The following is a 114,875-nucleotide window of genomic DNA, read 5'->3' as shown; positions in this document are numbered from 1 at the left end:
GCTGTGACAGATTTCCAACCCTGGCACGCCACTCTGGCCTTACGTTCTTTCTGTGATTCTTAGCTGCCTCTCTTGCAGCAACAGAAGTAAAAACTTCTCAGCAGCCCCAGCAATGCACCCTGGTGCCCCAGTCAGATTTCCCAGACTCATCTCACTTAGGGATGGTGCACTGTCTGAACAGGCCCCGGGCCACAGCATGGGGCATAGTAGAAGGAAGGAGGGTGATTTATCCTTGTATCTCACGCAGGCTGGCCCAGTTTTGTCTTGTCCTTCACAGAGGGGCTTTGGCTGCATCCAATCCCGTGAACAGTTTCTTCTGAACTTTGTCTGCAGAGACATGAATCATGACTGTTACCTGGAAATGCTCTGGAAGTGCTCGCAATGTGTGACAGAAAGTGGCCTAGAAAAGGTTCCCAGGGGCTGAGGCAGACGGACCACTTGAGCCCAGGAGTTCGAGACCAGCCTGGGCAACACAGGGAGATCCCCGTATCTACAAAAAACACACACAAAATTAGCTGAGCGTGGTGGCACACAACTATAGTCCCAGCTACTGGAAGACTGAGGTGGGAAGATCACCTGAACTCAGGGAGGTCGAGGCTGTTACCACAGCCTTACCAGCCATGATCACGACACTGCAGTCCAGCCTGGGCAACAGAGTGAGACTCCATCTCAAAATAAAATAAAAGGCTCCCAAGGTCAAAGATATGTTAAGCAACCCATTGCTCTGCTCCTGATGGAATTCCTATTCTCTATTTTGCTGCAAATACCAAGGACTTTGCTACAGGAAAAATGAAGGCTGGGTCAGGTGTGTCCTCAGCCTCCTGGCTTAATTGGTTTGTTCTCCTGTAGAGGTGAGGAGAGGACCTGGGTGGCAGGGATTCTGACTTATTCCACATTACCTGGCAAAGCAACCGTTGAGGAGAAATGTTTAAACCTCACTCTAGTGGGGATCTTCCTTGTCAGCTTCACCCACTCTCCTGCATGTTTTGTGGAAATGGCAAACACCACTTTGTTGAGCAATACAAACACTGGCTTCCTATAGCTGCATCTCTGAGAATGTGCTTGAGATAACCCAGCTACCACAATTTCATTTTTGAATTTCAAATACAAATAATATCAGAGCTAAGAGTCCCCTGTGGGAATTTTGGTCCGTTTTCAAAGTGGAAAAATAGAAGTCTGCAAGATGAAATAACTTGCTTGAGGCCACACAGTCAAGTACTGGCCGGCTGGGGATGAGAAGCCAGCATGGAACGCATGTGCCCTCTATTCCATTAAGGCTTGCTCTTGGGCAAGCATTTCATATATAAAATTTGGGATTCAGAAGCTCCTCTCCATTTTTAAACTGAAACGAAAGGCCTTGAGTTCTTAAAGGTCTCTCTGCTTATCAGTGTCATTGGACATAATTCTGATCTATGAAAGCAAAACCACAATGAATGGCCCTTTGCATGATGTTCTACAAAGCACCCCAGAGAAAACAAAGCATCAGGTAGAAGCTAGACGTTTTGCAAAACCACATCTGTGTCTAACTTTTCTCTCTTCCCTGTCCTGCTTCTCTCATCCATATATATTCAAGTTTCTCCTGACTGCATTGACTTGATCAATCCCTCATACAAATGCCTGTTTTAGGCTCCACAACTAGGAAACCTGCCCTAAAACTACTCTTAGCTGCTCTCCCTGAATCCACAGTTGACTGCTCCAATCTGTCCTCCACATCACAAATGTGATCATTCTTTACACAGGCTTAGACCCTGGAAATAATTCCCATTGCTATTGGGATAAACAGAAAACATTACTATGGCCTCCAAGGTCTTTGGCAGAGGTCTGGCTGCTGACCTCCCACTGCTCAGCCCTTAGTCACACTGGCTTTCTTTCTCCCTCTCTTATTCCCAGCTTTCTTCTGCCTCAGGGCCTTTGCACATCTGGTTCTCCTGCTTGGTGTATTTTTCTCTGCCATCATCTCATACCACTGATCCCTACTCACTCTTCAGCTCTTAGCTCAATCACTGCCCATGCAGGAATGTACCCAGTGGGCCTTGGGTTAGAAGTCCCTCCCTGGCTCACATTAGTTCCTGCCACATCCTCCCATAGCAGTTTGTACCTCCTCTCTTAGCATTTCATTGTATTGCTTGTTTTAATGATCTTTTCATTAGACTATAAGCTCCATGAAGACAAGGACTGTATTATTATTAACCTTCTTTTTTATTAGCTTAACATGCTGACAGGCTGTTATTAATAAGTAAATTTATTTTAATTTCTTTTATTGTGCTCCTGTAATATTCCAAGCATGTACTAGTTGTTGGCAATACACACTGGGAAGTTGACACTGTCCTGGCCCTCTGGGAGTATATAGTGTAGCGGCAAATACAGAAGTAAGTTAAATATACTTCATTTATACTTCATTGTCACAACAGTGACAAGTGCTATGAAAGAAAATTGCAAGGTATTATTATTATTATTGCTGTTTCTTTTTTCAGACAGAGTCTTGCTCTGTTGCCCAGGCTTGAGTGCAGTGGTGCTGTCACAGCTCACCGCAGCCTCAACCTCCTAGGCTCAAGCAATCCTCCCACCTCAGCCTCCTGAGTAGCTGGGACTACAGGCATGCTCCACCATGCCCAGGTAACTTTTTTGTATTTTTTGTAGAGATGGGGTTTTACCATGTTGCCCAAGGTGGTCTCGAACTCCTGGGCTCAAGCAATCTTCCCACCTCAGCCTCCTGAGTAGCTGGGACTACAGGCATGCTCCACCATGCCCAGGTAACTTTTTTGTATTTTTTGTAGAGATGGGGTTTTACCATGTTGCCCAAGGTGGTCTCGAACTCCTGGGCTCAAGCAATCTTCCCACCACAGCCTCCTGAAGTGCTAGGATTACAGACATGCGCCACTGCATGTGGCCAGTATTACTATTTTAAAAAAACAATGATTTTCATTGCCTGTATCAGAAGATAATTTGTAGAGTATTATCTGACTCATCATTTTATTCCCTTTACCAAGCAAATCTGATACACAACTAATGCTCAATAAAAATTTTGAAGGATTAAATAAACAACCTGGCTATGTCTTTTGTCTCTTTCCCAGATAAACATCTAGTCTTCTGAGAGTCCATCAAAATGAATAGGACATTTTAATGTACCTCCTCAGTAAGAAGAATGATTTTAAATGCCTTAACCGATTGCAAGGAAATCTGTGAGAAGTAACTGCAAAATCATGGCAACACTCCTGCCTTAGACAGAGTTTCTAAAGGAACCAGCTCTCCTGGAGCTTAAGAAGGTTAAACAGGTTATTATGAATTAAAGGTTTGCTATAATTTGCATATTTATGACATAGTTGAGTGGTAGTTTTCTTTCATTTATACATATTTGGGGAACTTGATATAAACAATGTTAATTTTACAGAGCTCAAAGTATAATTTTCAGATTCTGGGTTGTGATATGTTTTTATAAATTGACATGTTTTTCTTCTGTCCAGCTGGTGTTTAATGCTCAATTGTATTCTAAGGACCGGTGACTGCGCTATAGTTGTTGTTCAATACATTTAACAACACCCACGATTCATATATAGTGTATTTGCTTTAGAATCCTTTGTCCAGAGCCAATTTCAAACAACAAAATTGTTTTTATGTGAAAACATAATCAGCTTTTTATAATGTATTGATCTATGGCATGCTATCTGGGAAGGCATTGTGGCTAAAGTGGCTAAGGCCAGGCACAGTGGCTCATGCCTATAATCCCAGCACTCTGAGAGGCTGGGGTAAAAGGATCACTTGCGTCTGGGCATGGTGGCTCATGCCTGTAATCCCAGCACTTTGGGAGGCCGAGGCGGGCGGATCACTAGGTCAAGAGACCGAGACCATCCTGGCCAACATGGTGAAATCCCATCTCTACTAAAAATACAAAAATTAGCTGGGTGTGGTGGCGCACACCTGTAGTCCCAGCTACTCAGGAGGCTGAGGCAGAAGAATCACTTGAACCCAGGAGGTGGAGGTTGAAGTGAGCCGAGATTGTGCCACTGCAATACAGCCTGGCGACAGAGCAAGACTCCATCTCAAAAAAAAAAAGGATCACTTGCAGCCAGGAATTTGAGACCAGGTGGGGCAACACAGTCAGACTTCATCTCTACAAAAAAATTAGCCAGGTGTAGTTGTTCATGCCTGTAGTCCCAGCTTCTTGGGAGTCTGAGGTGGGAGGATCACTTGAACCCAAGAGTTCCAGGCTAAAGTGAGCTATGATTATACCACTTCATTCTAACCTGGGTGCCAAAGCAAGACTTTAACTCCTAAAAAAAAAAGAAAAAGAAAAGGAAAAAAAATGGCTGACTATATAAGTGTGAATGATCTACAGAGAAAATACATGTGTTTCACCCACTCCCAGATAAACATATGTTCAGAAACATATGTGTGTGTGTGTAAAAATATATCACTTAGCTTATCTAAAATATATATTGAAAACATTTAGGCTGGCACAGTGACTCATGCCTGTAATCCTAGCACTTTGGGGGGCCAAGGTGAGCAGATCACCTGAGGTCAGGAGTTCAAGACCAGCCTGGCACAAAGTGAAACCTCATCTCTACTAAAAATACAAAAATTAGCTGGGTGTGGTGGTGGGTGCCTGTAATCCCAGTTACTTGGGAGGCTGAGGCAAGAGGATCACTTGAACCCAGGAGGTAGAGGTTGCAGTGAGCCAAGATTGTGCCACTGCACTCCAGCCTGGGTGACAGAGCAAGATCTTGTCGAAAAAAAGAAGGAAGGAAGCAAGGAAGGAAGGAGGGAGGGAGAGGAGGGGAGGAGGGAGGGAGGGAAGGGAGGAAGGGAGGTGGGAAGAGAGGGAGGGAAGGAAGGAAGAGAAAAGAAAGAAAGAGAGAAAGAAAGAAAGAGAAGGAAGGAAAGAGAGAAAGAAAGCAAACCCATCCGGGCATGGTAGCTCATGCCTGTAATCCCAGTACTTTGAGAGGCCAAGGCATGTGAATCACCTGAGGTCAGGAGTTTGAGACCAGCCTGGCCAACAAGGTGAAACCTCATCTCTACTAAAAATACAAAAATTAGCCAGGCATGGTGGTGGGTGCCTATAATCCCAGCTACTCAGAAGGCTGGAGCAGGAGAATCACTTGAACCCAGGAGGCAGAGCTTGCAGTGAGCTGAGTTCATACCCCTGCATTTCAGCCTGGGCAACAGAGCGAGACCCCGCCTCTCTCTCTCTCTCTCTCTCTCTCTCTCACACACACACACACACACACACACAGTTTACTTCACTTTTCTTTTTCTTTATTTTTTTAAACAGCTCCTTGTGGAGCAGGGCTAATTCATAATCAGTATGCACAGAGTTGGCCTTAAAATTTTCATTTAACAAACCCTTCAGGGAGAGGAATGTCTCATTCTCATACTGGAAACACTCCTTGAAGAGGGTGGAGCAGGTAAGTTGCAGGGAGTAGAGGCAAGGATATATGTGGAGTCAAAGAGCTGAGCGGATGTGAGAAAACAGCAGCCCCCACATTCAGAATTGAATCATCTTACATCAGGATTTCAAGATCTGGGCTTCCCTCCTGTCAGATTTATATAGAGTTCATTTTCCTCTAAACTTCTCCAACCTAGGATGGAATCATAAATATAGTGGTAGTATTATATTATAGCATAGGATACCAATTGCTGTATAGTATTACACTATACTACTAATAACATTATTATTTGGATGCTATAATAGTAATCATAGCAACAAGTAATATCACGGAGCATTTATGAATGTTGGATACTGTGTAAATGTTCCGCATACTGTATTATTTCATCTTCATTCTAAGGTTTGGTTTTAGCCCCTTATTTTTAGATGAGGAGAATGCATCTTAGAAAAGTTAATTTGTCAGGCTAGGCACGGCGGCTCATGCCTGTAATCCCAGCACTTTGGGAGGCTGCAGCGGGTGGATCACCTGAGGTTGGGAGCTTGAGACCAGCCTGACCAACATGGAGAAATCCCATCTCTACTAAAAATACAAAATTAGCTGGGCGTGGTGGCACATGCCTGTAATCCCAGCTACTCGGGAGACTGAGGCAGGAGAATTGCTTGGGAGGCAGAGGTGAGCCGAGATCATGCCATTGCACTCCAGCCTAGGCAACAGGGCGAGACTGTCTCAAAAAAAAAGAAAAAAGAAAAGAAAAGAGGTTTCATTGACTCACAGTTCCACATGGCAGGGGAGGCCTCAGGAAACTCACAATCATGGTGGAAGGCGAATGGGAAGCAAGGCACATCTTACATAGTGGCAGGAGGAGAGAGAGCAAGCAAAAGAGGAAGTGCCACACTTTTAAACCATCGGATATCATGAGAACTTACTATCACAAGAACAGCAAGGGGAAATTAGCCCCCGTGATCCACTCACCGTCCAGTGGGCCCCTCCCTCACATGTGTTACACTTTGACAGAGGATTTGGGTAGGGACACAGAAGCAAACCGTATCAGGCAGGATATTCAGATGCGTGAGAGGGGATCGGGGAAAACAGCCACTCGTGCCTTCCTCCGGCTCAGGGAATCTGGGTTTTTCCGTAAGAAACGTAGACAACAGGGCAGAGGAAACAGTCAGATAAGCATTTGTCTCAGGTAGGCACCGGGATGACTTGGAGCTCTGTCCTGTGTCTCCCATCTGTAAAGATAAGCTATCAGTTTTCATTGCCATTGTGAACTTAAACAGAAACACTTTAGGGTAAAGACCTTGGGACCCATCAGGAATGTTCTTGTGGGCAAAGTGTGAGGGAGGTATGTAGCTTTTCATCTTTGTAGCCATCTTATTTAAGAACCAAAATGGAAGGCAGTTCCAAGCTTGACTTTTCCCTTTGGCTTAGTGAATTTGGTTCCCAAGATTTATTTTCCTTTTACACCATGTATACTAATTTTAAAAATCTGTGAACAATCTAAATTCTAATACTTGGGTAACAGTTTGTATAATTATAATAAACCAATGTTAGGAAAACTTAAGCAACTATGAAAATAATAATTATGAAAACTATGTAGAAATGGCAGAAATGTTAATAACATTTGAGAAGAAATCAGTATGCAAAAATTACTGGGCTGGGCATGGTGGCTCACAGCTGTAATTGGAGCAATTTGTGAGGCTGAGATGGGCAGATTGCTGGAGTTCAAGACCAGTTTGGGCAACATACTGAGACCCTGTCTCTAATTTAAAGAAAAAAGAAAGAAAAGAAAAAATTTATATATACTTTAAATACAACTGTGTAAAATATGTGTGTATATAGACAATATCTGGGAGACAGTACATAAAAATAAAAATAAATGTGTTAGTGCATTGCAGCATATGCTTAAGGGTATGGGCTCTAGAACTAAGCAGACTGAATTCAAATCTTATCTCTAACACTTTCTTCTTTGGGCAAATTACTTAACTTTTTTTTTTTTTGAGACAGGGTCTCACTCTGTCACTCAAGCTGGAGTGTGATGTGATCTCGGCTCACTGCAGCCTCAACCTTCCAGGCTCAGGTGATTCTCCCACCTCAGCCTCCCGAGTAGCTGAGACTACAGACACACACCACCACGTCCAGCGAATTATTTATGTATTTATTTATTTATTTGTATTTTTTATTAGAGACAGGGTCTCACCATGTTGACCAACCTGGTCTCGAACTCCTGGACTCAAGCCATCTGCCCGAGTCAGCCTCCCAAAGTGCTGGGATTACAGGTGTGAGCCACTGAGCCTGGCCTATTTAACTTCGATTGCCTCAATAACTTCATCTGAAGAATGAAAACAAAAAACAGTTTCTTCCTCATGGGACCGTTGTGTTGACTAAATATGATCACGCATGCAAAATCCTTAGTAGAGTATTTGACCCATAAAAGGTACTCATAAATGTTAGCTGTCATAATAATAATAATGAAAATTGTTATTTTCTCAAAATCCTGAGATCAAATGATCCCAAATTCCAAAGTACTGGGATTATACGCATAAGCCACTACTCCTGGCCTGAAAATTATTAGATGCAATTGCAAAAGTATTTTTCTCTTCAATTTTTTTTTTTTTAAGAGATGGGGGCTCACTATCTCCGCCAAACTGGTCTCAAACTCCTGGCCTCATGTGATCCTCCCACTTCAGCCTGCCAAAGTGCTGGTTATTATACATGTGAGCCACTGTGCCTAGCCGTACCTTCTTCTTAAAAGTGACATAGTCTCACTCTGCCTCCCAGGCTGGAGTGCAGTGGTGTTGACCCTAGCTTACTGCTGCCTTCAGCTCCTGGGCTCCAGCCATCCTCCCACCTTAGCCTCCCAAATATCTGGGATACCAGTGCGTGACACCACAGCCAGCTAACTTTTAAAATGTTTTGTAGAGAATTTACACCTGGTGCTATGTCACCCAGGCTGGCCTTGAACTCCTAGAGTCAAGCAATCCTCCCATCTCAGCCTCTCAAAGTTCTGAAATTACAGGAGTGAGCCACTCTGCTTGGCCTAAATATTTAAAACAGAGGAAACTCAATCCAGGGAATGGCATAAAGGAGATGGAAACACTGAGAGGCCACATCAGGGACAGCAAGCCAATCTGGTAATTATTAGCAGCAGAAAGTGGCTACCACCTCCCAGTGGAAGGCACAAAAGGAGGAGTTGGCATCCTTGGAGCTCAGAGGCTGGGTTACCTGATAAGAGCCGGAACCAAAGCAGGCCTGTCCTGAAGGAGCTGGAGCTGCAGGGGCCATGCAGCCCTGGGGAGATGCCAGCCCTGGCTTCCCTCTCTTCCTTCCCCACTCTCTTGCCATTGCCTCCCTTTGGCTGATCCAACCAGAAGCAGCTGTTAAAGGAGTGTGGGAAGTCCAGCCCGCAGCACCCTAAAACTGTTAGATAAATAGGCCCCATGAGAGACGGGAGAGAAACAGTTTTCAGGTCAAGCACAGAGAAAAATGGATCATCCCTGAGGAGAAGGCATTACCCTAGAAGTCAAATTCTTGGGCAGGTGAGATGCTGCAGGATCTAGGGCACAGGTAGAGATTCTCCCTGTCAGGAGAAGGTACACTTTTTCAGTTGTAACTACAGGTAAGAAGGAGAATATGGGTGTAGAGGCAGATAGACCTATAGATGAAATGTTGAAGAGGAGAAGAGGGCAGTTTCCTTCTGATGCCTCTATTTTTTTGAGACAGAGTCTCGCTCTGTTGCCCAGGTTGGAGTGCAGTGGCACAATCTTGGCTCACTGCAATCTTTGCATCCCAGGTTCAAGAGATTCTCCTGCCTCAGCCTCCGAGTAGCTGGGATTACAGGTGCCCATCACCATGCCCAGCTAATTTTTACAATTTTTAGTAGAGACAGGGTTTCACCATGTTGGCCAGGCTGGTCTCGAACTCCTGACATTAGGTGATGCATCCTCCTCGGCCTTCCAAAGTGCTGGGATCACAGATGTGAGCCACCACACCTGGCCTGTTTTTTTTTTTTAATGACTTATGATTCAATGGCTCTGAGAGTGGAAGTGCATAATGGGGGTCAGTAGGAGAAATAAGGCATCTCCGAGAGTGGAAAAGCGAGCCAACAGAGGAACTAACTGACCCGATCAAGACACTAGTTGAGGTTTGCAGGTATAAATGTCAAGGGAAGCTCGTCTAATTCTTGTGAGAATTTCTGTAGAAGTACTCATTTTCTGAGCACTAACACAGAAAGGACAGGTGTTTGAATTCTTCTGGGGTTGGAGTATATGCCAGGCAAATATGATGGAGGGAGAGGGGGACAGTGTATTTTCCAGGGACTGACTATAATAATGAGCTATGTGAAGGGTGCTTTGTTTTTTGTTTATTTTTGTTTTGAGGCATTGTCCTGCTCTGTCGTCCAGACTGGAGTGCAGTGGTGCAATCAAGGCTTACTGCGGCCTCAATGTCCCAGGATCCAGGGATCAGAGCAGTTGGGACTACAGGCACTTGCCACCACGTCCAGCTAATTTTGTTTATTTATTTATTTATTTTTGTAGAGACAAGGGCTCATTATTTTGCCCAGGTGGTCTCAAACCCATGGACTCAAGCTTTTCTCCCACCTTGGCCTCTCAAAGTGCTGGGCGCCACCGTGCCCAGCCCATAGGGCAAGTAGGAGAGACTAGGTGAGATGGCTCCACCTGCGAGAGGGGAGAAACCTCTTCTGTTTCCTTAGCTTAGTGTCCCCCACCAAGGGCTGCACATATTCTTGCCAGCTCTCACTTGGCCGTTAGCAATTCATGAAACATTTCTAGTTTAATCACCTTATACTGTGCTAGGGTGCTATTTGTTCCAGGCCAGCGATGTTCTAGTCCTGTGTCGCCTATCTTTCCCAGCTTTTAGGTTACACCTTTCCCTGAACGTTCAGCTCTGATGAATTCAAGAAAAGTTAATTTACTGTTGAGGTTTTAATTTATTTTTCTTGTATGGGTAGAGCAGTGCTCTTCTAGCTTTTTACTTCTCCAAGCTAAAACGAGAAGTCCTCAAATTATATTTACTGTAATATTCATAGATAGGAAAGATTCTGCCTGAGCTGGGCGCCGTGGCTCGTGCCTGTAATCCCACCACTCTGTGAGGCTAAGGTGGGAGGACAGCCTGAGGCCAGGAGTTTGAGACCAGCCTCAGCAACATAGTGAGACACCATCTCACAAATAAAAATAAAAAATTAGCCAGGTGTGGTGGCGTGTGCTTATAGTCTCAGCTACTCAGGGCTGAGGTGGGAGCACGGCTCAAGGCCAGAAGGTCAGGGCCACAGTGAACTGATTGCACCACCGCAACAGGGGGCAACAGCACAAGACCCCATCCCAAAGGACAAAAGAAAACAGTTTCCTGCTCATGGAAAAAATATTTTATCCAAATGTAATAGTAGTTTCCATGAGAAGGTCATTCAGCCATTCATTGTGCCAGGAAGCAGAAGTTCCCATTCATTCTTCATTCCACTGCAGCCCAGCTCTGCCCTCGCTCTTCCACTGACACTGCACCTGCTCAGGATGTGAACACCACCTGCTTGGCCAAATCCACACCTATGGTTCATTGAGCCAGCTGACAACTCTTCTCCTTGGCTTCTGAGTCTCCCCGTCTCCCGGTGTCCTTCCCACCACTGGGGCTGGTCTTTCCAAGGCTTCTCAGAGGGCCCCTTCATCTGCCTGGCAGCAATATCTCCTGTTCCTCCTGCTCTCCTGTGGTGTGAACATCACCTCCCCTTCAAGAGGGGAGGCCTTACTCCTCTTGAATTCGAGCTGGCTGTTGGAAGTTGTTTGCAATGAATAGACCGTGGCCATACATTCTGAGGTTTGGTCAGCAGCAGCTTTGCAGCCTCTGCCTCGCTCTCTAATCTCCCCCAGGAGGCTCCCCGCTGGGTTCCAGGCACCAAGCCATGAGGTGGGCAGGCCATGAAGATGTTTGGGTTGATGCTCCCAGCTGACCTCAGCTTTTGGGTCATCCCCGCCCAGACGCCAGACTCTTAAGTGAAGAAGCCTCAGTGGGATTCCAGCCCTCGGCCATTTGAATCCACACAGCTGTTCAGGGTGGAAAAAATTGGATGTCTGCCGAGGCCCCAGGCCTATAAATCAGGGAAAAGCCATTTGCACTGTACCCGGTTCAGATTCCTGACCCGCAGAACTTATGAGTGTGAAAAATGCTAGTTGCTTTACATCATCGAGTTTGGGGAGGTTCGTCATGTAACAAGAGATACCTGGAAGGCTCTCCCATGTCTCCTCACTCTTTATTGAGAAACTTGTGAATATATATGTATACATTTAAAATATATTTAGTTAGCTTGGCGCTGTGGCTCATGCCTGCAATCCCAGCACCTTGGGGGCCAAGGCAGGCAGATCACTTGAGTCCCAGGTTTGAGACCAGCCTGGGCAATATGGTGAAACCCCATCTCTATTGAAAATACAAAAATTTGCAGGGAGTGGTGCTTGTAGTACCACTACTCGAGAGTCTGAGGTGGGAGATCACCTGAGCCATGGTGCTGCCACTACACTCGAGCCATGGAGACTTTGTCTCAAAAATAAAATAAAATTTATTTAATATATATTTGTATATCACATATTTATATTTAGTTATTAATATATAATATATAATTACAGATTATAAATTATAATTTATGCTATATTATAACATATTATATATTTATGTAAATATATATATTTTTTAAAGTATATTTACTTCTCTCTCCCATACCTGCATCCCTGTAATTCTGGTGCTTTTCAAGGAAGCAATGCCCTCCACACCCCAGTGTCTGTGTGAGTATGTGGATGGGTTGCATAATTGCAAAGTGGGTTGTTCCTATTTATGTAAACCAGATTCTCCCATAGGTCTCTATAACATGTCAATAGGTATTACTAGATTCCTTTCCAAAAATGTTATAGTATCTGTGCTCCCTCAGGTAAGGCATGAGGGCTGTTTATCCATGCCTGTAAGAACATTTAAGTTATTTTAAACTTTGCATTTCAGTGAATGAACAATAGCATCTAATATTGGTATGTGGCTCAAATGAATAAAATAAAGTAAGAGTTTGATCTGTTGCCATCTGTCAATGAGATAAAAATGTAAAGATAGCGGTGGCTTACCCCTCTAATCCCAGCACTTTGAGAGGCCGAGGCGGGTGGATCACAAGGTCAGAAGATCAAGATCATCCTGGTCAACATGGTGAAGCCTCATCTCTACTAAAAATACAAAAATTAGCTGGGCGTGGTGGTGCGTGCCTGTAGTCCCAGCTATTTGGGAGGCTGAGGTGGGAGATTCACTTGAACCTGGGAGGCACAGGTTGCAGTGAGCCGCAATGGCACCACTGCACTCCAGCTTGGGCAACAAGAGTGAAACTCTGTCTCCAAAAAAAAAAAAAAACACAACAGGCCGGGTGTAGTGACTCACACCTGTAATTCCAGCACTTATTGAGGCTGAGGCAGGTGGATCACCTGAGGTCAGGGGTTCAAGACCAACCTGGCCAACATAGTTAAACCCCATCTCTACTAAAAATACAAAAATTAGCTGGGCATAGTGGTGGGTGCCTGTAATCCCAGCTACTAGGGAGGCTAAGGCAGGAGAATTGCTTGAACCTGGGAGGTGGAGGTTGCAGTGAGCCAAGATAGAGCCACTGCACTCCATCCTGAGTGACAAAGCCAGACTCCATCTCAAAAAACAAAACAAAAACAACAACAACAACAAAAGAAATGAGGCAAAATATCAAGTCAATAGTTACCAGGAAAGGTTTCAATGACTTGATTAGTTGGACATATATTCCAGGAATATGCAGCACTGTATGATAGCTGTTTAAAGATGTCAGAAAGCAGGCTGGGCTTGGTGGTTCACACCTGTAATCCCAGCACTTTGGGAGGCCAAGGCAGCAGGATTGCTTGAGATCTGGAGTTTAAGAGCAGCCTGGGCAACACAGTAAGACCTCATTTCTACAAAAATTACCAAAATTATCCAGGTGTGGTGGGTGGCACGTACCTTTAGTCCCAGCTACTCGGGAGGCTGAGGCGGAAGGATTGCTTGAGCCCACAACTGCAAAACCAGCCTGGTCAATACAGCAAGACTCTGTGTCTTGAATGAATGAATGAATAAATAAATAAATGAATAAATAAATAAATATCTCAGAAAGCTATTTAGTATTTTAGCAGTTATTCCACTTAGTAAGGTACTATTTATTGAATTGTTTACCCCCAAAAAATGTTGGCACCCTAATCCCCAGTATCTGTGAATGTGAACTTATTTGGAAATAGGCTCTTTACAGAGTTCAGGTTGAAATGAGGTCACAGGTGGGCCCTAAGCCAATATGACTGTCCTTATTAAAAGGGGACATTTGGACACAGAGACAGACATGCACACAGGGAGGATATCACACAAACATGAAAGCAGAGTTCAGGGTGATGCACCTACAAGCCAAGGAACTCCAAAAATGGCCAGAAAGCCACCAGGAGCTACGGCAGAGGCACAGAACAGATTCTGGCTGACAGCTCTCAGAAGGAACCAATCCTGCCAACACCTTGATCTCAGATTTCCAGCCTCCCAAACTGTGAGTTCTAAGCCACCAAATTATTGGTACTTCATTACAGCAGCCCTAGGGAACTAACAGAGAAGGAAAACTAAAATATCAATGAATGGCTCTTTTCTGTTATTATTATTATGTTTTGAGATTGAATCTCGCTCTGTCGACCAAGCTGGAGTGCAGTGGCATGATGTCAGCTCACTGCAACCTCCGCCTCCCAGGTTCCATTGATTCTCCTGCCTCAGTCTCCCAAAGTGCTGGGATTACAGGCGTGAGTTACCACACCCAGCCCTTCTCTGTTATTTTCTAAAATAGAAAGGTTAGTGGAAGGAAGAGCTAATTATCTGTTCCCATTACCGCCTAGTAAGGAGTGGTAACAAGAATTTTATGGGAAGTTTTGAAACCAATTTTTTGAGTTACCAAAACTGCAAGTTTTAGACCAACAATTTTCTCCCGCTTCAGCTCAATCCAGCCCAGTGGCCTCCATATCCAGTTTTAAAATTAACGTAAAAGGTCATGCATACCCAATATAATCAACTTGTTTTTCAAAAAGGGAGGTTGTAGAAGGGGAACTTGGTTGCTTCTACTTTTTTTATTCCTTTTCTTTTTTTCATAAACTCAGTGGTAAAAAATGGTTGCTTCTTTAGTTAAGCAATTGTACCTTAATCTTACGTGAGAGACAAAAACTTGCTTCTCTTACAGCACGGAATACACAGCATTGTATTCAATGATTCGTAAATATGCTGTGAAAGAATTTCTTTCTACTTTTCTAGGACTTGTAATTTTATAATTTTAAGTCCTTTGGAGGAGACTTTCAGACTGTTCTACATTTTTTATTGTATGTTATTTGATACCTATAAAGGAATATATGCCACACATCTAAATTTTGAAGCATAATAACAGAAGGAATTATTTGTGAGCCTATTATCCAACTGAAGAACTAAAATGTGACCGACCATCGTTGCTCCCTGTGCGTGATGTCCTGGTCTGCCCTCCCTCCTCTCCATCTCCCTCACGCCCAGGCTGCCATTGAAAGCACAGCCATTTCTAGGTCTAGTCAGCGTCTCCTATTGTGGCCACGGTGCTACTACATCCTGTGTGCCATGGGAAACTATACCCCAAGCATGACTTCAGCTCCCTCAACCCTGAGACCTCTGGGTAACAACTCTTATTTCAAAAGGTTCTCAGATTGTTTTTTTCTCAATTATATTCACAGCATTAACTTGCAGGATACTTGGGGTCTGTTTCCGATGTTCATCTCAATGGAGCTACCAGAGGATCTGTTGTTGTCTAACTAAATAAACAAACATATATGTGTGTGTGTGTGTGTGTGTGTATGTATATATACACACACACACATATATATATGCACACACACACACACACACATACACACACACATATAGTTCGTAGTTTGTGGGAGCTTCTAAACCCTTGGAATTTCCTGAGTGTTAAAAGCACCTTTGGTAGGCAGGTGGGGCGCAGTGGCTCACAACTGTAATCCTAGCACTTTGGGAGGCTGAGGCAGGCGGATCACTTGAGCCCAGGAGTTTAAGACCAGCCTGGCCAACATGGTGAAATCCTGTCTCTACTAAAAATACAAAAATTAGCTAGGCATTGTGGCAGATGCCTGTAAACCCAGCTACCTGGGAGGCTGAGGTAGGAGAATGGCTTGAATCTGGGAGGTGGAGGTTGCAGTGACTGAGACTCCATCTCAAAAAAAAAAAAAAAAAGAAGTGTCTTTGGAACATGATGGATCCCTGGGATCATACCTGAGTATGTGCCAATGAAATGATTCAGGTGGGTTCCAGGATAGTTTTAAGATGGGGGCCAACCATGCCAGAAAATCCAGCCATATGTTTAGAGGGTTGAGGCTTTGAGCCAAATGATATCAGCCTGAACTCTCAACCTCCATGGAGTAGAGGAGGCTGGAGACTGAGTTCACGAGTTCAATGACATGGCCAATGATTCCATCAATCATGTCCATGTAATGAGACTCTAGTAAAAACTCTGGGCACTGATGCTCTCATCAAGCTTCCTGGTAGCTGAACACGCTGGTGTGCCAGGAGGGTAACACATTCTATTGCCTAGGTGGAGGATACAGACGCTCTGCATTTGAGAGCCTCCCAGACCTCACCTTATGGGATTCTTTATTTGTATCCTTTATAGAATAAAACTGTAATTTTAAGTATAGCACCTTCCTGAGTTCTGTGAGTTGTTCTAGCAAATTATCATACCTGAAAGGGTCATGGGAAACCCTGAATGTTTTTAGTTGATCAGAGATGTGGGTGACCTGAGGACCCTTGAACTTGCAGCTGGCATCTGAGGTGAGGGCAGTCTTGTTGGGGACTGTGTCCTTATCTATGGAGTCTATGCTAACTCTGGGTAGTTACTGTCAGAATTTCATTGCAGTATGGTAGCATTTAGTCAGTTGCTTAGTGCAGAACAGACACTGTCGAATTAGTTGATCAAAATTTTTTGCTAAATATTCAGATGCCAAAGAAAATTAACATGTCTTTTGATTTAAAACATACCATATCTTTTCTGGGCATCATCAATCATTGGAATATGTCCTCTGCCAAGGAATTTAACACTCTGATTAATCAGAGCTTCCTTCACTGCTTTATATTCATGGAAGACCATGGTGGGCCAGGATTCAAAGTACAGGGTGTAAACAGAGCCATACTCTTTGGCCAACTGGAAAGAGATACAAACACCTGTGTAAATGCTATTGTGAAATCTGTTGAAGGTTTGGGGAGAAATTAAGTGATACTTTTACATGTGGCTTAGCCTTTGCTCCATCAGTTCCATCTTAGGAATTCAACCTGAGGTACTGACATAAATTCATTCTTTTCTTCATTTATATATGCAATCACTCAGCAAATATTTACTAAGCATCTATGCTGTGTCAGACACTGTGCACAGCCCAGGATTCCTCATGGAACTTAAAGTCTGGTGAAAGTGACAGGAAATAAACAGTCAGACAAACTACATTTGCAATACAAATTGAGCATAATTCTATAAATTGATAAAGAGTTGGATGACAAAGGGAGAACTTAATAAAATAGAGAGGTAAGGCATTTATGAGGAGGTGGTATTTAAGTTAAAACTAAAGATGAGGAGGAAGAAGCCAGGATAAGGGCTTGGGGGAAAGCTCACCATGCAGGTGTAAACTCTTCCAAGGATGATATCCATATATTGGCCGGGTGCAGAGGCTCACTCCCGTAAACCCAGTACTTTGGGAGGCCAAGGTGAGAGGACAGCTTGAGCCCAGGAATTCAAGACCAGCCTGGCCACATGGTGAGATCTCATCTCTAAAACAAAAACCAACATATATTTGTGGCAGTGTTGTTCAAGGAGGCAAATGTGGTACTAAAGCATGCAACAACTAGGGGTTGGTTTTCAAACTTATTTTACATTCATGAAACCAAATTCAAAGCAACCATTTGAAACTAGTTACAGGAGGTTACATAATGTTATGGAAACATGCACTCCAGCCTGGGTGACAGAGTGCGTCTCTGTCCCAAAAATAAATACAAAAATGGGCAAAAGATCTGAAGAGACAATTTACCAAAAAAAGATATATAGATGGTACTATAGCTTGAATGTCCCCTCCAAAACTCATGCTGAAATTTCATTGCCATGGTAACAGTGTTGACAGGCTTGGTGATTAGGTCAAGGGCATGAGGGCACTGCCCTTCTGAAGGGATTAGTGTGTTACTGTGGGCATGGGTTAGTTATCATAGGACTGTGCCCCTGATAAAAGGGTGAAGTTCAGTCCTCTCTTGCTGTGTCTCTCGTGTGTGCTTCCTGACTGTGTATTATGATACAGCAAGAGGCCCTCACCAGATGTGGCCCCTCAATCTTGGATTTCCCAGCCTCCAGAGCCATGAGCCAAAAAAACCTTAATTTCTTTCTAAATTCCCCAGTCTGTGGTATTCTGTTATTGCAGCAGAAAACAGAACAAGACAGATGGCAAATGAGCATATGAAAATATGTTCCACATCATATATCATTAGGAAATTGCAAATTAAAGCAGCAATGAGATACCACTACACATCTATTAGAATGGCCAAAATCCAAAACATGGGCAACTCCAAATGCTGATGAGGATGTGGGGCAACAGAAACTTTCGTTCATTGCTGGTAGGAATACAAAAATGAAACTGCCATTTTAGAACACAATTTGGCGGTTTCTTTTGTTTGTTTTTTTGAGACAGTCACGCTCTGTCACCAGGCTGAAATGCAGTGATTGCAATCTCCAATCGGCAACCTCTGCCTCCTGGGTTCAAGCAATTCTTGTGCCTCAGCCTCTCGAGTAGCTGGGATTACAGGCACATGCCACCACATCCAGCTAATTTTTTGTATTTTTAGAAAAGATGGGGTTTTACCATGGCCAGGATGGTCTCGATCTCCTGACCTCGCGATCTGCCCCTGCCTCAGCCTCCCAAAGTGCTGGGATTACAGGCATGAGTCACTGTGCCTGGCCTCTTTTTTTTTTTTTGAGATGGAGTTTCACTCTTGTTGCTCAGGCTGGAGTGTGATGGTGCGATCTTGGCTCACCACAACCTCTACCTCTCGGGTTCAAGCGATTCTCCTGCCTCAGCCTCCCGAGTAGCTGGGATTACAAGCGTGCACCACCACGCCCCACTAATTTTGCATTTTTAGGAGAGACAGGGTTTCTCCATGTTGGTCAGGCTGGTCTCAAACTCCTGACCTCAGGTGATCTGCCTGCCTTGGCCTCCCAAAGTGCTGGTATTGCAGGTGTGAGCCACTGCACCCGGCTTTTTTTTTTTTTTTTTTTTTTTTGAGACAGGGTCCTGCTCTGTTGCCTGGGTTGGAGTGCAGTGGCTTGATCACAGCTTGCTGCAGCTTCTAACTCCTGGACACAAGTAATCCTTCTGCCTCAGCCTCCCAAGTAGCTGGGAACACAGGCATGTGCCACAACACCTGGCTAATGTTTACATTTTTTTTGTAGAGATGGGGTTTTACTATATCGTCCAGGCTTTTCTTGAACCTACGGCCTCAAGCAATCCTCCCACCTTGGCCTCCCAAAGTGTTGGGATTACAGGTATAAACAACCATACTCTGGCCCAGAGTATGCTTACAAAAGTAAGCAAAAAAAAAAATGCTTACAAAAGTAAGCATACTGTCACCATATGATCTGCAATCACACTACCTGGTATTTACCCAAGAGAGTTGAAAACTTATGCCTGCACAAAAACCTGCACATGGATGTTTGTAGCAGCTTTATTTACAATTGCCAAAATTTGGAAGCAACAAAGATGTTCTTTAGTAAGTACATGAATAACTAAACTATGGTATATCCAGATAATGGAATATTATTCCGTGCTAAAAAGAAATGCGCTATCAAATCAAGAAAAGACACGGAGGAAACTCAAATGCATATTATTAAGTGAAGGAAACCAATCTGACAGGGTGATATATGGTATAATTCCAACTATATGACATTTTGGAAAAGGCCAAACTGTGGAGACAGCAAAAAAGATCGGTGTTTGCCAGGGCTTGGGGGGAGGGAGGGATAATCGGGCAGCACATAGGGGATTTTCAGGGCAGGAAACTATTCTGTTTGATACTATAATGGTGGGTACCCATCATTACACATTTGTCCAAACCCATAGAATGTACATCATCATAAGTGAACCTAACGTAAAGTATCGTCTCTGGATGATAACACATCAATGAAAGTTCATCAATTGTAACAAATGGATCCTCGGCTATGAGATCTCAGTAGTGAGGGACACTGTACATGTCTAGAGGCAGGAGGTATATGAGGACTGTCTGTATTTTCCATTCAGTTTGGCTGTGAAACTAAAATTATTCTAAAAAGTAAAATCTATTTTTTAAAAAATTACTTCTGTTCTCCTTCTCTGCATTATTTTTCTCTACATCATTCACAATGCTACGATGCCATATATATAGATATAAATATATATATAGATAAATATATATTTATCTATATATATAAATCTAGCATCTGAAAAGCTTCAAAATCCAAAACTTTCTGAGTGCCAACATGACACCACAAGTGGGAATTTCCACACATAACCTCATGTGATGGGTTGTAGTCAAAATGCAATCAAAACTTTGTATTATGCACAAAATTATTAAAAACAGTGACTAAAGTTTACCTTCAGGCCCATATAAGATGCATATGAAACAGATGAATTTCTGTTCAGACCTGGGGCCCATCTCCAAGATATCTCAGTATGTATATGTAAATATTCCAAAACCATGGCTGGGCTCAGTGGCTCACAAATGTAAACCCAGCACTTTGGGAGACCGAAGCAGGTGGCTCACTTGAGGTCAGGAGTACAAGACAAGTCTGGGCAACATGATGAAACTCCATCTCTACTAAAAATACAAAAATTAGCTGGTAGCTGGATGTGGTGGTGCACACCTGTAATCCCAGCTACTTGGGAAGCTGAGACAGGACAATCTCTTCAACCCGGGATGCAGAGGTTTCAGTGGACCAAGATCTTGTTACTGCACTCCAGCCTGGGTGACAGTGAAACTCTGTCAGACACACACACACAGTATGTATGTATGTGTATGTATATGTGTGTGTGTATATATATATATATATATAAAATTTTTTTTTTCACCCAAATCTGAAAAAATCTGAAATCTGGAACCCCTCTGTTCCCAAACATTTTGATAGAAAATACTCAACATGTGCTGACTTGTTTTGGTTTTGTCTGACTCTCCTTAATAGAATTGTTTAAGTTATACAAGGGCAGGGCTTTCCCCCCTTTTATTCATGGCAATGCTCCCAGACTCTAAAAGACACTCTGTCAAAAAGTATGGCTCATGGAATGTTTATCTAAGAAATTAGTGCTCTGGTTCATATCCGGGTGCCCCGTCCAAAAAATTAAAAATTAAAAAAAAAAAAAAGAAATTAGTGCTAATATTTACCACCAGATAAATGTCCTGTACTGCTTCTTCTGTCCTAGAGAATATGTTTTTGCAATGAATTTATGGATATAATATCTGTCTCTCAAACAGCATTTCCAAAGGTATGAATATCAGCCAGGATAGCCAAGCTGGGCTGCATTAGAGCTGAGAGTTGGGGAGAGGAGTGGAGATTACTCGCTAGAAAGAGGATCACAGAGCCTCCCATGGATCACTTAGTGTAAAATAATAGTAACAATATCCAAGGACATTTATTACTTTTTTTTTTTTTTTGAGACAGTCTCGCTCTGTCGCCCTGGCTGGAGTGCAGTGGTGCGATCTCAGCTCACTGCAACCTCTACCTCCCAGGTTCAAGCAATTCTCCTGTCTCAGCCTCCCGAGTAGCTGGGACTACAGGTGTGCGCCACCACGCCTGGCTAATTTTTGTATTTTTAGCAGAGACTGGGGTTTGCCATGTTGGCCAGGCTGGTCTCGAACTCCTGACCTCAGGTGATCCAATTTATTACATTTTTACATTTCCTTGGCTTGCTTTTTGGTGTTATATGCTGGAAGAACTGGAAGCCTTCCAATTAAAATATGTTCTGACCCCAGGATTTTCTCATTCACTAGAATTCAACCAAGATCCCAAGTTAGGTCAACACCCTCACTACCTGCTCTGCAGTGCTCCAGTCCTAAAAGGAAGTAGATATCTGTCTTGTACGACAGTAATAAAGAACGAAAAGTGCCTCTACAATGTGTAGAACTAAGACAGACTGAGGTAAGACTGCTGGCCTACAGTGATCTGAGACACAGAGCCCAGCCTAGAGATGACCAGCCTTGGAATCAAAGCCCCTTGTCCTGGAGAGAGATGCAGGGTCATCCTTGGGGTTTCATTGTAGCATATTCCCAATAATGGGAAGGGGAGTTGGGCTGGGAGGAGGCTTCCCCTGTGTGACTTTTCTTCCACACCAAAAAGAAAATCAGGCAAGTGACACACATCACAAGAGCCGAGGCGTGAGTTCCAGCAACTCCATTTCACCCCTAGGTGTTAGCAACCATCTGGGTCACTTGTCAGAAAGCAGAAGCTTATAGAGGAGTAGCTGGAACCAGCCTGTCCCTGCTGGACAAAGGCTGCTCCGGGTTCTTGGGCTTGGGAAAAAAATGGAAAGAGGTTCTGAGTTTGTTGACTTTGCTGAAGCTTGAGATTAAGAAGGCTTCATCTCTTTCCTACCTCATTCAGAAAATCTGCAACTTTTCTCTTTGAATTTCTAAGCATCCTTTATATGTACTTTTTCGTTTCAGTATTGATAATTCATTACATATAAAACTTCATTTTTTTTTCATAGCTTCCTGAAATAATTAACTTTACAAATTAAAAAACACAGGTCATATATCCTGAGATCTGATTCAGAAAAACACAGCTATCAAGGTTGTCCTCCTCAAACAACATTTTTCTCATTTCTCTCATCAGTTAAGAGTCTACTGTGTCCTTGACAGTGAATTGAGTTATTTGGGGAAAAAAAGCCCACATGTCCAACAGATGAATAAATAAAATGTGGTTATATGTACAATGGAATATTATTCAGCCTTAAGGAGGGATGACATTCTAATACATGCTACCCATGGAGGAACCTTGAAAACACTATGCTAAGTGAAATACACCAGACAAAAAAGGACAAACATTATATAATTCTGCTTATCTGAGATATCTTCAATAGGCAAATTCACAGAGACAGAAAGTAGAATAGAGGTAGGTTACTAGGGGCTGGGGGAGGAGGAAGGCATGGGGAGCCATTGTTTAACAGACACAGTTTCTGTTCTGGATGTTGAAAAAATTCTGAAAATTGGTAATAGTGACAGCATTTATTGCCACCACTTGTACAATTTCAACACGGTTGAAATGGTAAATCTTTCATTGTTTATATTTTGCCACAATAAAGACAAAGGAAACATTTGCTAACTTGGTAGTTGAAAAACGTTATCTCATTTTTATTTACATTTAAAATAATGTTCTTATTGATATATTCTTTGATTTTTAATAACAGCTAATTCTCCAAGATCCTAAGATTTATTCTTAAGAGATAAAACTTACTATTAGTGTCTCATGGTCTGTACATTATTTTATGGGGAATTAAACTGTTACTAAAATCCACTGTGGTTTTCCTATTACTTATTGTAGCAAACATTGAAAATCTCTGTAGCACTAAAATTATTTGTTAAATGGTTTCAACTCTGATATTTTTCTCTTATGTCAGAGCCATCTCTCTGTATTTCCCACAGCAGACTATTTACTTCTATTAAGCAAACTTGCTGATTAGCCTGCATGCAGGTATCCATTAGCATAAGCACCAGGAGGATTTTTATGTAAAGAGCTTTAGGACCCTTGAGGATGGCGCCAGGGCTGAGGCTGGGCTTGTGCTTGGAGAAAAATCAAGGTAGAAAGAATCAACGGGGGCACCTCACATATATTTTGTCTTTCTTCCAGTACCTTCTGTGAAAGCTTCTAGTGTTTTTGCTGTTTCTGTGAGTGGACACTTTCAAATATTTCAGGGAAGTAAGTTATTGATTTTGAAATACTGTGGAAAGTTAGAACTTCAGTGTTGATTTGGATGTGGAAAGCAGGTGAATAAATAGAGGGAACCGGTAAACACGTTGGGTAAAAGGTACTTATGCAATGACCGAATCACGTCCGTCTCCTGCTTAAAACTCTTGTAAGGTGTTTTTTTTTTTTTTTCTTTTTCCTATATCATCTTTCTTTTTATTGAAAAACACTTTAGAAAACGTCAGTTAATAAAAAGTAACAATGAGTCAACAGGGATATACTAGTGGAAAACACAATATAAAACTAAAAATGCCATTAGCTTTTTTAACTGATTAAGAGCACAAAATTTAACAGGCAAAAGGTCTGTTTTAAACAAATTTTCTAAAGCAATGTATTTTTAAAATTTTCCCCATCAGCCGTGTACAACACTCACAAAAACAATGTGTGAAGGAAACCTGTGCTACACAAGAAGTTATATCCTGAATTCTTCAGGGAAATTGATGTTGAAATAGGAATTAAAACGAGTCAACAACAGGTTAATCATATTTTTAAATTGCATCTTCAAATGCTGCGTGGCACAAAGCTATACTGTATAAAGTACTGCTAGGTACAAAGGAAAAAGTCTGTACCGCTTCTAGCAAAAGTGCTTTTCCAGAAAACCAAATCAAAACAATGTCATCAGCCAACCAAGGAGGCTACAGCCGAACATCAGGGCTACACCTTTGCATATCTTGCTAGAAGATCCTATTTGTCCAGGATAGACTAAAATTTCAGGACAAAACAGGGACATTTTAAACATTTCTTACTTTACCCATTTAAAATTTTCTGTGTTTTCAGCATGATCCAGCAGAAAGAGAGCTGCTGTGAGAACTGGCTACTTTCTTTCTGTGGTGAGACTGTCATGGAGCCTGGATATTTTAGGCTCCTATGCATCCCTGACCAGGGTCCCGCCATGGTCAAAAAACTTAGCAATGAACTTGGTGAACTCAGCTTCCCGCAGCTGCCTTCTCCTCCCACGGATGAAGGTCAGCTTCAGGGTCTATTTGTCACTGACCCTTTTAAGACTGGAGGGCAGCTCCCAAATATCAGGATCCACTCCTGCAGGATCCTTGCCATCGGCCACAAAAAAGACACTCTTCTTTTGTGAGGTATAAATGGTCATGGCCGGGTGCTGCAGCTCACGCCTGTAATCCCAACACTTTGGGAGGCCGAGGTGGGCAGATCACTTGAAGCCAGGAGTTCAAGACCAGCCTGGTCAACATGGCAAAATCCTGCCTCTACTAAAAACACAAAAATTAGCCAGGCATGGTGACATGTGCCTGTAATCCCAGCTACTCGGGAGGCTGAGGCACAAGAATCACTTGAACCTGGGAGACAGAGGTTGCAGTGAGCCAAGACTGTGGCACTACATACCAGCCTGGATGATACAGCGAGACTCTGTCTCAAAAAATAAAAAATAAAGATAAAAATAAATAAATGATCAGAATCCCCATCATCACAAAATAGGACGCACATGGCCAAAACAGGCTGGCCCTAGAAAGGGGTGCATAGAATCCCAAATCAAAGTCACTATGGCAGGGAAAGAGGAGCGCATTCAGATGGTGAGGCAAATGTCAATGAGACCAAAATTCTCCACCTACTTGTATTTTTCCAGAAGTACCTTTCTGGCAGAATCATCCAGAATTTTTCAGAGCGGATCCATCCCACTTGTCAGTTTTTCCATGGTTCTCATCTGTCTTCCACTTATCCAAGAAGCCACTGAGGCCTGTCACACAGCTGGAACCAATGCCTGGCCCCACTACAACCTCCGCCACCACCGCTTCTCCTGCCCTGGGCAGCTGCCACCATCTCGCTGTGAAAAGCTTTGTTTGAAAGGGTTTCAACCTTTAGGAAAAGCCACTAATGGGTAAGAAGACTCTAGAAGGCCCACCATGCTCTACCTCGCCCTTCCCCTCTCCTCACACCCACCTCTTTGGTCTCAAGTTTTGGTGTTCTGATTCTCACTAATAATGTACCTATGTTTTTTTTTAAACGGAGTTTCGCTCTTGTTACCCAGGCTGGAATGTAATGGCGCGATCTCGGCTCACCGCAACCTCCGCCTCCCGGGTTCAAGCAATTCTCCTGCCTCAGCCTCCCGAGTAGCTAGGACTATAGGCGTGTGCCACCACGCCCAGCTAATTTTTGTATTTTTAGTAGAGACGGAGTTTCCCCATGTTGACCAGGATGGTCTCGATCTCTTGACCTCGTGATCCACCCGCCTCGGCCTCCCAAAGTGCTGGGATTACAGGCGTGAGCCACGGTGCCCAGCCCCTATGTCAAATATTTACCATTTCTGGAAGGTTCTCAAACTGAGGTTATCATGCTATCACTCAATTCCTTAAAAAAAAATAGCAGCTTGAGATATAATTCATATATCATATAATTTCTAAAGTATACAGTTTAGTAGTTTTTATTATTGTTTTTTTAATTTTTAGTTTTTGAGCTGGAGTCTTGCTCTGTCACCCAGGCTAGAGTGCAGTGGCACGATCTTGGCTCACTGCAACCTCCATCTCCTGGGTTTAAGAAATTCTCCTGCCTCAGCCTCCCCCAGTAGCTGGGATTACAGGTGGGTGCCACCATGCCCAGCTAATTTTTTTCTACTTTTAGTAGAGAGGGGGTTTCACCATGTTGGCCTGGCTGGTCTCAAGCTCCTGATCTCAAATGATCTGTCTGCCTCAGCCTCCCAAAGTGCTGGGATTACAGGCGTGGGCCACTGTACCCATCTTCTTCATGTTCTTATTGGCCATTTGTATATCTTGCCTGGAGAAATGTCTGGTGAGATCGTTTGCCGATTTTAACATTGGGTTGTCTTTTTATTGAGTCATTATTCCCCGATCTTTAACCGGCTGATGCTCTTTCTCATTCTTTATCTTCTCCCTCTTTTTTGATAACCCCCTAGAATTGCATTCCTCCCGCTTTGAGAGTCTCTCAATGCTTTCCTTCCCACAAGACTGCTGATTCTAAGAGAGCAGAGACTATGTCCGTCGTACTCACTGTTGTTCATTATTGGCCATTACTTTATACATTTTAGGTTTCCTGACAAGCATTTGTTGAATTGTGTTGAATGTGATTTTCACAGTTTCTCTTGTGTCAGGAGGGTTGCTGTCTCCATGGAAAAGATTTTTGGGTCACCTCCTCTCTAACCATTTGTGGTCCTGACTGGTACCGGTTGGGGATTGTCCCAGAGACTATTCATTCTTGTGGGCTAGTTGAGCATAGGTTTGGAGACTGCAGCTTCCATAGTGTTGGAGGATCCCTAGGGTGAAAAGCAGTAAGTGCAGCTCATGTGTGAGGTGAGATTCGGTCGGAGGAAAGTGAGTTAATGCCATATGAACTGTCTACCATGGCCACAGCTGGAGTTAGAGGTGAGGTGGAGCAGAACTGTGACAGGGCACCAGAGGCGTCAGACACACCCAGTTTGTCAGAAACTGCCTTATTACGTGTCTGAAATCCAGTTACAGTTATTGTGCCTATTCAGATGCACACCCTGACAAGACTTGCATATGGAGAAAACCAATCCAATTTTTTTTTGGGCAAATTGCCTTTCTACCCCTGCATCAATCACTTATTGAATGTGCTGTCCCCAGGGAGGGGATGTGACCTTGGCCCAGGGCAGGAGCCTTTCTTTAGCTGAGGAAAATTTCTGCAGAGTGACTCAGCTAAAAGCTGTGACCAGGAACACTCCCAACAACTGGGAGAATGAGTGGTTCACATGTGCAAACGGGATCTGAGTGGTGTGCTGTCAGCCTTGCGCTGTTCAGCTCCACCTGCTTTATAACACAAGTAAGGGGCGCTGCTCCCTCAGGCTCCAAAGGGCTGATCTTTCTGGAATCAGCTGTCATACTGCTGAACTCACCGAGATCACCTCTGCCACGCCCTGCAGAGGGCAGAAAGTCAGCCATGGGTCACCACTTAAACACACGGGCCATCTGATTACCCCTTTTCCTGACCTCGACTGCAGGGCTTAACAATCTCGAAACAGTCTCTAAAATCTCCCCTAAATTTAGAGCTTCCATCACCCTAAATATAATGGCTTCAAAGGCAAATGTAAAGGGCTGTGGTAATCTGGAATATGACAGGTTCAAACCCTTACTTTGCCACTCATGTTCATATGATCTTGAGTAATGTAATCTCTCTAGATCTCAGCTGTGAAATGAAGTAACAGTAGAGCCTCATAAGGTTTGCAATGGACAGTCTCTCATGCGTCCTAGCACTGTTGAGGCAAGGGGACCCAGTGAAATGCATTTTAAAATGCAATAGCTAGTGGTTCTCCCACTGCCTGGAACACACTCCACTATCACCATTGTGTCCTGTCCATCCTTAAAAATTTGGCTCAGATCAGACATTGCTTCCTAGAAACCACGAGGCTGGGTTGATCTTTACCGCAGCCCCACAGCACCCAGTGAACACGCTGCTCACTTACCATTCTATCATACTTGCTTACTTACTTGCCGTATTGCCCTATTCCCCCACCCACACACACCACCCCACCACTACATGGCTTTTTGTTGCCTCAGCAAATAGCACATAGTAGATGCTCAATAAATATAGGAAGAAAGGAAGGAGACTTTTTCTAAAATAAAAATTTAAAAACCCAAGAAAGGAGAAAAATTGATTGAAAGAGATAAGAAAAATCAGACAGGTACTAATTCAAAAGAAATATGGTAATGGAAACGAGTAAAACGTCATTCTGAGTTACGGTCTTTGTCAAAATAGACACTAGGCGTGAGCAATGAATTAACAAGAAATTAGTTTTAAGTACTTATACCAGGGCAGAGAACAGGAGAAAGATGAGAAGCTGGCCCAGCTTGTTGGGATGCTCCTGGAATGCTGTGGTTGGGGTTTAACATTCAGCTAGCTTAGCTCATAGCTGCTGAAGACATTAATCAACGTGTTCTATTACGCATTTGCATGTAGCAGGTACTGCGCTCACCCTCTCCACTATGGGAACTTATAGCTATTCAGAGACAGACACGTATACTGACTCCAGTAGTCAAGGTGAACTAATGTATCCCAGCAATTACCACATGCAAATCTCTACCCTAGGTGCATCAACATATCCTCCTGAACCCGCTGAAGAGCTGTCCTGCAAGGATGAGTCAACAGGCTCAGGGATGTTAGATAACTTCCCAGGACACATGAAGTCCTGACATGGACACTCTAGGCTCACTTCTAAGTTCTTTTTTCCATGACTCACTTTCCTGATTTACCTGCATGTCATATCCAACCTTTTGCTCTTTCATGCAACGAAACCATCTCATATGGGCCAGATACCATGTTAGGCATTAGCAACAGAACAACCCCCCCGGGAACAGCACAGTCAGCCCCTGCCCTCACAGAGGTTAGCATTTGTGAAAACAGACATTAAGCAGGTAATAAGAGGCATGAAGTGTGCATGACATGTGACAAGGGAGAAAACACAGGATGCTAACCCGGGTCAAGCAGTTCAAGGCAAACTGAAGCTCTTAAATCTGAAGTGACGAAGACTCATTAGGAGTTGGCTGAAGAAAGTCAGGACTACGAGGGAAGGAAAGTGAACCAGGCACATGGAACAATATATGCAAAGGGACAGAGAGAAGGTGCATTTAGGGACCGTAGAGAAGAGTGGCTGGAGAGGACGGCAGGGGCCAGATCACAAACTTCGCGTGCACACACTTGAGACTTAATCCTAAAGCAATTAGAAGCCACAGCTTCTATTCACAAAATTCTTTTGCCACAGAAAAGGCAGAAATCACTTCATTTTAATACCTACCAAAAGCCTATAGGATAGTCAGGTCAAATGATTCTCAGGTCCACAGCAACTGACATAGGATACCATGGGGTAGATCCCACAGGAACAGAAGGGAAGAGCTGCTTTCCCCAAAACTCCCATTACCACTCCCTGCTGGCCCAGGATCACCAGGAAACTGATCCTAGGAGGAAATAGAGAATGCTCGGGAAGAGTAGGTCCAACTCTGGCCCTTGGGCCACTAATATCTTAATTATCAAAATTGATTATATTGTGCCATTACATTGCCAGTTATAATTTATACAAATTTTCCTTCCTCTGGCTTGATCTGTCTCCTCCCCTACTCAGCATAGAAGTATTTTTGCTCTCACGCACAGATCCCAGTGGCCTGATGCTCCATCCTCCCTCCTTGCCCCTTTCCTGCAGGCCCTGTCCCACAAGGAATTAGAAGAACATCACTTGGTAAATTCCAGGAGTCAGCAAAGAGTGGACACCTTGTTTTAAACATTCCTACACCAGGTAAGCAGTATTCTGGGAAGAGTGTAATAAAAGCCTCTACAGTTAAGTTAAACCAGCAAGTAAACTAGCTCCCTAATTGAAATGTGCAAGACAGCCTTAGGAGCATGTTGACAGCAAAATGAAGATGCGGGAAAAAAATACAAATCAGTGATAGTAAAATAATTTTATTTAGTTTCTTATTTTAAAAAAGGTAGCATTTCAACATATAAATTTAGACTCAAGATTACAGTGTATATTTGCCAAAATGAACACCCCTGAAAGATGGCTTGCCTCAGAGCTGAGTGGCCACAGAGAAGCGTTTCAGCAGAAGTGCTTTCTGAAGACTTCACAGCGGCATTTCCCTGTTCCTCAGCCCCGCCTCCAGGGCTTGTGGCTGCTAAGAAAACCCACAGCCATCACTTTGGGGCAATAGCTTTTGCTCATGTAACTAGAAAACGTCTCTAGGAGTGAAAGCACAGAGGTCAATGATCCAGATTTCCCACAACAATCATCTGCGGCAACAATTTGACAGGTAAAGAATTTATTTTTATAATCCAAAAGTTCTTTTAAGAACTAAAGAACACAAAATTCACTCATAAAGAGAATTTATAGAATTAAATGAGCAAAAATGAAAAATTCTTTTCTCCATATTACAAATGCCTCTATAGGATAAGGCCCAGGGGAAAGACCCATTCACATCTGGGCTTTCCTTTCCCAAATAAAGTGTTTGGCACAACCAACAAGCTGTCACGAGACTGACAGGCCTGACAGCTGAAAGGTTTCTAGAAGTGGTCCCATGAATTTTTTTGTTGAGCGTCAACATAGTGTATACAAGAGGTGTCTTAACAAGCTGCACAAACTCAGGCCGAACTACGCAGCACACTGCTCCAGAAAAGTTAACTGAAGGGAAAAAAAGGTCCACATGAAGTAGATCTCCTATTGCCACGTTAACTCTGTCATCTCTCATGGAAAATTAAATTCACTGGCTGCCCAGGATGTCCATGGAATCCTGATCTCCTGGGGGAGGTGAGAGCTGGAGAAACCACTTGAATTTAAGCATCTCAGGGCCAGGTGGGAAGGAGACAATGATGACCAAGGAGGTTTTCTAGGTGACTTTTTGTTACACATTATGCGGGCTCCAGACGAACAATCTTAAGGAGAATCAGTGTGCTTGTGACCGTGGCAGCCCTAGGACTTGGGCCTTTAGACAGAGGTGATGGGGCAAATGAATATACCCCAGATCCAGTTTTAAAAATATAAACTTCCGGCAATTATGATACAACACTGTGCAGCAAACTGCTAGGAATTGTACGCTGCTCCTATTTGTGGTTAAAGCCCTGTCCTACTTTTGGCCAGTCAGAGCCAAAAGGTAACACACAAGGAGTTGGCTGTGGCTAAAAACAGGCACCTTAGTCAAGCATGGCCTGCGGCAGTGATGCTGACAGTCACCACCCAATGGAGGGAATGCAGGGCCCCAGGGCTTTGGTTCAGAGCAAAGGTTTCATCTCACCCAAAACCTCAAACCAAGCCCCCTGTATCTCTGAGCTTGTGAATACAATAAACTAGTGATTAGGAATCTCTACGAGGACTCTCTGGTTGGGTAGCAAAGCTCAGGTCCCTGCAGGCCACCACTGTGACTGCAGGAAAACAGAAAGGTGCAAATCGTATCAAGTAAATGGTTGCTCAAGTGGAAGATCATTTCCTGGGGAACTTCAGCAGCCTGGAACTTAATCACATGGATGAAGGCTGGGACTGGGTACCAAACAAAGAGCCTGGGTCCCAGATAAAATCAGTCTTCTTGAACTTACCATATCTTTCTCAGGCCTCTCACCTCTTGAATAGCTCAGCACACACTTCCCCAGGGGACCCATGTAAACATTATTCAACAGATCTCAGCTTAGGAAAACACAGCTTGTTATATAGTGTTTAACATTCCAGTGCAGGCAGTATCTCAGCATCAGACTTTCCTCATTCATGAGTAGCAGTTTAGAAAGGAACACATATAGGATACAAGACTGTGGCTGAAAAGACCATTTGTGTGTCAGACAGCTGGCTCTATCCTCCACTCAGTGGACTACCCAGGACTATCGCAGGAGAGGCCGAACAGATGAAGTGTAAGTTCTCTGAAAATCTTTAGAGTCCGTATAACCATTGTTCCCACTTAACCCCTTGGGCATCTTGATATGGAGAACATTTCCACCTCTTGCATCAACCTGTGCTCTCTTCGTTTTGGATGAGGTTCTCTCCAGAGGGTTCAACAGCCTCCTTAGAGGGGAGTGAGCTTTCTCTTCCAGTCCTAATATCTGAATATTTCAAAGCACATGAGGAGTCCACGAACACGTTAGGGATGTTGCTGCCAAAGTAGATCTTACTGTTAGAAGCAATGGCCTGGTACTTTTTGAGCTCCAGATATTCCGGGGTCAATTTGTGCTGTGTGTGGGGCAAACGAGAGCAAAGGCATCAGGATAATTTGATGTAACAGTCTTCTCTCTCCCTACATACATTTCTCCTGTTGCTCTCCTGAGTATCAGGAGTCAAGTCTGAATAACTGCCAATGACCCTCTCTCACTTTGGAGAGTGGCTATCACATTAACAGGTGCGTTCCTGACTTAAAATTCCTTCAATAAGCTCCTGACTGAATGCAAGAGCAGCCATTCACTTTTTAATAAAAGGATGGGGGAGGTTGGAAAACAATTTGTGATAACTAATGATAATAACTAATATTTCTATAATGACTTTCATTTCATCTAGTTGAATTCAACCTGGAATTGGTCTGGAGTTTCTGCTGACTCTCTTTTCTAAAAAAATTATTTTTATTTTTGTAGAGATGGGGTCTATGTTGCCAGGCCGGTCTCAAACTCCTGGCCTCAAGCAATCTTCCTACCTTGGGCTCCCAAAGTGTTGGGATTACAGGTGTGAGCCACTGCACCCAGCCCTTTTTTTTTTTGAGATGAGATCTCACTCTGTTGCCCAGGCTTGAATGCAGTGGTTCAATCACAGCTCGCTGCTGCAGTCTCAAACTTCTGGTCTCAAGCAATACCCCCATGGAGGCTACAGGAATGAGCCAGCACACCTGGTTCTCTGTTGATTCTCTTGAGAGACACAGGTCAATGGATGAAAGGAGAACTTCAAAGGAAGGGTTGGTGCTCATTATCTTATCATTAGCTGTGATTCTGCTTTTCTTGAACAAATTCTAGAACTGGAATAAAATCTCAAGATGTCACCTGATCTGGCCTTTTGCCTTTCCCCAGAAGCTGGATGTTTAAGCTGTTTGTGATAGATAGATGTTTGTCGACCACCAGATCTCCCTCTGTCACAGTGTTTTGTTTAAATCAGGATGTCAAGATATATCTAACCAGAATCTATCTGGGTTTGATTAAAATTCATTTCCACTGTTCCCTGGAACATATGGCTTCCAAAGCCCCTCAGACCCTTCTGTGATCCTCTCCTTATCTTGAGTCCCGGCCTGTCCTCCAGGCAAAAGCCCATCTTGTCCTTCACAGTCCTACAGCATTTATTTTCTGCACTTTGACATCTTTCACTCCTTGGATCTCTATCTTCTCCAGTTGATTCATATCCTTTGTCGAAACACTGCATTCAAATCTGGTCATAGTGCACAACCATATTACTTCCGCGAGCCTTTTTAATATAGGTTAGTATCTGAGTCACATTTTTCAAAATGGCCTAAAACTACTCCCCTTTCTGAAAAAGGCTGACCTCAATGGCAAGGTTTGGAAACTTGCGCCTGACTAGCTTCTTCCATTAGATTTGGACTGCTAGTTTCCTCAACTGGAGTTTCCTGTTGTGCCTTTCTCTTGGCCAAATTCCATTCTGTTTCTATAGAACTGTGTCTTTCAATGTTAAGTTCATTTTAAAATTTATATTGGTTTTCAAAGTACTGACAACATTCATTCTAACATATCTTATCATTTCTTCTAAATATGGATTATGTTGCTCCTCTCTAAATTGAAAGCCCTGTCAATATCTTAAATTCTGACTCTAACCCTTCAAACTGCATCAACCACTTTAGTAATCTCTTTCTCAACCCTTTCTCTGTTCCAATCTGCTCCATAATAACCTTATAAATCTTGGATATATCCTTTCCCTCTCAGAGGACTATCAGAGTTCTAGCTGCCTCTTAAATGGCCCCTGCTCACTAGCCGTGTACCCTCTAGCTAGCTTACCCCAGTCCTTAGACCAAATTGTCACCTATATATCACCCAACTTCCCTTCTCAAGTTATCCCACATGAAATTCCTCATGACTGGAATAGTTTTTTAAATCCAATAAACAAGGAGTACTCAATGGGGGGCATTTGGAAATACGTGTGTGTGTGCGCGTGCGTTTGTGTGTGTGTATCTGTCAAAACAATTGGTGAATACTACTGACATTTAGTAGACAAGGGCTAGAGATACAAAATATCCTACAATGCATGAGATGGTCTTCAACAATGAAAAAGTATCTCCACCCAAAATGCCAGGAATGTCTGATGAGAAACACTGCTCTAATCAAGTTTAGTATCCGCCCAAAAAACGACCTTATTTGGAAGGATATTCTAAATGGACTTACTTTTATCCTGTCACTCTTATTTCAGAAGACCTTCAACTTCACTAATTATTGAGCCTTATATAGTACAAATGAATGGATTTACAGCACGTGACCTGTGTTTATGTACGTTAGCCTTTGTCCTAAGCGTTCTGCTTTTATAAGGAACTATACAAAGTTCCCTACCCAACGAGTGTGAAATATTTCTTGCTAACTGACTAATTCTGGAGGATGTCTTGATGACTACACTTTGACACTGGACAAAATCACTACTGTTATATCAGAGCTCCTGAAAAGACAAAGCAAAACCCCGAAGTGCATCATTAGGAAAGTGGCCCTGGGAGCCAGTCACCTTGTTTGAAGTAGCATATTTGTGTGCAGCATAATATTCAGCATCTGCTTTCGCCTTCTCTCGGGCTAGGAATGCAGCATCTAGCAAATAAAACAAAGGAAAGGTGTCAATCCATTCCCTCAGCTGGTTAAGAGTCCCTTTCTCCACTGCCTAATATTTTGACTGCTTATTTCACATTGAAAGTTTTAAAAAATATTAGCAGTTTTCAAGTCCCGGTCCCCAGATAGCTCCTTCTCAAAGACGAATACTCTTTTCACTGTCAAGTAACTCTCAGCTCATCTGAACCTACTTGTTTTCTACTCTAAGTTGTTCCTTCTTTCCTCCACCCACTCTCCCACTTCCTATCACCCAAAGCCTCACACCCCACTCAGGTGCTAAGCTTCAAGTATAATATGTCCAGACACAAAAGCTCTGATCTATTTATTGCATTGTCTCAAGCCCCTCCGAATTTGATCCAGAATCAGTCAACAGAGGCAGACAGGAAGCACAATATATAAACAAGTGACTTCAAGACTGAGCTAAGAACAACATCTTACTACATGAAATCAAGGATTTTGAGGCCCTCCATAAAAATTGTTTTTTTTTTCCCCAACTAATTTTGGTTTTTTTGGACAGATGGAAAAGAAACTGGTGGTGATGGTTTTTATTATCTTGTATATTCTTTATAATTGATTATGGATAGTCTGCCTGAAAATAAAGTGGTAGCTAATAAGCTCCAATTTAGGGAAGGAAAGGAGAGCTGAGCTACCCACAGTCACAAACAAACCCAAAAGCTAGATATGCGATAGCAATTTTAAAAAATTTATTTAGACTACCAGGCCAGCTACTTCCTCCTGACCACACTATTCTGTCTATGACCTTCTCACCCACAACAATCAAAGGCCTGATCCCTGGAGCAGGGAGAAGGCAGTCCGGGACAGAGCTTCATCCTCTCCCCACAATGTACCTTCTATTTCAGAAATGCGCTTTTCAGTTTCTTTCTCCATCACTTTCTGCTGAAACCGAATTTTTGCCACTTGTGCAATCTTCTCTGCTTCTATAAACATGCAACAAAAGAAGACACATTCAAAACCATTTCTACACAACCTGAGGCACTTCGAACCAGCAGCACACAGTCTAACACTGAATTACAGAAAGTTTTATGTGCTAATTGCTTCACTAAGTTTTATCTAGTCAGACTGTAAACTACTCAAAGGGAAAAAGGGAATTTTCTACTTTACTCTTCTATTTTGACAGTGCTAGTTTTGTGTGAAGAAGGAAAAAACGGTTAACAGTGCCAGTCCTTCATGCAACTCTGTATCAATGGTTGACAAGCTAATGGGGAAAAAAGATACTTTATGAAAGTACCACAGAACAAAAACAGAGCAATATAAATGCATGGCAACACAGGACAATTAACTAATGTGGCAGGAGAAATGAGTGAGGTAAGTGAAACCAAGGAAGGCCTTCTGTAAGGAATCTTAAAGGAAATAAGGGATATGACCTAGGAAGACATGCCAGGAAGCAAAGAAAAAGACAAGAGCCAGACATGGTGATTCACACCTGTAATCCCAACATTTTGGGAGGCTCAGGCAGGAGGATCTCTTAAATCCAAGAGTTCAAGACCAGCTTGAGCAACATAGTGAGACCTTTGCCTCGACGAAAAATTTAAAAAATAATCCGAGCATGATGGCACGTGCCTATAGTCCCAGCTACACAGGAGCCTGAGGCAAGAGGATCTCCTGAGCCTGGGAAGTCAAGGCTACAGTGAGCCATGATCATGCCACTGCACTCCAGCCAGGGTGACAGAGTGAGGCCTCGCCTCAAAAAAAAAGAGAGAAAGAAAGACAAGAAGGCACAAATGAATAAGTCACAAAGGAGAGGTGATATGGAGCCAGCTGATAAGAGAAGACAACAAAAAATAAGAACAGAAAGAGGGCTAGGAGACCTCTATCCTAGGTGACAAGCTAAGGAGCTTAGTTTTACTATACTCAGGATCTACTGTTAAGTTACCATTAGGGAAATGACATGATGGAAATGGTATCAGAAGAGGAGTATTCCAACTGCTGTAGGGAAATAAAGCAGAGAGCAGGGTGATTCATTTAAGAAGGTGAAAACAAGCATTGGGAATGAACATGTTGGTGCGGCAACCAAGTACATGCAGGGGAAACTCAACACCCTTCATAAACCTCTGGCCTACCCAAATGACCCAGGACAAGGAAGACTCCAATTACACTTTATATCCAATCACTACTATTCTTCAAAAACATTCTCAATTTTCCTTTTCAGTCAAAGAAGATGAGTATTTTAAGACATCTTATCTCTGACCCCTAGGGAAAGTGCATAATGGAAAGAAAACTTCCAAGTGATTTCTTCAGTCCAGCAAACAGTATACTTTATGAACTACTCCAGGAGGTAATTCCCTCTTTCTCCATCAACGTAAAGTCAATCTATATTACACCATCCAAAAACTAAATACTGTGTTTAACAGGGCTAGAAATTGAACTGAAAGTAGAAACCAAGATAAAACATGAATGAAAGGTGAGGGATTCAAAGCCTGCAGCTGGAACCCAGAGAATGCTGCCTGAAAATAGGAGGACTGTTGTGGTAATCCCATTCAACAAAGCTCTTTGTCATATGGGAATAAACCGACAAAAAGCACCTCCAGACTTCTAGAAAAATGGTGAAAAGGTCTGAGAGAAAACCCTTTAGCTAACAACACCTTAAAATGCTAGATGAAATTTAGAAATTTTTTTTTAATGCATAGCTGAGTTATAAGAAAGAATAAGAGATCCTCAAGTGACTAAAGCCAAGGGGGAGCTGAGAGCCTGAATGTGGCACTGCCAGGGTGGTTATGAGACAAGAAGGGAGAGGGACCTGATTACCCATGCAAGGCCAGAAGATGAGGCCTTGTGATGTTAGAACTAAGACCCTTGCATAAAACTGAGACTTCTAGAGGGCTGCAACTTTAATGAAAGGGGAACTAAAACACTCTACCAACCAGCCCAGTTAAGAAGTAATCTTTCCTCTACGTAGACGCATCACAGTGAAATTGAAGAACACTCAAATACAGAGGGAAATGTTAAAAGCAAAAAGAGAAGAAAGGCCAATTACTCAAAAGGAACAATTAGACTAACAGCATACTTGTAAACAGGTACAAGAGGCCAAACAAAATTGAAATAATACTGCAATCATGATAAGGAAAAATTGTCTTGCTTTAGAATTGTAGGCTAAATTACCATTCAAGAATGAAATAAAAGCATTTTCAAGCCAAGGAAGACTGAAGATGACTTTCACTCCTTACTCTTCACTGAAAAAAAACAACTACTAGTTAAAAAAAAAAAAAAGAATCACCAGAAGCAATGGAGAGGAAAAAAATCTACTCAACACATGTCAATCAAAATAAGTATTTACTGTAAAGATTAATCATAATGATCATAATTGATGGGAGGATAAAGATAACATGAAACTAAAATACTATGTAATAATAATATGTAAGACTGGAGGACAGTGGTAAGAGTTAAAGCATTCTAAGGTACTGTTCAAGAAGAGGACAGAATGATTAACAACTAGTTATACATTCCAGAAATAGAATGTAAAACTTCCAATCAAGTAAAAGGAAGAAAAGAAAATTCAATCAATTCAATACCAATCAGAAAAGGGAAAAAGAAGCAGAGAAAAATGCATGGTAAATAGCACATAATTAAATGATACAAACACATCCAAATATAGGAGTAACCACAATAAATATAAAAAGACTAAACTCACCAGTTAAAAGACAGATTCTCACATTGGATAAGATAACAAAATCCAGCTATATGCTGTTTACAAGAGACACACCTAAAACATAACGACATAGAAAAGTTGAAAGGAAAAGAATGGGAAAAGATATACCAAGAAAATAAGTAACCAAGAAAAATCTGGCATAGCTATATTATCAGGCAAAATAGATCTTAAGTTAAAAACATATCTAGGAATAAAGGTTATTACACAACAGAAGCAATTCTCCAGGGAGATATAACAATCCTAAATCTGAATATTCTTAATGATATAGTCCTAAAATATATAAAGAAAAAAATTACAACTCAAAAACCCATGGTCATAGTGGGAGATTTTAACATATCTTTCTCAGTAATTGATAGCTCAAGAAGGCAAAAATTAGAAGAATACAGACGATGTGAACAACACAATTCATAAGCCTGACCAAATGGGTATATAAAGAAACCTGCATTCAACAACTAGAGAACATAGATTCAATCTTTTCAAGCACACAGATATTTACAAAAAGGACCATGTACAGGTAAGCCACAAAGCAATTTTCAATAAATATTTAAGAATCCATATAACAGGTTTTATTTTCTAACTACAAGGTAGTAACATTGGAAATCAACAATAAAAAGGTAGCCCCTCAAAACACAATGAACCAGAAATTGAAACATATACTTTTAATAATTCATGAGCCAAAGAAGAAATTAGAAGGAAAATGTTTTTAAAAGAATTAAAACTAAATACCAATAAACAAAGTACATTTCAAAACCTGTGAAACTTAGCTAAAGCAGTACTTAGAAGAACATTTATAATTTTCCATGTTTCCACTAGAAAAGACTGAAACTGGGCCGGGCGCGGTGGCTCACGCCTATAATCCCAGCACTTTGGGAGGCAGAGGCGGGTGGATCACGAGGTCAAGAGATTGAGACCATCCTGGTCAACATGGTGAAACCCCGTCTCTACTAAAAATACAAAAAATTAGCTGGGCATGGTGGCGCGTGCCTGTAATCCCAGCTACTCGGGAGGCTGAGGCAGGAGAATTGCCTGAACCCAGGAGGCGGAGGTTGCGGTGAGCCGAGATTGCGCCATTGGACTCCAGCCTGGGTAACAAGAGTGAAACTCCATCTCAAAAAAAAAAAAAAAAAAAGACTGAAACTATCCAACTCAAGAAGTTAGAAAAGAACAAATGAATAAACTACAAAAATAAAACTAGATGGAAGGAAATAACTTTTAAAAAGTGTAAATAATATAATCAAAACAACAACAATCAACAAAACCAAAACCAAAAGGCAATTCTCTGAAAAGACAAATAAAATAAAACAGACCTCTGGCAAAATTGATTCAGCAAAAGAAAAGGTACAAGCAAGCAGTATTAGGAATGAGAAGGGGGCACACAGATTAGGTAGAGGTTTTAAAAATCATGAAAGAATTCTACAAACAAATTTATGCCCCCGAATTTGAAATATCAGATGAAATGAACAATTTTCTATGAAAATATAATTACCAAAACTGGCTTAAAAAGCAACATATATATGAATAGACCTATACTCAATACAGGAATTAAATCATTAACAGCTTTAAAAAGAAAAATCAAAAAGCAAAAAAGAAAACAAAAAAGGCACAAACTCCACAAGACTAAGATGGCTTTTACAAGTTCCATCAGACCTACAAAGATGAAATGATACATATCTGATATATAATGATCTGATATACAATAAATAGAACACAGAAAAGGAAGACATGCTCTTCAACTCATTTTGGGGATAGTATAACCATGATACAAAAAGCCTGACATTAATAGTATAAGAAAATTATAAGCTGATCTCATTTATGAAAATGAAGGTAAAAATTCTAAAGAAATTAATCAGCAAACTACATAAAAAATGTATATAATGACATATATAATGAACAAGTGGTTGTTTATTCCAGGAATGCAAAGATAAATCTATTAACCATATTAACAGCTTTAAAAAGAAAAATCATATGTTCATCTCAACATGTGTAGAAGAAAATTCTAGGCCGGGCACAGTGGCTCACACCTGTAATCCCAGCACTTTCGAAGACTGAGGCAGGTGGATCACTTGAGCTCAGGAATTCAAGACCAGCCTGGGCAACGTGGTGAAACTCTGTCTCTACAGAAAATACTAAAATTACCTGGGTGTGGTGGTATGCACTTGTAGTCCCAGCCACTCGAGAGGCTGAGGTGGGAAGATCACTTGAGCCCAGGAGGCTGAGGCTGCAGTGAACTGTGATTACACCACTGTACTCCAGCCTGGGTGACAAAGCGAGACCCTGTCTCAAAAAAATTCTGAAAGTTTTAACAGCCATTCACAATAAAAGCTCTCAGCAAGCAAAGTACAGATTGAAACTTTATTAACCTTTGTTAAGTACAGCAAATGTCACTGGACTATTTAAAGTTAAAGAGAAGAATGCTTGTCACCTTCTTTTCCACACTGTACTAGAAGTCATAGCCTAAAGCAGTAAGATAGGAAGGAATAAAGGCATGTGACTATAAGAAGAAAAATAAAATTGTCTTTATGTGAAGATAAGGACCTATTGTCTGAAGCCCATATGACAGTTCATGGGAAACCTAAGTGACTATTAGAAATAAGAGCATCTCCAGCAATATGCTAAATAAAAAAATCAACAGCATACTCATACCAATTAGAAAATGTGCCTTTAAAAAAGTCTATAACAAAAAATTTAAAAGACACATAAGAACAAATCTTTAATAAATGTGCAAGAACCTTAGAAGAAAATTATGACACTTTTAAAAAGACATCTCTCATAAATGGAGAAATACAATAGATTCATAAAACAATATCATAATTTTCTCCAAACTGATGTATATATTTAATGCAATTCCAATCAAAATCCCAACATAGTATTTCACAAAACTTAAGGACCTGGTCCTAAAATTCACGTGGAAGAATAAAGGTCCTCGAATAGTCCAGGATAATTTTAAATATAGTTAGGAACAGTTAACAGTTAAGAGGAATAGTTACGAAACTCACTCTCCAGATAGCAAGAGTTAGCATAAAAGCTACAATTAAAACAAAGTAATATTGAGGAAGGAGAGACCAAAAAATTGGAAAATAATACAGATTCTGGCATCAGAACAAATTATGTATAGTATCTTGTTATAACAAGATGGATATGGCATTAGAAATAAGTAGGGGAAATAATGAACTACTCAATACACAGTCTGAGACAATTGGCTTGCCATTTGGAAAAAATGAAACTGAATCTCTATGTCATACTCAACACCAAAATAAATTCCAGATGGGTTAAAGACTTAAATATGAAAAGCAAAACTTTAAAACTTTTAGAATAAAATTATTACTTTGGAGTAGGGAAAGAATTCTTCAGAAAGGAAAAGGACAAAACATAAAGGAAAAGATTAATGAATCTGACTACACAAAAATTACACATATATGTATACTGAAGACATTGCAAAGTTCAAAGACAAGCCACAAATTGAAAGAAGATGTCTGCAATGCATAAATCTGGAAAAGGATTAGTATTCAGTAGATATAAAGAACTCTTACAAATCAACTCAAAAAAGCAATCAAATAATGGGCTAAGGACATTAATAGGCAATTCATATAACAACAAAAAAAAGGAAAGTTGAATGATAAGCAATATTTGACTTTACCAACAATCATGGAAATTCAAATTGAAATTACGTGATACCATATCTTCCATTAAACGGGCATAAATTTTTAAGTCTGATAACTCCAAGGACCAAGAAGTATGTGTGGATATGGGTATTCAAATGTGGCAGCATAGAAACTGGAACTCAAATATTGGTGAAGAGAAGGTAAAATCAAAGAAGTACTTGAGAGAGCAATCTGTCAATCTGTTAAATGTGAAGACATGCTACCCTATGACCCATCAATTCTACTTTGAAATAGCTATTCTAGAGCAGTGCTTCTCAAGCTACCTGTGGAGAAGGACCTTACCTTTTTTTGTGTGTGTATTTCAATTTATGAGGAACCAGTAAATTGTAAACCATAATAAAAACAAATTATAGTACTAGAAAAAAGAAATTAAAAAATAAAAACATAAATATATAAGCTCTGATTTTTTATCTTTGATTCAACAGATATAAAACTGCTGTTATTAAAATGCTATAAAAACTTCTAAACACTCATTCTCAATTTCTATACTCATCTCATTGAGGCTCAGAAACAAAAAGCTGGTGATAGGGCACTGGCCCACACCATATGTTGAATAATGCTACTCTACAGAAACTCTTACATGTGTTCACAAGGAGGCACGGGATAAGAACGTTATTGTGGCAGGGATAAGAACGTTATTGTGGCAGTGTTTGTAAGAAGAAAAAACTAGAAACTACCTAACTCTTCATTGGGAATTCATTACAATAAAACTAGGCCCACTCATGGAATGAAATATATAGCAGCTAAAAATAAACAATCTATCTAATCTCACAGAGAATAAGATGCCAAAAAAAAAAAAAAGAAAAAAAACCCTAGATCTGCAAGTGTCAATATGAATAAAACTCAATGTTAGTAAAAATAAGGCAAGTGGTAAAATAAAAGGCAGAGTTTGATATCATTTTTGTAGTTTCAAATAGGTAAAACAATTTTATAAACTGTTATATACATACAGTAAAAGTATAAAAATATGGACAGAAAGGATATACATCAACTTCAGAATAGAAGCTAATCTGAGAAGAAAGTTCAAGAAGTAGGACCAGCGAATATACAAAGGAGGCTTCAAACAGATACGTTATTTTTTTCTTAAAAAATGATCTAAAGGGAATATGGCAAAATCTTAAGCTTTCACTATATTGTTCTCTGTATATTCCTGCATAATTGAATTATTTAATTAAACACATCTTAAGCTTTCAGCATCAACTAAAGGCCAAAGAGGGTGTCTAATATACAGTGACCTGGAATATAAGGGAAGCCGCTGTAATCCAAAATGAACTGTAAGCAATCCTGCCATGCTTTCATAAACGGCACTGTCTATCTAGGTAAAACTAAGTGCGTGTCAACAACAAGGATGCATGCTGTAATCTGAACCTTTGGTCAAAAAAAAACTTCCCTACTCTTAATCTGTATAAATAAAAATGCTATCCACAGACCAAAGCTGCCTATAAACACTATCTATTCTCCCTGCTCTTGAAAGAGACAACAGTGACAGCCAACAACATGATGGAGAGCCACGGCAAGTCACTAAGTACTGGTCTCACCTACTTTTAAAGGCTTTAGAACATCTGAACGTACAATGGAGTTTCCAGAATTCCCCACTACATATGATGCAATCTTACTGAGTCCCATTATACCCAAAATGAGACTGACAAAGAACAGGACAAACAACAAATGTACTTGAGACAATCATTTCAGAGAGAAATCCAAGTACCTATAACAGCCTTTTTCCTCTCTGTCTCAGCTTCTTTTTCCACAACCTTTTGTTTCTGTGCAGCTATAAGGAGTTTTGTCTTCTCAGCTTCCCTGTAAGCAAAATGTTATAAAAATTAGAAATGATTCTCTTATGGGCAGTCACAGCCAGTAATTCTGACCCTGTATGTGATCTGAAGGGAATATGGCAAAATCTTAAGCTTTCATAATATTGTTCTCTGTACATTCCTGTATAATTGAATTATTTAATTAAAGACATCTTAAACTTTCAACATCAACTAAAGGCCAAAGAGGGCTTCTAATACACAGTAACCTATAAGGAAAGCCACTATAATCCAAAATGAACTGTAAGCAATCCTGCCATGTGTTCATGAGTCATGCTATATGAGTCAAAGAACTGTTTTTCAGCACAAACTTTTGGACCCATTAAGGTAGGTAAGAGAGGTGTGACTTTATTTTACTTATTATAAATCTGAGGTTGAAAGATTCAATGTTTTGCCCAAAGTCACTCCGAGATACGAAAAAAATTTAGTACATTTGAATTTTAGTCTGGTTTTCTTCTCCTAGTTGTATTGTATAAAGCTGTGATCTGGAAGGGAATATATCAACACTTCGTTTGCTGTTAGACCTCTGGCTAGTCCATACAGCAGCTCTGTGCCAATTAGAAAATGGCACCAGCCTCTGGGCAGATGCTGTCTCACAGGTGCATGGTTTGACATGCAGAATGAAGCTGAGTTTCAGCTCCTGCCCTCCTCAGGTGGGCACCCATGTGCAGTGGCCATATTTGTTGCACAGAAGATATAACTAGGTGCTAGTTATCAGGTAGTAAATGGGGCTTAATGTAAGGAGAATTTTCTAAGGCTTCTAGTGTCTAATACAGGTTGAGCATCTCTAATCTGAAACTTTGAAATCCAAAATGCTCCAAATTCTGAAACTTTTTGAGCATCCACATTATGCCACAAGTGAAAAATTCCACAAATAAGCACTTAAGGTAAATTTTGTTTCATGCACAAAATTATTTAAAATATCCTATAAAGTTACCTTCGGGGTATAGGTGGATACGAGATATAAATGAATTTCTTTTCTTTTCCTTTTTAACTAACCAGTATACCAACATGGAAGAACATAAATGAATTTCATGTTTAAACCTGGGTCTCATCTCCAAGATACATTATGTCTATGCAAATATTCCAAAATCTTTAAAAATCCAAAATTTAAAGGATATTCAATTAGGAAAGGAGGAAGTCAAATTGTCTCTATTTGCAGACCACATGATTGTATATCTAGAAGACCCCATCATCTCAGCCCAAAATCTCCTGAAACTGATAAGCAACTTCAGCAAAGTCTCAGGATACAAAATCAATGTGCAAAAATCACAAGCATTCCTATACACCAATAACAGACTTAAAGAGAGCCAAATCAAGAACGAACTGCCATTCACAATTGCTACAAAGAGAATAAAATACCTAGGAATACAACTAACAAGGAATGTAAAGGACCTCTTCAAGGAGAACTACAAACCACTGCTCAACGAAATAAGAGAGGACACAAACAGATGGAGAAACATTCCATGTTCATGGTTAGGAAGAATCAATATCGTGAAAATGGCCATACTGCCCAAAGTAATTTACAGATTCAACGCTATCCCCATCAAGCTACCAATGACCTTCTTCACAGAACTGGAAAAAACCACCTTAAACTTCATATGGAACCAAAAGAGAGCCCGCATAGCCAAGTCAATTCTAAGCAAAAAGAACAAAGCGGGAGGCATCACACTACCAGACATCAAACTATACTACAAGGCTACAGTAATCAAAACAGCATGGTACTGGTAACAAAACAGAGATATAGACCAATGGAACAGAACAGAGGCATCGGAGGCAACACAACATATCTACAACCATCCGATCTTTGACAAACCTGATAAAAACAAGCAATGGGGAAAGGATTCCCTGTTCAATAAGTGGTGTTGGGAAAACTGGCTAGCCATATGCAGAAAGCAGAAACTCGACCCCTTCCTGACACCTTACACTAAAATTAACTCCAGATGGATTAAAGACTTAAACATAAGACCTAACACCATAAAAACCCTAGAAGGAAACCTAGGCAAAACCATTCAGGACATAGGCGTAGGCAAGGACTTTATGACCAAAACACCAAAAGCATTGGCAACAAAAGCCAAAATAGACAAATGGGACCTAATCAAACTCCACAGCTTCTGCATGGCGAAAGAAACAGTCAATAGAGTGAATCAGCAACCAACAGAATGGGAAAAAAATTTTGCAGCCTACCCATCTGACAAAGGGCTGATATCCAGAATTTACAACGAACTAAAACAGATTTACAAGAAAAAAACAAGCCCATTCAAAAATGGGCGAAGGATATGAACAGATACTTTACAAAAGAAGACATACATGAGGCCAACAAGCATATGAAAAAATGCTCATCATCACTGGTCATTAGAGAAATGCAAATCAAAACTACATTGAGATACCATCTCACGCCAGTTAGAATGGCGATCATTAAAAAATCTGGAGACAACAGATGCTGGAGAGGATGTGGAGAAATAGGAACACTTTTACACTGTTGGTGGGAGTGTAAATTAGTTCAACCATTGTGGAAGACAGCGTGGTGATTCCTCAAGGACCTAGAAACAGAAATTCCATTTGACCCAGCAATCCCATTACTGGGTATATATCCAAAGGATTATAAATCGTTCTCCTATAAGGACACATGCACATGAATGTTCACTGCAGCACAGTTTACAATAGCAAAGACCTGGAACCAACCGAAATGCCCATCGATGATAGACTGGACAGGAAAAATGTGGCACATATACACCATGGAATATTATGCAGCCATCAAAAACAATGAGTTTGCGTCCTTTGTAGGGACATGGATAAACCTGGAAACCATCATTCTCAGCAAACTGACACAAGAACACAAAATCAAACATCGCATGTTCTCACTCATAGATGGGTATTGAACAATGGGAACGCATGGACACAGGGAGGGGAGCACTATACACTGGGGTCTGTTGGGGGGAGTTGGGGGGACAGTGTGGGGTGGGGAGTTGAGGGAGATAGCATGGGGAGAAATGCTAGATATGGGTGAAGGGGAGGAAGGCAGCAAATCACACTGCCACGTGTGCACCTATGCAACAACCTTGCATGTTTTTCACATGTACCCCAAAACCTAAAATGCAATAAAAAAAAGAAAGAAAATTAAAAAAAAAAAAAAATCCAAAATTTAAAATACTTCTGGTCCCAAGCATTTTGGATAAGAGATATTCAACCTGTAATGCAAATGGCTGGCATATTACTAAACATGTACAAGTAGCTACTGGGTAACCATGTGGCAGAAATGGTATAAGAAAACACTACTATCAGGTGCAAGGTTATACTGGATCATCCCAAGGTGACTTTTAATTCTGGAATTCCAATAGTCTATAAAATTAAGAAAGATCCAGAATTATCTAAAAAGTAACTCCAATTGTTTCCCCAAAACATCCCTCTTTCCTCTGATAACATTGATAAAGACATGAAATGACAGTCTGAATACTATGAGAGCAGAAAACACACAATATTCATTTTTCCATCACCAAGAGCAATTATATTTAAAGCCTAAGACATGCTGGTCCTTTAATGGATTTTTTTTTTTTTTGATACAGAGTTTTGTTTTTGTTGCCCAGGTTGGAGTGCAATGGTGTGGTCTTGGCTCACTGCAACCTCCGCCTCCTGGGTTCAAGCAATTCTCCTGCCTCAGCCTCCGAAGTAGCTGGGATTATAGGCACCCACCACCATACCCAGCTAATTTTTGCATTTTTAGTAGAGACAGGGTTTCACCCTGTTGGCCAGGCTGGTCTCGAAACTCCTGACCTCAGGTGATCCACCTGCCTCAGCCTCCTGAAGTGCTGGGATTATAGCCATGAGCCACCATACCCAGCCTATAATATTTTTTAAGTAAGTGGCTCACATCCATAATAATCTACCCAGCCTGGCACTCTACACTTTATAGTTTTAAAAGAAGAGTTCCTTGTCTACAATGAAAAAGAGAAAACAGGCTGGATGTGGTGACTCACACCTATAATCCCAGTACTTTGGGAGGCCAAGGTAGGAGGAGGACTGCTTGAGCCCAGGAGTTTGAGACCAGGCTGGGCAACAGGGCAAAACCGTGTCTCTACAAAAAATACAAAATTTAGCCAGGTATGGTGGCATGCACTGGTAGTCCCAACTCAGGAGGCTGAGGTGGGAGGATCACTTAATCGCTTGAGCCCAGGAGGTTGAGACTGCAGTGAGCTGTGATTGTGCCACTGTACTCTAGCCTGGGCAACAGAGCAAGACCCTGTCTCAAAAAAAAAAAAAAAAAAAAAAAAAAAGAAAGAAAAAGAAATAAAACTCTGTATGATCTCAGAGAGGGTATGAGGGAAAGGAAAAATATAAAAGAAAAAAATATAAAACGCTTCATGGTAACAAAAAGGACTCAGAAATAACCTCATAAAGCAGTATTACTGCTCCTTGGACCTCCAGTATTTATACATCTGTGGTATCCTTGACTTCTGTAAATTTATTTTTCCATCTTACATTTTCCCTTTTAACCTATCAGCCAAATTTCCTAAAGACTGTTAGTTCTTTTTAGTACCTGTCATACGAAAACAATAATTGCCATTTCAAACACAGTAAGTACTCCCCTAAAAGGGATCCTCTTAAAACTAATTTCATGTCTTCTCATTCCCAGCCTGCCCTGGACACATAAAAGAGAAGACTACCAGGAGTCAACACAAGCAAGGCTTCCCTAGAGGCACAGCATAAAGAACCGGGTCTAATTTTAGATATGCAATCACATATAATGGAAAACCAAACTTTATACCAACAAGATATCTCCATTACAACACAGAAACAAAATATGAGCACTCTCTTCAATCTTAACAGCTTCAGGACTCTGTCCTCTATTAATATTTAATTCAAGGTACTAGTCACATAAAATTATAGCTCCTTAAGCTTCCAGCAATACTTTTACAGCAAACTGCATCTTTAGCCACTGAAACTGCTTCTGAATGTCCATACATAAAGAGAACACTAATAAGAGTCTAGTGGGAATTACGACACAAGAATAGGCAATATTACTAGAGTAAGAGTAAAGAAGACAGACACATACTCCACCCCAGAGTGTATTATCTCACATGTTTCCTCTAGACTGGAGTATTAATATATAGACAGCCCTATACAGAAATATTGGGATCCCATGCATATTACTCACATTAACTCAAAATTTCTTCTTATGGCTTCTGGGATTTTGGGTTTTGTAACACGCACAGCCTAAAAAATAAAAGTGAAAAAGCCAAAGTATATTTGAAAGATTAAATCTTCAAATTAAACCTTCTACAGCAGAGCTCCTCAAATGATACTAATCTAATAAAACAACAACCATAATACAGTGGCCTACTAACACGTTTGGGGAGCCCAGCAGAACATTTACTTTTCATGCCACCACATCAAGAATCAAAGACAAGCTGCTGCTTATTTCCTTAAACAATGTCAGATAGGAAAAACCACTGTACCCAAGGAGAAAACAACTACCTTAGGAAAAAGGTTCTCCCTTAAAAGATGTTTTACAAAGGTCATTAGATGTTTTGCTTTGTTTTTTAACCCTGTAAACCAAAGAAGTTGGGAAGGTAAAGTTCCAAGACTGAAATTGTAAAGTCAGAAACAATTACTCAAATACAAAAGCAACAAAAAAACCTAGGTTGGTATATGCAATTTAACACAGTGAGTAGTGAGTAAATTAACTTATCACTTCCACCCCCTGCAATCACTCAGTATTTGCTATAAGTAAACAGCCCAGTGGCTGAAGGAAAAAAAAAATCAATTAATTGCTTATATTCTTTCTTCCTGAACTCTAACTCAGAATAAAGTCTGTCTTTATGGACAGTGTTTACTAGACATGGTGTTTCCCTAATCATAGTGTTATTTGACATTAATTAAGATTGTCTACCTGGACATAGTTAAGATTATGTACCTGTTGGTTTTTTGAAGGCTGACTTTTCTACATCAAGGACTTGATCTCTCGAAAGTTTTTGATTTTACTAAACATACGATACCCACATACCTACCCCCGCTGCCCCACCTATACTGCAAACACATACAAGAAACACTTTGCTGGTCTGAAGAAAAGTTTTTCCTCTGAATACTGGCTAACCTTTTAAGTATTATAACAAAGCCTTTAAGCACTTACTCTTCTTTAAAGGCTTTTAAAACTTTTAAGCAATATAGCATTCCCAATATGAAATAGATGAGTCAAATTTGTAGGTAATTTTAAGGACTATCACAACTAAATATAAGGATTACAGTGGAATGGAATAAGCAGCTGAAGGCTGTGTGGAAAGAACTCACGACACACTGGCAGTGACACATGTGAGGCCCCACAACTCAGTGGAGACATCCAGAAGACAAATAAAAATTCAGGACCAGATTTTGTGAGATGGCAGATTTCACCATGTGACTAAGGGAAGCACTGTCATACTGCATTTAATTAAGAAACTGGCCACATATCTTTTTAGCCTTATTAAAAGCAGCATAAAGTAGGACTGTCTTTTTTTTTTTTTTTTTAAGACAGAGTTTTGCTCTTGTTACTCAGGCTGGAGTGCAGTGGTGCAATCTCGGCTCACTGCAACCTCTGCCTCCCGGCTTCAAGTAATTCTCCTGCCTCAGCCTCCCTAGTGGTTGGGATTACAGACATGTACCACCACACCCAACTAATTTTTGTATTTTTTTAATAGAGACAAGGTTTCAGCATGTTGGCGAGGCTGGTCTCGAACTCCTGATCTCAGGTGATCCACCCACCTTGGCCTCCCAAAGTGCTGGGATTACAGGCGTGAGCCACTGCGCCCAGCCACGACTGTCTTTCGAAGACTCCTATTTTACTGAATGAGGCTAAAGAACACACTACATTGTGCTTGCCAATCTTGGGAAATCTCAGATTTTCAAATGTCTGAAAACATAAACACTTACTGTATAGATACCATGAGTAAGTTGCATCATAAGAGATTTTAAAAGTAAAATGACGGGGTAATCCCACTTGGGCACCCCTCTCTCACTCAAGAGTGACAGCTGTTCTCCTTCCTGTTTCTTTTGCCTATTAAACCTCCACTCTTAACCTCAAAAAATAAAATAAAATAAAATAATGCCCCCACCCTCCACACACAGAGTGAATGGAGAAAAAAAAAATGTCTAATGAAATAAATATATCTGTTGAAACTGACCCCTGGGTGTTAAGCACACATTATAAATAAAAAAACAGCCTATAATATAGTCACTCTCTTAAATAACATAGGGAAAAAAAATCAAAGATGACCAGTTTCATCATTCTAATCTGCCAGAGTAGTTTTTCAAGAAGAAAAATGGGATATAAATATATGGAAAGGAACAAAATAAAATAGTGCCTGTTAACAGAGAATGTTCATTCAACAATAAATATTTATCAGGTCCCTACTGTGTGTCAAGCGCTATTTGTTGCAGGAATTGTGGATATAGCAGTGAACAAGATAAGGTTGCTCTCATGTCATTTAACCCAAAAAATTACTAGAAGGCAGTGAATTCAAGTTGTAGATATATGATAAATCTAACAAGAATCAATCACATTTCTCAATGATTAAAAAAAATCATTGTGATTTTTACATGTTGAACAGCATTAAAATTCATTAAATCCATTGGTAATAACTTAGGATGAGTTTCTCCTCCAAATCAGAAATTCTAAAAAACAAAAAGGCTGATATGATAAAGTAAAGCCATAAACTGTGTTCCTATTTTTAACTTATATTGGAGGATCGCATGAGGCCAGGAGTTTGAGACCAGCCTGGGCAACACTGCGACGGCCCATCTCTACAAAAAATTTAAAAAATTAGCCAGACATGGTGGTGTGCACCTGTACTCCCAGCTACTTGCTAGGCTAAGGCAGGGGGATCGCTTGAGTCCAGGAGTTCAAAGCTGCAGTGAGCTCTGATAGTGCCACTGCACTCCAGCCTGGGCAACAAAGGGAGACCCTGTCTCAAAACAAAACAACACAACACATACACGCCTCCTTAGGTGCCTGATACAGCTTGAAAGTATCGATAATGAAAACTCATCTGTGAGATGAAGCTGGCAGAAACAGCAAAGGCCATTATTTTTTAAAAGATGATGTCTCTTGCCAGATTTTAAAATTAAATAAAAAGTTGAATTATCACAACCATATGGTAATGTGTTAAAAATAACAAAGCTCAAAAACAGACTTGAAATTCTTAAAATGCATTCCAACTATTATAAAAAATTGTTTTATAACAAGACAAAAGCAACCAAAGCAAAGGAGCTCTTCTCTTCTAGGGTATGCTTAAGTTATTGCAAAATATAAAAATTAAAAAAAAATTTAACCCTAAATCAAAGGAGATCTTCTCTACCACTATAAGAACATACAACAAAACTATATTTTTTCATTCAATAACTTTTTATAAAAACAGCAAATAAAAACAAGTAAATTTAAAAGATCCTTCTGGCTGTTGTGCAGAAAATGAAGTAGACAAAGGTAAAAGTGAAAGTGGGGAAAGAAGACAGGGGGCTACTGGACATGTCAAGGTAAGAGTTGGCAGCCTGGCTTGAGATGGCAGTGAAGATAGAGGTGTGGTTAGTTTTATTAATACAGGGATTTTGGTGGTGGAATCAGCAGGACACAGGGACTGATGAGATGTTGAGGGTCAGGCAGTTGTCAAACATGCCTCCTACACTTCTAGAATGGTTTGAGGGGAGGGGGATGCCATTAACTGACAAGATGGGAAAAACAGGAGAAAATGCGATTTGATAAGAAAAGACCAAGGACTCAATAACTAATGAAAGAGTAGGAATGGGAAGATCAATGGAACAGAACTAAGTTCGGAAAAGGACTCTAGTATATAATAGAATGTAGCATATAACATACATACTATTTCAAAGAAGGGGGAAGATAGAAAAATAAATTATTCAGTAATTACTACTGTTACCCTATTTGGGGTTGGGGGATGGAGTTGAAGGCCTACTTTGCAACTGAGATCAAAATGGATCCCAGATGAATTAAAAGACTTAAATCTAAGAATACGACTGTATGCCAGGCACGGTAGCTCACGCCTGTAATCCCAGCACTTTGGGAGGCTGAGGTGGGTGGATCACCTGAGGTCGGGAGTTCAAGACCGGCCTGACCAACATGGAGAAACCCCATCTCTACTAAAAATACAAAATTAGCTAGATGTGGTGGCGCATGCCTGGAGACTGAGGCAGGAGAATCGCTTGAACCTGGGAGGCGGAGGTTGCAGTGAGCCGAGATTGCACAATTGCACTCCAGTCTGGGCAACAAAAGCTCTGATTCAAAAAAAAAAAAAAAGAACATGACTGTAAAAGCAGATAACATTTTTGTAATTTGTAACTTTAATTCCGATACTTTTGAGGTGGTGAAAGACTCTTAAAACATGCCAGCTCAGCAACACACCATAAAGACATAAATCACTGAAATTACTAGGTAAAAGATTAAAACTTCAAAGTTGTCAGTGGAGAAAAAACACAGTTAAATGGCAAAAAAAAAAAAAAAAAAAACTAGAAGAAAATGTTTCCTATACATATATAAGAGAGCTATAATATCTAACATATAAAAAATAGCTTATTTTCTAAAATGAATTCTACCCCTCTCAAAGGGTAAGGTTCAAAAACAAGTTCTCTATGTACAAATGCTATTTATTTATAGATGGTATTGCTCTGTTATCCAGATGGGAGTACAGCATGAACACAGCTCACTGCAGCCTCAACCTGCTGGGCTCAAGTCATCCTCCCAACCGAGCCTCACAAGTAGCTGGGACTACAGGCACATGCCACCACACCCACCTAATTTTTTTTTTTTGAGAAGGGGTCTCACTATGCTACCCAGACTGGCCTCAAACTCCTGCTCAAGGGAGCTTCCCACCTCAGCCTCCCAATGTGGTGCGATTACAGATGTAAGCCACTATGCCCAGCCAAGAATAGCTTATTAAAATCAGTTAGAAATATCATTAACTAAAAAAAAACTAAATAAATAGGCAAAACCAACAATTTATAAATAAAGTAAAAATGGCCAATAAATAACCTAGGGTAATCAACTTCAATAACTAATACGAAATACCAGATCAATTTTCTCCAAAAGAATTAAGAGAGAAAGAGAAAGCTTGCATCTGCTAATTATTTGAATACAATCATGCAATGCAATCAAATGTGTAAGAACTACAGCTTACCAACACTGCTGATGAGAAGGTGGGAGCTGCTAACATTTTTCCAAAAGGTGATTTGGTAGTATGTATCAATAAGCCCCCAAACAGGGCATACACTTTGATCATCAATCCCACTTCAAGAATTTATCATAAGAGAAAGATTTAAAAAGATGTACAGAATATATAAGCTTGGTCATTCCAACATGTATATAATAGCAAAAAAAATTGAAACCATAGAGATTCACTAAAAATAACCATTAAAAGTAATGATTTACCAAACCCTTATTTTTATTTTGGAAAGATGTTCACAGACAATGTTAGTGAAAAAAGCAGGTATGGTAAGATTCTGCTTTAGTTGAGCATATATGCATTTACATCTACAAACATTTGTTCCTGTATATATACTAAGAAGAGTCAGGAAAGATATAACAAATGATGTTATCCCTGCATAATAAGATTGCTGGTGAATTTCACTGTATTCTTCTTCATTCTTCTAACATCTAGCTTTTTTCTACAACATATATAACGTGTGTGTATAAAAATTCCAAATATATACAGAACAAATCAGTAAGAAAGAAAATAATCCAACAGAAAAAAGGGGAAAGGATATGAATGGGTGAGCAACAGAAGAGAGTATAAATGACCAATAAATATATCAAAAGATGTTCAACCTCATTAATAACCAAGGGAATGCAAATCAAAGGGAGATATAACTCATCCATATGGTAACAATCCATCCGTATGGTAACAATCAGTATGTCGGACTGCTTCCAATGTTGATGAGTCTGTGGGTCACACTTATTTGCATATACTGCTGTTAAGAATGTAGATTTGAGGGGCCGGACGCACTGGTTCACACCTGTAATCCCAACACTTTGGAGGCTGAGGCAGGCAGATCACGAGGTCAGGAGTTCGAGATCAACCTGGCCAACGTGGTGAAACCCTGTCTCTACTAAAAATACAAAAAAAAATTAGCCAGGTTTTGTGGCAGGCGCCTGTAATCCCAGCTACTCGGGAGGCTGAGGCAGGAGAATCGCCTGAACCTGGGAGGCAGAGGTTGCAGTGAGCCAAGACTGCACCATTGCACTCCAGCCTGGGTAACAGAGCGAGACTCTGTCTGAAAAAAAAAAAAAGAATGTAGATTTGTACAGTCAGTTTGAAAGATAATTTGTACATACAAGAACATGTGTCATGAATGTTCATTACACTATTGTTTAATAGCAAAAACTTGGGAACAGAAAAATGGCTAAGTAATATAAGGCAAGGAATTCTAAACAGCTGTTGAATGAGCTAGATCTCTGAGTGACCCCCTGGGCAGAATCTAAGAACAGCTGACCTTCACGTTCACTATCTTTAAAATTAAAAAGCGACTCCAGCTACAACTGACTTGAACAACTCGGAAGATTTTACAAAGTTACCTCCGGACATTTCAAATGACCCCTTAGTTCTGGTGGCTCACTCTCAGGTGCCTGAGATAATGACACTGCACGAATGAAGCCACGAGAAAAACCCCACCTATCTTTCCAGTCTTATGAGAAGCACGAACACACACAATCACAGTGAATGCACACTCTCAGTAGCAGTGCTGCTGAGTGTACAGAATTGAGAAACGTGATAAGCTCTAGTTGCAGTAATGTTCATCACAACAATCAACTGGTCTCCTATAGCCCCTGAGAAGGGACACTAGAGAAACCTCAATGTCACTTCTTAGGTCATCTGGATCCAGAGCAGTGGCTTTTGAATGTTACTGACCATGGACACAGTGAGAAACACATTGTGCACTGACACCTAATATAAACACCTACCCCCTGACACTTTTATAAAACACAAGTTTCACAGAATATTTAAACTTATTACATGCCATTTCTTTTCCTATTCTATTCCATTTTATTTAAGCTGCTGTTCAAGACCTACTAAAGTTGATTTTACAATTTGTAAAATTGTAAAATTTCAGATTTGTGGGTTCACAATCTGAAAACACAATGACCCCAAAAACAGCAGGGGTATAACATCTCTCCATTCTATTTCCCAATGCTAAAGCCACCGCCACCACTACTGCCACCACTAAATTCATCTGCTACTTTGCTTTTACTAGGGATATCCCTCCCACTTGAAATACCTTTTTCATTCTTCCCCCATTTAAATCCAATTAATTTTTCCAAACCTACTTAAAATCTCAACCCACTCACAGTCCTCTCCTGGGCACACTGTCTTCCAATGTTCTCTTGCTCTCACAGCAATGATCATTCAATAGATTCATCTGTCAATTAATACTTTGTGACAACTGTTTTGTCCAGAATTATTCAAATCTTACACTTGAACTCCCTTTTCGTAATCTTACTGAAGGCAGTGATTATGCTTACACTGATTTATAATCATTACTGTATCTTAATGCTTCATACATGGCAGAAATATGAATTTCACTTCCTTGTAAGAGCCTCAGCTTATCAGTTCCATCTAGGAGTTCACAAATGTCACCCTGGTAAGCCATGACAGTATTTTACTTTGGCAGAGACCTAAAGTCAAATTGAGAAAGGTATTCTATAAATCACCACAGCATCTCAATTAAATAATTGCTGAATAAATAAATAATCCAATGAAGGGAGGAACAAACTCAAAGCTCTCAAAATTCCCAGAGAATTTCCCTAGGAAAAGAACTTACCTGTATAGTGAGACCTGGGGCCATGAGGTTTAAGTCTTTCTGCAGAGCTTGCTTCAGGTTTTCATCTATTTGATCTGTTTTTTAAGCCGAGAACAACAGATCCATGATAATTTTTTTTTAACATTGTATTCATAATGAAACAAAACTAATCATTATTAGACCTGAAGTTTCCACAGTACTATTCTTTTACAGCGCTTAAACTGTCTTTTCTTCCCTATTGTGTAGAAAAAAATTGTGAGGAATTATTTAATAAAGAAATTAAGGAAGGAAGATGACAATCAGCTGTTCTGTTTATCCGATAAGTTCATCCAATAAATGTATTACTTAACTATTGATGAACTTATTTACTGGGTAACTTATTAGACTTATTTACTCGATAAACAACTATTGGTTAAAATGTATTGATCTAATAAATGGAGAATCTGGATCTCTAGTATCTTAATTCAGGGCTCTTACTCAATATGTACCCTGATTCTCACAGAAAAGCAAATTCCTATATTCAGGAAATCTTTACTCAAAATTCTCAAATAACTAAACTTCATTTCCATGAATCTCAGCCTTACTGTTATTTTGGATTTAAAGAGAGAGAAGAGCTCAGAGAAAACTATTTGAAGTACACACAGCATGAACAATAAAGATGCTATCACTCTATTTGGCCTTGTAACTCATGCACTTTCTATTCACCTCAATGGTACTTTCACTACTTTAACGACTGGTGGTGAGACAAAGCAGGATCCATCAGTTTCCACATATGCCATTGCAGTGGTTGACAATCACCTAAGAGGACTCATGGTAGATTTTAAATTGATTACTCTTGCTTATTCCTTCATCTTAGAAATTCACGGCGGCATGGTGGCTCACACCTGTAATTCTACCACTTAGGGAGGCCGAGTAGGTAGATCACAAAGTCAGGAGTTCAAGACCAGCCTGGCCAATATGGTGAAACCCCATCTCTTCTAAAAAATACGAAAAAATTTGCTGGGCATAGTGGCACACGCCTGTAGTCCCAATTCAGGAGGCTGAGGCAGAAGAATCACTTGAATTCAGTAGGTGGAGGTTGCAGTGAGACAAGATCGCGCCACTGCACTCCAGCCTGGGTGTCAGAGTGAGACTCCATCTCAAAAAAAAAAAAGAAAGTCACTAAAAATTTTAGGAGGGAAAAATGGGCTAGCTACCAACACCAGCAACCCACTCCCTGGTCACAACCTTCACTATCATAAATGAAAAGTAAGTTGTACAGAAGTGAGTTAAGAAAGGCCTTTTGCAAACTCGTCCTTGGTTGGCACCCAGTAACTTGGATTTGTGGAAGGGTCCCACTGTTCCCAGAGGTGATACAATTGACTTGCTGTGCCGTGCCTGCACTGTTTATACAACGTGGCTTATGCCAAACACCTGCTTTCCTTCTAGGAGTCTGGAATTTTGATATGTCTACGGTAGGCAGAGGGTGCCTACATAACCAGCCCCCAGTGAAAACCCCGGGCAATGAGTCTCTAATGAGCTTCCCTAGTAGACAATATTTCACATGTGTTGTCGCAGATTGTTGCTGTGGGAATTAGGCACACATTTGACTCCACGGTGACAGGACTCTTGGAAGCCTGCACCTGCTTCCTCCGCACTTTGCTGATGTGCCTTTTCCTCCAGCTGATTTCGTTTGTGCCCTTTGGCTGTGATAAATCTTAGCCGTGAAGGCAACTATATGCTGAGTCCCACGAGCCTCCTAGCAAATCATCAAAATGGGAGCCTCAAGACACAGGTTTCTAAATTTCTTTCAATTACCTATTAAAATGGAAACAAAGCTAATTTTCAACAAGTTATTACAGTAAAAGCAGAATATAGTCTGTGAGTAGTTTTTCCAGTCTCTACCAAGTTATATAAAAAATTTAAACTTAAGATAAAAAATATTTTAAAGACAACTGCTCTATGATAAATTCAGAGCTACTTTGAAATGCTTAAATAACACTAAGGTTTACCAATATAACCTTAATAAATAAGCTGAACAAGATTTCCAATTAGCTATTTACATATTTAAAAGAATTAAGATACTTACCAAACAATTCAATGTAAACTTCCTGAAGTGTGTGGGCACTGCAGAACTGGTTCAGCTCATGGTGGATTTTATTGAAGATTAAGGTCTTGTCATAATCTGCAGTATAGTTCCTCACGATATCAAACACTGAAGGAGAAGTACAACCCATGTTTGTTTTACCCAACAATGACTCAGGTACCTTCAAAGTCAGCCAGGGCAACAGTCAGGGTGATATATTACACATGAGGAAAAGTGCCAACAAAATAGTGAAACCAAAAACCACAACTACCAAATCCTGATGTGTTGCTTGTGCTCAATTTTCCAAATACCCTTGCATTTGCAATACTAATGCCAAACACCTGCTGGCTAGCCCGTCAAACACGGGCTAACTTTAAAGTCCACACTAAAGTATACATTATTTTGGATGTAATAAGGAACTATCAGAGTTTTCAAGCAACGGCATGACAGTCAGATTTACTCTGGCCAGCAGTGTGAAGATGAATTGGGAGGCAGAGAGATCAGAGGCAGGAAAACAAAAGGCAATTACTACTGCAAAAGTTTAGCTAAGAGGTAAAGAGAGACTAAGCAAATTGAGGAACAGTAGAAATAAAAAAAGAAAGCAGCTGCAAAAAAACACATTTTTTAAAAGGCAATTTTTTAAAGCTGTTAAAAAAAAGACAGCAGGCTAGAAGGGAAAAGAAGCAAACATTTACCAAGCTGGGCTTTATATCAGGTAATTTACATAAATTAGCACTGAATTTTTCCTATATTTGCATATTAGGAAACTAAGAACCAGAGAATTTTAGAAATGTCCCAAAAGGTACAAACTAGACCATGTCAGAACCTGTTCTCTCTGAAAACATGCTGCTTTCTGTCTTCAGATCCAAGAATTTGCTTCACTGGCCTTCTCATGTGGGATATTAGATGCAACTGGATTTCAAATCACAATTAATAGACATGGCTGGGTGTGGTGGCTCAATCCTGTAATCCTAGCATTTTGGGAGGCTGAGGCAGGTGGGTCATTTGAGATCAGGAGTTCGAGACCAGCCTGGCCAACATGGTGAAACCCTGTCTCTACTAAAAATAGAAAAATTAGCCAAGCGTGGTGGTGCACACCTATAGTCCCAGCTACTAGGGAGGCTGAGGCAGAAGAATTGCATGAACCCAAAAGGCAGAAATTGCAATGAGCCAAGATGGCACCACTGCACTTCAGCCTAGGCGACAAAGCAAGACTCTGTTTCAAAAAAGAAAAAAAAAATTAATGGATAGGCCATCAATAAATACTTAATGACTAAATAATTTGCTTGATCATTTCCGAAAAGCATTGTATCTAATAGTTTCCTATTTAATCTTTGGCTAAGGAATCATCAGTCCCTTCCCCTTTTCAATTTTCAATCATAATCCATTCCAGTGATTTGTGATCAAGGAAAGGAGAGGAAAAAAAGACAAGGAAGCGGTTGGGTGCGGTGGCTCACGCCTGTAATCCCAGCACTTTGGGAGGCCGAGGCGGGTAGATCATGAGTTTAGGAGTTCAAGACCAGACTGGCCAACATGGTGAAACCCCGTCTCTACTAAAAATACAAAAATTGGCTGGGCACGGTTGCTTGTGCTTGTAATCCCAGCTACTTGGGAGGCTGAGGTAGGAGAACTGCTTCAACCGGGACCTGGGAGGAGGAGGTTGCAGTGAGACAAGACAGTGCCACTGCACTCCAGCATGGGCTACAGAGTGAGACTCCATCTCAAAAATAAAATATAAAATAAAATAAAAGAAGAAAAAAATACAAAGGAAATGCTTAATCTCTAAAAAATACAATCCAAATGTACTTGATGGTAATATGCCTGCTCTCTACTCTGAAATCTTTTCACTATTTGTGCCTGTACCGGTGATGTGAAATTTATTATGATCTTGCATCCCAATAGATCTTTTTTTAAGTCTGTATTATGTCTTCTCAAGTAAAATTAAAACCCCAATGGCAAAAGCTATAATTTCATCTTTTTAAATTGTTCTCACCAAACAAAATATTCTGTACATACTAGACATGCCAGTTTTATTAACAAGCATACATATAAAATGGCACATCGTTCTTCAGGGCTTCTAATTCAGTTTTTGATTACAATAGTACCTACACCCACCCCATTTCTGTAGGTTTTCATCTTGTATCAAGAAAATGCTTTCCCCACACTGAAGCCTTCCAGACTGCTTTGCAAGTTACAGCAAATCTCAACCAGAAAATACTTCTCTTTGGTGGCAAATCAGTGTGGCCCAAGGAATTGATCAGTTACAGATTTCTAACACACAAGGAAATTCTCTCTCATCCTGACTGTATAAAATATGACTTTCCTATTCTAGAAATAACCAATGACCATCTTGCTCTTAGAAACACTAAGCTCAGAGAAAAGTAACTCATACAGTTGCAGAAAGTCAACTCTGTCCAGAACTTCTGACCTATTTTTGCCTCTATTCCTTAGAAATTTATTAATCAGTGATCAATGAAGTCAAAATATCCTTCTATTCCTCAGAGAATCTCTCAGCTATAAATCCTCTGGCAATAACTATAAAAACCACAGGGTTGATGGGTAACATACCTGCATAAGGAGCCAACATATTAACCACTTCTATTCGGTCAATATAGATCATGACCCCACCACTAAAAACAAAGAAAGGAAAAGAAGTGTGAACTACTAAAGGGAATCCATAAAACAGAGTTATAGATAGAGCTGGGGAGAAGATGATAATCAAACATATTAATAGTCACTTATTTAAAAGCATTTCTGTCCCTCTAGAGATGTCAATGTCTTTTGTACACCTGTAATATTTTAGGTTGGCCAGGCGCGGTGGCTCACGCCTGTAATCCCAGCACTTTGGGAGGCTGAGGTAGGCAGATCATGAGGTCAAAAGATCGAGACCATCCTGGCCAACATGGTGAAACCCCGTCTCTACTAAAAATACAAAAATTAGCCGGGTGTGGTGGCATGCGCCTGTAGTCCCAGCTACTCAGGAGGCTGAGGTGGAAGGATCACTTGAACCTGGGAGGCAAAGGTTGCAGTGAGCCGAGACTGCGCCACTGTGCTCTAGCCTGGCGACAGAGCAAGACTCCATCTCAGAAAAAAATTAAAAAAAAAAAAAATATATATATATATTATATATATATACACACACATATATATATGTTTTAGGTCATTTAAAATAGGTAATTTAAAAAATACCTTGAACTTCACATTCTTCTTTTGATACAACTCAATGCAGTGCTTATACCCTAGAAATAATTTGGGCCCTACTTGCCTTTCTTTCCCTAAACCTCTTTAGGACAGCAATTCTCAAAGTGAGGTCTTCAGACCACCAGTAGCAGCATCACCCAGGAACTTTTGTTAGAAATGCAAATTCTCAGGCCTCACTCCAGACCTACTGAATCAGAAACTCTAAATTAGATGGCATTTAACACGACAGATGAGAAGGTGAGATGATTAATTTTAAACTATGTTTTATTGAGCACCTATTCTGGGCCAAGTGCTGGGTTAGGCACTTCATATACAGTAATTCTAATCTTTACAATAACTCTGCAAGGTAGATTTTACTGCCTCTTATAAATGAGGAAACTAAGCTTTAAAGTGTCAATAAAGGCATCTGTTAGGGAAAGAGGTATATAGAAACTGTACTTTTTGCTCAATTTCACTATGAACCTAAAACTGCTGTAAAAAATAAAGTCTATTTAAAAAATAGTCAATAAAGCAGATGCAGCAGTGCTAATATACAGTTAGGTCTACTTGCTCTAAAACTCCAATTTTTTCAATAATACTCAAACCGTTAGTAAGATGGAAAAGCTCCTATTTGGAGATAGGCCTTTGCTCAAACAATGCTCAGATCAGAAATCCCCTCGGGTTAACTATTATGCCTATCTGAAAGATGTTTAAGTGATCACAGCTTTAGGAACAGAAACTCCATCTGAGCTAAAGGGAGGCTGGTAGGCAAAAAGAAAGCTTACCTTGTTCCACAAGGCACATTTTTAACTTCATCAGTTTGTAGTGTTGTCTAGGGAGGAAAAGATATCTCATCAACACTCAAGACACACATTGTCAAAAAACTACAGGTGCCAGAGGCAAATCTCTGCAGAGCTGCTAACAGTAAATGCAGCAGAGCCCCATCACAATTTCAGTTCCCAAAGATTAGTTCTCAGAATAGTCATTTCTTTTTGTATCCTAGTAGAAATGAAAGACTTGAGACAGAAAATATTTTACAGCAATTTTGTTTTTTGGAGACAGTTTTGCTTTGTCACCCAGGCTGGAGTACAGTGGTGCAATCTCAACTCACTGCAACCTCTATCTCCCAGGTTCAAGTGATTCTCGTGCCTCAACCTCCCAAGTAGCTGGGATTACAGGTATGTGTTACCACGCCCCAGCTAATTTTTGTATTTTTAGTAAAGGTGAGGTTTCACCATATTGGCCAGGCTGGTCTCGAACTCCTGGCCTCAAGTGATCCACCCGCCTCGGCCTCCCAAAGTGCTAAGATTACAGGCGTGAGTCACTTCGCCCGGTCTACAGCGAATGTTTGAATCAAGATGCACTAGGAAAGGTTCAGTGTTCAATCTGTTAATAAGTAGAAAACTTTCAGAGTCCCTTATCTGCCTGGAACTGGCCTGGGATTGTAAACAACACAGCTTGCTCACATGGATACTCTGTCTAGGACTCGTGCTCTGAACTTTGATTCCACTGCTAATATTACTATTAATGTTGAAGATAAAAGAGATTATATGCATACAAGTAGTCTACCACTCAAAGCTGCCCTTGAAGCCAACAGCAACCTTTCTTCTCTGAAGCTATGGTCAACAGTTTAGTTTAGTACCTAGTGATCTCTTACATGTCCTTTTCGGTTTCCTTTTTAATAGAAGTGCTACCACTAGTACTGCTTCCTCCTGGTGTACCAACAATCTGGTACTTAATTGCTTTGCCCATGTCACACCTTTGTTCAGATCCAGAATGAATTACTTCCTGCTGTACTCTAAGGCCTCAAATAGGTCAGCACCTAATGAGTGCATTCCAGACACACTGCATCTTATCAAGCAGAAAGCAAAGGAAAAAGGAAGTCTCTGTTTCCAAAGAGTTCACAATCCAGCACAGGACACAAAATCTTACAACGAAATCCGTTAACAGGTACAAAAACAAACAAACAAAAACATTATAAATTGAACTGGTAAGTGGTAAATTACAGACAGTAAAAAAAAATAGTAGTTTGAAAAGCTCTCTGAAGTGAAGGATTTATAAGCCAGGTCTAGAGTGGGAGAAGTAAGAACAGATGAGGCAGAAGAACATCTTAAGTTCAATAAATATTCAACTGAAATCCACACAGTTGAAGACAATCTGTGTACAGGTGAATGAAAGCAGATTGGCTTTCCTGGAGCAGAACGGACAATTTGGATGAAAGATGAAATTCTGACAGAGGCCATGGTGATATTAGATAAGGGGCCCTGAATGCTGGCTGGGGAGTTTGAGCTCTCTCTAGTTCACCTTAAATACAGTCACAAAATGAACTTTTCAAAAATATGTTTACTCAATTCCTTTTCTCATACGTGACGTAGTTCTCATTCTCCATCTTATATGGAGGCAAGAAAATCAGCTGGGAGGCTAAATAATTACTTTATTTAGATTAAGTCAGTAAAGGCCATGAAATTGAAAGCTGTCGATCCAGGGGATAAATAGAGGAAGGTGATGTAAAATTCGAGGAGGGGAAGAATAAAAAATACCTCTTAGGTTGAAAGATTAGAATGATGGTAAACATTAGTGGCAGTTCTAGGTACACTAAAGGGGACTGATAAAGAGACAAACTCTATTTATTTCCTTTAAAACATTATTTTCTCAGTATGATAGAAAAATTATTTAAAAAGTGAATCTACGGTTACTTTATGAAGGCTAAAGGTTTTCATGTAATTAAATATTGTTTTTTCTTCTTACATCATATATGGAACTTCACATTCATATACATTCCTTTCAATTGCCAAGTTTGTTAAACCATTTGTTTATCTGGACTATGTTTTCTAATATGGTCCAAAAATTTCTAAAAATAAATTTATGTCTTATTCTCCTAAGAACAGTTTTTGTTTTTGTTTTTTCTGGAGATGGAATCTTGCTCTGTCACCCAGGCTGGAGTGCAAGGGCACGATCTCGGCTCACTGCAACCTCCGCTTCCCAGGTTCAAGCGATTCTCCTGCCTCAGCCTCCCAAGTAGCTGGGATCACAGGCATGCTCTACCATGCCCAGTTAATTTTTGTATTTTTGTAGAGACAGAGTTTCACCATGTTGGCCAGGCTGGTCTCGAACTCTTGACCTCAAGTGATCTGCCTGCCTCAGCCTCCCAAAGTGCTAGGATTACAGGTGTGAGCCATCACACCCGGCCAAGAACACTTTTTAAATATGGTTTTATTAATATAAATCTTTCCTAGAATGTTACTGTTTCACACATAAAGAACATTCATATTTAGTCACATTGGCTGGCTCTAGCATTTAAAACTTTTTTGTGCTGCAAGTATTTTAGTTTACACTGAAATCTCTGTACTAATTTCATTTACTATATACAGTGTGTGTGTGTATGTATTTAGTAATAAACTATCTCATAAGAGATAGTTTATTACTATATACAATATCTCTTATGAGATAGTTTATTACTAAATACATACACACACACTATATACACAATTGAACTCCAAAATTTGTTTACTATTATCTATATCTCCTTTACTTACATATTTGCATCAGTATGACTTAACATACTAAGCATCATAAAGGCAGAGACAGATTTACCTGACTTTGAACAAGATCTATTTGTTACAGCCTTGCTTTTTTTTTTTTTAGAGAAACAGCCTTTTTTTTTTTTTTTTTTTTTTTTTAAAGAGACAGGGTTTTACCAGGCTGGTCTCAAACTCCTGGGCTCAAGCAATCCGCCTGCTTCAGCCTCCCAAAGTGCTGGGATTACAGGCATGAGCCACTGTGCCCAGCCTTAGAGCCTAGATTTTTAAGGGTCTAGTACTGCCATTGCTAATATTATTATAGATTGTTTGGGCTGTTGATGAGATCACGTAATTAAAACTCCTTTTTCCACAGAAGACTAACTGAAGTCTGTGACAGTTAAGCAATTTTTCCAAAGTCACGCCACCAACTGGTGACAACACCAGGTCCCCACATTCACTACACCACATTGCTTCCTGAGAAATCAGCTCAATTTAACAACTCCCACCATAAATAGAAAGCCAGAAATATGTGTTACTCCTGCCTTTAAGAAATCTGGAGCCTTTCTGGAAAGAAAACACACAAAAAACTTAGCAAACAATGCAAGACAACAATATTAAAGAAAATAAGACAAATGGCCAAAATTTACAATATAGACTTTAAGAGTTATAGATCAGAAGAGGAAGAATCTGGGACAAGCCTTTAAAAGCCTGGCAAGATTTAGACAGGAGAGAAGGAATGGAGAGTGAAATGGTAGATAAAGAAGTGACAACATGAACCAAGGAAAGAATGAATAAAATAAATATGGAAAAACAAGGAAATCAGTCTGACAAGGGGAAGAATACATTTCACTTCAATAGACACAATTCCTTCCCTAACCCATCTAAAAGGGGACAGGAAGAAAACCTAGGGGATTTAAGAATTTATAATTAAACTCTCACTTAGCAGGAAGCCTAGACATAAGATTACAAGATTAAATAACACAGAATTTTCCTAAGTCCTGAAAAATTAGCAGCAGATGGCAGACAAACTTCTGAATCCAAAGATTTATGATCACACTGGGCTTGCAAAAGTGGTCACAGCTTAATCCTAGTTTTGTTGTCTTGCTGTATTGAAAGATAATTTTTTTTATTGTCTCTCATGGCCAAGACACTTTTCAATGACCAGACACTTATTTCAAACATCCTGGGATGTCATCAAAATATAATATGCACTAAAGTTCTACATAAAATTGTGCTTAATGTACCAGGCAAAAAAAAAAATGAGGCAGAAAAGCTGTGTATAAAAATTTTGATCCTCCATATTAACAGTAGCCCAGGAGCCTGCCTCTATGGAAACCAAACACTGTTCTAAACCACATAATCACTGGTTTTTATGTCTATTTGTGTTCCTAATTTTTGCTTTTATTGTGATAGCAGCAACAGAAAATTTGCTACATACCACAATACAGATGGCAGAAGTCAGTCTTCCAAGTTGCCTGGTTCATACTTTTAACTCATTTCACGCAAGCGAGGTGGTTAAACATCATAACCTATGTTGTAACAACTGTACTCTGAACGTTAACTCCTGCATTTAAGTAAATACCACCACCTGCTTAAGCAATAGGGAAATCTATCTCTACCCACAAGTGTGGTAACTCCTGTCATACCTGTCTATCTGGTATGGGGGCTTCCCTAGGAATCACTCACCTGCACAGATCTGAACGTAGTAATGAAAGGCAACATGATATGATAGCCTGGTCCACTGGGGCTAGTTAGTAATGCTCCTCCCCTGCAAAAAGATGTTTCAATTTGACAAAATTATAAAAAGAGAAATTATCTTTCCAAATCTAAAGTGCTATAATAAATACTCACTCTTACTCATGCTACTGACCTACTAAAGCCTCACTAATATGAATTACTCATAATGAACAACTGCTTAAAATACCTCCACACCTAAAAAGGCAAAAAGATCAAATTGAATTGTCAATGTTACACCTTGTTTCATAAGCTCAACTAACCGTACCTCTGGGTCTCCAGCACTACTTTCAGGTTCAAAGGATTCTCCTTGGTCTTTAACCTTCTGAGAAATACTTGTTTAAAAAATTACAATGGCTTTTAGCAGAGGTAAATGTATCTACATTAACTGTACACAACAAGAACAAAATCAAAATATATAACACATTTAATCACCAGGTTGAGAACAAGACAACACAAACTTTGAAGTAAAGAGCAAATTTCTGAGGTTTATAATTCTTTCAATCTATCGGCAAGGTAATTAAAATACTGGGAACATAAAGTTTCTATATAGAAAACAAAAAAAATAGCATGAAAAGATGAAGGGTGGCAAGACTATTTAAATAGATAGGATAAGGGCTTGTTCACCAAATTCTGGAATGTGAGAACTAGGAAAGCAAGCCCTATAAGGAAATTATAAAAAGGAGGCATTTTGGGAGCAAATAAAACAGACGTTCTATTTTGCACCTTGTAAATTCACAGAACTTAGCTTCCTGTCTTGAAAATATAAACACGTTGGCAAAGTCATAATAACAAGAAAAGATGAACTGTTTTAGGTTCATCACTAATTCTTTGAGCCATTCGTTGAAATGTCCTTTCTCTGGTTTTACTATCAGAAAGTCAATGCTAAACTGGAAGGAAATCTGGGCTGATCTGTAATTTCTTATGCTAGAGGTCCGTCTGCTAAGATATACCACTAAAATGGTTCTTTTTCTAGGATTCTGGATGGATCTGAAAGAAATATCAGTTTTGAGGGATAAAAGAAAAAAGCAAAAATTTGACGTTCTTTTTCAATACACCATTATTCCAATTTCTCCACAAACTGGCCTCTCTCTTACTAGTCTATATCAAAAGGAACTTGTGTAATTAGGCTGAAGGAAAAGCTAAGCAGGCTCAACAAGAGAGCAACAGCTTCCATACCACTCCCGTCCCCGACCTGAACAGAAACAGTAAGGAGGGAGGAGAACGACCCATCGGTATTGTGCTTACGTCCCCGGAGGTGCAGGGATATAACAACCATCATGGTCATCACGGTGTTGTAAGACGTAACCAGACACTGGAAGCTTTTAAATGAAAAAGTCTAAGGAACAACCATAAACAGAACCAAATTTTCTGTACACCGTCTATAGCGGCAAACTAAAGCCTGTACAGTTGGACGAACTATAATTTATCCATGTCTTCAGTCAGAGGTACAATGACTACTACCTTTCTTCCTTCTTCATTTTTCTACAAATAAGATTGAGTTTGCTGTGTATAGACTCACTGTAAGGAGACTTAATCTCTGCAAAACGAACATAGCACTAAAACTGTCAGCACCTGGAGGGTGCTCCGCAAAAGCCCTCTTCGACCCCCGTGCTTTCCCTAGAGATGGGACGTGCGTCCCCGAACGCTGCAGAGGGAACAACTTCCCAGACTCCACTCTAACGGGAGTACCCTTTCTAGCTGCTCTAGTGCCCGAACTGACTGCACATGCCGCTCACCTGTAGTACACAGCCAGGTGGCCCTCCTCAATCTTGTGGATGGAGGCGTAGAGCAGGACAACCACCAACCCCACCACTGCAGCCACCAGAACCCGGGCTTGAGTCATATTCATCCTAGTTCCTCCTGGGAGCGGGAGAAAAGGACCCTCAGTCCCGTGAGTGACAGGTCCACCCCCTCCAGTTTCCACCCTCTCCCTCCGGAAACTTGGCGCTCTCTAGCAGCCTGAGCCGGGGAGTCCAGTGCCCCAGTCCCCTCATTCTTTCCTCCTGGCGGAGCCCGCTGACCCCTTGCCAACTTCTCCGCCCCAGGCGGCCAGAGGGCCGCCCCTGCTTGGTGAGCTTCCTGTCACCCCCTCTCCCAAGGGTCGCTCCCCGGCAGAAGGTACTGAGAAGGAGTCCAGCCGCAGGCTTGGGAGGAAAGCCGATCCCTCGGCCGCGCCGCGCCTTACCGATCAGTGACGCATCGCCCCCGCCCGCACGTGCAGCCGACTCCCGGGCCGAGCCAACAGCCGCCAACAGCCGGCCCCGCCCACTCGCCCAGCACTGCGGCTGCGCGGGGACGCACAAGGCGTAGCCCTGGTCCGCGACTAGTGAGACGGGGAGCGCACGGGACAAAATTCTCCCAGCCGCGCGGCCGCGCAGGCTCCCTTGAAGGCAAGTTGCTTTCTTTTCTGTACACTGCTAGTTAACTGTTGGGAAGAGGACAGCCGGGGGTCTGGAGTGAGCAGCGAAGCAGAGAAAAGGAGAGGGCCTTTCGGACAAGAGACTGGTCGGTTCGTTCTTGTGCAGAGAACCCACTCGCTCACTCTCAAGCGGTAGCTGTTCGGTTTATTTGTCCTTTTGCGGTATATGCGGAGCCCCACTGTGTGGCACGCACCTGCTTCCGGCACAGATCCTGCACTTCAGAAGCAACCAAACTTGTTGCAAGTAAAGTGCTGTGAAAGTTACGAAGAGAAAGATGTTAAATATAACTGCATCACTCTCTCGCTTGTGTTCCTATTATGTGCTAGAATTCTGGTCCAGTGAGGGCTTTATGAAGGCCATCCTGACAATAGGAACAGAATTGCTAAGCACATGGGGCGGGTAGCGGAGGACCGTCCTCCAGGGAGACCAATGTAAGTACTTCAGTTTCCTTGAAGGCTTGTGTGATGGTAAGGAGTGCTATGGTAGCCGTCACTACATATTCTTCTTTCGTTTTACATTCTAAACCATGTGCACATATTGCCAAAAATAAAAAAGGCAAGGAAAAAGGTTTAGGTGGGAGATAGATGAATACAAGAGAAATTAAGGGCATTAATGGTGTAAGCCTTGAAAGGCTAGAGGTGGAACCATACTGGACAAGGTAGACTAGGGTTGGAAAATCCTCTAACCCAACGGACGGGTGGGTTTGTGGGGGAGCGTGTGGGGAATCGTTTCGGGATGAAACTGTTACACTTCAGAACATCAGGCATTAGTTAAGATTCTCACAGGGAGACCGCAACCCTCGCATGCGCAGTTCACAATAGGGGTCGCGCTTCTATAAGAATCTAATGCCATGAGCTAATCTGATAGCAGGCAGAGCTCAAGGCGATAATGCTCGCTCGACCGCTGCTCACCTCTTGCTGTCTGGCTAGGTTCCTAGCAGGTCACTGTATGGTACTGGTCCCACGGCCCAGGGCTTGGGGACCCCTGCACTCTTGCGTAGGGAAATATGGGAAAGCAGTGCTTTAAGACCAATGAATCTACAAAACGGCTGAAAGTGGAGACAGACTATTGGCAAGGGAGCCAGGTGGTTAGGAAACTGCAGGCCTAAGGTTACTTAACAGTGGAAGTCAGAAGAGGTAAAGAGAAATAAATTCGTCTTCATTAAAGCAAGCCTTCCCAGACCACTCTGTCCACACCCTTCAATAAGTACACTTACCTGTCTCATTCGATTTTTATTACCTAGGAATGTCTGGGACCTTAATTGTTCCAGATGAATGGTATTTGCAGAGCTTAGCTATTTTAACTTACAAAAAGCAAAAAGAATGGAAAATAACTTGCTTTATACACTGTTTTCTGTAGACATTCTTAGTTTTTCATAATACTGCTTAAAGAATGAAATGTATACAATTCACAACTGCCATTCCCCTCTGAAAAGTTGTTACCCAACAAAAAATAGTGGTCCAACTCATGCATCAAAAGCAAGTTTGGGGATCCCACTATGATAGTCTGTTCTGACTCACACCATCTGCCCAAATTATATAGATCAGGCTGCCCTGACATAACCCCAGCCACACACCATCAGCAGCCCCCACCCTATAGCAAATCCTTTACCAATATTAAAATATTTAGAAAATGCATGACCACTTCATTACAAAGGCATGATTTATTATGTGAAAAAAAAGAAAAAAAAATGAAAATGCATGACCATTGGAAAAAATCCTTAATAATTGCAATGTTTAGATGGCTTGTAATGTTTAGACTCCCAGATGAGCACTTTTACTGTACTGCCTATGTTGTTTCTGATCTTGCCATCTAGCTTAATATCCTCCAAGTAACAGGTATCCAATAAGTGTTTATTATTAGCATCTTCTAAAACTAGGGAAACGAGAGAGACTGCCTATTACAACAGCTGACAAACAGTGGTATCTGATGACTAAAAAATTTGGTTGACTAGGAAAATGATACCACTAGCAAAAATGGGGATGGTGGGACTGTGACATCAGTTTATAGGGCAAGATACGAGCATGTTTTTTAGATGTAGATAGTGGTGACAGGACATCTCAGAGGAAAACACTATTAAAGAAGTTGCCCAGTACTGCCTTTACCGTAAGTCTTGTTATTCCTAAGGAAGGTACAGTTATTCTGTGCTCTAATTACGCTTTATGGAACCTTCATATTTTCCTAAGCCATATTCAACTGTTTTATTATAATCTGATTTTTATAAGGAATAGAGATCCAAAAAGTAATTTAAAAACCATTTAATACACAAAGTGGTGAAAAACTGTTAGAATATAAAAGCATTTCACATTTTTTGAGACAGATAATATCTTCTAAATTACTTAACAGATGATAGAGGTCCACAGTCCTTTATCTGAAACCCTTCGGGCAAGATGTTTCAGAATTAAGAAGTTTTAGATTTTAGAAAGGTAATTTTGTGCATATAACATACTACATTAACCAGCCCTCATCAGAGACTGGCAGCACACTCCCCCGCAAATCATCAAGCAGCAAAAACACATTTCCAACATGTATAGCAACAACTTCCATAGGTTTGGGGACAGTGAACAAGTGACAAGTCATTCTGTTAACTAAATGGGATAAAAAGATTCAAGGTCAGTTCAGAGTAGATTGCAAGAAAATAAGTTTTGTCACCAAGCTTATGGAAACCTTGTTTTCAGAGCTTTTTGGATTTTGGAATTACAATTATAGATAAAGGAGTGCAGACCTTTGTAAATTTGTATAACAAGACATGAAAAATTGTTTAAACAAATAACTCATTTTTACAAATGAAAAAACATGTAGCTTTCAAATACATTATAAATTAACAGGCATCTTCTCTTTGATATTATTAAATGTACATCTTAAATACATATACACATAACAACATGATTTATGAAAGCCAACTAACAGGAGCAGATACACACTCCCTTCAGTCAGAAGGGGATACTGTTAAATTTTCTGTAGAATTTAAAATGATTACACCAACTCCTTATGATGCCAGGAAGAGCACCTGTTGAGTGCAACATAAGGAGGTAGAATTTATTCTTCGAGAAAGGTAACTTTACTTGTGAGCAGCCTTTTTAGAAAAAACAGGTAGACAACTTTTATTTAAAATGCCTATTAGTTCAAGTTTTCTTCTCTGTATACAAAATTACATTTGGCCTTACGCCTTAAAGTTAAAACTAATACACAGAAGGTATTTTTACAGTTAAATAAGTCATGTTTTACCAAGATTAAAGACAAATGTGTCATGATGATGCTCCTGAATAGCTGTGGTATTAAAACAAACCTACTGATTTTTTTTTTAATAAATTCCTGTTTAGAGGCTTAAATTACTCAAAAATGTTCTAGTTGTAAAATCATGTTCTTCTGATCATAGTAGAAATGTAGTTTCTGTTCAAAGCCATTTCTTCCTTTGACTGATGTCTGAAGAATGGTTTCATGCGGGAAAAACACATTTCCAACATGTATAACGACAACTTCCATAGGTTTGGGGAGAGTGAAGAAGTGACAAGTCATTCTGTTAACCAACTCCAATCAAGACTCTAAAACCAGGCAGGAAAAAGTTACACTTAGATGTTGACTGTAAGTGATAAGTATATAGGTGTTCATTTTTGTAAGTTTTCTGTATGTTTGGACATTTTATAATCAAAAATTGAAAAATCATTTCATTTATACCTTATTTCCTAATTTAAAGAAAACATTTCAGTTTTTTTCATAAATATTTGAAGCAAACAATTATTTTTTTCTTTCTTTTTTTTTTTTTTTAAGAGAGCAGGGTCTTGCTATATTGCCAAGCTGGAGTGCAGTGGCTATTCACAAGTCCAATTATAATGCACTACAGCCTTGAATTCCTGGGCTCATGCAATCCTTCTGTCTCAGCCTGCCTAGTAACTAGGACTACAGGTGCATGTCACCATGCCTGGCCGTCATTATTCTTTATTTATTTATTTTTTCTTGAAACAGGGTCTTACTCTGTCACCAAGGCTGGAGTGCAGCCTGAAATTCTTGGACTCAAGCGATCCTCTGCCTCAGCCTCCCAAGTAGCTGGGAACACAGGCGTGTGCCACCACACCTGACCAATTTTTATATTTTTTGTAAATACAGGGTTTCACCACGTTGGCCAGGCTGGTCTCAAACTCCTGGGCTCAAGCAATCCACCTGCCTTGGCCTCCCAAAGTGCTAGGATTACAGGCATGAGCCACCATGCCTGGCCACTGCTATTTTTCTTAATGAAAGAGGAAATATACAGAACTGACATTAAGACTAAATGCAGCAAAAATTGATTCAGTAAACATTTTATTGTAATTTCTCCAAGTTTTAACAAATCAGTGGTTCATAGTAACCAAATCTTAATACACACTTTTATTATTACAACTATATTAACATAATTTATTTTCTATTTGGGAGGTAGCACATCTGAATTAAAGTACAAGTCCCATCTTAATGGAGAAAATTGATTGCTGAAGCAAAAAAGTACAGTAAAAACCATTCAATTTCAGTGGTTACATTGTGAAGAAAACTTACCATTCATTTAATTTGACCAAAAATGCTATTATGGAAGATAACTGATGACATAATCCTAGTATATCCCTGAGTAACAGCAGATAAGGATTTAAGGTTGAGGATATTCTTCAAATGCTCTTTCCTCTGAGTTCTTCTATTTCCCACATGCATCCCAAATGCCAGATACAGCTAGCAAGGAAAGTTAAACCTTTTGCACCCAACATAGCTAAAACAGGCACCCATATCCACACAAAACTTACCATCATACTACTGCCCTGTTCTTCCTCATTTGCCTCATGAATAATAGTGCTTAAAAGGTCAAGGCAGTTCAAATTTTCTTCTATCATTTGTGCTGAAGTCTCCCTGTGAGATGAAAGAACAAAGCCTTTTCAAATTCAGCAAGAGCATATGAATTTCCTCTACTTTCTAGTCTTCTAGGTCAGCATGATCACCACCCTTCCTGAACCCAGGACCCCAATGCAGTTGACTCCTGTAGTCTTTAGTTTCCTCATCCCTCCCTACAGAGGCAGAATCCTGTTTACACCAAGCTGCTGCCTCTGCCTCCACCTAACTCTAATGATAAGAAATCCACAATAACTCCAATCTGACTTTCCTCTGAAACGTAAGAGGCACTTATGTACAACTTGTTTTACCCCTGAAAATGTTAACTAAGGAGGAAAAAAATCCTTGTGGCAAAGACAGATGAAATACCTCTTTTTGTTTCTAAGTATTTCTCTTTCCTTAAAAGTAGTAAAAACACCAGCATGCTTACTTCACAGACACAAATGTAGGGGAAAAGAGGAAAAAAGTACAATCTGTTCTGTAGAGATCACAGGAAGTGAAAAACTCATTGGAAACTACAGACGATAGCAATGAAACAAAACAAGCAAGCTGATTCCTGAGGACAGCAAAAGAAAATAGTGTGGTGGGGGAGCTACCCAGAACCAAGTGAGTGTCCCCAGAGGTTCATATTTGAAGACAATCCTGATTCTGGTTTCTACCTTCATGCTTTCCTCTTCCATATGACCTCTATCTTCTCCCCTTACCAACCCTCAATACCCTAAGAGTCCGTTTTAGGCCATGGACGATAGCCACTGTTAGCTTAGAATGAAATTCTGATTCAGCTCTCATCGAACAGATGGAAAAACCATGGTCAAACAGTTCCCAATCCTTGGTAGTTAGGTACCACAGGCACATTATGATTGAAATCAATTTTCCTTTACAGTGTATTCCAGCCGGATGTGGTGGCTCACGCCTGTAATCCCAACACTTTGGGAGGCCGAAGTGGGTGGATTACTTGAGGTCAGGATTTCAAGACCAGCCTGGCCAACACGGTGAAACCCTGTCTTTACCAAAATACAAAAATTAGCCGGGTATGGTGGCACACACCTGTTAATCCCAGCTACTCAGGAAGCTGAGTCAGGAGAATTGCTTGAACCTGGGAGGCAGAGGTTGCAATGAGCCAAGACTGCGCCACTGCACTCTAGCCTGGGTGACAGAGCAAAACTCCACCTCAAAAAATAAAAATAAAATAAAATATAACGTATCCCTTCTAGAAAAATGCATTGAAAATATCTGTCAGATATACTTTTCTGACAGATTGTCAGAAAACACCTCAAATTGGAAATTACCTGTATTATGGTGACATCTGCAAACATTAGCATCCACTAAAAAACCTAAATGCCTTTAATAAAGGCAAAAAAGTAAGTAAAATATTAAATTTTACTTCCTTCAACTCTGATTACTGGAATATTTTATAAAGTCTATGTATTCAATTATAGCCTATGCTGCAGTTGTAGATGTACTGCATTGGGCCACATGTATAATGACCCCAAGATATACCCTGATACTTGCTTTCTTTAAAAAAATAAAATACCTGATATCAGCTTGCCTTCCTGCCATGTGCTTTTCTCTCATAAAAGCAGAGTACAGAATGTGCAATTCCTGAGCAGTGATGTAACATGGCTGCACTTCTGCAAAACTAATTATGGGCAGAGCTTCCAGGAAATGCTGGTGCTGTAGAAGCCTCCATGAGTTGTGAGAAAAGCGACAATACACAAGCTAGCAAAGAGTCACTGGCTTTGGATACGGCACATCTTATGCTGAGAAAATAACAGAAATGGATAGTCATTCAGCTTTTAGCAAAAGAGTAGAAATTAATAAAATATAGGGCTTGGAATTTGAGTTCTTACTTGTAAAACTGATTTAAAGCACTGAAAGTCTTATGTTAGAAATACAAAGTTATAAAATAGAACTCAAAAATTTATTAGAAGAGTAATATGATAAATGGTATTTGCAAAATGATAAATGCAAAATGATAGCATACTTTCTCATAGAGATAAATGTTAATGAAGGAGTAAGGTTTGAGTAAAAGAAAGTAATAAGCCAGTAAGAGAAAGGACTTAGAACTTGGATTGAGCTAATAATAAGCAACATTTGCAAAACATTTAATTCACAAGCACTTTATATACATTGTCTAATCTAATTTCTACAGCGGTTCTATGAGACATTCCTGTTATACAGGTGAGGAAATATGGACATCAAAAAAGTCAAGTAAGTTGCCTAAGATTATTAGAAACGGATAGTCAAGACTCAACCCTTGTCTGAACACACAAAGACTACCTTAACAACTATTGCCTCATTCCTATACACTGCTATGAAAACACAGCTATCTATTGTACAAAGTGAACCCACCCATCTTGAGGAGTTACCACACAAGACAAAGAATGATTATGTTCTGTTGAAGTTGGGGGCAGCCATGCTGATGTCTGAGGGGTTACTGCACCTTCTAGACTGGATCCCACAAGGGACCGGGCAGAACTCTGTGTCTGAAAGAAAAGAAAAAAAAACATCAGAAGATTATAGGCAAGCATCTCTGTTGGTTCACACAATTTCTTTTTTTTTTTTTTATTGCATTTTAGGTTTTGGGGTACATGTGAATAACATGCAAGGTTGTTGCACAGGTGCACATGTGGCAGTATGATTTGCTGCCTCCCTCCCCTTCACCTATATCTGGCATTTCTCCCCATGCTATCCCTCCCCAACTCCCCACCCCCCCCACTATGCCCCCTCCCCCGCAACAGACCCCCGTGTATAGTGCTCCCCTCCCTGTGTCCATGTGTTCTCCTTGTTCAACACCCGCCTATGAGTGAGAACATGTGGTGTTTGATTTTGTGTTCTTGTGTCAGTTTGCTGAGAATGATGTTTTCCAGGTTCATCCATGTCCCTACGAAGGATGTGAACTCCTCCTTTTTAATGGCTGCATAATATTCCATGGTGTATATGGGTTCACACAATTTCTTACCATATTCCTAAGGCTTACATTTCCATTACTACATAACGCACAACCAGAGTATTTCAGTACAAAACTATTCCCACCTTTACAGACCATTGGTAACCTCTCGTTGGCCCCCTTCTTCATTGACTAAAACCAGATGTATCTACTCTTCTTATACCATTTTAGTTGAAGAAAAGAAAAAAACCCAGTTGAATAGATAGTCAGTTTCATCATCTAGTCAGGTACATCTATCCGCAAGTTGAGCTGGAATACCACAGTGGTCAAGGGCTAAGAGTATAACAATAGAGAAACTGGAAAGGAGAGATGATAATGAAGTCCTGCATCTCAATTTTTGCTAGTTTGGACACCAAGCAAGGAACGTGGACTTCATCCCAACACAAAATACACATGTCTTCAAGAGGCCCACCTCATGCTGATAAAAAATCCCCTTTGCAGGGGCAATAGCAACTGAATGTCAAATTAAATAATTCATTAATAATTACTTACACAGGCAATTTTAAGGAGATGCCATATTTCTTTCTGCCTTTTTCCCTGCATGAACATGACAGTATTGTCAGCTTCTTTGATGTTACTGAGGGCCACTTCCACCTTAGGGAGTAGATCAATAATCTTCTGCTTACAGCCCAACAACTTGCTGAAGAGATTAAATCAGTGTCAGATACTTACACATCTCCCATGGTTGTATACCATATTCCCAAAACCCAGCTGAGGAAATGAACCACAATCAGCATCAGATTTAACAACTGATCTCCAAAATACTGCATATGAAAGGACATATAAATGCACATAGCTATGGCCAAGCTACCCAGGGTACTCTCAGAATTATTCTTGGGTAAGTATACTTTACCAAATAGGGCTTTTGTACTTTGAGAGGAACAAGGTAAACATATCCTGGTTTTTCAGTAGGAAATGAAGCAATTTTCCTACCTTAAATGACCAAACAGCTCCTTGAGCACACGGTCCTGACTCTGCACAGTGTGTACAATGATTTTCACCATCTCTGTGCTGTCACTGTAGGAGTGATCTATAAAAGACATCAGTCAGTGGATATAACCTTTCTTCTATAACATATCTGCCTCCAAACAAAAAAATTCCTCAAAAATCCATGAAACTGTGAAACTAATTTTAATAAACATCTCCATTTAAATTAAAAATTGGTTTAAGATAAAATATTTAAGATTACCTGTAAATAAATTCTAGTCATATATAAAAAATAACGTTTGTATGTGTATAATGTATATACAAATTTATCAGTAAGAGACCTTAGTTGCCTGTGCTTGAGAAGAATAATCTTGGCTGTCTTTAACCCATACTAACCCAAGCCCCAGACACAAATGCAGCCTCTGGCCAAGAGAACAATTTTTCTTGAATGACTGACCACATATTTACAAACAGTAGGACAATTCATCAAACTTTCATTGCCTAAAAAAAGGAGGCCCTTGAACTAGGTTGCTTGGAATTTCATGTTTATCCATCTGTTTACAGCCCATAAAAAACTTTGAAAAAAAGTCACTGAAACCAAATCTGATACACCAGTAAAGGGACCTGTAGACATCTTGAAAGTTCCATCTGAGGGCAGTGTGACATCTTAAAGCCACTGGCAGCAGACAGATACCCTCAAATGGGATAACTGTTGGTCACAGTGAGTTCTACAGTTTATAATATCATTAATCGTTATATTTCAGAAAATGGCTAAAGGAGCTGAAAGTTGATCATAATTTTCCCATTTAATCCTCACAGCAGTCCTGTGAGAAGGCTACTTTTGTTACCCCCATTTTACCAAAAAGGAAATTATGAAAGGAACATCAAAGGAGGTTTTAAAAAGTTGTGTCCTTTGTTATCACTCCAGAGACCTCCCCCATAACCCAACTTTATTCCCCACACATCTCTGTTATCCCACCAATAATCAAATGGAAGGTCCAAAAAGGTTCTTCTCTAAACAGAATTTCTTCCTAAATACCATGGACCAAGCCCAAGAGCTTTCTCATATAACTAGCTCTTTTAGATAGTCAAAGCCCTCAGAACTTTAGCCTTCTCCAACACAGAGGATGAAGAAAGTTGGTTTTTACCATTTTCAGTTGAACAAGAGATATAAGTCAACTCTAAGCTAGAAAAGACAACAAGGCCATAATTCAAGTATGATTATATAATAGGCCCCAATGACACAGACACAATCTTGTTACAACCAGTTTGTCACTCAAGGTGATACTCAAAGCTACCTGGATAGCAAATTTATTTTTGAGCTTCATACCTCAAAGTTTTTAAAAATATAACCTAAACAAATGTTATCATTGTGTATCTGCAGTATCTGATTCATTAGCCAGAAGACTGGGAGTCTGATTATTATTATTATTTTTTTTTTTTTTTTTTTGAGATGGAGTCTAACTGTCGCCCAGGCTGGATTGCAGTGGCACAATCTTGGCTGACTGCAACCTCTGCCTTCCTGGTTCAAGCGATTCTCCTGCCTCAGCCTCCAGAGTAGCTGGGATTACAGGCCTGCACCACCACACCTGGCTAATTTTTGTATTTTTAGTAGAGGCAGGGTTTCGCCATATTGGCAAGTCTGGTCTCAAACTCCTGCCCTCAAGTGATCCACCCACCTCAGCCTCCCAAAGTGCTGGGATTACAGGCATGAGGCAACATGGCTGGCTGAGAAATACTGATTAAAGAAAAAGAATTGGACTTGTTCTATTTGAAATCTTAGATTTTAATATTTTACTCTAGCTACAACAACTCCTATCACTTAAATCACTATTTTGTTTACATCTTCAACCTTTATATCCTCTTCTTCCAGCAGCAAAATCCTAAACTTGGATTAATCCAACCATCTGCTTATTTTTTTATTTTTAGTAGAGATGGGGTTTCACTATGTTGGCCAAGCTGGTCTCAAATTCCTGACCTCAAGTGATCCGCCCACCTGGGCCTCCCAAAGTGCTGGGATTACAGGCGTGAGCCACCACAACTGGCCCAATCTGTCTAATCTTAAGCAATACTTGTTTTTCCCATCTTTCTAAACATTTTCTTGCTGCTTCTTCCTCTTCGAGTTGCTTTTTTCTATATTCCATTCTTTCTTTTCACTTCCCCTTCTAAAATTTTTCTACCTCACTTTCTCTGTAACTTTATCTTCCTAATCTCCTAAATTCTCACAAACTTAAAGCTTATTATACCATGTCTCAATGGCAATACCTAAACTGGAATTTATTCTGCAGCTTTAAGAAAATTTTTAACTTAAAAATTTTAAATCCCCCACATTTGTTAGGCTAGTGATGGTTACCTAAAATGCCTTCAAGCACTGTGACAGAAGTGTCTTACCTGAAGGTCTGTGTTTTAACTGCTTATATAGATCAATGGCACGCTGTTCCCTATAAAAGAGAAAACATTCTCTGATATGTGAAGGTAATGTAATGACTTCAGTAATCTACAACTTGAAACGATATTATTTGAATAATGAACCCATTTTAAAGCAAGTTCATATTGCCAATGAGTATTTCACAGAACATTTTATTGAGTAATAAGAACTATACAAGTTCTTAAAATACCATGAGGATATCTCTGAACCAGAGACACTTAAACAGACAAAAATTATGGCCTATAATTAGAGAAAAAATCTAAAGTTTTTAATCCAGACACTTTAATTCAGAAAAAATCTGAAGTTTTAGGGCATTTGAGACTCAATACCTTGGACCAGAGGTACAGTAAGTAGGGAAATAGCTTGTAACTTGATTATACTTGGAAAATTCTTAACACTCATATGACATAAATGATTTTATTAAAAACCAAAAAAGACCAACCCAAAGAGTTATTTCCAAAGTTTTGTTTCCTGTGACTAAGAAAAAGCTTCCATTTAAAATGCCAATATATTTGGGGAAAGAAAAACTATAGAAAAGAACCACATTGAGGTTTAATTTCCCAGATGTAAGCAGAAAGAACAATCTGCTATAGAATATTACACATGTCAGAAGACCAACAACACGAGTCCATCCTTACAGAGACTCCATCAAGTCTCCCTGGCGTCTTCCATAGGGGCTCTTCTGTAGCTCCATGATTTCAGCATGCAAAGACATAATCTGATCCTCCAGGTATCCAATGACACCAACCTGAAATATGATCCAAACACAAAGGAAATGAAAGGCTTACCACTACATCACAGGAAACAAAATTCACATCTTAAGGATACAGAATGACTTGCTGCTTCGATTTCCCACCCCTGAATACCACGGGTATCCCAGGGTATCCCACATCCTCAAGGTAAGTACTGACATTAAGGAGTCAAGTACTTAATGGGCCATGGACAAATGTACAGGATAAGGGGAAAAAATCTGCCGCCTAGAGAATGATCTATACCTAGGGACACCATATAATTTATTGTCCAAACCGGCATAATTTTGAGAGTGAAAGGGAATACTACTGATAATTATGGCAAGACATTAGGTATAAACTGGGACTGTTCCAGGTAAACCAGGATGTACAGCTATCCTATCTAAACCAATCACAAAAATAATAGTGATAACTACCATTACTGACTCCCATTTAATCTTCATAACCCTACTAGAAAAAAATTGTCCCCATAATATGGAAACTAGCTGGACGTGGTGGCTCACGCCTGTAATCCCAGCTCTGTGTGAGGCTGAGGTGGGAGGACTGCTTAAGCCCAGGAGTTTGAGACCAGCCTGGGCAACATAGTGAGACACCATCTCTACAAAAATGTAAGAGCCAGGCATGGTGGTACACCTCTTGTCCCAGCTACACAGGAGGCTAAGATGGCAGGACTGCTTGAGCCTGGGAAGGCTGCAGTGAGCTTTGATCATGCCACTGCACTCCAACCTGGGCAACAGAGTGAGACCCTGTCTCAAAAAATAAATAAATAAAAGAAACCAAAGCTCAGTGAGGCACTAATTTTCCCAAAGCCCTTGTTTTTATCACTATGATATCTCCCTCTTTATATACAAAGCATCTAGTAGTATTTTGTCTGTATTTCAGGAATGACATGAAACATGCTCTTTATATACCAAAACCAAAGACAGTTTCTAATGGAGACATCAAGAATTAATAAGTATACAGAGTGAGGTCAATGATTTTACCTCAGCATAGTGGATGGCCTTTTCTTCCATTTCTTTCCATGCTTTTAGCATTTTTTCTGAAGCTAAAAGAAAAGTCTAAATTGGTTATCTCAGAAATAGCCGTATCTTTAATTACTGGCATGCCTGCCTCCTTGCCATATCAACATCAAAGATGTGTTATGAGTTGAATTGTGGCCCCCCAAAAGATATGCAGAAGTCCTAACCCCCAATACCTCAGAATGTGAAATAAGATTGTTAAAGAAGTAATCAGATAAATTGATATTCATACTGGAATGGGCTGGGCCCTTAACCCAGTACGACTAGTGTCCTTAGAAGAGACACAGGATACAGATACACAAGGGAGAATGCTATGTGACAATGGAGACAAATTAAGGTGCTGCAACTGTAAGCCAAGGAATGCCAGGGATGGCTGGCAGACCATTAAGAAGCTAGAAAAAAGCAAAGAAAGATGCTTCTCTGCAGATTTCAGTGGAAACGTGGCCCTGCCAACACCTTGATTTTGGACTTTTAGCCTCCAGGGCTGTGAGACATCAGTAAGCTTCTATTGTTTAAGCCACCCAGTTTATGGGATTTTGTTATGGAAGCCTTAGGAAATGAATACAGATGATTGTTTTCTTTTAAAAAATATATATCTGTGTGCAGATGTAGATAGAGGAAAAAACAAAATTTTTTTTTTTTTTGAGGCAGGGTCTCACTCTGTTACCCAGGCTAGAGTGTAGTGGCGTGATCTCAGCTCACCACAACCTCTATCTCCAGGGCTCAAGCGATCCTCCCGCCTCAGCCTTCTGAGTACCTGAGGCGTGCATCACCATGCCCAGCTAATTTTTGTATTTTTTGTAGAGACAGGGTTCTACCATGTTGCCCAGATTAGTCCTGACTGAGCTCAAGGGATCCACCTGCTTCAGCCTCCCAAAGTGTTGGGATTACAGGTGTGAGTCACCACACCTGGGCAGAAAATAATTTTAATACATGAATGTGATTTTTAAAAATTAAATACTATAAAAGGATATAAACAGAAAAGACTCTTCCTCCCCTCTACCCTCCACCTCAAGGGACCTTACTATGATTATTTGTTACTTAAATACCTACCCTACTCCCTCACAAGTGAGAACACCTGTGTACTCTTTACTTTTTCCCACAATTTAAAACTTTGCTGCCAACTAAAGGCCCAAGTGAACTTTTAATAAAAGCACATATAGATCTACCACATTCTTCTTTAACAACTGTATAATATGCCTTTGACAAGTCAAAGATATTTTAATGAAATAATTATAATGTTCTGTTACCAGAATCAATATTATGCAAATGGAAATAAAATATCAATAATATTAATAAAACCAGTTCTGGAGAGTAAATTTATTCACCCAACTGGACACTATTGACTATTTATTTTGAGATACATATACCTTGCTCAAGATAACTGTACAAACAGTATTTGTTTCCCAAAAAGGATTTGTTTTATAAAAGAAAACAGAAATGCTGGTAGTGACTCCTTCAATTTACTCGTATTTTAACTTTTTTTTTTTTTTTTACATTTCCTTAGTACATCTGAAGGAAATAAGCTTGGAGTCAAATATTGAAAATTTCGAGACTGTGTACACTAAAAAATAGTAGGACTCCACAGTAGATGGTTTCAAAAAAAACAGTCTTAGAATATTTGTGTCATTATTTACAGAAAGGTAAGTAGTTTAAGACTCCCCTGGTTGTCTTAGTCCATTTGGGCTACTGTAACAAAATACCATAGACTTAGTGCCATACAAACAACAGAAATTTATTTCTCATAGTTCTGGAGGCAAGTCCAAGAACAAAGGTAGATCTGGTATCTGATGAGGGCCTGCTTTCTGGTTCCTACATGACCATCTTCTTGCTCTGTCCTCACATGCAGAAGGGGTGAAGGATCTCATTCAGGCCTCTTTTATAATAGCATTAATTCCAATCATAAAGGCTCTGCTCTCATGACCTAATCACTTCCCAAAGGCTCCACCTACCAACACCTTCACCTTCAGGGTCAGAATTTCAACATATGTATTTTGGGGGACACAAACATTTAGTCCATAGCACTGGCTAAGAAGTCCAGTTTTTGTATTTATTTTTAAATTTGGTTTGAAATTCAAGATTATTAAATTGCTTCTGTATTTTTTTGGAGCTAAATAATTTTAGCCCAATTGTGAAACTAAATTGCTCAACTAAGCAAATTTTAAAAAAGAGGTAATATAAGTTGTCCGGTCTCTTGTTCTAATGTGAAGGTAAGTAAAACAACTGGCTAAGAAGGCAAAACAACAGATGGCTTCAAGAAACGAGATACTCCTTTCAAATACATTATCCAGACACTTACATATCCCATACGTCATCTGCTCGCTATATCTCTCCAAGTCAAGCTGAATGCTTTTGTGAAAAAACTCCAATTTAGCTTTCAGTTGTTGTGATGCTGAGATTAAAGTGTTCTTCATTTTTGTTAAGTTAGCATTATATCTAAGAAGACTTAACCTAAACCGTAACAACAACAACAAAGATATTGTCAGCATTCAGAAACATTGAACAATAATTTAAAAACATAAAGTGCCACAAAGCCTAAGTTTCTATTATCAATCTATGAGAAACAGCTGATCTCAGAATCCGATTTCTAAAGACTTCCTGTCTATAATAGTCTGTGATAAACAATCTTTTTATACTAGGACCATGGGAACTATTTCCCTCAAGCTATTACAATAGAATGGTCTCAGACCATTAGTAAGACTTCTACAAGTTTAATCAGGACATTACACTTCAAATTGGCCCAATATGTTACTATTATATGAAATACTGATTAGTGAAAACCGGCAAGATTAATTCTTGAGTATATAATGTGCATTACATTGTGCTTATAAACAACAGAATCCACTTACATTGCTGCTCTTTGTCCCTGAAAGAGCCTGCTGTAGTCTTCTTTTAGTCCAGACACATAGTGCACAGCTTCAGCCCATACTTTACGCAGCTGTATAATTGGAAGCTGTATTTTGCTATCCCGTACTATATACAAGAAATTGAAAAAAAGGGCAAGGGAGTTAATTACTTTTGAGGATTTTAGAGTTGATTTATCATTCTCTGAGATTTACTGTCCACACAAACAGCATTCCCATAGATGCTAGAAACTGATGCTAAAAGAATCACTTGTTTCCATTTAATTCAGTTCAATATACATTTACAGAGCACCTGCAATACATTAAGCCCTGCTCCAGATACAAGGGGAAATATAATGAATGATATAATCACTACCCTCACAGAGCTTGAGATTATTCCTGTATCTGTCTTATTTGCTTGCTTTTCTGCAACCTGGAATACTCTTTTTCTCTCTGCTAATCCAAATTATTTCTTTCAAGATCTAAATCAAGTCCCATCTCTTCTGGGTCTTTCCTACCTCTGAATAATAAACTTCACATCCTGGACCACCAATCCAGCTTTAAGAATACACACACAAGAACCAAGTGTGATGGCTCACACCTGTAATCCCAGCACTTTGGGAGGCCAAGGCAGGCAGATCCCTTGAGGTCGCGGAGTTCAAGACCAGCCTGGCCAATAAAGTGAAACTCATCTTTACTAAAAATATAAAAATAAGCTGGGTGTGGGTGATGTGTACCTACAGTCCCAGCTACTCAGGAGGCTGAGGCAAGAGAATCGCTTGAACCCAGGAGGCGGATGTTACAGTGAGCCGAGATCACACCACTGCACTCCAGCCTGGGCAAGAGAGAGGGACTTTGTCTCATCAAAAAAAAAAAAAGAAAAAGAAAAGACAAGACACAGGGTAAATGGCAGTTTAATAAAATATGCTTACTTCAATGCCAGACTTTAAAAAATTATCTATTTATGATTTTATCTTACTTTGGTAAAGGAATGCTACTTTTCTAAAGCCATATGTTAAGTTCAATGAAATTCTACTTTAACATGAAATTCTCCAGTATTGAAACAGATTCATACTGTAAGGCAGCAAGTATATTCTCTGTTGCTCTTTTCTAATAAAAACTTCAGAGAAAGCTTAGGCAAAACTTGCTACACTAGTGTTCATACTGAGAAAGCACATCATCTGAAGCAGACTTTAAAAAAATAAAGCTATACAAATGGAAAAGTATTTGCCTCCCTTAATATTTATTAATAGCCTCCATCAACCTTTCTCCACCTGTGGCTTCCTACAATAAACCAAAAAAAAAAAAGCAAACCCCGCCTCTACTAAAAATACAAAAAGCATCTGGGTGTGGTGGTACGTGCCTGTAACAAAACAAAACAAAAACAACTCATTGATGGAGGCATGTAAGAGAGGTACAGGAGCCAACTGAAAGAGCTCCAACTGGCCAAAGCTGGAACAATTTGAGCAACAGAATAAGCTAGTATTGTATTATAAAGCACAAAAAAAAAAAAAAAAAAACCATGAGTTTATACTAATATAAATGACTGAAATTTATAAATGTTAAAGGACAAATGTCCTATGCAGAAGAGTTCCAAATAAATTACATAGATACTCTATCCTAAAGGAAGGGAACATAACTCCTCCCTTTTTTTTGAGATAGGGCTTCACTCTGTCACGCCAGCAGGAATGTAGTGGTGCAATCTCGGTTCACTTCTATCTTCTGTGACCTTTCTCTCAAAAACCCATTGTCTCAGTCTAATCATGAAAAAAAAAAAAAAAAAAAAAGGACAGGCCCAGCATGGTGGCTGATGTCTGTAATCCCAGCACTTTGGGAAGCCAAGCCGGGCAGTTCACCTGAAGTCAGAAGTTTGAGACCAGCCTTGCCAACATGGCGAAACTCCGTCTCTACTAAAAATACAAAAAGTATCTGGGTGTGGTGGCACGGGCCTGTAATCCCAGCTACTTGGGAGACTGAGGCAGGTGAATCACTTGAACCCAGGAGGCGGAGGTTGTGGTGAGCCAAGATTGCACCATTGCACTCCAACCTGGCCGACAAGACCAAAACTCTGTCTCAAAAAAAAAAAAAATTCAGCAGAGGGGCATCTTACAAAATAGTATTCCTCAGAATTGTCAAGGTCATCAAAAACAAGAACTACTTGAAGTCTGAGAAAATGTCACAGCAAAGAAGAGCCTCAAGAGACATGACAACTAAATGTAATGTGGTATCCTAGATGAGATCTCAGAACAGGAAAAGGATATTAGGTAAAAATGAAGGAAATGTGAACGAAGTATGGGCTTCAATTAGTAATATATGGGTTTATTAAATGTAACAAATGCATCATACTAATGTAAAATAGTTTTTTTTTTTACTTTTTAATGTTTTTTAATATTTTATTTTTTATTTTATTTTATTTTTTTTTTGAGAAAAGGTCTCACTGTTGCCCAGGCTGAAGTGCAGTGGTGTGATACTGGCTCACTGCAACCTCCACCTTCCAGGTAAAACGTTAACAACAGGAGAAACTACATTCATGAGTAAGGGGAGTTATACGAGATCTCTAGTATCTGCCCAATTTTCCGGCAAATCTAAAACCATTCTTTAAAAAAAAAAAAAGTCCATTAATAATAATAATAATAAAGTCTGGGGCAAGGAGAGTTGACTGAAAAGAAACATGAGGGAACTTTCTGAGGTGAAGAAAATGTTCTATATCATGACTATGGTGTGTACTACAAAAGTATATTTACTTGTCAAAAGTTATCAAACTGTATGATCTGTTTATTTCACTCTATGTAAACTGCCTCAATTTTTAAAAATAGTTTAAAAGAAAACTAATAAAAAGGTTTTTAAAAAAAAGTAAGATCATGTAGGCCGGGCATGGTGGCTCATCCCTGCAATCCCAGCATTTTGGGAGGCTGAGGAAGGTGGATCACAAGGTCAGGAGTTTGAGACCAGCCTGGCCAACATAGTGAAACCCTGTCTCTACTAAAAATACAAAAAATTAGCCAGGTGTGGGGAGCGCCTGCAATCCCAGCTATTCCGGAGAACTGCTTCAACCCAGAAGGCGGAGGTTGCAGTGAACCAAGATTGCACTCCAGCTCAGGCAACAGTGTGAGACTCCGTCCCAAAAAAAAAAAAAAAAAAAGTAAGATTACCTTCATTTTAGCCCCTCTGTTCAATTTTGTTCTTGATTTTACAATTTTGTGCTTTATTTTATTTAGGTAGACATACAGTGACGAAACACTTAACTTGTTCAAAAGAAAAGAATAATTTTCACAGGATAAATTAAAACATTTGAACATCAAGCAGTATTCATAGGAAAAATGAACTAAATACCTGAACATGGTTAGACAATGAAGAGACAATTAAAAAGTAGATCTGGGATGGGCACAGTGGCTCACACCTGTAATTCCAGTGCTTTGGGAGGCTGAGGGGGTGCGGATCACAAGGTCAGGAGTTCGAGACCAGCCTGGCCAATATGGTGAAACCCTGTCTCTACTAAAACTACAAAATTTAGCTAGGCATGGTGGCAGGTGCTTGCAACCTCAGCTACTTGGGAGGGTGAGGCAGGAGAATCGCTTTAATCCAGGTGGCAGAGTGCAGTGAGCTGACATTGTGCCACTGCACATCAGTGTGGGCAAGAGTGAGACTCCATCTCAAAAAAAAAAAGTAGGTTTAACTAATAGTGAAGTTTCATTCTCCTGTGAGAGCCCTATCCTCAAGAAAGTAAATCTTCTCCTAAATGAATAATCTGATGGAGATTTAGTATCTACCTTTTCACCTCCCTAACTATATAAATCCATTTTTCAGAATTCTTATATAACTCCATATAGAAACTTCAAGTATGAGATACAGAACACAACTCCAAAAAGACCATTTCTACTAATCATGCTGTGAGTCAAAGTTATATTAATTCAGGTTTAAAGCTCAGCTGCTAAATGGACTGGACTTACCAATATAATTTACACATTCAGATAAACTTCTGGAAGCAAATGGCCCTTCATATACAGTTTTACTTTTATCAAACAAATAAACCATATAGCTATCACAGCCTCTCTGAAAAAGAAACAAACAATTAAAATCCTGCTCAAGGATCTTTGAAAATCCTAGGTTCTCTAAATACTTACACACCAGATTTCCTACCTCGAAATGCAAATGAACAAAGTCAATGTGTATTAGCATACCTCTTATAGAAAACAGAGTCTAAACTTTTGATGAGGAAAAAGACTCAAACTTTCGTATGGCCTAAAGTGAAAAACAATCACCCAAACCAAAAGAACAAATGCAAAAAGGTATATACACATACAGTGAAAATACCATTCAGTAATCAAAAGGAATGAAGTACTGGTACATGCTACAACATGCATGAACTTCAAAAATATAATGCCAAGTAAAACAAGTCAGACACGAAACTATATATAATTCCATTTATATGAAATGTTCAGAAAAGGCAAACTTGTGGAGATAGAAAATAGATCCTGGTTGCCTGGAGTAGGCAGAATGGAGATTAACAGTTAACAGACTGTTAATGGAAATGTTTTTAAGCTGATTTATGGTGATAGCTGCACAATTTGGTAAAATGTACTTTAAAAATAAATCACTGCAATTGAGCAAGTCAGTGACAAGTTAATAAAAAAGAAATAAAAAATCACTATCTTGTATACCTTAAATGGGAACTAACATGATATTTAAAATATGCCTCAATAACACCATAAAAAGAAAAATAAGGAAAAAAGTCATGACCACAGTCATTTTTTACCAGTCATTTATCCTCTGCAGGACCTATTGGACTGCTGGTCTCACAGTAGTTTCAGAATACTGGGCTTCAAATACAAAAAGAAATAAAAACTTTTTTTTTTTTTGAGACAGGGTCTTTCTCTGTCACCCAGGTTGGAATGTAGTGGTGTAATCACGGCTCACTGCAGCCTCAACCTCCCTGGGCTCAAGTGATTCTCCTACCTCAGCCTCCCAAGTAGCTAGAACTACAGGGGTGTGCCACCAAGCCCGGCTAATTTTTGTAGTTTTTGTAGAGACAGGGCTTCACCATGTTGCTCAGGCAGGTCTCAAACTCTTGAACTCAAGCAATTCACCCACCCTGGCTTCCCAAAGTGCTGGGATTATAGGCATGTGCCACCGCACCAAGCCAAGAAGGAATATTAAGTGGGAGTGTGGCAGGCCAGGTCTCACTAACGCAGGCTTCCATAACAACTGTTTCAGCACTGAGTAGTGAAGTTAAATATTACAAGCTGAAAGAGCAGTGGGCGCGGTGGCTCACATTTTTAATCTCAGCGCTTCGGGAGGCAGAGGCGGGCGAATCACCTGAGGTCAGAAGTTTGAGATGAGCCTGGTCAACATGGTGAAACTCCTATCTCTACTAAAAATACAAAAAATTAGTTGAGTGTGGTGGCAGGTACCTGTAATCCCAGCTACTTGGGAGGCTGAGGCAGGGAGAATCGCTTGAACCCAGGAAGCAGAGGTTGCAGTGAGCCGAGATTGTGCCATCACATTCCAGCCTGAGCAACAGAGCGAGAGTCCATCTCAAAAAAAAAAAAAAAAAAAAGCTGAAAGAGCCAGTGCCCTTACACAAAGGCTTGAATGTAACCAAAGCTACCAAGAGTTCTACCCAGGCTTTCCTGGGCCTAAAAGCAAAATAACAAAGGAATTTTTTTTTTTTTTTTTTGAGACGGAGTTTCGCTCTTGTTACCCAGGCTGGAGTGCAATGGCGCTATCTCAGCTCACCACAACCCCTACCTCCTAGGTTCAAGCGATTCTCCTGCCTCAGCTTCCCGAGTAGCTGGGACTACAGGCATGCGCCACCATGCCCAGCTAATTTTTGTATTTTTAGTAGAGACAGAGTTTCACCTTGTTGACCAGGATGGTCTCGATCTCTTGACCTTGTGAGCCACCCACCTCGGCCTCCCAAAGTGCTGGAATTATAGGCATGAGCCACCGCGCCCGCCCGGCCTACAAAGAAATTCTTAATGGGACCTGTTTAATCTTAAACAGCGGGGGGCGCTGAAGAAACTCCCCAGGGCTCTACAAACAAGTTTACTGGGGGTCTGAAGGAACTCCTCAAACCTCTGTGATTTAGCAGGAGACAAGATAAGGGTAATCACCCCAGCACTTGGACCCATTTAGAGTAAGTAAATTTACTGAGGCTCCAGAGAAAGATCTTCAAGATTCAGACCTTAGTTACAGATTAAAAGAAGTTAATCACTTATGTCTTCTGATGAATGCACACTTACATGTAGACATATAGCTTACAAGGTATATAGGCTCTGGAAAAACTGTAATTTTGAGTTGGTCTGGCAATAATTTCCAGGCCTTCTCCCTGTAACTGGTTACAGAAATAAAAACTCCCGTCTCTCCCAGTTCATCTACATCTCGTTATTGGGCCGCAAAAACAGCCTGACCCTCAGTTTGGTCTGGGAACAAGAGCAGAAAACTGGCACCAAAGAAAAATATTGCAAAGTTCAAAACAACAAATGTTTTATTTCTATCCTGTTCACCTTGCAAAGCAATGCTAAAACAAAATGTGCCCCCTTAAGGAATTCCAAGTATGCCCAAAAATTGCAGGGCATGCAATCCCTCTAGATTTCTTACACTCCAGGTATATTATAATTAATTCTCTTACAACTCCATCTAGGACACATTGAGAGGCTGGTTTCCGAGGATCCAGAGAAATTCCTGTCTCTGAAAGAAGCTCTTGAGAACCAGTATTTATTCCAGTTTCACGCTCAATACGAGACTGTAGTGAATGAAGACTTTCATCAGGTGGTAACAGAAAAGAAATTATCTTTGCAGAAGTCATATTTAGGATGTGTACTATCTGTATAAATAAGAAAAAAGATAAATTTATTGATCATTTGCTACATAAAAGATTCACTGCCAGATACTAAAAGGGGACTATGAGCAAAAGGCATTATTTCTACACTAAACAAGGCTCACTCATTCTCCAAAGTGAGATCTCCTTCTGTAATTATAAGATGACATTCTGAAAACTGAACAATTTCCTTTTCTACAATAAATGTTCCAACAATAAAATTTCAAAGTTATAGGGATGCAGAAAATTAGGAAATAAAAATCACAATTTGAAAGAACAACACTTACTTATTTTGAAAAAACATTATCATAGACCTAAAACATTCCAATTCATAAAGTGCCTAAGAGAAGACAATCACAGGGGTAAACCACTTTCACATAACATCCCCACTAATTAGATCTTTTAATCTCCATTTTAACAGAGAAAGAAACCAGAGTTCTAAGTTAAATGACTTGTTAGGGATTACACAGCTGGTAGAGCTTGGATCTGAACTCTTTTTGTGTCTGACTACTTCATGCTACCTTAAAAAAATCATCTGATGAAAGAACTAGGTCTCTCTTTAAAAACGAAAAAGCATGGTTATGCGTGGTCAGTTGCCTTTTTATAAGGCAACTTAATCCCAGAGCAGCAACCTAAGGGCCCAAAATAAGGTTAGAACAGTTTTATCACTCTCACCTAATGCCCAGTTAAAAGTAACTTCATACAGGCCAAGTCACTGTGAGGCTGAGTCAGGTGGGGCTCTACCCAGGTAAGCGCAGACAGCCACAGAGTTGGACGTCAGTCTCTTTTTAAAATAACATGACTTTAAATTCTCTTCCTTCCAGTGTCCTTAGAAAAGTCATACAAGGCCAGGCGCAGTGGCTCACAAGTGTAATCCCAGCACTTTGGGGAGGCCGAGGCGGGCGGATCACCTGAGGTTGGGAGTACAAGACCAGCCTGACAAATGTGTATCTACTAAAAATACAAAATTAGGTGGGCGTGGTGGCACGTGCCTGTAATCCCAGCTACTCAGGAGACTGAGGCAGGAGAATCGCTTGAACAAGGAAGGCAGGGGTTGCAGTGAGCCAAGATCGCGCCATCACACTCCAGCCTGGGAGACTCCATCTCAAAAAAAAAAAAAAAAAAAAAGTCCTGGCTGGGCCTGGTGGCCCACGCCTGTAATCCTAACACTTTGAGAGGCTGAGGTGGGTGGATCATGAGGTCAGAGGTCAAGATCAGCCTGGCCAAGATGGTTAAACCCCGTCTCTACCAAAAACACGAATATTAGCTGGGTGTGATGGCAGCTGCCTGTAATCCCAACTACTTGGGAGGCTGAGGCAGAGAACTGCTTAAACCCTGGAGGCGGAGGTTGCAGTGAGCCAAGACTGCACCACTGCACACTCCAGCCTGGGCTACAGAGCAAGACTGTCTCAAAAAAAAAAAAAAGAAAAGAAAAGAAAAGAAAAGCCATACAAAATTAATGCCTACATTTCTCCAAGCCTTACACTGACTATCATATGCAAATGATTAAAATCCTCTCTGCTGAAAATCCTTACTACAAAGGGAAAGCATTAATCCAAGGCCACAATTTTTTTTTTCCCTTTACAACACAAATTTGAATTGATGTTTCAAACAAACAGAACTATAGACAATAGTATAAGCCCCCCTGAACCCTGTGAATGCCTCGCCTAGTTTCAACCATCATTTTCAGAGCCCATCTTCTTTCATCTGTCATAGCCCCCCTCTCCTGATCTACTATTTTATCTTTTAAATATTTTATTTTGTGACTGTTTAATTTTGACTTATAAAAATTTTATATATTTGAGGTATACAACTGGCTATTTTGATATACATTGTGAAATTATCACATTTCAGCTAATTAATATATCTGTCACCTCTTCATAGTTGTCATTTTTGTAACTTTTCTTTTGCTGCCATAATTTTTGGACCTTTTGATCATCATCTCTACATACACCCCCACCTCCCTGCAGCCCCTGGCAACTATGATCCTACTGTCTGCTTCTATAAGTTTAACTATTATAGATTCCACATATAAGTGAGATCATGCAGTATCTCTTTTTCTGTGTCTTGCTCATTACTTAGCATGTCCTCCAGGTTCATCCACATTGTCCTAAATCGTAGAATTTCTTTCTTTTTCTTAAGGCTAAATACTATTCCACTGTGTATATATACCACCTTTTACCTATCCATTCATCTGTCAAAGGACATTTAGGTTGTTTCCATATCTTGACTATTGTGAATAATGCTGCAATGAACATGGGAGTGCAAGTATCTCTTCACAATCCTACTTTAAAATCCTTTGGATATACACTCAGAAGTGAGATTGCTGAATCTTACAGTTCTACATTTTTTTTTTTTTTTTGAGACAGAGTCTTGCTCTGTCACCCAGGCTGGTGTGCAGTGATGCGATCTCAGCTGCAGCCTCCACCTCCTGGGTTCAAGCAATTCTCCTGCCTCAGTCTACCAAGTAGCTGGGGTTACAGATGTGTACCACCATGCCCAGCTAATTTTTGTAATTTTAGTTGAGACAGGGTTTCCACATGTTGCCCAGGCTGGTCTTGAACTCCTGGCCGCATGTGACCTGCCTGCCTCAGCTTCCCAAAGTGCTGCGATTACAGGCATGAGTCGCCGCACCCAGCCAGTAGTTGTTTTTAATTTTGAGGAACCTTTATACTGTTTACCACAATAGCTATAATAATTTACATTCCCACCAACAGTGTACAAAGGATTCCTTTTCTCCCACATCCTCACTAACACTTATCTTTTTTCTTTTTGATAATAGCCATCCTAACAGGTTGGGGGTGATATATTAGTGTGGTTTTTATTTGTATTTCCCTGATGCTAAGAGTTGTTGAGCACCTTTCATATGTTTGTTGGCCACCTGAATTTCTTCTTTTGAGAAGTGTCTATTTTAGGTCCTTTGCACATTTTTAATTGGATTATTTACATTTTTGGTATTGAGTTGCATGAGTTCCTTATAAATTTAAGATATTAATTTCTTATTGGATATATAGTGTGCAAATATCTTTTCCCAATCCATGGGTTGCTTTTTCATTTTGTTGATTTATTTCCTTTACTGTACACTTTTTAGTTTGAAGGCCCACTATTATTTCTACTTAGAAATCCTAACACAGATGCCCAAATAAGTGATGCTACGGATACTAAACTGAAGCAGGGCATGGTGGCTCACGCCTATAATCCCAGCACTTTGGGATTACAAGGCGGGTGGATCACTTAAAATCAGGAGTTCAAGACCAGTCTGGCCAACATGGTGAAACCTGCTCTCTACTAAAAATAGAAAAATTCGCTGGGCTAGATGGCATAACACCTGTAATCCCTGCTACTCGGAAGGCTGAAGGAGGAGAATTGCCTGAACCTGGGAGACCAAGGCTGCAGTGAGCCAAGATCACACCACTGAACTCCAGGCATCAGAGTGAGACTCCCTCTCAAAAAAGAAAGAGGGGGCCATGTGCAGTGGCTCACGCCTGTAATCCCAGCACTGTGAGGAGCCGAGACAGGTCGATTGCTTGAGGACAGGAGTTTGAGACCATCCTGGCCAACATGGCAAAACCCATCTCTACAAAAAATACAAATAAATTAGCCAGGCATGGTGGCACACACCTGTAATCCCAACTACTTGGGAGGCTTAGGTACAAGAGAATCACTTAAGCCTGGAAGGTGAAGGATGCAGTAAGCCAAGATCGTGCCACAGTACTCCACCCTGGATGACAGAACAAGACTCTATCTCAAAAAATAAAAATAAAAGAAACTTAAAAGCATATTAACAAATTTTGTTTGTTTGTGGGACACAGTCTCACTCTGTCACCTGGGCTGGAGTACAGTGGTGTGATCTTGACTCACTGCAGCCCCCACCTCCCGGGTTTAAGCAACTTTCCTGCTTCAGCCTCCTGAGTAGCTGGGACTACAGGCATGCACCACCATCCCCGGCTAATTTTTTATTTTTAGTAGAGACATGGTTTCGCCATGTTGGCCAGGCTGATCTCAAACTCCTGACCTCAAGTGATCTACCTGCCTCTGCCTCCCAAAGTGCTAGGAATACAGGCATGAGCCACTGCACCTGTATTAACAAAATTTTCAAAACGAAATATCAAACTGTTTTTATAACCTGAAGCTGATCCTTTTCATGTGAATTTCCAATGTCATAACACGATTGCCAGTATTTCTCTTATTAAGAGACTTACCTTTAATATAAATCTTTTTTTTTAATTTTTTTTAGACAGAGTCTCACTCTGTTGCCCAGGCTGGAGTGCAGTGGCAAGATCTTGGCTCATTGCAACCACCATCTCCTGGGTTCAAGCAATTCTCCTACCTCAGCCTCCTGCGTAGCTGAGATTACAGGCATGTGCCACTATGCCAGGCTAATTTTTGTATTTTTAGTAGAGACGGGGTTTCAGCATGTTGGTCAGGCTGGTCTCGAACCCCTGACTTCATGATCCACCTGCCTCAGCCTCCCAAAGTACCTGGATTACAGGCGTGAGCCACCACACCTGGCCTTAATAGAAATCTTTTATGTTTAAAAGGGGAGTAGGGAAATCTTCAAAACTGACATGGATTTACAATACAATTATACTACCTAAGACTTTCCATGCCTTCCCCATTGTAGGCAGATTTCATGCTATGACAGCTGCCACTAGTAGCAATAGCAGAGACTTAGGATGAACTGGACATCTACTTTCACACAGGATGTTAGCGTATGGCATCACGGCATCCCACTACCAAAGTTCCAGGCCAGAGGAGAACAAAAGAAAGAAAGAGGAAATACAACCTAAATTTATCTTTTTGTTCATTCAAATATTTAATGAGTACCTACTATTGGTAGGCACATACTAAGTATGTTGTGATGGTGGCAGTGGGTATACAAACTGAGAATCTTATGCTCCTTGCCCTCCATACAATTGCTGTCAAACAGAAGATATTAAGATATACTAAGAGAATTAAAATACCAGGCAAAATGTGATAGGCATTATACTCAGTTGAAAATATTGTACACTTGGCAGGAGGAAATGGGCACTTCATAAAGGAGGCACTACTTGAGCTAAACTTTGAAATGGAAGAAAGACTAGAATGGGGAAAGACTGAAAAAAAAAGTTCCTTTAGGCAGACAACAGGTGGGCAGACACAGAAAGGTGGAAAGGGATGGGAATAATCAGAGAATACAATTAATCCAGTTCAAATGTACCTAAAATGATGCCCTCTCAGGGCATTAGTAAGAGATAAGTCCAGAAGTGTGGGTTGATATGAAGCCAAGATAGGTTTTGAGTACCAATGTAAGGGTCTGGACTTTATTTGATGAGTGAAAGAGAACTATGGAAGCCTTTCTAAATTGAGAACCTGGCAAGCTCAGAATTGTTAAGATATTCAAAAGATAAATTTGATTAAATAATTAGATATATTGATTGAAGAGAAAGGAAGAGTCAAGACAGCCAATGTAGTTACCCACATGGGTAACTACAAAGGTGACAGTGCAAATAAGAGGTGTTGGAAAGCTACAGAGGTAGATTTAATGGGGCCGGGTGTGGAGACTCATGCCTGTAATTCCAGCACTTTGGAAGGCTGAGGCAGGCAGATCACCTGAGGTCAGGGGTTCAAGACCAACCTGGCCAACATGGTGAAACTCCGTCTCTACTAAAAACACAAAAATCAGCTGGATGTGGTGGTGGGTGCCTGTAATCCCAGCTACTCGGGAGGCTGAGGCAGGAGAATCGCTTGAACCCAGGAGGCAGAGGTTGCAGTGAGCCAAGATTATAAGACAGAGTACAGCTCCATCCCAGAAAACAAAACAAACAAAAAGAAGTAGATTTAATGGACAGAAAAAATACTAAAAACTTAACAGTTTTTAGTAAACTGTTAAGTGCCAGTGGAACAGCCAGGTAGTACAGTTATATAGCAGTTATAAATCCTGGCAGAAAAGTCACCACTGCAGAAATAAGTAACTTCAGGAGTTATCCATATATAGTTTACAGTTGCCTAATAAAAGAAAGGAAATGTAATGGAAAAAGAGAGAACCAAGAAGAGACTCAGAATATAGTTACATTTAGGGGCATGAAAGAGGAGGTAAAGAAAAAAATAATTAAATGTTGCTATTTCACCATTATTTTCAGTGGTAGGTTCAGTACACTTTTTTCAACTCTTCTACATATCTAAAGATTTTCATAATAAACAGTTGGAAAATATGCATACAATCAGACTCGCTAAGCGTTTTTAAATATTTGAGTAACTTTTTTGTTGCTTCCTTTTTAAAGTGAAAAACAGACATCATTCCTTTCTTGTACTATATATATAAACATTTTAGGAAAATGTCTTACAATAATACCAAGCTGTTTTGCAGTTCATGCTTTTATACTTTTGCTCATGATGCTCTGCTGCCTATAAATCTCTCCTGCCCCCACCTTTTCCCTAAAAACTCTCATTCTTCAAAATTCAGTCCTATTAACATGTCTAACAAGCATCCCTGAAGCTTCTTGAACTACTATAAATAGCACCTTACACACACCTTATTCTATACAACCTCATAATAATATTGATGCTTTGAGAAAGATATTACTGTCCTTGAGATAGAGACAATATTTGCTCAGGTTCACAGACAGGTAAATAGTGGTGCTGCAAACTGAATTTAAGTCCGTAAACTACAAACTCCATAATGTGGACTCTTTCCCCGTGCCCTATAACTAGAGGCTCACAGATGCCCTTCAAAGCAGAAATGATGCTACGATTCCTATGACAGGTATGAAAAAAATGTGAGATGTGGTTCATGCACAACCAAAATGTTTCAGAGGCAACACAGAACTAAAGTCCTGCTTTGCTAACACACTGAGGGATGATTTATTCTTTGGCACAGTAGAAGAAAACCAAATCAAGAAGCCAGGTATAGTTTCAGTGTTAGCCAAGAAGGACATCCACATGGCTTCAAGTTTCTATTTAATAAAGTATGCCAAAGTCGGGCATGGTGATTCACATATGTGAGCCCAGCACTTTGGGAAGCTGATGTAGGAGGATCACTTGAGGCCAGGAGTTCAAAACCAGCCTGGGCAACATAGCAAGACCCCATTGCTACCAAAAATTTAAAAATTAGTCAGGAGAGGTGGCGCACACCTATAGTCCCATTTACTCTGGAGGCTGAGGCAGGAGGATCACTTGAGCTCAGGAGTTCCAGATTGAAGTGAGCTATCTTGCCATGCACTCCAACATTACATGATTATAATTTCTCATTTCAATTTTAGAAACCATATATACTAAAAACAATCAACAGAAATGGAAAGACTATAGATGAGAGTTGTTTCTGGGTGTACTGCATAATAAAACTATCTATAGCTCTCATTCATACCAATAAATAATTTACTGAGAACCTGATACAGGCCCTGCTTTGTACAGAATGCCATGGTTAGGATGGGTAGGGTGGGTGATTTTTAATAAAAGTAGTAAAACAATCCCAACATTGAAGAAGACAACAATCTATATGAAGATGCATGAATGGAAGATGAAAATCAGAGAATATAGCCTTTAAACAACAAATTGTGTGGCAGAGACCATTTAAAGAAAAGCTCTTGAAGATATGCCAGTGTAGGTGAAGAGATACACGGAAATGGAGATCATACTAGGCAGAAGCATAGCATCTGTCAGAGCACAAAAGTAGATAATAGGTTTGAGGCATAAGGAGCAGTAACAAGCTGGTCTTGCATGAGGTAAAGGTTAAGAGAAGCAGGTACAAGGCAAAACTTGTTTAGGGAAAGCCCCCCAAAAAAGCCAAGCAAATCAGTTTACACTTGATTTGTCAAAAAAAAAAAAAAGAAGAAGAAGAACTATGTTAGTTTCTTGGGCAGAATTACATTAGTTTCTTGAGCAGAAGAATAATAAAGCATTTTTAGAAGATAGGTAGTACATATTGAATGACCTATAGGTTAGGGAGTAAGTGCAGAGCCATGAAAGGCAGATAGGAGCCTTCTTTACCAAATCAAACCCAGTGATTAGATATAAATGAATAAGGATAATGGCAACAACATGGGAAAGTATAAATAAAAGTTATTCAAAGGAGTAATCAACAAAGACCACAGAGAAGCAAACTGAGAAAGCTTGCTGAAGAAATTTTTTAAAAATCAGCTCAATTTTCTTTTTCAAATAAGCATCAGGGCTGGATGCAGTGGCTCATACCTGTAATCCCAGCATTGTGGGAGACCAAAGCAGGAGGATCACCTGAGGCCAAGAGTTTGAGATCAGCCTGGCCAATGTAGTGAAACCTCATCTCTACTAAAAATACAAAAAAATTAGCCAAGCGTGGTGGCATGCGCCCATGTCCCACCTCCTCCAGTGGCTGAGGCAGGAGAATCACTTGAACCCGGGAGGCAGAGGTTGCAGTTAGCTGAGATTGTGCCACTGCACTCCAGTCTAGGTGACAAAGTGAGACCCTGTCTCAAAAAAAAAAAAAAAAAAGCCGGGTGTGGTGGCTCAAGCCTGTAATCCCAGCACATTGGGAGGCCGAGGCGGGTGGATCAAGAGGTGAAGAGTTCGAGACCAGCCTGACCAACATGGTGAAACCTCGTCTCTACTAAAAATACAAAAATTAGCTGGGCGTGGTGGCACACACCTGTAATCCCAGCCACTCAGGAGGCTGAGGCAGGAGAATTGCCTGAACCTGGGAGGCAGAGGTTGCAGTGAACCAAGATCATGCCACTGCACCCCAGCCTGGGCGACAGAGTGAGACTTTGTCTCAAAAAATAAAAAAGCATCAGGAAAAGATTATTAAGATATATTTATGCTAATTTTCCAAATAAACTTGTTAATTTCAAAGCTGGTCTTACGCAGTAGACCCATTAAGACTAACCTTCAAATTCAAAATGTGATCCATTAATACAAAACATCTTGGCTGCTTCAAAGTAAGGTCAACAGGTCCTCCTCTCTGCTGAGGGTCCCAATTCAACATCAACTGTAGCCAGTTTTCCATGGGTTCTACTATTAAACTAGAAAACGTACAAAATGGGGTGAAAATGAAATTGTTATGTTCCAATTTCGGTTTACACTGTTAGAAAGGTAATTTTGTAGATTATCCATTTCCTTTCCCACATCACTTGTCTGTACCATTTCATAACTTACTTTCAAATAATTCATGAAATGACAGGGGACAAACTTTCTTCCATTAAAAACTATTCAAAACTCCATATGCAGTTACTGATAACTTCGACAATGAGTCCAAATCCATTCTGCAAAGAACCCATTTACTTCATTATCCTAAGAGCCTTCTTAGTACCTATGCCAATCAGTTAAATGACAGTTCTTGTTTCCACTAGACCTGTGCTGTTCAATATGATAGCCACCAGTCCCAAGTGGCTATTTACAGTTACTATTTATTCAAAATTCAGCTCTCTAGCCAGACTAGCTACCTGTCAAGTACTCAACAGCCTCACGTGGCCAACAAAGATATAGAAGATTTCTACATCATCACAGAAAGTTATACTGGATTATTATTCCTTTACAACTCTGGAGAAACTGAGGTGAACTTCCTTAACTAAAATATACTTACCTACAAAGGCTATTTGGTTGAGGTAAATGGCTACTAAACCGAACTTCTCCTGACATCTCTTCACATGCAAATATACACTTTGGATCCTTCTTCTTAATCTTCTCATGCCTATAAAAACAAAAGCTATCTCAGTTGACACCTTGATTTTCACAAATATCTAAGATTTCTTGACATTTAATTATATTCAATTGTACATTTCAAAGGGAATTAAACAATTAAAGAAAGAAAACAAAATCAGATAAATGAAAAAATTTCCATTCCCACTAAGCATGCCCAAGTTCTCACCCATTTCTTACCAGGTAAATGGCTGCAGATGATGCAAAAAAGGCCTATATCCAGCAATACATTCAAATACCATGGTCCCAAAGCTCCAATAATCAACAGTGGCTGTGTAAGGCTTATTCTCAAAGAGCTCTGGGGCCTTCAAAAGAGAAAATGCTTTAAATACCAACACTGTATGGGAAAAGCTACTTTATTTTTGAACTACTATATTCATTATCTTCAGAAGTAAGAGAATCCTACACACACTTAAAGTCAAAGAAACAGTAAGAGGTCTCACCAGATACTGCAGTGTTCCCACAAAAGATGTACACAGACTTCCTTGATCAACATCTTTGGCATATCCTAGATCAATGATTTTATGTATTATCTGCAAAATAATAAGACAGAGTAAGTATTAAATGGTAGAGAAATTTAAAAATGAAAGACAACAATATCCTTATAAGGCTGTAGAGAGGGTGGTGGTGAGGAACTTGGGCTCTGTAATAACACAAATATATTGCAAGCCTGAGTGCCACCACTTAACTAGGCATGTGATCTACCAAGTCATTTAACTTCTCTCAGTAATCTAATTAGATGACTAACAGTCCCTACTTTACAGAATTGTTATTAGGATCCAGTGAAATAATGAAAGTAAAGAACATAACAGTGCTTGGTATATGGTAAAAATTAAATACAGGTGGGCTATTTATTTTTATTTTCCTATATTCAAAACAAGCATGATCCATTAAACTGGAAAGTAAGGGTAAGGGTGACTTCCAAACTTGAAGAAGCATCATACCCCCTAGAGTGGATTAAATGTAAGTAAATGCTTAGATCTAACTTCAAGAATGTCCTGAAGTCTTTGGATTAAAAAAAAAAAAAGCAGAGATATTTGGTGCCAAGCAAACATGAAAGGTTCCTAAGAGAAGAAGCATCACCAAGGTTCCAACACTTCCAATAGACAAACAACTATCTTCACTAAGTAAAGGCACAGCACACAACTCAATGCAAGGTTCAGACTCTTGGCTTTTAAGTCTTTTTTGGAATGGAATTTAGATGTTGGGAACAAGAAAACTGCTTAAATTACTAATGAAATGAACATTTTAAGAGTCAATTCACAATTTCCGGTTCTTCTCCAGATGATTCATTTAAACTGGGGGAAGGAAAAAAAGTTTTAAAAATATACATACTTTTTTTTTTCTTTCTTCTTTTTGAGACGATGTTTCACTCTTGTTGCCCAGGCTGGAGTGCAATGGCATGATCTCGGCTCATCGCAACCTCTGCCTCCCGGGTTCAAGCAATTCTCCTGCCTCAGCCCCCTGAGTAGCTGGGATTACAGGCATACACCACCACATCTGGCTAATTTTGTATTTTTTAGCAGGGATGGGGTTTCTCCATGTTGGTCAGGCTGGTCTTGAACTCTCAACCTCAGGTGATCCACCCACCTCGGCCTCCCAAAGTGCTGAGATTACAGGTGTGAGCCACCACGCCTGGCTCTTTTTTTTTTCTTAAAGTGGACCCAGGATGTGTGTGTATGTGTTTTAGATGTGCTTCGTAAGAATAAAATAGTAAGAGTTAACATATTATGTATTCACTGACTATATCTCTGATAGATACTATGCTGGAAAAACTGACATGAATGAGACAGGTGAAGTCTAGGAGCTGGGATAAGTATGAAAAATGAAAAAAAAAGAAAGGTGCAGTTCCTTCTCTAATGGAACCACTGTTTAGCAGAAAAGACAAAAAAACTAAACACAAAACTACAGTTCAGTGTGGTGAGGACTGAAATGGAAAAAGAGTGTTATGGGCATACAGCAAAGACACCAAAGCTCAAGGACTAACTATATCAGAGAGACTATATTCAATAGGCAGGAAACATTGCTTTAGGTTTCACCTACCTTTCCACCAACGTCCTGAAGAACTATGTTTTCAGGTTTTAGATCTCGATGTATAATTTTGTTTTCATGCAAATATCGAATCCCAGACCCTAAATAAAGTTTAAAGTATACTTTGAAGTAACAGAAAGCATTGAGTTAAAAGAAAAAATCACCTCACATTTTGTACAAATCTGCTCTGATGCTCAAGTTTATATGGATCATCGTATCTACACAACTAATATTACAGTAGTTCAAATTTTCTTCACAGAAGAAAGTAATATTAAACAAACTACAAAGTTATACTATATGCTCATATAACTCATTAGAATGAACATTAAATAGAAATTGAACAAGCAGTTGGAAAAATCCCTGTAACTCTTATAAGCCTCTTTCTCCCACCTAAATCTCCCATTTCAACTGGAGTTTGGCCGTCATGACCTTGGAAAAGAGGCAAAACAAAATATACGGGGAAACAAATTCTTGGTTTTTGAGGTTCCTCCAAAAGGTTAGATACTGGTTATTTTAGGAATTTTTCAGGAGTCATTCTGATTAAGCAGAGATTTTTCACCCTAAAGAGCTGAGTGGAGAACCTATCCCTCAAGGAGATGCAATTCCACTATAAACAAAATTACTATGTCAATTGGGTAGGGGAGAGTGAAATTGAATAAGGTCATTTCACATGAGTTTTTTGTCAGCTATTGGAACATCTACTAGACAAAAAAAAAAAAAAAAAGGACTCCTAGCCAAAAATAAATAATATCCTAGTTTTAATTTAGCATCAACAGTAATAGATTTTTATAACTTCTTATAGATGTTAAAATTCTATAGACTCTGTACAGTATTATCAATTCTCTTGAATTCCCAAAAAGATACAGAATCTTTTACGGACCAAAGGGCATTAAATTACAATGGTATTTTAATACTGATTACATACCTATATCACTTAGTAAAGAAAGTATCTGGCTTTCTTTAAGTCCACAACAATTTTCTGGTTTGTTGAGCAGCTAAAAAAAGAAAGAAATCTAAAAATGTGTTCTGCAAACTGCTGCGCTGCAATAGTGACCACACATTAATTACTATAAGAGAATATTCAAATGAGAAAATAAGTCATGATAAAATACAAGGGAATAAAATTACCAAATCCATACTGAAGGCATATAAATTTCATAAGGCTCGTAAAAGTAAAAAGAGGCAAAAAGCATTTGAAACTGGAAAAGACTGACAAATCTCATGAATACATATAAACACAGATACATATAAAAACAGTCATACAGGAACATTTAAAATTAGGTAGAAAAGAAAGATCGCAATACAGAAACAACTTTTTAGAAGCACCTTAATCACCGAAATTTGTATCTAACACTATTGCTAGAGACCCATCTTAGAAACAGCAGCAACAAAAATGCATTTTCTAAATCAGGAGTCAACAAACATTTTCTGTAAGGAACCAGATGGTAAATACTTTAGGTTTTGCAAGTTACATAGTCTCTGTTAAAACTACTCAATTGTGCAGCCATAAGAAAGCAGCCATAGACAAAGTGTAAAGAAATGAATGTGGCTATGTTCTAATAAAACTTTACTTATAAAACAGGAAGCAGACATTGCTTGTTTTTCCAATTCTTATTCTAGTTTATTATATGATTCAAACATCGCTAAAGTTTGTAATTTATCATCTCTCATCTCAAAACATCCACACTACCTTTCGGAGATCTCCTCCAGAACAGTATTCCATTGCTAGAAGAGGCACATCATGAATCAAAATATTCAATTCTTCAGGAACATTACAGGCCTTTACAACATTGGCATGGTTCAACCTAATAAAAGAGAAACATTACAAGAAAAAAAAAGGGACTGGATTTGAAATGCTACTTAATTGTGGGGGGATGAAGAGGGGGGAAAGAAGATCAGTATTATTTATAATATTCTAATTTCTGATTTGTATAATTAAAAATTAATTTTTAAAAGAAAATATACATAAAAATACCATCACTATTACATTTCTATGTGCCAAGCAGTAAGCACTTTACATATATTAACTCTATTACTTGTCACAATAATCCTGTTATAGGTAGATTTATTAATACTTTCACCAAACTGGAGAAAATTAAAGCACAAATTGGCTAAGTAAAAAGATCACACAGTGAGTAGGTAGTCAAGTAAGGATTCAAATCTGGCAGTCTAGGCTGGGTGCAGTGGCTAACACCTGTAATCCCAACAATTTGGGAGGCAGAGGTGGGAGGATTGCTTGAGGCCAAGAGTTCAAGATCAGCCTGGGTAACACAGTGAGACATAACCTCTACAAAAAATTAAAACTTAGCCAGGTGTGGTGGTGCATGCCTATAGTCCCAGCTACTCCAGAGGCTGATGTGGGAGGACTGCTTGAGCCCAGGAGTTCAAGTCAAGCCTGGGTAACATAGCAAGACCACCTCTCTTCAAACAAACAAACAAACAAACAAACAGAATTTCCATGTAAATGTAGGGCCTGAGAATTTATATTGGTAAGCTTTCCTGGTGATTCTGTCACATAGCCAAGTTTGAGAATCAAAATTTAAGCACACATATTGGAGTCAGAAAGCATTTATTTCAAATCCACACTTTACCAACCACAAGCTGAGTGACTCTATACACCTCATTTACAAAATAATACTTAAATTTAAGACTGCTGTGATAACTGGAAGAATGATCTGAAAATTACTTAGCACACTATCTGTGGAAGTTTTAAAATGTCTACTTCTCCCTTTAAGAGGTTAACATTCTTCCCCTTGAATGTAGGCTGTACTTAGTAACTCACTGTAACAAACAGAACGTGGTAGAAAACGATGGAGTCTCACTTCTGAGGGAAGATCATAAAAGACACGTCGGTTTTCATCTTGCTCACTCTCTCAGATCACTCACTCTTTCTGGGAAAAGCTAACTTCCATGTCATGAAGATATTCAAGCTTCCCCATGAAGAGGCCCACATGGTGAAGAACTGATGTTTCTGGCCAACAGTCATATAAGTGAGCATGGAAGCAGATACTCCAGCCCCAGTCAAGCCTTTGGATTACTGCAGCTCCAACAATATCCTGAGATGTCTCAGGAAAGACTCTAAGGTAAAGTCACCCAGCTAAGTCACTCCCAAATTCCTAAGTCACAGAAACTAAAAGATACTAAATGTTTGCTATTTTAAGCCACCAAATGTTAGGGTAATTTTTTTTTTTTTTATGAGATGGAGTCTCACTCTGTTGCCCAGGCTGGAGTGCAGTGGCACGATCTTGGCTCACCGTAACCTTTACCTCCCGGGTTCAAGCAATTCTTCTGCCTCAGCCTCCTGAGTAAGTGGGATTAGAGGTGCCCACCACCACATCTGGCTAATTTTTGTATTTTGAGTAGAGACGAGGTCTCACCATGTTGGCCAGGCTGGTCTCGAACTCCTGATCTCAGGTGATCCACCTGCCTCAGTCTCCCAAAGTACTGGGATTATAGGCATGAGCCACCATGCCTAGCCTTTTTTTTTTTTTTTAGACAAAGTTTTGCTCTTGTTGCCCAAGTTGGAGTGCAATGATGCGATCTCGGCTCACTGCAACCTCTGCCTCCCAGGTTCAAGCAATTCTCCTGTCTCAGCCTCCCAAGTAGCTGGGATTACAGGTGTGCACCACCATGCCCAGCTAATTTTTTGTATTTTTAGTAGAAACAGGGTTTCACCATGTTAGCCAGGCTGACCTCAGGTGATACGCTCGCCTCAGTCTCCCAAAGTGCTGGGATTACAGGCATGAGCCACTGCACCCAGCCATGTTGGGATTATTTTTTACAAAGTAATAGATACATTAACAAAAATAGGTAAAAAAGAAAGTAGACTAGTGATTATTGTTTAGTTAGAAAGTGTAATAGATGAGCATTGCCCAAGATCCAGAAGAAACAGATTCTGCCTTTGGAGAACTGAGTCTCATAAATACCTAGCTGCCTTTTTTTTTTCTTTCAGACAGAGTCTTACTCTGTCACCCAAGCTGGAGTGCAGTGACACAATCTCAACTCACTGCAACCTTTGCCTCCAGACTCAAATAATTCTCCTGCCTCAAACTCCTGAGTAGCTGGGATTATAGGCACCCACCACCATGCCCAGCTAATTTTTGTATTTTTAGTAGAGACAGAGTTTTGCCATGTTGGCCAAACTGGTCATGAACTCCTGACCTCAGGTGATCCACCTGGCTTAGCTTCCCAAAGTGCTGGGATTACAGGTGTGAGCCCCCATGCCCAGCCCTAGCTGACTTTTATTAACTGAAATGAAATACTTTTTAATTTTGATTGTGGTAAAATACACATAGTATACAACTTACCACCTTAACCATTTTTAAGTGTACAGTTTAGTGGCATCAAACACTTTCCTTTTTTTTTTAAGACAAGATCTTGCTCTGTCACCCAGGCTGGAGTACAGTGGTGTGATCTCAGCTCACTGTAGCCTCAACCTCCTGGGCTCAAGCAATCCTCCCTCCTCAGCCTCCTGAGGAGCTGGGACTACAGGCATGCACCACCACACCTGGCTAATTTTTATATTTTTTGTAGAGATGGGGTTTTGCCATGTTGCCGAACTCCTGAGCTCAAGTAATCCACCCACTTTGGCCTCCCAAAGTGATGGAATTACAGTGTGAGCCAACCTGCCCAGCCTGGCATCAAATACTTTCACATTGTTTTGCTACTGTCACTATACTGCACAAAACTGTTTAATTCTGCAAAGCTGAAACTCCATAGAGAATAATTTAAAATTATTCTCTATTTGCTGGTCCCTTTAACCTCTGGCAAACACCATTCTACTTTCTTTCCTATGAGTTTGACTACTCTAGGTACCACATATAAGTGGAATAACACAGTATTTGTCTTTTTGTGACTGACTTATTTCATTTGGCATAACGTCCACAAGATTCATCCATTCTGTGGCATGTGTCAGAATTTCCTTCCTTTTTAAGGCTGCATTATATTACATTGCATGAATATACCACATTATGTTTATACATTTCTCTGTTGGTGGATACTGGGTTGCTTTTACCTTTCGGCTACTGTGAATAATAATGCTATAAATATGAATGTACAGATTATTCTTTAAGTCCGTGCTTTAAATTCATTTGTGTATATACCCAGAAATGGAACTGCTGGATCACATGGTAATTCTATTTTTAAGTTTTTAGGAATCACCATACTGCTTTCCATAACAGCTGCACAAATTTACATTCCCACCAACAGTGCATAAGTGTCCTAGCTGATTTTCTTAACTAAAACTTCTTAATCCTAATGTGATGTTATTATTTGAAATAGAATAGATATATTTAAAGAGAGAAAAAAAATATGTTCCCGAAAAGATCCTGAGAAGAGTGGATTTCCGGCCTCTTTCCCCATGATGACATCTGGTTAGACTGTAGAACCAGGGAAATATAAGTCAAGAAGCACACTTACTTCTTCATAATTTGGATTTCATGGCACCACCGTTCTCTGTTTTTGGTACTTAGCTCTAGGCGACAAGACTTAATTGCTATTTTGAGATCAAGTTCCTGCCAAAATAGAAAATCAACAACAACAAAAAAATTAGGTTCTTGTGCAGATTTATTTGCTACCAAAGAAATAACCTAAGAAAACAAAACTTTTTAGCTTTACTAATTTAATATATTTATCCACAGCTCTCTTAAAGCAACACTTTTTAAAAAGATGAACCATGAGACTATTACACTAATGCTTTAAAACTGAGCTTCAAACACACAACAGCATACAGGGAAAAGTGACTGAAACTGATTTTATAACAGGTCTTTTCAGAACACTCTCTCATACATAATGTTAGAAAAAAAAGATCCTGTTTCCCTAGCAAACCCCTTTCAGAGCTTAGTCAAAGCAACTAATATAGGCCCCAGCTTCCAGCATAACTAGAATGAGGAAGGTAATTCAGGGATTCCTGGACTCCAAACAGCAAGACAAAGCTTTAATATAACCAAGCCTAAAACAAAAAACTCCAATCCTAATGTTTGCATTTCAAATGACATGAAGGAAAAAAAATCCTACCAATGAGTGTACTTCTATTTCCATATCCACATAATGAACCTAACATCTCTTGCCTGTGACTAGTAATTTAGCCAATTCTGACTGAAATTAAACCAATTCTGATGCACGTTACAGGAAATAGCCAGACCCCATCATATTCTGTCAACACTAATAATGCAGCCCAGAAACAGCAGTCAGGGCTAAATAGGCTGCACTATATTTCTGATATCAGGAGGAGAGTTCAAAAGAATTTCCAACATATGCAGTCTCTGACACAAACCAGAGTTGTAATAAAGGCTGTGTATGAATAAAGAAGCCAGGGGCCAGGACAAAAAAAATATATTATAGGTGGGGAAGCAAGACATAGCTTGGATAGGGCAGTGTGAACTGGGGGGTGAAAGGAAAAAAGAGGCTAGAGATAAGATGATACTTGCATAGAGAAGGAAACTAGGACAGACTACGAGCTAGCCTACCTGCAATTCTCACTCTCTTCAATCTTCCTTTTGTCATGAGCAGGTACCCAGCTATATCTATGTCCCATGCAAGCCTTTACCACCATGGAGATGAGAATCAAGCACAACCATGAACATTAAGCCCTAAATTCTCAGGCTAATAGAGTAGTAAGTTGTTTATTTCAAAAATCCCACTGTGTAAGATCCTTCAACTCCTTAATTTATATTTCATCCAATCTGTGAAATTCTACCTTTTCACAAAGAATGTTCTATGGAAAGTTTATAGATGTCCAACGACAACAAAAAAGTTCTGGGTTAAAAAAGTTGGAATCTTCTGGAGATGGATAGTGATGATAGCTGTACAACAATGTGAATGTACTTAATGTCGCCAAACTGTACACTTAAAATGGTAAGTGTTGTGTTATGTATACTTTACCACAATAAAACAAAAAGTGATGACTTCATCCATCCCCATCCAGGGACCAAAAAAGCAGTCACAAAAGCATGCCAGCACGCATCCTTTTTCCTTATAACGAGGCTAATAGGCAGGCTTAGATAACACAGGCAACATGCCACTGGAAGCATTTAGCTCCCACTTTTTTTTTTTTAAGTGTGTTATGTCCCCTCTGAATTTACTATTTATCCTGCTATCACGGGACCTAATGCCTTAGTCCTTCACCTTCCATTCTCTTTCTCCAAGATTTCCTCCTATACCCTATCTAGAAACCTGCTTCGCAAAACTTCCTCAGTTCTATCAGTTTCAGTTGTCATTCCAATTGCCCTAAACATGCCTATTTTCCCAAGGTAGACTCTCATCTCCCCTTTCTCCTACCCCAAATTATGGACTTCCTCCCTACACCCATATTCCTTTCAATAGCAAATTGTTACTTTTCTTCTTGAATTAATTTCTCTATTCACAAGCCAAGTCCAGGCACTTTAGTCAAATCTTAACTGTTCATCTTGTTCTACATCCATATGTTGTTCTACTCAAATTTACCCTTTACAAAATCATTTTCCTAGAACAACACTTTTTATCTTGACATTTCCTTAAGGCCAATTAATAATGAGGAGGATTATGATCATAGCAGCAATAACAACAAAGGAGCAGCAGGTGCTAACAGCTGAGGGCTTAAATGGGTAAGGTACTATATTTAGCTTCACATACATTATTATTTTATTTAACTTTCGGATCCACGATGCATGTAATTATTATACTGTACCTATTTTACAGGTAGCAAAACAAAGCCTATATTACAGAAATTGCTAGCCCAAGGTTTGTTCACCTAAAATGTCCTTTAGGAAAGCATGAACCCCTCAAATGACTGCATAAGGTTGTGTGGATGTGCATCTGTGCATTTTTCTGGGGAAAAGGGTTCATAGCTTTTATTGGTATATCAAAAAAGACATGTCCCAGGCCTGGTGCGGCGGCTCATGCCTGTAATCCCTGCACTTTGGAAGGCTGAAACAGGTGGATCACCTGAAGTCAGGAGTTTGAGACCAGCCTGGCCAACATGGTGAAACCACGTCTCTACTAAAAATACAAAAATTAGCTGGGCATGGCGGCGGGCGCCTGTAATCCCAGCTACTCGGGAGACTGAGGCAGGAGAACCGCTTGAACCCGGGAGGAGGAGGTTGCAGTAAGCCGAGATCGCGGCACTGTACTCCAGCCTGGGCGACAGAGTGAGACTCTGCCTCAAAAACAAACAAACAAAAATGACCCAAATATGATTTTTAACTGCTGCTACAATGGTTAAACATTCTCTATTAAATCAAAGTAAAATTCTTGAGTCTGATGTTAACTGTCCTCCACCGACTAGAGCGCCCCCCATCTCCAATATATTAATATCCCCTTCCCTTTGAAGCCATGATCTGCACCAACTTATCCTTATACTGTTCCCTACCTGGAATACATCCCCAATTCCAAAGCCCATCCATGCTTCCAAAGGCTTAACTCTGGACTCATCAAGAAACCTTCCTTGTCTACTCCAGTCCCCAGATATCACACGGCCTCCAAGCGCGCGCGCGCGCGCACGCACACACACACACACAAGGACACACACATACGGACGCACACATTCCAACAGGCAGTCCCCTTCAGCCCTCTTCTCACACATTCGTGTTCACACATACATACTGTGAATCTGCTTGACACTCTACATTCACAAAGATATACACAAGCACTGTCATACTCACTAAACACCTGGCCAGCCTGACACTCATAGCCAAGTTCCCCGCAACAGCTCTATCTTTGCCCAGGACCTCAGATACAACCTTGGACTCACAAGCATAGTATTTTTCTCTCTCATACACACACACAAGCCCACTGGCCCACAAATACAGCCCAAGGTCCACCAATCATCTGTCCCATACTGTCAGCCCTGTGTTCCACCGCCGCTCCCTCTCGCACCCCGCCTCACCCGATGCTGGTACAGACAGACGTTCCCGAAGCCGCCGGTGCCCAGCCGCTCCCGCATCTCCCAGGGCCCGCCCGCGCCCGGCCGCAGCCCCGGGGGCCGCTCCATGGGGCGGGAGGGAAAGCGGCCTCAGATTCTGCCGTTGTTCCAAGACCGGTTCCGGGCCGCCGAGGCTCGCGCGTTTTTCTTCTCGCGAGAATAAATGCGTCACTTCCGGTAACTGCTGCGAGAATGCCCCCGCCCTAAGTTCTCCCCGGGTGCGACCGGACCCCTGCCGGCGAAGTGGTGGGGAATTAACAGGCATCTGGTCTGCTTTTGGAGTCCTCTAGATATTTTCCGGGAGGGCTGAATGGAACCGCAATGTTTTTCTAGTCTTAGAAAACATAAAATCTCTCCAAACCCCACATTCCCATCATTTTTTTTTTTTTTAAATTAGGACGGGGTCTCGCTCTGTTGCTCAGGCTGGAGTGCAAGTGGCGTGATCACGGCTCACTACAGCCTCGACCTCCCGGAATTTCCCACCTCAGCCTCCCGAGTAGTTGGGATTGCAGGCGCTCACCGCTTCGCTTGCTAATTTTTCATCTTTGTTTTTTAGAGAGTCTTGCTACATTGCCCAGGCTGGTCTCGAACTCTTGGCCTCAAGTAGTCCTCTCACCTCGGCATCCCAAAGTGTTGGGATTACAGACGTGAGCCACCGCGCCCGGTAATTAGTCTTTGGAAAACTTCACATTATCTCCACTCCTGTCTACCCTTCACCTTTCTTCAGATCCCTGCCATCTATCCTCCAACTTCACCACCTGCTGATCCCGCACGCCAAAGACCACCAATGATTTAAAGCCTGCGGAATCGGAAAAATACTGCACTGACAGGCCCACTAATAAATCAGCTTTCTTGTTCACTGACTTCCCAATACACCTGCTCCAGGATATCCCTGTCATCCCAAATGATTCAAGGATGTGACTCTATTCCGGAGTAAACAATGTTTCTCTGGATTTTGGGAGCTTTTTCCCTAGATGCCTCATGGAGCTCGCTGTATGGCAGTCCAGTTATGGGTTTGCCAGCACAGTAATTCATTGTGATAAGTGTTTCTGATGGGTGCTGCAGGGCTGCAGAGGCAAGCTTGCCTTGCTGTTGGTGCAGCAAGTGCTTCTGGGTGGCAGATTGCCATAGCATAGGAGAACCAGCTCCTGGTCTTCTGAGAGGGCCATACCTTCATAGTACCTGGGAGATTTCAATACTCCAAGTAATCAGCATGGAATCAAATTCTTGAGAAATGTGATGCTGCAACCAGAATGCTGAGTGCTGCATGATACAGACCACGTCGATGTTGTAGGTCATTAGTAACATGTGGTATGGGAGGTTCTGGTTTCTCTAAGTGCATGGTTTCCATGGACTTGGGAGATGATGGTGCCTCTGAGGACATGTCATTTAGAGCTGGGCAGACTGCACAGAGAATTGTGGTACAGTTTATTCTAACAGTATGAAGCCCTCTTGTTTGCCTATGTACAGCATAGCCAGTGCTAGTGTGCTCAATTTCCACAGGTGGGGCTGTAATCTCATAATTCCCACTCACAAGGGATAAGAAGGGATGCTAAGGACCCAGGGATACTGATGATTGGGCTGACCCCAAAGTGGCCATCTTTGTGGAAACTAGGTTGGTTCCCTTAGGTAACTCTTTAAATGCTCCCATTCTCGGGGCCATAATTTGAGTTTTGTTTTTTTTTGAAATGGAGTTTTGCTCTTGTCACCCAGGCCAGAGTGCAATGGCACAATCTTGGCTCACTGCAACCTCCACATTCCAGGTTCAATCAATTCTCCTGCATCAGCTTCCTGAGTAGCTGGGATTACAAGCACCTGCCACCACGCCCAGCTAATTTTTATATTTTCAGTACAGACAGGGGTTTCACCATGTTGGCTAGGCTGGTCTCAAACTCGTGATCTACCCGTCTCAGCCTCCCAAAGTGCTGGGATTACAGGTGTGACCCATCACACCTGGCCTTCAGGTTTTTAAAAAAGCCTAAACTTGTGGACCCCAGGCTCCACAATCTTCAATATTCTGAGTCTCAAGTTTTTTTCATGTGTAAAATAGAGGTAATACCCACCTCATGGAGATTTTGTGAAGATTAAGTTCAACAGTATCTGGACCATAAGTGCCCAATATAAAGGTAAAAATATTTTCTTTTGGCTTCTAATATACAGCATTCTCTTTGCTCCTTCTCCATGTAAATGTTAGATCACTATTTTTTTTTTTTTTTGAGACGGAGTCTCGCTCTG

General features: G+C 40.2%; 2 protein-coding genes and 1 pseudogene across 5 annotated transcripts; all 3 read right to left on the bottom strand.

Moving 5' to 3' along the window:
• Window positions 1-24,250: 24,250 nt before the first annotated feature.
• LOC105708231 (signal peptidase complex subunit 2-like) lies at window positions 24,251-25,224 on the bottom strand (annotated as a pseudogene).
• Window positions 25,225-30,376: 5,152 nt separating this feature from the next.
• Window positions 30,377-69,309, bottom strand: ERLIN1 (ER lipid raft associated 1). 3 transcript variants are annotated; one of them, XM_012439532.2, is made up of 12 exons: window positions 69,241-69,309; window positions 68,792-68,915; window positions 67,005-67,086; window positions 62,583-62,629; window positions 61,186-61,247; window positions 58,621-58,746; window positions 56,574-56,647; window positions 48,931-48,989; window positions 43,673-43,764; window positions 35,484-35,573; window positions 34,538-34,617; window positions 30,377-32,071 (listed from the first exon to the last, which is right to left on the bottom strand). In XM_012439532.2, exons 2-12 carry the CDS (start codon window positions 68,902-68,904, stop codon window positions 31,850-31,852), a joined length of 1,047 nt encoding a protein of 348 aa, XP_012294955.1. In that variant the 5' UTR covers window positions 68,905-68,915; window positions 69,241-69,309; the 3' UTR covers window positions 30,377-31,849. The 3 variants fall into 3 exon arrangements, with proteins under 3 accessions (XP_012294955.1, XP_012294957.1, XP_021528624.1); XM_012439534.2 differs by lacking the exon at window positions 69,241-69,309 and adding an exon at window positions 69,077-69,144; XM_021672949.2 differs by lacking the exons at window positions 62,583-62,629; window positions 67,005-67,086; window positions 68,792-68,915; window positions 69,241-69,309 and adding an exon at window positions 61,883-61,991.
• Window positions 69,310-71,718: 2,409 nt separating this feature from the next.
• Window positions 71,719-112,724, bottom strand: CHUK (component of inhibitor of nuclear factor kappa B kinase complex). 2 transcript variants are annotated; one of them, XM_012439531.2, is made up of 21 exons: window positions 112,605-112,724; window positions 109,160-109,254; window positions 105,432-105,546; window positions 104,667-104,736; window positions 103,754-103,842; window positions 102,154-102,243; window positions 101,891-102,015; window positions 101,595-101,702; window positions 100,899-101,034; window positions 91,871-92,065; window positions 89,190-89,292; window positions 85,246-85,369; window positions 84,696-84,847; window positions 82,361-82,422; window positions 81,267-81,376; window positions 80,592-80,641; window positions 78,207-78,303; window positions 77,766-77,913; window positions 76,676-76,809; window positions 74,242-74,344; window positions 71,719-73,020 (listed from the first exon to the last, which is right to left on the bottom strand). In XM_012439531.2, the coding sequence occupies exons 1-21, from the start codon at window positions 112,707-112,709 to the stop codon at window positions 72,991-72,993; spliced, it is 2,241 nt and encodes a 746-aa protein (XP_012294954.2). In that variant the 5' UTR covers window positions 112,710-112,724; the 3' UTR covers window positions 71,719-72,990. The 2 variants fall into 2 exon arrangements, 1 of the variants encoding a protein (XP_012294954.2); XR_001105269.2 differs by lacking the exon at window positions 71,719-73,020 and adding an exon at window positions 75,858-76,083 and having other exon boundaries at window positions 74,262-74,344; window positions 112,605-112,709.
• Between the last annotated feature and the right edge of the window lie 2,151 nt (window positions 112,725-114,875).

This window comes from Aotus nancymaae, unplaced genomic scaffold (assembly GCF_030222135.1).
Source record: "Aotus nancymaae isolate 86718 unplaced genomic scaffold, 86718_ANA_hifiasm-v0.15.2.pri h1tg000010l, whole genome shotgun sequence".
In the NCBI taxonomy this organism is placed as follows: Eukaryota; Metazoa; Chordata; class Mammalia; order Primates; family Aotidae; genus Aotus; species Aotus nancymaae.
Note: the sequence above shows the minus strand (reverse complement) of the source record. Positions and strands in the feature narration are given on the sequence as shown.

What these genes read in the sequence shown, in the direction of transcription:
- CHUK (XM_012439531.2), bottom strand. Translation starts at nt 112,709, where the DNA reads ATGGAGCGGCCCCCGGGGCTGCGGCCGGGCGCGGGCGGGCCCTGGGAG. An exon ending in TTCAGGACGTTGGTGGAAAG is followed by an intron (nt 102,244 to 103,753) that starts GTAGGTGAAACC and finishes ATTATTTTGCAG; the next exon opens with ATAATACATAAAATCATTGA. An exon ending in TGAATGTGTAAATTATATTG is followed by an intron (nt 85,370 to 89,189) that starts GTAAGTCCAGTC and finishes TCTTGTATATAG; the next exon opens with TACGGGATAGCAAAATACAG.
- ERLIN1 (XM_012439532.2), bottom strand. Translation starts at nt 68,904, where the DNA reads ATGAATATGACTCAAGCCCGGGTTCTGGTGGCTGCAGTGGTGGGGTTG. An exon ending in CCCCAGGTCTCACTATACAG is followed by an intron (nt 48,990 to 56,573) that starts GTAAGTTCTTTT and finishes TTTATTTTTTAG; the next exon opens with GCTGTGCGTGTTACAAAACC. An exon ending in AATATGCTACTTCAAACAAG is followed by an intron (nt 32,072 to 34,537) that starts GTGACTGGCTCC and finishes CCCCACACACAG; the next exon opens with CACAAATTGACCCCGGAATA.